The 108,295-nt window shown below is 43.1% G+C and overlaps 1 protein-coding gene across 1 annotated transcript; it reads left to right on the top strand.

Moving 5' to 3' along the window:
- Positions 1-28,598: 28,598 nt before the first annotated feature.
- Positions 28,599-104,766, top strand: LOC149316674 (discoidin domain-containing receptor 2). Its single transcript, XM_089516011.1, has 16 exons — positions 28,599-28,647; positions 42,649-42,751; positions 49,792-50,023; positions 53,039-53,186; positions 54,749-54,845; positions 57,014-57,197; positions 66,518-66,761; positions 70,843-70,905; positions 72,025-72,155; positions 79,793-80,003; positions 81,360-81,583; positions 82,300-82,427; positions 84,394-84,585; positions 86,448-86,682; positions 87,935-88,084; positions 98,250-104,766. Exons 1-16 carry the CDS (start codon positions 28,602-28,604, stop codon positions 98,382-98,384), a joined length of 2,523 nt encoding a protein of 840 aa, XP_089372137.1. The 5' UTR covers positions 28,599-28,601; the 3' UTR covers positions 98,385-104,766.
- Positions 104,767-108,295: the final 3,529 nt, after the last annotated feature.

Raw genomic sequence — 108,295 nt, 5'->3', positions numbered from 1 at the left:
GTCCTGTGGCTAGAGAAAGATAAACAGCTCCCTGCCAGTCTTTTCAAGTCAAGTCAATTAAACAGCCATCCTGGAACAGCTATAACACAAAGAGACCATCAGATGGAGCTAGCATCTAAAGAAAGCCCATGCTTTGTACTTTTTTTGTACGTGTCCCTTGTCAAAGCTGATGTGTTTACTGACAAGTATCTTTAAAAGCTGCTCGATGCTTTGCTTGGCTGATACTGAAAGATTTCCCAGAAGAGGATAAATCTAGCAGTGTGAAGGCTTTCTGCTTCTGTTCCTCAATCCCCACCAACTAGTCCTCCAGCAAGCTTCCTTTCTCTCTTTTCCATCCCCTCTCCTCATCCCATTCTGCTTGGCATCATTCCTCTTGTAGAGCCCCAGCCCGAGGCCCTCTGCCTTTCTGCCTAAGGCTAGCTGCTGGGTTTTGGCTGGTCCTCCACAGCTGTCTGTTCTCCAGTCCCTCAGGTCCACATCCTGTGTATTATGTGCCAGCATGGTCCCCTCAGTAAGTACATCCCTGTTACATCCCTGAACTACATCCAAGGGTATTAAAAGAACTGGAAAATATAATATCGGAGTCATTGGCAATAATCTTTGAGAACTCCTGGAGAACAGGAGAAGTCCCAGCAGACTGGAGGAGGGCAAACGTTGTCCCCATCTTCAAAAAGGGAAAAAAAGAGGATCTCAACAATTATCATCCAGTTAGTCTGACATCAATACCAGGAAAGATTCTAGAGCAGATCATTAAACAGAGAGTCTGTGAACATCTAGAAGGCAATTCCATAATCACAAAAAGTCAACATGTGTTTCAGAGAAAGAAGTCATGCCAGACAAATCCAATCTCTTTTTTTGATAAAATTACCAGCTTGTTAGATGAAGGGAATGCTGTGGATATAGTATATCTTGATTTCAGTAAGGCCTTTGACAAAGTTCTCCATGATATTCTTGCAAACAAGCTTGTAGAATGTGGGCTAGATCAGGTAACTGTTACATGGATTTGTAATTGGTTGACTGGCCAAACCTAAAGGCTGCTCAACAATAGCTCCTTTTCAGCCTGGAGAGAAGTGACCAGTGGGGTCCTACAGGGTTCTGTCATGGGCCCAGGACATCTTTATTAATTACTTGGATGACAGAATTAGGGGCATACTTATCAAATTTGCAGATGACACCAAATTAGGAGGAATAGCTAATACTCCAGAGGACAGGATCAACATTCAAAATGACCTGAATAAACTAGAAAGCTGGGCCAAAGCTAACAAAATGAACTTCAACAGAGAGAAATGTAAGGTACTGCACTTAGGGCAAAAAATAAAATGCACAGATATAGGATGGTGGACACATGGCTGAATGAAACTACATGTGAAAGGGATCTAGGAGTCCAAGTAGACCACAAGTTGAACATGAGTCAGCAGTGTGATGCGGCAGCTAAAAAGGCCAATGCAATTTTAGGCTGCATCAGTAGAAGTATAGTGTCTATCAAGAGAAGTAACAGTGCCACTCTGTCCTGCTTTAGTCAGGCCCCACCTGGAATATTGTGTCCAGTTCTGGGCACCACAGTTCAAAAAGGACATTGCGAAACTGGAGCGTGTCCAAAGGAGGGCGACTAAAATGGTGAAGGGTCTGGAAACCATGCCCTATGAGGAACGACTTAGGGAGCTGGGGATGTTTAGCCTGGAGAAGAGAAGATTAAGAGGTGATATGATAGCCCTGTTTAAATACTTGAAGGGATGTCATATTGAAGAGGGAGCAAGCTTGTTTTCTGCTGCTCCAGAGAACAGGACCCAGAACAATGGATGCAAGCTGCAGGAAAAGAGATTCCACCTCAACATTAGGAGGAAGTTCCTGACAGTAAGGGCTGTTCAACAGTGGAACACACTTCCTCGGAGTTCAGTGGAGTCTCCCTCCTTGGAGGTCTTCAAACGGAGGCTGGATGGCCATCTGTCGCGGATGCTTTGGTTTGGATTTCCTGCATGGGAGGGGGTTGGACTGGATGTCCCTTGCGGTCTCTTCCAGCTCTACACTTCTATGATTCTACAAGTGGTTTCTCTGAACTGGCTGGGATGTCTCTCCTGGAGTGGGTGGCTGGCATTGTTTAACGGTGATAGAGCACTTGCTGCCAATCTTATCTAGAGAGGCTGGGTTTTTTTAGTACAAATAAATGGAGTGAGCTTCAGGGGTTCCAAGCCTATTCTCAAACACTCAGTCATGTTAGGATCTCCAAGGGAGACGCAACAGGATCAGTGTTTGGGGAGACCTGGAATTACGCAGAACAACAGAATAGATGGCATGCATCCATCTATTCAAGCACTATATATATGCACACACGTTTGCTTGGAAGGCTCAACTACAATATTGTTTTATATCTTCAAGTCATGAGGCATATCTATCTATCTATCTATCTATCTATCTATCTATCTATCTATCTGGGTTGGTGTTGCCTGGTGCAGTAACTCAGAGGCCTCCTCCCCCTCCTCCCCTCCCTACCAGGTAGAATCCTTCGGAATATTTTCTGAGGGGTGAGACTGGGGAGGGCGGGATTAATAGGGCAGGAGACCCAGAGGGAAGGCAGGGAGATGGGGCCCGGGAACAGGGACGTAGCTAGGATTTTAGGAAGGGGGGGGTCCAGACTAAGTGCCACCGTTATAATGGGACTTGGGTGCAGCGGTGCAGCAGCACACACCATTCATTTTTCTAATGGAAGGGGGGTCCGGACCCCAAGAACACCCCCCCCTTGGCTACGTCCCTGCCGGGAGGGAGTCAACAGGCCCAGGGCAGAGCGGAGGGGAGCCGGCGCCTTCGAAGACGAGAGGGGGCAGGACAAGGCAAAGCGGCCCCCAGACAGCCCGCTTAGGGAAGGCTGCCCCAGAGATCCCTGCGTGACTCCCAGGGTAGGCCAAAGGTGGGGCCCCGCCAAGCCATAGAGCTCCCCAACCTGCGGTGGGAAGGGGACCGGGGAGGACTGGAAAGCTACTCCTGCCCAGAAGGAGGGGAATCTGGCAGGTCGCTGGTGGGACCCAGGAGTGGGGGAGAGAGGAGAGGGAGCTGCCGGGAAAGGCCTCTGGGCATCCTACGGGCCCCTCCGGAGAGGAAGGGGAGCGGGACTGGGGACTTGACCGGGGGGGGGGGGGGTGTGGTGGTGGTTCTAGTCGCCCAGTGTGTGCTCAGCAAAGTCCCTGGGTTTGCACCGGCCTCTGGCTCGCAGCGCGTGGCGCCTGTGTTTCTGGAGGCTGCAAGGAAAGCACCCCGGCCACAGCATTCCTGTGCCTCCTAAAGCATAATTCTTGCCTGTCTGTCACTGAATGTCAGGGCAATAGCAGTGACATAAACTACAAAACCTAACATTACATTTCCAGTGCCTAACTGTATTCCCATTTACATAGCTTCATGTGGCTAAAGCGAAAATTTGATAAGGAAACAATAGAATACAAAGTAAAACCATTTAAGAACTGCATCAAATTTATGTTCATTTTAATATTAAACTTTAGTGTTACATGAAATATATTAATGTATTAGACTTTCATAATAGCAGCCCAATTAATGTAGATGTTGTACACAAATGAATAAGGAAATCTACACAAAAATGAAATATTACTCCCCAAAATAAACAAGAACAAATACAAAAACATTTTAGCATTTGGTGATTTTTTTTTCCTTAATGTTATTCCTACTCCTGTAAAAACCTCTTACTCCTTTATTCCTTACTCCTACTCCCCAGCTCCGGGGGAAATTGCTGGAAGCTTTGCAAGGCTGGCGTCTCTTCTGTCTCTCCCAGTCCCTTCCCCAGTACAATATAATAAAATGGTTTTTTGGTGTTTGCATGTACAATATAATATATATTTTGTTACTATTTATTCCTACCCCTACTCCTGTAAAAACCTCTTACTCCTTTACTCCCTACTTACTCCTACTTCCCAGCCCTGGAAACTTGAGTTTAGAACATCAGCTGTCAAAATCCCAAGGAATATTCCAGCACTGACAACCAGTGTTGCTAAGAAAAGGGCTTGAGTGGACCAAGGCACCTTAGACATCCATGGTGTGAACAGCACAGCTGAACGCTGTAAGACATTGAGGGGGATGGTTGTAACATCACCAGTCAGCAGGATGGGAAATTCTCAGCACCAAAATGAAAAGTTATCAGAAATATTACGTTATGATAAATGAGACATTAACAACAATTTGAAGTGCACATGAACAGTCAACACATAGCAGGTCTATTCTGATAGTCTTCATTATACGTTAAATGCCTTGAATCTGCCTTTTTGGACACTCACACATAAACACACCCACGAATCAGAGCAGTATGTTTCCTCACACTGGAATCTTTACTTTTACAGCAGTATTAATGACTCTTTTTTTCAGACACAGGAATTAAACCTCACCTGGAATATTACTGTGTCCAGTTCTGGGCACCACAATTCAAAAAGGACGCTGAGAAACAAGTGCATCCAAAGGAAGTTGACTAAAATGGTGAAGGGCCTGGAAATCATATCTTATGAGGAACAACTTAGGGAGCTGGGAATGTTTAGTCTGGGGTAGAGAAAGTTAAGAGGTGATACTGTATGATAGCCCTGTTTAAATATTTGAAGGGATGTCATATTGAGGAGGGAGCAAGCTTGTTTTCTGCTGCTCCAGAGAACAGGACCCAGAACAATGGATGCAAGGTACAGGAAAAGGGATTCCACCTCAACATTAGAAGCTCTGAGCAGAGGTGCACACCTACTGGTTCACGATTTTTCCTTTTATTATTTTATAGGAGCATTTAAAGTACTGTACAGAGGACAAGGGGGGCTGGGAAGAGGGTTGGAGAGGGGCTCCTTTAAATTTTCAATTTTGCACTAAACTTTTTTTCCTTAAGGGGCTTGTGGGGACTTGTATTTAGAGGAAGTGAGTCAGAGACTTACTCTGGAAGGAGCTAGTAGCCAAAAGCTCTTTACATAACTATAGTCCCAGTTGATTGAGCTCTTTAACAGATCTTGGGGACAAAGGCCAAACCAGCAGGAGTTCTTTACACTGGTGTTTTAACAGGAGAAGCCACAGTCTTGTTCAGTGTCTCCTTAAAACTTTTCAGTTTGGACAATGAAGGACCTGCTGCAGGGAACAAGACGTTTTTCTGACCAGAATGGACCAGACGGTCCTGAACAGGAACAGGAACGTAGCCAGGATTTTAGGAAGGGGTGGGGGGTCCAGACTAAGTGCCACCATTATAATGGGGCTTGGGCACGGCGGCACACCAGCATGCACCATTCATTTTTCTAATGGAAGGGGGGGGGGGTCTGGACCCCAAGAACCACCGCTTGGCTACGTCCCTGACAGGAAACACACAGAGGAAGTTGCTGGGGAGGAGGAGGTCACTTCACACACAACAGAAGTAAATGGAGGAATGTCACACACAGAGGTAGAGAAACCAGGGAACGTTCTGTGAGCTTGCAGCTGCAGAATCGATTTGAATCTCTCTCTATGATCAAGGATGATGAGGAACAGCAGAAGGGACAGACTTCAGGGACAGAGCAGGGGACCCTGGAAATACCACCAAAGGGAACAGCCACTGCTAAGCCTTGGAGGAGGCATGTGGTGGTGGTCGGGGACTCCTTGCTGAGGGGTACAGAAGCAGTGATTTGTGGGCCCGACAAGATGTCTCGGGAGGTATGTTGTCTCCCTGGGGAAAAGATCCATGATGTGACAGAGAGGCTGACAAGACTTGTCATGCCTACTGACCGTTACTCCTTTCTTTTGGTTCATGTGGGAACCAATGATACTGCAAGGCATAGCCTTCAGAATATCTTAAGGGATTATGAAGCTTTGGGTAGAGAGTTGAAAGAGATGGATGCACAGGTTGTCATCTCATCTCTTCTCCCAGTCGAAGGGCATGGACCAGGAAGGGAAAAGAAAATAGTGGATATAAACAACTGGCTCCGCAGAGGGCGCCACCAAGAAGGATTTGGATTCTTGGATCATGGTCAGAGGTTCCATGAGGAAAGACTTCTGGCAAGTGATGGGTTGCATCTCATGCCAGTTGGCCAAAACATTTTTGCCAACAGTCTCAAAAATTTGATCAGGAGGGCTTTAAACTGAGTTATGTGGGGGAGGGAGACAGTATTTTGGAAGGCAAAAGAGCTGAAGAAAATAGTCAAACTGTCATAGAGGGAACAAGGCAAACAGTGCAAGGACCCAAAAGTGGGAGGCAAAAAAACTTGCACAGGGAGCAAGTCAAAGGGACACATGGTCTTCGATGTATTTACACCAATGCACAGAGCATGGGAAATAAGCAAGATGAACTTGAACTTCCAGAACAACAAAGCAAATATGATATAATAGGCATCACTGAAACCTGGTGGGAGGAGACTCATGATTGGAATGTAGAAATAGAGGGATATAACCTTTTCAAGAGAAACAGGCCAAACAGGAAGGGAGGAGGAATAGCCTTATATGTCAGGGACATTTACACCAGTGAAGAGATCCAGGACATCGATCCTGGAAGCCAGGTGGAGAGCATCTGGATAAAAATTAAAGGGGAGGAAACAACAAGGATGTTATTGTAGGAGTCTACTACAGACCCCCAAGTCAGACGGAGGAATTGGATGATGCCTTTCTGTAACAGATGGCCACACACACTCAGAAAGGAAAGAGATGTAGTAGTGATGGGTGACTTCAACTATCCTGATATTTGCTGGAAGTCAAACTCAGCCAAATCCTCAAGGTCTAGCAAATTCCTCACTTGCCTGGGAGACAATTTCGTTGTTCAAAAGGTGGAAGAAGCAACAAGGGGGTCAGCTATTTTGGATCTGATCCTAACCAACAGGGATGACTTAGTTAATGGGGTGCAAGTGGTGGGATCCTTAGGTGGGAGTGATCATGTACTCCTGGAGTCTGTTATACAATGGAAAGGAGAAGCCAGGCATAGTCAGACATGCATTCTAGACTTCAGGAAAGCTGGTTTTAGTAAACTTGGAGAAATACTGGGGGTGATCCCATGGTCAGCAATACTAAAAGAGAAGGGAATTCAAGACAGATGTGAGTTTCTTAAAAGGGAGATACTGAAGGCACTATTTCATTGAGAAAGAAAAATGGGAGGTGTCTCAAGAAAGCAGGATGGATGACTAAGGACCTTTCAACTGAGCTAAATTTTAAATGGAACATGTATAAGAAATGGAAAAATTGGGAAATCACCAAACAGGAATTCAAAGAAATAGCAGGCATGTGTAGGGATAAAGTCAGAAAAGCTAAAGCGCAGAATAAACTCAGGCTTGCTAGAGAGGTTAAGAACAATAAAAAGGGCTTTTTTTGATATGTCTGCAGCAAAAGAAAGAAGAAGGAAATGGTAGGGCCACTGCGTGGAGAAGATGGCAAAATGCTAACAGGAGATAGAGAAAAGGCAGAATTACTCAACACCTTCTTTGCCTCAGTCTTCTCAGAAAAGAAAAAGGCTGCTCAACCTGAGGATAATGGAGCAGAAGACAGAATAGGGGAATTTCAGCACAGAATAAGTAAAGAGATAATAGAGGAATACCTGGTTAATCTAAATGAATATAAATCTCCAGGACCAGATGAACTACATCCAAGAGTATTAAAAGAGCTGGCTAATGTAATATTGGAGCCATTGGCAATGATCTTTGAGAACTCCTGGAGAACAGGAGAAGTCCCAGCAGACTGGAGGAGGGCAAACGTTGTCCCCATCTTCAAAAAGGGAAAAAAAGAGGATCCCAACAATTATCATCCAGTTAATCTGACATCAATACCAGGAAAGATTCTAGAGCAGATCATTAAACAGAGAGTCTGTGAACATCTAGATGACAATTCCATAATCCCAAAAAGTCAACACGGGTTTCAGAGAAAGAAGTCATGCCAGACAAATCTGATCTCTCTTTTTTTTTTAATAAAATTACCAGCTTGTTAGATGAAGGGAATGCTGTGGATAATACGTATTATATCTTGATTTCAGTAAGGCCCTACCCTGCATCAGACAGATTAAGAACCACTAGTCTAGGGTAGTGCTTCTCATGTTATCTGTGTGGTGGATCATCAGTTATTCTTTTCCAAAATGCCAGAGATCAGCATTCTATTTTATGCCCATTGCCTACAATTGTTTTTTTCTCTTTTTTTCCTGCTGTTAGGTTCTCCCAGGTCAGGCAGGCTTCTCCTGAGAAGCCAGACTAAAAATGCACTAACACTCCAAATAATGCAGTTCAACATCACTTTAAGTGCAATGGTTCCATCTACAGAATCCTGGAATTTGTAGTTTTGTGAGCGACCCACACTCTTTGGCAGAGAAGGGTAAAGACCTTGTCAAACTCCAGTTCCTCAGATTCCACAGGATGTAGCTACAGCACTTAAAGTAGTTTCTCAAACATCATTATTTCTGCATGGACCCTAAATGTGTTAAATGTGTATATGGATGAGAGGGGATGACAGTGTTGAAGGAACTTTAAGGATTAACAGCAGTGGGACTCAAGCTAACCCTTGTTAGTGTTGCACAGAAGGAGCCAAACGACAATGAATGTCTTTTACCATAAAAACCCTATGATGAGACAATTCAAATAAAACAAGAGATAGTGCAGGAAGATGTGACTTGCAGGGCAGAAAGCACTAAGCCAGCAACTGGGGAAGAGTAGAGGACAAGGACACACATGAGCATGGAGCTGTCTTTGACAACTCTGGCTCTTTGGCTTAGTAACAAAGGAGATGAGTACCACCCCCTACAGTTGGACACAACTTGACAAACTTGTCAAAGGGGAATACCTTTACCTTTACCTTGTAGGTCTCTCATTCATAGGGTTGCCATAAGTGGAATGACAGCAATTGACACCAAACTGTCGTGGAGCCTTCTCAGGGATATATAAAATGCTTGATCATATAGTACTGCTTTGATTGGCCCTTTCTGAAGGGGCTCAACCACCCTGGAGTCTTTTTTATCTGGAAATTTTTTGAGGGGGGAGGGCTCAGACTCCCCCTCCTGCTTGATCATTTCAGGGAGATCAGTCCTCCAGCCTTATCAGTGGGGCCTCAGCTCTTTCCTATTCCAGAGCACCTGACTAGGAGGGCATATCCTAGCAGTGGTGGCTGACCAACCACCACTGTTGTCTGTCCTTTGGTTTTCCAACCTATGCTCGTTTCACAGAATTAGATATAGACAGAGTTTTATAGAGTTGGAAGAGACTACAAGGGTCACCCAATCCAACTTCCTGACATGCAGGAACTCTCAAACTAAGCACCCTTGACAGATGGCCATCCAGTCTCAGTTTAAAGACAGGGACTTTACTACTTGTGGAAGGAGTGTGTTCCACTGTCAAACAGTGTTACTGTCAGGAAGTTCTTCCTAATGTTGAGGTGGAATCTCTTTTCCTGCAGTTTGCATCCATTGTTCCGGGTCCTGTTCTCTGGAGCAGCAGAAAACAGGCTTGCTCTATCCTCAGTATGACACCCTTTCAAATATTTAAACTGGTCTATCATATCACATCTTAACCTGCTCTTCTCCAGGCTAAACATATCCAGCCCCCAGGTCTTTCTTTATAGGACTTCATGGTTTCCAGACCCTCCACCATGTCCTTGATGAGTGCCATGTCCTTCCCTATGTCTCCTGTTTCCCCTCATCCTCTGGGCAGACCCACAGTGAAAGAGGGTAAGGCCCAGGGTGCTCTGTCTGTGCCCCAGTTGGTCCCTGCCCATTGCCAGTCCTCTCCTTCCATCGGGCTGCTCTCAGCTGGGCTCCTGGCTCCTCTTGGACAACAGGAGCACCAGCACAGCCCACATAGGGTGACCAGGTGTCCCCACTGCAAAGGAAGACAAGGCACCACAAAATGAAATACTATAATTTTACTGATGCAGCCTATCAGTAAAAGTATAGTATCTAGATAAAGGGAAGTAATAGTGCCACTCTATTCTGCTCTGGTCAGGCCCCACCTGGAATACTGTGTCCAGTTCTGGGCACCACAGTTTAAAAAGGATGTTGAAAAACTGGAACGTGTCCAAAGGAGGGCGACTAAAATGGTGAAAGGTCTGGAAACCATGCCCTATGAGGAACGACTCAGGGAGATGGGGATGTTTAGCCTGGAGAAGAGAAGGTTAAGAGGTGATATGATAGCCCTGTTTAAATACTTGAAGGGATGTCATACTGAGGAGGGAGCTGACTTGTTTTCAGCTGCTCCAGAGACCGTGATGGCGAACCTATGGCAAGCGTGCCACGGGTGGCATGCGACGCCATTCCGCCAGGCACAGGGCGAAGGAGACAGCGGGAAACCAGAAAATGGCACCTGGGAGGAGACAGTGCACGCGTGCATCTGGCTCCTCCTCCCAGCCATCTTCCCTTTGCTCCGTGAGAAGGGCTGCAGAGAAGGGGGCTGGGACGTGTGCCCAGCCTCCTTCTCCTCGGCCTCCATGGAGCCCTTTCGTTCGGAGCAAAGGACCGAGGAAAAAGGGCAGGCGGCCTCCTGCTCCTGCCCTCGGGGCTTCACCCGACCAGAGGTCTCCTCCGGAGGACACCTCCAGCCTGGGGAAGCCCCGAGGACAGGAGCAGGGCCTGCGGACCCTTTACTCCTGCCCCCCATGGGTCCTTACTGGTCCCCAGCTGTCTCTGAGAGACAGCTGGAGGCCGGGAAAGGGCTCAGGGGAAATCCCTGCCCCTGGAGGGTGGAAGCTCCACCTCTGGCATGGGGCCCCGCCCCCAGAGGGTGGAAGCTCCACCCTTGGCATGGTGACCTAAAAAGGTTTGCTATCATCACTCGACTAGGACCTGGAACAATGGATGCAAGCTACAGGAAAAGAGATTCCACCTCAACATTAGGAAGAACTTCCTGACAGTAAGGGCTGTTCGACAGTGGAACACACTCCCCGGACTGTAGTGGAGTCTCCTTCCTTGAAGGTCTTTAAACAGAGGCTGGATGGCCATCTGTCAATGGGGATGCTTTGATTGAGAGTTCCTGCATGGCAGAATGCAGTTGGACTGGATGGCCCTTGCGGCCTCTTCCAACTCTATGATTCTATGATTCTATGAAGGACATTCAAGAAAAAGTGAGGACAGGACCAAATATAAAGCTAAAAACACTCATGTAATTGTAAATTCATGTTTCTTAGACTGCATCCACACTGGAGAAATAATCTGGTTTGAACTGCTTTAACCACCTATGGTTGTGGAAGTCTGGGGCCACAACAAGCCACCATTCCCAGAATTCCATAGCCTTGAGCTATGGTGGTTAAAGTGGTGTCAAACTGGATTATTTCCCCAGTGTGGATACAGCCTCAGATATGCCCAAGATGGAGGCCATTTTGGAATCCCTCCTGGACAGAAGGCTGAAATATAAAGCAGGTCCTGGGAAAGACAGGAGTGTTTGTCCCTCTTGGCCCCAGAGCCCCCATGGCCTCTTTTTGGAGTGGCAGACGCAAAGGTGGGCAGGCCTTCAAAGGGGCCTTACACTCTGGGACTGGCCCAGCTCTCGTTCTGGGCCCCTCATTCACACTTCTTGAGGCAGTAAAATCAAACAAGTAAAAATATTTGAAGGGGTGTCATACTGAGGAGGGAGCAAGCTTATTGTCTGCTGCTCCAGAGAATAGGACCCAGAACGATGGATGCAAGCTGCAGTAAAAGAGATTCCACCTCAACATTAGGAGGAACTTCCTGACAGAAGTGAGAGCTGTTCAACAGTGGAAGAACACACTTCTTTGGAGAGTGATGGCGTCTCCCTCTTTGGAGGTCCTTAAGCAGAGGCTGGAAGTCAATCTGTTGAGAGTACTTTGTGATTTCCTGCATTGCAGGGGGCTGGACTGGATGGCCCTTGGGGTCTCTTCCAACTCTAGGATGCTATGATAAGCCACATCCTTTCTTGTAGGTCAAAGGAAAAGTAAACCAAGGAGGAACATTCTCAGTTTTTAAAAGGCGACTCCCCCTCTCTCCTCACTGAGGAAATAATCCATTTTGACATCACTTTACTGCCAGGGCTCCATGACATGCAATTTTGGGGTTTCTAGTTTGTCCCTTGAGGTGTGGTGCAGTCTCTTTCTTAAGCAGAGGCTGGATGGCTATCTGCCACAGGGGTGCTTTGATGGTGAGTTTCCGCATGGCAGAATGGGCTTGGGCCCAATGGCCCTTGGGATCATAGAATCATAGAGTTGGAAGAGACCGCAAGGGCCATCCAGTCCAACCCCATTCTGCCATGCAGGAAATCCAGATCAAAGCATCGCCGACAGATGGCCATCCAGCCTCCGTTTGAAGACCTCCAAGGAGGGATCTCTTCCAACTCTAGGATTTTATGATAAGCCACATTCTTTCATCTGGGTCGAAGGAAAACTCAACCGAGAAGGAACTCTGGGATTCTGTGATGCTATCATTCCTGGCAACAGGGTGCAGCTACGAACTATAAATCCCAAACCAACTTGAAAAGTCAATACTCCCTATCTAGAAAGGATGTTTGTTTCTATGCTGGTATTTGTATTTTTCATAGAATCATAGAGTTGGAAGAGACCACAAGGGCCATCCAGTCCAACCCCATTCTGCCATGCAGGAACTCTCAATCAAATCATCCCTGACAGATGGCCATCCAGCCTCTGCTTAAAGACCTCCAAAGAAGGAGGCTCCACTAGACTCTGAGGGAGTGTGTTTTATATGTTCATACTCAATCAGTATTTATTGCTTAGCCCCTAGGCCATTTCAAAGTACCGCAATACAAAATAGAAAACAAGATAAGATTCCATATAAACCTCTGTGTAAAACTCTAAATAAGAGTTATAGAAGAGAACATGGGAGTAAAATCTATAAAAATGAGAATATAATAGGGCTATATAGATGCAACACAGAATGCAAAACAGAGAATGCAACCAAACTAATCAATCCCTCTGTAAGACCCTATGTAAAAGGTTAAAAAGGAGGCTCTGTGGAGAGGTAAAAGTGATCATACAAAAGTCTGTAGTACAATAAACAGTCGGAAGGAAGCCAGAGTCATAGGTCGGGATTCTCCATCGCCCCTGCATGGGCCACAGAGTTGGAATCCTTGCATTGCATTTGTATTCTTTGTGTATATGTGTGTGTTTCGTATAACAAAACTATTTCTTAGCAAGGCCAGTCCTGGCAGAGGTGTCCATCGGGGTTATTCTTGCTGCCGGGCGGAGGGCCCAGAAGAGCGAAGAAAGGGCTCCCATCCCTGGAGCGAAGAAGGCAAGAAGAAGGAGCCAGTCCGAGGAGCGAGGCCAGGGCAGGAGAAGCGTCTCTCTCCTGCTGCTGCTGCCTCCTTCCTTCCTTCCTTCTTTCCTTCCCTGCCGGCCCCTAATTGGAACCAAATGTGGGACTGGGGAGGATTGTGGGACTTCTGGCCCGGCCCCAGGGAGCCTCCTTCTTGCATCAGCCTCCGGAGGGACCCGGCCAGATCGCCTCCTTGGCCCAGGGAAGAAGGCCCCGGCCCTCCGCCCAGGTAGGCAGCCTCTGGGGCCAGGGCCAGGAGGACCCTCGCCTCGCCCGCTTTGGGGCCCCAGGAGGAGGAGGAGGAGGAGCCCGAGAGGAAGCGGGCTTCGGAGGGGAGAAGGGAAAGTTGGCAGGGATGCCAGGGTCCCAGGATGGAGGGGAGGAAGGGGCTCCCTGGAAGTGGGGCGAGAGAGAGGGCGGGCTCCCTCTCCTTCTTGCTTCGTGGCTGCTTTGAAACAGGGCAGAGAGAGAGAGAGAGAGAGAGAGAGGGGGGATGAAACGATGCTCTCCCAGAGGGAGGGAGGGATGGAGGCTTCCCCAATACCTCCCTCCCTTTCTCTCTCTCGCTGCTTCTTGCTCTCCCTCTTGTGTCCCGGGACTCTTTCCCCAACTGTTCTTGTTGATGATGGCGCCTTCTTTGCCCCTCGGACAGGCCCCGACTCTGAGGCCCAAGGACAGCGGCCCAGGAGCTCTGCCCTCGCTCCCTGGAGGAGGAGGAGGAGGAGGGGGACGCCCTCGCCGGGGAACTGACCCGCTTTTAACCCGCTTTAACCGACAGGGTCCCAGGCGATGGCGTCCTAGCAATGGGGGAACTCTGCTCCGGAGCCGCAACACGCTCCCATGCCCACAACGCCATCGCATAGGACCCTGTCGGTTAAAGCGGGTTAAAAGCGGGTTATTTCCCCCGTGAGGACACAGGCCTGGGACAACCCCCAACACCTTCTCCTACAAGGCAGTGTTTCGCTTGGACTTTCACGCTCTTAAGAACTGAAGCTGTGAAAGGGACCCACACAGTCTGGGTTTGTATGTATACATTCATTGTATGGCGGTGTACAAAAGCATATGCCTAAGAAATCATAGAATCATACTTGGAAGAGACCACAAGGGCCATCCAGTCCAACCCCACTCTGCCATGCAGGAAATCCAAATCAAAGCATCCCCAACAGATGGCCATCCAGCCTCTGCTTAAAGACCTCCAGAGAAGGAGACTCCAGTACACTCTGAGGGAGTTTGTTCCACTATCAAACAATCCTTACTGTCAGGAAGTTCCTCCTAATGTTCAGGTGGAATCTCTTTTCCTGCAGCTTGCATCCATTGTTCCGGGTCCTGTTCTCTGGAGCAGCAGAAAACAAGCTTGCTCCCTCCTCAATATGACATCCTTTCAAATATTTAAACAGGGCTATCATATCACCTCTTAACCTTCTCTTCTCCAGGCTAAACATCCCCAGCTCCCTAAGTCGTTCCTCATAGGGCATGGTCTCCAGACCCTTCACCATTTTTGTCGCCCTCCTTTGGACACGCTCCAGTTTCTCAATGTCCTTTCTGAATTGTGGTGCCCAGAACTGAACACAATATTCTAGGTGGGGCCTGACCAGAGCAGAATATAGTGGCACTATTACTTCTCTTGATCTAGACACTATACTTCTATCGATGCAGCCTAAAATAGCATTGGCCTTTTTAGCTGCCGCATCACACTGTTCACTCATGTTCAACTTGTGGTCTACTTGGACTCCTAGATCCCTTTCACACGTAGTTTCATTCAGCCAGGTGTCACCCATCCTATATCTGTGCATTTTATTTTTCTGCCCTAACTGCAATACCTTACATTTCTCTGTGTTGAATTTCATTTTGTTAGCTTTGGCCCAGCTTTCTAGTCTATTCAGGTCATTTTGAATCTTGATCCTGTCCTCTGGGGTATTAGCTATTCCCCCTAATTTGGTGTCCTCTGCAAATTTGATAAGTATGCTCCCAATTCTGTCATCCAGGTCATTGATAAAGATGTTGAATAGCACTGGGCCCAGAACAGAGCCCTGTGGGACCCCACTGGTCACTTCTCTCCAGGATGAAAAGGAGACATTGTTGAGCACCCTTTGGGTTCGGCCGGTCAACCAATTACAGATCCATGTAACAGTTCCTTTGTCTAGCCCACATTTTACAAGCTTGTTTGCAAGTATGTCATGGGAAACCTTGTCAAAGGCCTTACTGAAATCAAGATATACTATATCCACAGCATTCCCTTCATCTACCAAGCTGGTAATTTTGTCAAAGAAAGAGATTAGATTTGTCTGGCATGACTTGTTTCTCTGAAACCCATGTTGACTTTTTGTGATTATGGCATTGCCTTCTAGATGTTCACAGACTCTCTGTTTAATGATCTGCTCCAGAATCTTTCCTAGAACTGATGTCAGACTAACTGGACGATAATTGTTGGGATCCTCTTTTTTCCCCTTTTTGAAGATGGGGACAACGTTTGCCCTTCGCCAGTCTGCTGGGATCTCTCCTGTTCTCCAGGAGTTTTCAAAGATTATTGCCAATGGCTCCGATATTACATTTGCCAGTTCTTTTAATACCCTTGGATGGAGTTCATCTGGCCCCGGAGACTTAGGCGGGGTACATACCGCCACTTTGCGCCGCTCTGCCGCCGCCGCCAGTAGGTCCGCGGGGGAGCCGGAGCCTTCACACGGCCCGACTCCCGCGCGGACCGAAAAAGAAGCTCCAAAATGGAGCTTCTTTTTTCGTCGCGTTTGCGACGTAGCGAGGCGCCAGGGGCGCGCTCGCTACGTCACAAGCGGCGCGACACGTCTGGACGCTGTGCGTCCAGTACGTCAAGATGGCGGCGCCCATGTGGAAGGGGCGCCGCCATCTTGTACGTATTCTATACGTACTAGGGTTAGGGGGGTGCGGAAGCACCGCCCCTTCCTAACCCTAGTACGTATAGAAGACGTACTATATGGCGGTATGTATCCCGCCTTAAATTCATTTAGATTAACAAGGTGTTCCTCTACTATCTCTTTACTTATTCTGTGCTGAAATTCCCCTAATCTGTCCTCTGCTTTATTATCCTCAGGTTGGGCACCCTTTGCCTTTTCTGAGAAGACTGAGGCAAAGAAGGTGTTGAGTAATTCTGCCTTTTCTCTGTCCCCTGCTAGCATTTTGCCATCTTCTCCATGCAGTGGCCCTACCATTTCTTTCTTCTTCCTTTTGCTGTGGACATATCCAAAAAAGCCCTTTTTGTTGTTCTTAACCTCTTTAGCAAGCCTGAGTTCATTCTGCGCTTTAGCTTTTCTGACTTTACCCCTACACATGCCTATTTCTTTGAATTCCGTTTTCGTAATTTTCCCCTTTTTCCATTTCTTATACATGTTCCGTTTCAAACTTGGCTCAGTTGAAAGTTCCTTAGTCATCCATCCTGGTTTCTTGAGACACCTCCCGTTTTTCTTTCTCACTGGAACTGTTTGAAATTGTGCCTTCAGTATCTCCCTTTTGAGAAACTCCCATCCGACTTGAAGTCGCTTCTCTTTTAGTACAGTGGTGCCTCGGGTTACGAAATTAATTCGTTCCGCTGTCAATTTCGTAACCCGAAAGGCTTTCGCAAGCCGAATCCCCATAGGCGCTAATGGGGAAAAGCCGCGATTCCGTGTGAAATCGCGCCGAAAAGCACCAAAAGTTTTTTCGTAACCCGAAAAAACTTTCTTAACCCGGAAAATTTTTTTTAAATTATTTTTTTTCGTATCCTGAAAATTTCGTAACCTGGGTATTTCGTATCCCGAGGTACCACTGTATTTCTGACCACGGGATCACCTCCAGTATTTCTCTAAGTTTACTGAAATCCACTCCCTTAAAATCTAGAATGTGTGTCTGACTATGTCTGGCTTCTCTTTTCCAATGTATAACAAACTCCAGGAGAACATGGTCACTTCCACCTAATGATCCCACCACTTGCACCCCATTAACCAAGTCATCCTTGTTGGTTAAGATCAGATCTAAAGTAGCTGACCCCCTTGTTGCCTCTTCCACCTTTTGGACCATGAAATTGTCTTCCAGGCAAGTGAGGAATTTGCTAGACCTTGAGGATTTGGCTGAGTTTGACTTCCAGCAAATATCAGGATAATTGAAGTCACCCATCACTACTACATCTCTTTCCTTTCTGAGTGTGTGGTCATCTGTTCTAAAAAGACCTCATCCAATTCCTCCATCTCACTTGGGGGTCTGTAGTAGACTCCCACAATAACATCCTTGTTGTTATCCTCCCCTTTTATTTGTATCCAGATGCTCTCCACCTGGCTTCCAGGATCGATGTCCTGGATCTCTTCACTGGTGTAAATGTCCCTGACATATAAGGCTATTCCTCCTCCCTTCCTGTTTGGCCTATTTCTCTTGAAAATGTTATACCCCTCTATTTCCACATTCCATTCATGAGACTCATCCCACCAGGTTTCAGTGATGCCTGTTATATCATATTTGCTTTGTTGTGCTTGGAGTTCGAATTCATCTTGCTTATTTCCCATGCTCTGTGCATTAGTGTAGAGACATTTAAGACCATGTGTTCCCTTTACTTGCTGCCTGTGTAAACATTTTTGCCTCCCACTTTTGGGTCCTTGCACTGTTTGTCTTGTTCTCTCTATGACAGTTTGGCTATTTTCTCCAGCCCTTTTGTCTTCCAGAATACTGTCTCCCTCCCCCACATAACTCAGTTTAAAGCCCTCCTGATCAAATTCTTGAGACTATTGGCAAAGACGTTTTTGCCAACTAGCATGAGATGCAACCCATCCCTTGCCAGAAATCCCTCCTCATGGAACCGCAGCCCATGATCCAAGAATCCAAACCGTTCCTGGCGACACCATCTACCGAACCAGAAGAAGCCATCATTGTTTAGGTTTGTGGTTGGGAAAATGGGTGAAAAAGTCCTTGGAGGTAGGAAAATACAATTCATGGTGCAAATATGTTACATGAAGTGTGGAGAATGAAGTGAGGGAGGTTATACACACAAACAAGCCCCCCAACACACAAAAAACATATATAAATATATATTTATATATAGAGAGATACACACACACACACACACACACACACACAAAATACATTTATATATATATATACACACACTGACATATATACACACCCATATACGTATACATAAATATATATATATATATATATATATATATATATATATACACACACACACATAAATACATTTATATATATACACACATACATACATACATATATATATCTTTCTTCTTCATGGTCTCTGCGAATCATACAAATAGGTTGTACTGCACCTGTGCAGTGCTGCTCGGAAAACTTCTGGAATCACTGGACAAAGTTAACTTTGCAACTTTTTGGCGGTAGCTCTTCCCATCCCGTATAAGCCCCCTGCGTTCCTGCTCTTTCCTTCTTTCCACCGCGTTAGCTGCTTTAGGAACTTCGCTTCTGCTTCTTGCTTGTTTCACTGGATTTTGACTAACAGACCATCTTGACCTTTCTTGATCTGAAACCCCCCCCCCTTGTATTGTTGACTCTTCTGCACATCTAACGGCTTTGCTTAGAGGACTTTGATTCGGCTCATGATGTCTCCGGCACTGTTCAAAAAGTGCGACATCTGTGGTGGTAAGATTCCCGGGCAGGATCCCCACTCATCCTGCCTTGACTCCCTCTGACTCCTCAAGCCAGAAAGAACTGTGACTCTTGTCTCTTGGCTGCCCTGTACTAACGGGCCCTTCAACCCCAGCCTGCCTATCGCTCTGCTTCGGCACCTGCTGCCTCGGAGTCCGTACTAGCCACTGCTGGTTCTGTGGCCCAGAGCTCCACCACTGAGCCAAGTGCAACTACTGCAGTCCCTGAAAAGGGTGATGGGACCGAACGAGCACGTCAGTCGATGCAGGAGACGTTTCTCCTCGGGGCTCCTCAAAGAAGAGGCCCTTGGATTCTGGAGACATCTCCTCTCATGGCTCTTCTCATGAAAAGGCCTGTACCAAGACTCTGGATGGTGCGCGGTCTTCTTCTAAGGGCCATGGTTCATCTTCGGTACCCAGGCGGGATGCGTCAGTACCACTCTCTCCATAGGCCCATCCGGCCTTGGCCTCAGCTGCCTCTCCACTTGCTACATTGGCCTTCAATCAGCCCTCGGATGAGGATGTTGACACCGCCTCTTGGTCACCTCGTCGTCGATCACCGACACCAGTCCCTACAGTTCAAGTGCACGAGGCAGAGATTCATCAGCCACCCCTCCCCGTGTGTCTCACCACGACGGGTCAGACTACTACTATGACAGTGAGACTGACAGATACTTTGTCTCCGTGAGTCAGGAGATTGTCCAGAGTCACTTGGGCCCCAAGACCACTGTGCCACCAATGCCAAGGTCCACTTTGCCTTCGACGCCCAAGTCTGCTCCGAGGTCGCAGTCCACTCCACCACCAACGGCTGTCGCATCTTCTCCTCCTTCAAGTACAAGACCCTGTTCTGTTGTCGCCCCTGCTAAGCAGACACGTCAATCTTCTCATGTGGACTTGATTCCTGACTCTTCAGAATCTGATCATGACAAAACTCATCATACAGATCCTTGTACTTCTCAGGTTGACTCGAGCTCCTCAGATGAGGCCACCCCACAATCTCTGCGGGAACTCTTTCAGCCAGGTACCTCGTCTCCTACTGACGACGTCTGTACCTTCATGGAGCACATCATCAAGATGGTTAACACCTTGGATATCCAGGTCATTCACACCGAGGATGATGCTGCTGACCCGATTGAGGAGACGGATTCATGGTAAGGTACCACCACCACCTTCCATCCCGCGGCTGCCATCCCTTGAGAGAATACCCAAGCGCTCTTGGGATGCACCTGCCTCACTGACTCCCACAACTAGGAAGATTGAAGCTCTCTATAGGATTTCTCCTTCTCAGTCTTCTTGGCACACCCCAAACAAAACTCAGCGATTGTTGAGGGATCTCAGCAATCGTTCACTCCTAAGATGTCCACTTCCCTTGCAGACTGAGAGGCCCAAAAAGTTGACGGCCTAGCAAAGAAGGCCTATTCCTCTTCCGTTCTGGGACTCAGGTCGCCAACTATAATGACTGTATGGGGGCCTACATACAGTGCTTAAAGGAGAAGATCTCTCCCATCATTCCTGATGTTCTGGAGGACTGTCAGCGTGTCCTCACAGAGATCAGGAATGAGGCCCATTCTATTGGCAGCTGGCTCATCACCTCAGTCCATCACTCCATGGACTGCTCGGCCAAGTCCATGGCCATGGCGGCAGCTATTGCCCTTAAAAGGCACACTTGGCTCCGCTCGTCGGATCTCAACCCAAACGCGAAGGCCACCATCGAAGACATGCCCTTCGACGATGCAGCCTATTCAACCACAAGACTGATCGGCTCAACTTCAAGTACCGTATGAAGGCAGCCGCCAAGAAGCACGATATATCTACTCCTTCTCAGACTCCGTTTTGAAAGCACCAGAGGCAATGGTACGGCCAGGGCCAGCGACCCTTTCAGCAGGACTGCCCATTCCAACATCAGAAGCACCAGAGGCAGAGCTACCTGTCCCAATCCTCTTCTTCTTCTGGCCAGCGCCAGCCCCCTGCTCGCTATCGTAAGAACCGCAGACAGGATACCGACCAGAGCAAGAAGAGATCTTGAAGGGTTCCTGTGTGCTCTGTCGCTCCCTCTGCCTTTTTCTGTGACATCCTGAGGCCCTTCTTTAACATCTGGGCCTCTGTGACTTCCGACTCGTGTGTCCTTGACATTGTCTGTAGGGGCTATGCCCTCGAGTTCGAAGAGCTCCTTCCAACTGGAGCTGTCATTTCCACACACACCCCTCAGACACCCTTTTTGACGTACGCACTCTTTTGGCTAAGGGCGCAATCTCGCCTGTAGACCCCTCTCAAGCCCCTATATGTTTCTTCTCCAGATACCTCACGGTGCCCAAGACCGATGGGGGCATTAGGCTGATTCTGGACTTGAGATCTCTCAACTCCTATCTCGTTTACCGTTGTTTTCATATGGTAACTCTTGCCTCTAATCTGCCCTTGTTGCACCAGGGCCTGTGGTTCGCGACAATCAACCTGAAGGATGCCTACTTCCACATGGGGATTTGAGAGAGTCACCGGAGATTCCTGGCCTTTGCCGTAGGTCCCGACAAGTACCACTACAATGTCCTTCCCTTCAGTCTCTCCATGGCTCCAAGGGTCTTCACCAAGTGCATGGCTCCAATCGTTGCCTACCTTCACCAAAGAGGCTCCAGAGTCTTCCCATACCTGGATGACTGGCTCTTTGCCGCCCCCTCCGTGGACGAATTGCAGAGAGTTATACACTTCGCCCTCTCCTTCCTTGCATCCCTTGGGCTCATGGTGAACCTGGAGAAATCCCATCTTTCACCATCCAGAAAGATAAAGTTCATTGGCACTGTCCTCAATTCCGAGGTCTGCTTCGCCTGTCTCCCTCAGGACTGCTTCTACGCTCTCTGCTCCTCGGTCAGGACTTGCCTCGATGACAGGCAAGTACAGGCCAGTGAAGTCCAGGTAGCCCTAGGTCACATGGCCTTGATGACCCGTGGGCAAGACTGCGGTTTCGGCCCCGTCAAGCATGGTTCCTGTCGGCCTTCAATTCACTGACAGACCCTTCGTCCAAGTGCTTCACCGTCCCGAGACCTGTTGCCTGCTCCCTCCATTGGTGGCTCGACTCCTGGAACATCTGCGTTGGCATGCCTTTTTCTCCGCCGCAGCCTCAGGTCGCCCTGACCACAGATGCCTCCATGGAAGGTTGGAGTGCCCACATGTCAACTCTCTTCATCAAGGAAAGGTGATCTCTTACAGAGCAGTCTCTCCCCATCAATGCCCTGGAGATGCTGGCTTTGGAAAAGGCCTTGAGAGCTTTCGAGACGAACCTGGCCAACAAGGTAGTGCTTTTGTTGACAGAAAACACCACAGCCATGATGTACTACCTCAACAAACAAGGGGGCACCAAGTCTCGGACCCTGCTAGACATCACGCTTCGCATCTGGGACTGGTATATCCTGAGAGGGATTCTGTTCTGAGTAATTCACTTGCCTAGGGAGGAGAACGACTTGGCCAACCAGCTCAGCAGGTCTTCCTCAGTCTGCCATGAGTGGAGGCTCCATCCCGAGATGGTCAACGGCCTCTTCAGTCGGTGGGGAGCTCCCCGGATCGACTTCTTCGCTACTGCTCTCAACAGCCACTGTCCCCAGTTCTGCTCCTGAGCGCGCAATGAGAACTCCCTCAGAGATGCATTCACCTTCACTTGGTCAGGAGAGATACTGTACACCTTTCCTCCTTTCCTACTGATCACCAGGGTGGTGTCCAAGATGACAAGAGATTGCTCAGATGCCATCCTTATCACTCCTTGGTGGCCGAGACAGCCGTGGTTTCCATCCCTGATCCAGCTTTCCAGGAGACACTTTCTCTGGCTTGAGTTCCGTCCGGACCTTCTCACTCTGCAGGACAGTTGTATGATTCGCAGAGACCACGAAGAAGAAGGACAGTTTGCATACCTATAACGGTATTTCTTTGAGTGATCATCTACGAATACATACAAATCCCGCCCGTCCTCCCCTCAGTGTCCTGCTCTTCATTGGCTCATTCTTATGTCACTTACGCGGCGTAAATTTCGGAATTGGAGAAAAAGTGGGAACGCAGGGGGCTTATAAGGGATGGGCGGGGCTACTGCCAAAAAGCTGTAACGTTAACTTTGCCCAGTGATTCCAGAAGTTTTCTGAGCAGCACTGTGCAGGTGCAGTGCAACTCATTTTTATGTATTCGCAGATGACCACTCGAAGAAACACCGTTACAGGTATGCAACCTGTCCATATACACACACGTGAACACACGCATGCACACACACACACACACACACACACACACACACATATATACATATATATACTTTCCCCTTAAATTCACTGGAGTTAGGGGCACAGGACCCCCGTCAGTGTAGGAAAAATGCAAATAACAAAAACACTTATGTTTTTTTTCTGAGAGGACGCCTCTCTAGTAAGCTCTAGGTGCTTCTCCAGTGCAACTCTATGGTCAACATCCGACAGACACTGATCATAGAACTGCACTGTAGGAGCTACAAAGGCCTAGTGGAGCGTTCTATCTAGGAATCTTTACGTCCTTCAGTGCGACTTTTGGTTAAAGTTGACCACAGAGTTGCACCATTGGACCTAGATATTCCTAGGGAGAACATATTAATAAAATCTGTGAATAATCAAATCCACAAAAGTCAAAGGCATAAATGTGGAGGGACAAGTGGGTAGTATATACACATAGGTAAAAGGTAAAGGGAGTCCCTTGATGTGATTGTCTAGTTGTAACTGACTGTAGGAGGTGGTGCTCATCTCCGTTCGTAAGCTGAAGAGCCAGCGTTGTCCGAGGACTGCTCTGGCTGTCTTCAGCTGCTGTCTTTATGTTTGTGGGCTTCCCAGAAGCATCCATCTGATATGGCTGGGCTAGATATATTTGTGATATGACCATCCCCTCTGACATCAAAGTGTGGTCAAGCTGCTGAAAGTAATGAATGAGAATGAATAAGAAAACACAAGTTAGGTGAGGTTTAGTTTTGCTTCAGTCTGTAGGGAGAGGTCAAAGTCTGTCCCCTCCTGTTCTCTCCCCTCTGCAGAATTGAGTGGGTGCAAACTACTACTGCACCAGTTCACAGCAATTATAAAGAGAGAGAGAGTGGGAAGGGCAGAGAAGCTGGTATATGTTATATGCAGCTGAAAAAGTGGGAGAAGAGAGGATTAATTGGGACTGGCCCTGTCACATTGGGACAGTGGGAGAGTAGGCAACGGATCCAAAAACACACTGCAGAAATAATCTAGTTTGAGAACACCTTTAGTGTTCAGAGTTATATCTTTCCTTTTTAGTATCTTGTCCAGGTCTTTCATATCTGTCCTTCCCAGTCCTAGTCTTTTTCTGATTTCTTGACTGCAGTTATCTGTTCAGATTAACATTTGATCCAAGGTATGAGAACTATTGGACTATTTCAATTTTCTTGTTATCTAGGATGAATTCTTGTAGATCTTCCTTGGTCATTTGTTTTATTTTCTTAATGTTTGCCATCAAGTCTGCCTTGGCACTCCTCCTTGACCTTCCTCAATAATTGCTCCAGGTCTTTGTTGTTTTGTGCTAGTTAGTACAGTTGGCCCTCCGTATCCATGGATTCTTTATCCACGAATTCAAGCATTCATGAAAATATTTTTTTAAAGTATAAATTGCAAATAGCAAACTTTGATTTTGTCATTTTCCATAAGGGACACATCTTACTATACCATTGTTTTTCATGGGACTTGAGCATCCACAGATTTTTGTATCCATGAGGGGATCGTGGAACCAAACTCCATTGGATACCAAGGGTCCACTGTATTGTGTCATCTGCATATCTTAGATTGTTTATGCTCCTACCTCTGAACTTCACCACTCCTACCTCTGAGCCTAAGCCTGCACTTCAATATTTTCTGCATGTGGTTTGAATAAATAGGGTGATAGTAGGCAGCCTTGCCTTTTCCAATTGGGAACCATTCTGTTTATCCGTATTCAGTTCTGATGTTCTTGTCCTGAGTACAGGTTCCTTCATGCATCCTAAAGCAAACTGTACATAACAAACCCAAACTTTATGCAATTTCTTTAAAATATATAAATACAGTCAGGGACTGGTCTGACTGGAAAAAAATTTATTCAGATAGAAGCCTTTGGACTATGACTCTGGAGATCAGGGTTCAAATCACTTGAGCAGATGCATTTCCCCTTTATGTGGGGAGGGGGGTCAGAAAGAAAATATTGGCCAATTCAGATGTTTTAGAAGGAGTGTAATGGCAACATACTTAAGGTCAGGAAGAGGATGGAGCAGAATCATTATAACCTCTTTCCACTGAGAAGTAAAGCTGCTTCCAGGGAAGCAAGGTAGAAAAGCCTTTGTAACAACAGTAATTCTGGATTTTCTTTTCCTGGTATTCAGATGGACAGTTAAACTAGTAAATGTTTTTCTAGACCAATATTGTTCATAGAAGCAGTTAGAGCAATCCAAACTGGAGATCCTGAATTGAGCAGAGGTTGGACTTGATGGCCCATGAGATCCCTTTCATCTCTGTGGTTCTATGATTCTATTAACATTATTAGTGTAGAAAAATGTTTACTGACTAATTTACAGGCCTAGGATAAAATATGGGAAAGAAGAAGGAGAATTCTCATTAACACATGTCTTCACAGGAATAGACTGTAGGGAGTGAAATATTGCAAAACTAATCAGAGTTGTTTACAGAATAAATAAGTTTTATGGGGCAGCTCTACAAATAGTTATTTAGAAGTTAGTACCACTGAGAAGTCCCAAGACTGGGTGTGGAGGACAATATCAAAGAGTCAAAGAGATGGAGGAGACTACAAGAGCCACCCACTCCAATGCCCTGTAGTGCAGAAACACACGATTAAAACAACACCCAACAAAGCCTGTTTACGAACTTCCAAAGAGCGATATTCCACCACACTCTGAGGGAGTGTGTTCCACTGTTGAATAGCTCTTACTGTCGAGAAGTTCTTCCTAATGTTTAGGTGGAAACTCTTTTCTTGTAGCGTGCATCCATTGTTCCGTGTCCTATTCTTTGGAGCAGATGAAAACAAGCTTGCCCCATGCTCAATATGATACCCCTTAAAATATTTAAACAGGACTTCATATCACCTCTTAACTTTCTCTTCTCCAGGCTAAACATACCCAGCTCCCCAAGTCTTTCCTCATAGGGCATGGTTTCCAGGCACTTCACCATTTTGGTTGCTCTCTTCTGGACATGCTCCAGCTTGCCAACATCCTTTCTGAACTGTGGAGCCTGTGGTGCCAGGTGAGGCCTGACTAAAGCAGAATAGTGTGACACAATTACAGTCCACCCTCCTCATATGTGGGGGATCCATTCCGGCCCCCCCCCCCCGTGCATGTATGCGGAAAAGAACATATGCTCAAGCCCCATAGAAAATAATGCGGTGTGTGCCATTATTTCTGCTGGGGCTTGCCTTCTACATAAGCTCAAAGCCGCAGAAGGCAAGCCTGTCTCTGGGGAGGGCTGACTGCACTTCCCTTGATCTAGACACTATATTTCCATTGATGCAGCCTAGAATTGCATTGGCCTTTTTTAGCAGCCACATCACACTGTTGACTCATACAAACAAAAATCCATCAGTGATACCTTTACTGGCCAACTGGAACACACAATATACTTGTTGCAAACTTTTGAGGCTCCACGGGCTTCTTCATCAGTCAAGATGTTACAAACAAAACATGAAGGGGGAAAACCCAATCGGAGATGTTAGTCAGTTGACTGTAGGTTGTTTCAGTCCTTAGTAAAGATGTTATGATGGGGAGGATATCTTTTGCAAGCAAGGTCGTCCTGACCGTGTGGCAATAGGGAGATTTTCAAAGTTGAGAAAATTTAAAGTCCATTTGCTTCTCAACAGGGACCCATCTTTTGCAATCCAATCCAAAAATATCACTCATGGATTTTTGTGTGTACTTATTAAATGGCCAACACATCTACCCCTGAATGTTCACTGTTGACTCATGTTCAACTTCTGGTCTACTAGGACTCCTAGATCCCTTTCACAGGTAGTCTTGTTAAGCCAGGTGTCCTCCATCCTATATCTATGCATTTCATCTTTTTCTGCCTAAGTGCAGTACCTTACATTTTGTCAGTTTTGGCTCATCTTTCTAATCTGTAAGGTCATTTTGAATTATCATTCTGTCCTCTGGGTTATTAGCCTTAGCCGAATACCGGTAGTTACCTTTTACCTATTACTAGTATATTGCATAAGTTTAAATACATTTGTCTATGTATCTTTTGAAAATTGAAGAATCTTAGAGTTGGAAGGGACTACAAGGGCCATTTAGTGCAACCCTTGTCTAGTCCAACCACACATTTTAATGACCAAAAAGTATAATTCACTCAGTGTTATGTTCCCCAACCATCCTAGTGGTTTTGAACATGAAGACAAAGAAGACCTCTGTGAGCTCATACAGGAAAATTGTTGAATAGCAGAGTAAGTGATACAGCAACAGAATCCCCAGTCTTTCCTAAGAGTTTCACCCAACACCCTCAAGGGGTATTGCATCAAAAGATTTATGGCATCTTAAAGATTTAAGACACCAATTATGGCATATGCATTTGTGGACACACACCATCATATGCATCAAATGCTCTCTTCAGTTGGAGATAACGGACCTGTTTTCAAGAGATGCAGAAAGAGTGTAAAGCAGAAATTGAGATGTAGAAAATAAAACTTTTGTCACAGTGATTGTTCGTAAGACAGCTGTGAAGTCATTTTAAGGAATGGAATCATGGCATTATTATATCTAAAACTCACATCCTAGTATGAAGTGCTAGTTTAATTTTCATTAGTTATTTTATTTTTAGAACATATTTTAATTAATTTTTAAAATGTTTGTCATAGGAAAAGAAGTATATCAGTGTTCTGAAGAGAGAGCGACTTCATTTTCAGAAAAAGACATCTAGCTTACCAAGGCATAAGTTGGAAGAGCTTGTCTTGTGTTCTCGGTGGCACAGTCCAGCAGCCCAAGGCACAGATACAGGTACAAAAAGTATGAAATAAAGAGATAATAGCCATTAAAATAAAGAGAAAGAAAGTAGCATCTTATTAAAGCTCTTGGTCACCTAATGTATTTAAGCTATAGGTTTTAGGTTAAATTCTCGCAGGGCAGCCTTCTTCAACTTGTTGCCTTCCTGATGTCTTGGATTACAACTCCTCTTATCCTAAGCCAGGGGTAGGCAACCTTATTGAGCCGGGGGCCGGGTTGCTGTCCCTCAGACAACTGGGGGGCCGAAGCCAAAAAATAAATAATTAAATAATTTTTTTAAAAAATTAAATATATAAATAAACCAGGACAAATGTAGGACAAAATTTTCAAATGGAAGACACTTTTTTTAAAAAAAAATGGAGGACACGTGAAAAAAATTGCTGATTTTTAAAAAAATGTTAATATAAATGCATGTTTCTGAGGCTTCTATAGACAATTGCCCCCCAAAGGCCCTGGCGGCAATTGGCGGCAGGACCGGGCTGGGGCCAGTCCCAAGGCCTCGCCGGGCCACATCCGGCCCGCGGGCCGCAGGTTGCCTACCCCTGTCCTAAGCCATCATAGACAATACATTTCGAGGCCGCCAGTTTAGGAAGAACTATTTTATGTCAAAAATAACCCTTTTTAGTAAATGGGCCCAAGCTGTTTACAGTTAAAGTCTTATAGTATATTCTTCTACATGTATACTCTGTGAGTTATTTGCTAGGAAGTATTCAAGTCACTGCAATTTTAGTTATGTATTTATTCTACATGTCTTCTTATTTCTTTCTAGGCTAGCATATCTACAGAGCTGTGATAGGATCTGAAGATGCTTACATCTCCCCAGATACTGATAATGCTGCTGGTTCTTCCAAGTGCTGTGAAAGCTCAGGTCAATCCAGGTAAGGCATGAGAGTGCTGCTTCTGTTGACAGACCCAGATAATAACCATATTCTATAGACCTGAGGTTATAATAAAAGGTGTGTGTGAAGGCAAGGAGGTCCAGGGGGTGAGTGGCCATCTCAACCCCCCCCCCCCCAATATAATCAACAATCTAAGATATATCAACAATCTTAAAATAGGCAGATGACACCATAATACTAGTGGAAAACATCATAGGCTTGGAACAATTACTAAGGAAGATCAAGGATCAAAGTGCAAAGGCAGGAGTAATGTTGAACATAAAGAAAATAATGACTACAGGAGAAATACAAAAAATTAACCTAGACAATGAGAAAATCAAAATAGTTATAGAGTTCCCATTGTTCAGAATGGTGATTGCACTCAAGAAATAAGGAGAAGACTGGGAATGGGAAGGGCAGATACGAAAGAACTAGAGAGGATCTTGAATAATAAAGATATACAACTGAGTGCTAAAGTTAGAATAGTCCAAGGCATCGTATTCCCTATCACCATGTGTGGATGTAAGAGCTGGACAGTAAAGAAAGCAGACAGAATGAAAATCAACTCATTTGAAATGTGGTGCTGGAGAAGAGTGCTGAGGATACCATGGATGGCCCAAAAAGCCAAACAAATGGGTCATTACATACATTATTTATTAAAGATCAAAAGATCACACATAAATGTGTCATTGAGCAGATCAAGCCTAAAATCTCTTTGGAAACCAAGATGATCAAATTGGGGCTTTCGTACTTTGGCCACATAATGAAAAGGCATCAATCATTAGTAATGCCAGAAAAGGTGGAGGGATGTAGAAAGAGAGGAAGACGATATGTCAGATGGCTAGACTCAATCAGGGAGGACACGGACATGAGTTTGCAGGAACTGAGCAAAGCAGTGGAGGATGGGATCGTGGAGATATCTCATCTACAGGGTCTCCATGAGTTGTGGTCGACTCAAAGGAAGTTGACAACAAGTGTAATGGAAGGAGACTATGGGGGCTTGTCTCAGCTCAGGGATGTTCAATTTTCTTCCCTAAATTATGAAAACATTCTCCAAGATCTAAAAATAACTCAGCTAGTTCCATTTACCAAAAAGGGTCTTGGGCTTCTGCTTTTCATACAGTAACTTGCCACACTGAGATACCTGGGGTAAAAGCCTGACCCATAAATCACCACATGAGCTCACTATGGGCAAATGCCTGCAGCCTCCTACAGCACTGAACTGCTGTTTGAGGAAGTAAAAATATAGATATTTCTCCCAATTTTAAAAATTGTATCTAATGCTTCATGTCAGAGAATCAGAAAATCATAGAGTTGAAGACTATCCTGTTCAGAGAAGTGTTCCCAGGCATTGCGTGATTATTATTTGTTATTTGACATTTTTAATTTGTTGCCTGCTTTACTTTATTGTATCCTTTCCTGTATTGTTATGTATTATTTATATGTATTATGCCATTATTTCTTAAATTGTACACTATGAGCAGGTTTACTTTATCTATTTTATTGTTTATATGTACAGCGCTGTGTAAATCTACAGTGCTATCTAAATAAAGCATAATAATAATAATAATAATAATAATAATAATAATAAGTTGGAAGACCACAAGAGCCGTCCAGTCCAATCCCGTGCCATGCAGGAAATCACAATCAAAGAACTCCCAACAGGTGGCCATCCAGCTTCTGTTTAAAGACTTCCAAAGAAGAAGAATCCACCACTCTCCGACGGAGAGTGGTCCACTGTCAAACTTCCTGACTGTCAGGAAGTTCCTCCTAATGTTGAGGTGGAATCTCTTTTCTTGTAGCTTGCATCCATTGTTCCATGTCCTATTCTCTGGAGCAGCAGAAAACAAGCTTGCTCCATCCTCAGTATGACATCCCTTGAAATATTTAAACAAGGCTATCATATCTAACCTCTTAACCTTCTCTTCTCCTATCTTAGGAAGCGAGGTAAACATACCTAACTCCCTAAGTATCTCCTCATAGGACATGATTTCCAGAACCTTTACCATTTTGGCTGCCCTTCTCTTGTCAACATCCTTTTTGAATTGTGGTGCCCAGAACTAGACACAGTATTCTAGGTGAGACCTGACCAAGGCAGAATAGAGTGGCACTATGACTTCCCTTGATAGATACTATACTTCTGTTGATTCAGCCTAGAATTAGATTGGGTTTTTTAGTGCTGCATCACACTGTTGACTCATGTTCAACTTGTGGTCCACTAGGACTCCTGGATCCCTTTCATATGTAGTTTCATGAAGCCAGGTGTCCCCCATCCTATATCTATGCATTTCATTTATTTTGCCCTAAGTGTGGTACCTTATATTTCTCTACCTTGAAATTCATTTTGTTAGCTTTGGGCTAGCTTTCTAATCTATTAAAGTCTTTATGAATCTTCATAGAATCATAGAGTTGGAAGATATCACAAGGGCCATTCAGTCCAACCCCGCCTGCCATGCAGGAAGTTACAATCAGACAATCAAAGCGCCCCTGACAAATGGCCATCCAACCTCGGTTTAAAGATCTGGAAACCATGCCCTATAGAGAACGATTTTGATCCTGTCCTCTGGGGTACTGGCTACTCCTCCTAGTTTGATATTATGTGCAAATTTGATAAGTATGCCCCTAATTCTGTCCTCCAAGTTATTGATAAAGATATTGAATAGCACTGTGCTCAGGACAGAATCCTGTGGCACCCCACTGATCACTTCTCTCCAGGATGAAGAGGAGCCATTGCTGAGCACCCTTTGGGCTTAGCCGGTCAACTAATTACAAATCCTCTTAACAATTGCATTGTCTAGGCCACATTTTACTAGCTTGTTTGCAAGAATGTCATGGGCGACCTTGTCAAACACCTTACTGAAATCATATCCATAGCATTCCCTTCTTCTACCAAACTGGTAAATTTATCATAAAAATAGATCAGATTAGTCTGGCATGACTTCATTTTTAGAAACCCTTCTAAATGTTCACGGACTCTCTGTTTAATGAGAGGCCGCATCAATGGGAGTATAGTGTCTAGATTGAGGGAAATAATAATACCACTCTATTTTGCTTTGGTTATACCTCACCTGGAATACAGGGGGTGGTGAACAAAATGGGAAAGATCTGGAAACTACGCCCTATGAAGGATGATTTAGTGAGCTGGCTATGTTAAGCTTGAGGAAGAGGCCAATTAAAGAGGTGACATGATAGCCATGTTTAAATATTTGTAAGGAATGTCCATCGTTATTGAGGATGAAGCAAACTTGTTTTCTGCTTCTCCAGACAATGGATTCAAACTACAGGAACAGAGATTCCTCTTAAATGATTGCAAGAACTTCTTGATGATAAAATCTGTTCAACAATGGAATATGCTGTATCATAGTGTGGGTTCTCCTTTTTGGGAGGTTTTTAAGCAGAAACTGGATGAAGAGGAAGACTGCATTTGATGGATATAGTCAATCAAGGAAGCCAGGGCTCTCAGTCTGCAAGACCTGAGCAGGGCTGTTGAGGATAGGGTCACTTGGAGTACTCTCATTCATAGGGTCATCATAAGTCAAAATCACCTTAAAGCCTGTGTGGTGTAGTGGTCTGAGCATTGGATTATGATTCTGGAGAACAGGGTTTGAATTCATACATGGGCATGAACCCACTAGGTGGGTTGGGCAAATCACAGTCTCTCAGCCTCAGAGAATGGCAGAAACCTGGCAACTTGGCCATGAAACCCAATCCTTTGCCATGAATCCTACACCTTAGACAAGTCACAGTTTCTCGGCCTTAGAGGATGGCAGAAACTGCTGAGGAAACTTGGCAAGATGATGATAACAACAACAATATTTATTTCTTACCCACCTTCCCTATAGATTGAGGCAGGGAACAACAACAAATCAATAATTAACATCAGTTAAACCATATTAATTAAAACATGCAACAGTTTAAAAGAATGAATAAGACACACATTTTAAAACAGTCTCCATTTACAATTCACCATCTCAATTCATAATTTAAATTTATCTGGATAAGCCTGCTGAAAGAGACTGGTCTTCAATGCTGTTTTAAATTCAGGAAGCGTATTTAGCTGTCGAATCTCTTCTGGCAGTTTGTTCCACAATCTAGGGGCAGCTGAAGAGAAAGTCCTCTGGCTGACATTCACCAATCTAGTCCAGGAGTAAATCTCTGCCAGAGGGCTTGAGTGTACAGGACGGATTATAAGGGAGGAAACGATTCAGTCCTACTGGACTCAAATCATGTAGGGCTTTAAAGGTACTAACCAACACTTTGTACCTTGCCCAGAAACTAATTGGCAGCCAGTGGAGTGATTTTAAGATCGGTGTAATATGTTCACTCTTGGATGTGCCGTGTTTTGAACTAATTGAAGTTTCCGAACTTGTTACAGAGGTAGCCCAATGTACAACGCATTGCAGAAGTCCAGCCTTGAGGTTACCAGTGCATGCATTGCCATCTTTAATTCCTCCAGCTCTAGGTAGGGGCGCAGCTGGAGTAACAGCCAAAGCTGATAGTAAGCACTCCTGGCCATCGCATCTATCTGAGCTTTCATTTGGAGCAGCAGATCCAGAAGCATTGCCAGGCTGCAAACTCAGTCTTCCAGGGGGAGTGTAACCCCATCCAGGACTGGTTGACACACCTCCAAACCCAGGTTATGACTTTGACAGTAAGCAGCTCTGTCTTATTTGGATTCAGCTTCTATTTGTTTTTCTTCACCCAGCCTATTACCTCCTCCAGGTATTGATTCAGAGGAGACACAATATCCTTAGTGAGGCTGTATTTGAAGGCACAGGGAAATATATTTGGGTGTCATCAGCATACTGATAGCAGCCCTCCTCCATGCCTCCAAATGCTCTCTCCCAGCTGTTTCATGTAGATGTTGAATAGCATTTAGGATAGGATGACATCTAATGGTATACCGTATAACAGCTCCTTTTTTGAGGAGCAGCTATCCCCAAGCACTACCATTTGGAACCTACCCAAAGATAGAACCGGAACCACTGAAGCACAGTGCCTCCAATTTCCAAATGCCCCAGGCATTCCAGAAAGATACCATGGGCGATGGTATCAAACATCCCCAAGAGGTCCAAAAGCACAGGGACACACTCTTCCTGTCAGTGTTAAGTCAGAGATCATCCACTAAAGTGACCATAGCAGTCTCAACTTTGTATCCTGCTCTGAAGCCAGATTGAAATGGGTCTGGATGATTTGTATCATCCAAGACTGCCTGGAGTTGGAAAGCAGCTGGCCTCTCACTTATCTTGTCTAGAAAAGGGAGGTTTGATACTGGTCTATAGCTGTTTAGGTCCAGCATGTCAGGGAGGGCTTTTTGAGAAGTTACAGAGGAGCAAGGTGAGGTTTTGTGCATGGCTTGGTTCACTCTACAGGCTCCTGAGGATGGCAGGTTGATTGGAAGATAAGACAGGTGTTGAGTATCTCTCTTTCCTTCCCCTGTAATGATATGTCACCATACCGTTGCCATATTTACCTCTGTCCTGGACAACTGAAATGGTAGCCCCATTTTCTTTACACGTTATACTTTAAAACAGACAATAAAATAAGTTTAACAATTAAAACACATTAACACAATTCTAAAAACCATTAGGCAGCAGTTCCCAGTTTTTACACACCGGATGAATAAAACTAAGTGTTCCAGCATAATCCTATTCTCACTAAAGTGATGCCTTATAGCCAATTAGTTGGTATCAGGTTATGCTCCCACCACTACCCAGTCTTACATCTGCCACCTGACAGCTGGTTTATTATTATTGTTATAGAAATAATAATCTCCTGTGAAAACCCTGTGATAGGTTCACTTTCTGGTCACCATAAGCCCAACCAATACACTTTCTTATGGAGTCTCCCTCTTTGGAGGTCTTTAAGCAGAGGCTGGGTGGATATCTGTTGGGAGTACTTTGTGATTTCCTGCATTGCAGGGGGTTGGACTGGATGGCCCTTGGGGTCTCTTCCAACTCTAGGATGCCATGATAAGCTATAATCTTGTTCTTGTGCAGGAGAAGAACAAACCTCAACACTTTTCTCATTAATGAGTAAGACAATGAGGGCTTCTAGTGCATTTTTGAAGACAGCATTTCCATTTTTGAGGCTGTTAGTTATGCAAACCACTGAAGTGATTTTTATATAAAATATAGTTTTTTTGCATAGATTAAAAAAACAACCCTGAAAGACTAAGTGGGTTTTCTAAGTGGGTTTTCTGTATTTTTCATCAATCTGTTCCTTTTATGCTTGCACACACTCTCACTTTCTCTCTCTATCTCTAGCTCTGTGTATGCTTTGCCTCACAAAGGTGAAAGGGAGTAGTTTTGCTTAGAGGCTTTTTGCAAAAATTGTGGAGAGCCTGACAGCATGTATATAGGAAAGCACTCTTCCTTTTGCTCTATGTAAGGAAAATCTTGTTGTGGTTGCTCATTTCTCAGTAGCATGCTTCTTTCTTGTCAAGGATGAGAAATCTGACAAATATTATTTACTGTATATACTCGATTATAAGTCAACCTCATGTATAAGTCGAGGGGCAAATTTTGGGGCCAAAATCTTAGATTTTGATATGACCCTTGGATAAGTCGAGGGTAAAACTTAAGGACATGTAACAAAGGATGTAAAGGATGAAGGAAAGTAAAACAGTACCAAAGAACATACAAAATTCCAGCAGGCATAACTGTTTGTGCTCACATTAAAGGCTGGATGGATGAGAGAACAGAGGAGGTCAGTGTGAGGAGAGTACCAGATGGAGATGGGTGACCCTTGATGACCCTGACATCAACCCTTGATAGGTTGATGACACACTAGAGGTCATGTTATGCTCACAAAGCAGATAACTCCCATTAAATGTTACATCTGATTTCAACCAAAAACGTAAAAGAATTTATAGACCCAACACTTTCATAATATTGTCTCCATGAGTGGATAAAGCCACTGTAGTTAAATACTTCATATGAACCTGCAGTGTAAATTTACATTAATTTAGACCAGGTCTCACATAGACCATGTTGAATCCATCAGACCAGGTCTCATTGTTAGCTCTTGCAGTCTTAGCTCTAGTAATTGTCTTTTTAGTATTGAGATATGATAGAACAAATACATGGTCTCTAAGGTTGCAACCTTCTACCCACTTATCTGGGAGTAGGTCTAATTTATAAAACAGGACTTACCTTTCAACAAAATGTGTAGGTGATTATAGGTAGTCTAGAAGTGTACATTTTAAAGTTAAGACACTCAAGTTAAGATATTAAAAACAACTTAAAACCTTGGTATCTTCCCTGAGGAGGTGATCTTTCATGTCCTATAACGTGTTTGCTTTTTATTAAGTTTTAAGTAGCCACTCTCTTCAACTAAGATCAAAAGAGCTGCAATGCTGGATCTGATGAAAAGCCCATCTAACCCAGTGTTCTGATTCCAGCCATGAGTAGCTTAATGTTCCTAGAAATGCACAAGCAGTGCATAAATACAACTGCCAGCTCTCCTGTTCCTCTGTCACAGCATCAAATAATGAGATACTGTATATACTTCCCCTGAATTTGGAAGTTCCATTTAGCTGTCATAGATAATACTTTCTGAGGGGACTAATATACATGGTCTGGTCTCTGATAAAAAGTCATTTAAGACTCTGACAAACACTGCATCTTATGGCGCAAATTCCGTGTCAAATTATTCAGTGAGTGAAAAATTGCTTTCTTTGGCCCGGAACAGATGTGCCTTTGCAGTGCTCTTGTCACGTTTGAGGGTTGCCTGGTGGGTGGTGTGCCCACACGGCCGACAACCCTTGCATGTGATGAGGATGCCGCAGCTGCGGCACATCCACCAGACGGGGTGCGTAATGGTGACATCGCAGCTGTGCCGCTTCCAGATGGGACAGCGCAGCTGTGATGTCACCGCGCTGGCTCTGGCACTTTGCGGCGTCACAGCGGCGCCACAAAAAGGAGCCGCTTCCAGGCGCTCCTCTTTTGCTCCACAGCAGCGCTGCACAATTTGGTTGCTGCAGCGCTCCCATGGAGCAAAGAGAGGTGCCGGGAAGGCGCCTCTTCTGGCGGTCTGTACCCCGCCTTTTTCAAATCCCTGGTTCACTTTATTGCCAGTCAGTTTCCTTGAGTAGTCCCCAGCTTCTACGTTGTCTAGTAAAGATGTTGGCTGTGTGTAAGAAGTGCAAAGAAACATCATATTCCTCATAACATGTACCTCAGTTATCTCAGTACCTTATGTGCAAGTTACGGACAGAAGGTTTGGGCTTGAGTCCCGTGACCAGACAGTAAACACTGTGAAACAAGTGGCCCTTTGAGAAGCTCTCTTGGCAGCTAAGCATGAAAAAATAATGCTCAGGTAGCTGTGCAGGGCCTGCTGCAGCTCTTTGGCTGGTCTCTTGCAAATCAAAAGCAGTCACCATTACAGGCACTAGTAGTTTTCCACTTTCAACTAGCAAGAAGGTGCTAGGAAAAGAGCAAGCAAAATTACTTTATTTAGTTGTCCCTCCAGCATTTAGTCTGCTTGATCTCAGTGGGTTTGTGATTTTTTTAATCAGATACCCAGCTATGTGGTTTTAGAGTGGTGACTAAGGGCTAATAATCACTAGGATTTTTCCCTATGTCATTATAATGTACAGTGCATGAAGCACTCCTCACATCAGCTTCATGCCAGTTTTGGACTTATATCCTAGATTTCTTCAGATTGCTTTGATGATGGATTTTATGTCTTGTGGTTTTTTGATGTGTGTTAACCTGTAAATGGAGGACAGACCTTACCTCTTCCCTACACAGCAATCCTCTTTCCAAAGGTGAAAAGGGAAGATAGAAAGACAGCTTGCTGACCAATTCTATACTCTGAAGCTACTATACTGTGATTTATTTTGATGCAAGTGGCTTCAGCCTATAGACTGCTTCACATTCACCTACCTTTCTTCCTGCTTTCACCTTTCACCTTGAGGGAGTGGTTCCATGAGGAGCAAGGAGAGAAGCATCCACATTATCCACTCTTTTTAACATTTCCCAATGCACACTTGCACAGCTCTGCAGCCGCAACACATTTTCCTTAGGAAACAGTTCCTATTCAATTTGCATGACAAGAAAAAAAAAGATTGTCCTGAACCCTGGTATGTTGAATATTTTCCAGTTATTTTCCAGTATTACATTACAGACATCCTCAAAAAGATAATTTTTCACAGATTATCTTTCAAAAACTTGCTCTTTCAGCTGTTCTGAATTATACCCAAAATCTGTATATTTGACCTGTAGACCTCTCTTTTGACCACATGTTGAATTAATGCTTCTGGCTGAACAGTAATTTAAAAGGGCTGAAAGAGTGGAGGTTTGTTCTCTGGTTGAAATAGATTGGGAAGGGTAGGTTTTCACTTTTGAGGGAGAGGCTAACACTTGTTAGGCTTGATTTGCTCTAGGGCCCATTTATTTGTCTTTTTAGCAATCTACAGTATCCACACATCCACATGTCAAATGAGTTGACTTGCTTCCCATCTAGTTTCTTCAGTGGATGAAACCACTGGAGAGCTCATCTGGAGTTTAAGGGTTCAGTGCCACCAGTATGTTGATGACACCCTGTTAAAAGATTTTTGTGTTCTCTTTCCCCCTCTTTAGATAGATAGTGAATTCCTGTATGCAAACATACTCTCTCCCCCTCTCTTTCGCTCATTCAAACTAACCATTGACTTAGGTCATTCCCCCTTTGGGACTAACTGACATTGTCTCTCAAGATTTCCTCCTGAGATGTTGTGTTTCCATCTTCCTGCTCTTTTTGGAAAGATGGTAAGATAAATATTTCTTTTACCCAAACTACAGTGGTACCTCGGGATACGAAATACCCAGGTTACGAAATTTTCGGGATACGAAAAATTCCCATAGGGAATTATTGTTCCGGGTTACGAATGTTTTTTCGGGTTACGAAAAAACTTTTGGTGCTTTTTTCGGCTTTTTCGCACGGAATCGCGGCTTTTCCCCATTAGCGCCTATGGGTTTTTCGGCTTACGAAGCCTTTCGGGTTACGAAAGCGGCCGCGGAACGAATTACTTTCGTAACCCGAGGCACCACTGTATTCACTAGTTAGATTAGGATATAGATTCTATGTAAATAGAGATTAAAGCCATTAGTAAACTTTTGGTTTAGAATCATAGAGTTGGAAGAGACTACAAGGGCCATCCAGTCCAGCCCCCTTCCATGCAGGAACTCTCAATCAAAATGTACCCAACAGATGGCCATCCAGCCTCTGTTTGAAGACTTCCAAGGAGGGAGACTCCACCATTCTCCGAGGGAGTGTGTTCCACTGTCGAACAGCCCTTACTGTCAGGATTTTCCTCCTAATGTTGAGGTGGAATCTCTCGGACTGATGCAGTGAGTAAGGATGCCATCTCTCCTCTGAATGTCTGTCTTGGGGTGGTAATAGACTGGATGAGGGAAAACTGACTCAAGCTGAATCCAGATAAGATGAAGGTATTCATTATAGGAAATCCAAGCCTGGGTATGGAGTTATGTCAGCCAGTCCTGGATGGGGTCACACTTCCCCTGAAAGACTCTATCTGCAGCTTGGGGGTGCATCAGCTTCAGCTGATACGCCAGCTGCGCCCCTTCCTGGAACCAGGAGACCTTGAAACAGTAGCACATGCACTGGTAACCTCTCAATTGGACTCTTGTAATGCCCTCTACATAGGGCTACCCTTGTGCCAAGTTCGGAAACTTCAACTTGTACAAAATATGGCAGCCAGGTTAATTACAGGTACTTCTTGTAATAATAATAATTTAATAATTTGTTTTATTTATATACCGCTATTCCAAAGATCATAGCGGTGGACAGCAACTAAGCTAATTAGCAAGTAAGCTAATTTGCCCCCAACAGTCTGGGTACTCATTTTAGCGACCTTGGAAGGATGCAAGCCTGAGTCGAGCTTGGGCCCTTTTGCTGGTCTTGAACTCGCAACCTTGTGGTTTTGAGTGAATGGCTGCAGTACAGGCATTTAACCACTGCGCCACCAATGATCACCTAACATTGGTTTTAAAATCCCTTCACTGGCTGCCAATTAGTTTCCTGGCAAGGTACAAGGTGTTTGTGATTACCTTTAAAGCCCTACATTGCTTGGGTCCAGGATACTTAAGGGAACGCCTTCTTCCATACTGTCCGTCCTGCACTCGGGGAAGAATCTACTTCAGCCCAGAAAAATCTAAACTAACCTCAGTTACCCAGAGGGCCTTCTCCACTGCTGCTCCGAAGCTATGGAATGACCTGCCGAAGGAGATCCGCCACATTTCTACTCTTACAGCCTTTAAGAAGGCTCTTAAGATGGATCTCTTCCGACAGGCCTTCCCTACCTAGTTCCTCTCCCTGTTTATTGTGATTCATGTCACTCTGTCCCCCAATTCTTCTCTTAAATTTAATGGGAAGAATTAAATTAAAATTAATTAAAATTAATTTCTTGCCTCAAGAAGAAGAGCCCTCCCTCCGTGCTAATTGTCAACATCAGACCTGGGAGGGAGTGAAAAAGACAGGCCCAATTCCATTAGGTCTAGCTGTGAATTCTGTGGCTTACATCACTCTCTTTTGTCTTATTTTATTTTATTGTATTCTCTGTATTTTTATTGCTGTAACCCGCCCGGATTCCTTGTGATTGGGCGAGCTATAAATAAATCATATTATTATTATTATTATTATTATTATTATTATTATTATATTGGTGTTGAATAGCATTGGGCCCAGGACAGAACCCTGTGGGACCCCACTGGTCACTTCTCTCCAGGATGAAAGGGAGCCATTGTTGAGCACCTTTTGGGTTCGGCTGGTCAACCAATTACAAATCATTTCACCAATTAGACATAACAGAAATGGATGCTGTTAACACCACCCATAACAACAACAAAACAGTGTAGTAGAGAAAATAAGGCCTAAAACCTATGATTTGAATGAAGCTGTTCCAAGAATTTCCAGTATCAAGCTTTAGATTTCTGGAGAAGAGAGAATGTGAATAGCAATAGCAAGTACATTTCTATACTGCTTATCAGTGTACTGTACTTAAGCACTCCCTAAGCAGTTTACAGTGTGTAAGATAATTGTCCCCAACAATCTGGGTACTCATTTTAGCAACCTCGGAAGGGTGCAAGCCTGAGTCAAGCTTGAGCACTGAGTTGAACTTGCAACCTTGCGATTTGTGAGGATATCACATGGGAGGAATGTCTCTCAGTTTTGAAAGAAAAGAAAGTAGGGCCAATTCGAAAATGAACGTTATTATGCAAATGGTTATCAAATGCACAGAAGAACACAGCACCCATCCCAAAGCCAAAGTAGGGTGAATGCAAAATAAATTATCATATGAGTACGTACCCTTCATAGTCTAGAATTCGAATTAGCATATCTGCACATGCGCAGTGAGGGCAAAATCGGATTGTGTCCTTTTTACACTTCCCATGGTTTTGCCTTGTTTCACGTTATTTCTTCGTTCATTACCCCTTATTTCACGTTAGTACGCAATTCACGTTATTTCTTCATTCATTACCCTTTATTTCACGTTATGTAGGCAATTCACTTTATTTGTGCATTCAATTCATGTTATTTAGGTAACTCACCAATTCAAAATCAGTCCAAAGCCACCTTGTACTTGGTTTGAGCATTGGACTATGACTCTAGAAGGCAGGGATCAAATGCCATTGGGTGGCCTGGTGCAAGTCACACTCTCTCAGCCTCCTCAGAAAATGGCAATGGCAAACCCCGTCTGAATAAACCTGCCAAGAGAACCCAAAAAGTGGGGTGGGGGTCTCCAGATGGTTGTGTGTGAGTGAGACTGTATCTGTGCCTTTAAGTCCCCAGCTATGTGGGAGGGGGGAAGAGAAGGAGTCCCTCCCATTTGGGAGAGCTTGGCTGCAGTGAGGTTGTGGGGCACGTGGGTCCTCTCTGGTTGTAACCTGGCCCATTGAGAGTCCCATTGAAGGCAATGGCAAAGCCTCGTTATGAGTTGGAAGAGGGGAAAGGGGAGGGGAAACTGGGCAGGAACCAGAGCTGGCGACTAATGCTACATCCACATTGGAGAAATAACCCAGTTTGGCACCACTTTAACTCTTTGTGGCTCAAGGCTATGGAATTCTGGGAGTTGGAGTTTGTTGTGAGCCCAGAGCAATACCCCTGAGGGGGGGGGAAACACCCCCATTCCCCAGGCTACCCCACTCCCCAAAAAAGGAAGAACTCTTTAGGGCTAATAAAAAGGGGGAGGAGGTTTTCACTCTTTATGACGCCCCCTGGCCCTGGAGGAAGGAAAGAAGGCAAAAAGGTCCCTGAGGGGCACAAGGGGCCAGGAGCAGGGCAAGCCCCAAGCCCACCATTTTGGGCCAAAAGAGCTTGCAGGACGCCTAATGGAGAGCCTTTCCCCCCCACTCTTTCCTCTGTCAAAAACAGCTGCTTTTGCTCCCGAGGAAAACCTAGGAGTCCCGGAAGACAAAACAAAAACAGAGGATCATGGGAATTGATGCAGGGGAATACCAGGGCCACAGCAGACATGCATATCAAACACCGCATTGAATGCGAAGTAGCCTGGGAATAGGATTTGTGAATTTGTTAGTTCACTGAATTTACTTAATTTTGGATTGCTGTGAAAGTGCATTAGGAGTGCGTTCATAATGCCAGCGAATGCGTGTGATAACCTTTCGCTCAGTAGTGTGAATACATATGATGGCGTTCAGGGTGACATTGGATTATACTTCCAATATCCGTTGTGTGATAACGGCCTGAGTGAGTGGCTGCAGTACAGACATTTAACCACTGCGCCACCAGGGCTCCTACTGTCAAAAGAAGCTATGTATTCACAAGGATAAACAACAATTAAACATACATATGGGAGAATCACATTTTTATTTACAGATTTTTAATTTGATCAGTGTAAAAACACATGCTTTGTTTGGTTTAAAGGTTGTAGTTTTATTGCTTTTGATATAACCTAAATAAAAATAACTCTCTCAAAGAATTATGGTTAAGAGTGATATGTGGTAATCACTTTCTTTTCTCTTCTTTTCCTCTCTGTAGCTATCTGCCGGTATCCACTGGGCATGTCAGGTGGGCATATCCCTGATGAGGACATTTCTGCTTCTAGCCAGTGGTCTGAATCCACAGCAGCCAAATATGGAAGGTAAGAGAGAGATGTAACTGGGGTGCATCACCAAGTCCAGAGGGATACTAATTCCCTCTTCCCTTTTCAAGCCCTCTGGGTCCAATAATACATTAGTCATCTTCCTTATCTTTGTTCTCAGTGAATTAGAACCCTCTAGTACCTTTCCTTTGGTAAGGATTTATAATATATTGGCCAAGAAAGTAATTGTTCACTGTCTACCCCCTACTGGTATCAGAAGTTGACTGGCTGATGATGCCTAAACCCATTCTGTGACCCATCAACGTTTAGAGTCATGCCTGCTGTTTCTTGATGGATTCTATCTCCAACTTGGCCATGGCCTGAATGGGGGGGGGGGGGGGATCACCGAATCCCCTCTGCTGCTGTAAGGGACTCTGAAACCAATCCTCATTTCACCTTTGTGGCTTTGTTTCTCACCAGCAGAATATTAATGGGTCATGTTCTCAAAGCGCCCCATGAAGTAACTTGCTTTCAAATGGTTCAAGGAAAGTTATTGGCACCAACATAGTGCCGATAGTCAGCCCTGTTTCATGCTAGGTTTCAGATACTCACTATTAGCAGCAGTAATAAATTGGACTAAACACATGTCTTTGGAATTAATCATTCTCTTGTAATGAATAGTAGTTTTCAAGGTTGTTTGCTGAAAATTACTTGCAACTACTGCTGTGAGCCCTTGCATATGGGATAGGGGAGATATGAGGTGATGGAGAAGGCATGGGACTTTTAGATTAGCATTGTGCAATGCCCAGTGTGTGTGAGAGCCAGGATAGCTACAGTCCAGGCTGGGCACTGCTAGCCTACACAGTGCTGAATTAATGGTTTGTTTTTGTTGTGTGCCTTCAAGGTGTCCCCCACCCAACTTATGGTGACCTTAAGGCAAATCTATCATGGGGTTTTCTTGGCAAGTTTCTTCAGAGGGAAGTTGTCATTACGATCCTCTGAGGTTGAGAGAGTGTGACTTGCCCAAACCAGTGGGTTTACATGGCTAAGCTGGGGTTCGAACCCTGGTCTCCAGAGTCCTTGTCCAAGACTCAAACCACTACACCATACTGGCTCAGTTGAATTAATGATACTCATGCTTTTTTCACAGTCTGTTTCACCAGCAACACCATCTCCTTCAAGTAGCTATGCTTTACAGTAAGGACAGGTAACCTCCAGTGAACTACCACATAACCTGTTCCTTCTTATTAACTGTCACATTCCCCTATGCTTTTAGGGTCAGAAAAGATTTCTAGGTCAAAGCATGCACTTCTGCGCAGCCTTGGAATATTCCCTCCTACCACTCTTTGGTAATAGTGCACTATTTGTGAGCTATTCTTCTGTTCATTATTTTCTAATAATGAGGTAGGTGCTAAAAGAGCCTAGCTGAATCAGTCTTAGGGTCCATCAAGTCCAGCATCTCATCTCCAAAAGTGGCAAGTCAGATGTTCTTAGAGGCTTGCAAGCAAGCCAGAAAGGTGATTCCTTACCCTGTTTCTTGTTTCCATTTCAGAACCTGCAGGTTCCATTTAGTATTCATGGGTCAGTAGCCACTGGTAGACCTATTCTAGATGACTATGTATAATCTCCATTTACACTATTTCAGCCAGTGGCTAACCTATTCTATGGCAGGAAATTCCTTTCTTCTTCATGGTCTCTGCGAATCATACATATGGGTTGTACTGTGCCTGCGCAGTTCTGCTTGGAAAACTTCTAGAATCACTGGGCAAAGTTAACTTTGTAACTTTTTGGCAGTAGCTCCGCCCATCCCTTATAAGCCCCTTGCGTTCCCGCTCTTTCCCCAGTTCCTTCTTTCCGCCACATTAGCTGCTTGGGGAATTTCGCTCTGTGTTACTTGAACTTGTTTACTGGACTTTGACTTCAGACTGTTCTTGACCATTCTTCTTCTGACCCCCGCGCCGCCCCCCCCCCCCCCCCCGTGTATTGTTGACCATTCGGCACGTCTTTGATTTCTCTTTGGATCTTGATTTGGCTTAATGATGTCTCCAGCACCATTTAAAAAATATGATGTCTGCAGTGGTAAGATCCCCGTACAGGATCCCCACTCTTCTTGTCTCCTATGCCTTGGCAAGAATCACAACTCCAAAGCTCGTGCCATGTGCAAGTCCTTGACCCCTCAGGCTAGAAAGAACCGTGACTCCCGATTGATTGTGGCCATCTACCGAGGGGTCCTCAAGCCTCAGGATACCGACCAGCCGGGTTTGGCACCCACGGCTTCAGAATTGATGCCAGCTGTTGCTGGTTCTGTGGCCCAGGGCTCCAAGACCAAGCATAGTGCCACCGTGGCCCAGAGCTCCACCACTGAGCCAAGTGCCACCGCCGAAAAGCCTTCAAAAAGGCAGGCGACCGATGGAGCTGGTTCAAAGCCGAAGTCCTCAGAAAAGGATAAGGCTAGAACCAAGGACTCAGGCTCCGATAAGAGTTCGGCCCAGGAGGTGAGCTCCTGAAAGGACACGAGCTCTAAATCCGCCTCTAAGAAGAGGCACGTCCCCTTGGATGTGGGAGACGGCTCCCCTCACGTCTCATCGAAGAAGGCCAAACCTTTGGCCCCCACTGAGGCTTCGGTACAGCCACCATCTCATAAGAAGGCCCACTCCAAGTCATCCGAGAGCTCTTCTCGCAAGAAGACCCATCAAGAGTGCTCGGATACTCCTCGACCTCCCAGGGACCTTGCATCTCCTTCGGTACCTGTGCAAGTCGAATCAGTGCCCTCAGTCCTCGCTTCTCCAAGGACCATCTCAGTATCAGCCTCAAACTCGGCCTCTACCTTGCCTGCAATGCTGGCTTTCCACCACTCCAATGACGATGTCCGGTCTGCCTCTCCGTCACCTCACCGGTGCTCTTCAACACCTGTTCCTCGAGTCCAGGTGCACCAAGCCAAGGTCCATCATCGAGAGGACTCAGACTGCTTTTATGATAGCGAGATCGATAGGTACTTCGTCGCTGTCAGCCAGAATGTGTGGCCTATAGCCGGCTGTCATCGAAATCCACTGTGCCGCCAATGCAGGCTTCCATCTCAAAGGGGCTACCGGCACAATCCACTGGATCACCAGGGCACACAACTTCTCCTTCAACGCGTGTGGCCACCACTCCGTCAACGGGTTGAGCACCCACGCTGACCTTCAAGCCACTTCCACCCGTACCGACACTGTCGCGCCATGCCATTGACACCGATTCCGGATCTGATGCCAAGGGTTCTCATGCTTCTCGCGTCCATTTGGGCTCCTTGGATGAGGTGGCTCCTCAATCTCCGCAGGAACTATACCAGCCTGGCTCTTCATCCCCAACAGATGATGTCCGCACCTTCTCGGAGCATGTTATTAATATGGCCAACTCTTTGGAGCTACAACATTCTCATGTCGAGGATGAGACCAAGGATGCAGTCGAGAGGAGGATTCACGGCAAAGTGCCGAGACTTCCCTCCATTCCACTCTTGCCTTCCCTGGGGAGCATTGCAAAACGCTCATGGGACACTCCGGTCTCGCTGACTGCATCCTCTAGGAAGACTGAGGATCTCGCCTTCCCAGTGTTCCTGGCTTACGTCCCACCCAAAGCAGAATTCAGCGATCGTCGAGGGTTCCCAAAAGGCGTTCACCCCGAAGATGTTGACATCGCCAGCCCACCGCGAGGCCAAAAAGATTGACGGCCTGGCTAAGAAGGCCTATTCTGCTTCGGTGCTTGGCTTGAAGGTGGCAAATTACAACGCATGTATGGGGGCCTACATTCAGTGCCTCATGGAGAAAATTTCACCGGTCATCCCTGATGTTCCTGAAGACTGCCAGCGGGTCCTCACAAAAATTAGGTGTGAGATATGGGATCCTCAGACCAGTAATCCACAAGAAAACATATTCCAAAGAAAGAAAGTTTATTGTGGAAATAAGGCAGAAGTAATCCATTGACACATTTTTGCAGAATCTGAGGTTCACAGGAAAAAGTCCCACTTTTATCCTTTCTCAACCCCTCCTTCCTCCAGCCCAGTTCTATCCCCACACCACACACACCTTGCTATGGCAACCAAGACTTTCTCAGGAGGGACTGCAACCTTGGACACCAGATGCAGTAAAAACCTTATCACCAGCATTCCAAGCTGCCCAGCTAGGCCTCTTCGGCAGGCCATTATCTATTAAACTTTTCTACTCACTACCCAACCCCCTCCCACTATAATATTCATAGACAAAACAGGAATATGAACAGTTATATGAATGAATACGTATATATATATATGAACAACCATCATAACTGAACTCAATGAACTGAATATATTTACATGTATGAATTACCATTATAACTGAACTCCAATGACTAATTCTGACATTAGGGATGAAGCCCACTCAGTTGGCGGCTGGCTTATTACGTCGACCCGGCACTCCATGGACTGCTCAGTGAAATCCATGGAGGCGTCCATCGCGCTCAGGAGACATGCCTGGCTCCGTTCCTTGGACCTCAACCCCGGCGCCAAGTCAATGGTCGAGGACATGGCTTTTGATGATTCCGGCTTGTTCAACAAGGAGACCAATGAACGGCTCAGTTACAAGTACCAGAAGAAGGCTGCGGCCAGGAAGCACGGTATGTCTCCTCCTTCCCAGCCTCCCTTCAAGAAGCACTATCGCCAGTGGCAGGGCCAAGGGCAGAGGCCGTTCCAACAGGATCAACCGTACCAACAACAGGAGCACCAGAGGCAGCGCTACCCTTCCCAGTCCTCTTCATCTTCTGGCCGTCGCCAGGCCCCTGCTCGGTACCGTAAGAGTCGCCGTCAGGATACCAACCAGGGAAACAAGAGGTCCTGAAGGGTTCCTGCATGCTTCGTCCTCCCGCCCTCCTCCTTCCTTGATAGACTTAGGCCCTTCTATAACACCTGGGCCTCTGTCGCCTCCGACTCTTGGGTTTTAGATATTGTCTGCAGGGGATAGGCCCTCGAGTTCGAAGAGCTCCCTCCAACTGGAGCTGTTGTTTCCATCACTCCCTCAGACACCCTTCTCGACGAAGTACGCACTCTTTTTGCTAAGAGCGCCATCTCGCCCATTGACTCTAGTGAGGCCCCTAGATGTTTCTTCTCCAGATACTTCACGGTGACCAAAGCTGATGGGGGCATAAGACCAATCCTCGATCTAAGAGCCCTCAATGCTTTTTTGTCATACTGTCAGTTCCGTATGGTAACTCTGGCTTCTATTTTGCCCTTGTTGCATCAGGGACTGTGGTTTGCTACCATCGACTTGAAGGATGCTTAATTTTCATGTGGGGATTCGAGAGAGCCACTGGAGGTTCCTGGCCTTTGATGTCGGTTCTGGCATGTACCACTACAATGTCCTTACCTTCGGCCTCTCCACAGCCCCAAGGGTCTTCATCAAGTGCATGGCCCTAGTCATGGCATACCTTCACCAGCAGGGCTCCAGGGTCTTCTCCTACCTGGACAACTGTCTCCTTGCAGCACCCTCCGTGGAAGAGCTCCAAAAAGATGTCGAGTTCACCTTGTCACTCCTCTCGTCCCTCGGGCTTGTGGTAAATCTGGAGAAATCATATCTCACTCCATCGAGATGGATCAATTTCATAGGCACCATCCTCGATTCCGAAGATTGCGTCACCTATCTCCCTAGGGACCATTTCCTCATCTCTGGAAGATGTCTGTAAAGCGCTACAGGCTGGACACCAGGGCCAAACGGGACGCAGCCTTTGGAAGGACAGTGTTGGTTTCAGAGTTACATTAATTGCATTGCGTTTCCAGTTGTTTACATGTTGAAATGAGTGTCCGTGTACTGCATTCCTACTGGTTTACATGCTTTCAACTGAATATCTTTTTGCCAAACTTGTCTTGGTTTGCAACATTCATAAGCTTACATAGGTCTTGCATGACCTATTGTGTTGTTTCTCTGTTTCAGGTGTCAAAACAAGTTTAAGTATTATTTATTGAAGTACTGGTAACAGGTGTACCAGGACCTAATGTACCTTATGTCTTGCACAGATTAAGTGCTATTTATTGAGGTACCAAAAATGACTGACACAGTCTTGGGTTTAAAGATTTTATTGTGGTTAATAAACACACTTTATTTCAACTTTGCTTGGGTTTCATGACACTCCCTCCGCCGTGGACCTAAGCCTGTCAGTCTCAACCCATTTGTATGATTTGCAGAGACCACAAAGATGGAGAACAGGTTGCATACCTGTAATGGTATTTCTTCGAGTGGTCATCTGCGAATTCATACAAATCCTGCCCGTCCTCCCCTCAGTGCCCTGCTCCTCATTGGCTCATTCTCATGTCGCTCACGCGGGTCCAATTGCAGAACTGGGGAAAGAGCGGGAACGCAAGGAGCTTATAAGGGATGGGCAGAGCTACCGCCAAAAAGTTGCAAAGTAAACTTTGCCCAGTGATTCTAGAAGTTTTCCGAGCAGCACTGTGCAGGCGCAGTACAACTCATTTGTATGAATTCGCAGATGACCACTCGAAGAAATACTGTTACAGGTATGCAACCTCTCCTTATTCATTGTTTGGAGAATCTTAATTTGCCTTTTCTGAATGTACTGCTGTCAGTTCATTGGGTGACTCTCAGGGGTGTGGTGTGAGAGGAGAAAAATGCCTCTCTGGCTGCTGTCTTCACCACAGTGCAGGGTCATTCAGTCTGTCTGTTGGTTGTAGCCTGCTTCTAGTCTTCCCTTTGTCATAATCTCAGCTGTTACAGCCTTTTTTCCATTTCTGAGGCTATTGCCATAGGTAGGCCAGGGGGCAAGGACTGGACTTCTTTTTCAGACCTACCCTGTACTCAGAAGGCTTGGAATGCTGTGGTGGTGAATACTGTAGGCACATAGGTTGGTGTAGCATGTGGGAAACAAGTTTGTATAGCATGTGGGAAAATGTTGAGAATGTGAAGGGTTTATGGAGAAGTTGGTGTAGCATGTGGGAAGTGCTCATATCTTCTTCTCTAAAAATAAAGGAATGAGAGAAAGCAGCTTAGTTTGAACACCAAAGCCTTGGGAAGTGTGCCATGGAAGAAGCTGACTTCGGTGGTGGGCAACATCAGTTAGGTTCACTCTCTGTATTTTTCCAGGCTAGGTTCAGAAGATGGGGATGGTGCATGGTGTCCTGAGATTCCTGTGGAGCCAGATGACCTGAAAGAGTTCCTGGAGATTGATTTACATGTTCTTCACTTTATCACCCTAGTAGGGACTCAAGGGCGCCATGCAGGAGGCCATGGCAATGAGTTTGCTCCAATGTACAAAATTAATTACAGTCGGGATGGCATCCGATGGATCTCTTGGCGAAACAGGCATGGAAAGCAGGTAAGGCAGTGAGACAGAGGAGGAGAATGAAGAGGAAATGGTGACGGTGAGGATAATAGTGTTCTTATTCATTGCTGTTATCAGATGAGCCGTTTATTGTGACATAAATAGAATGGGTTGATTTCTGACTTCCTCCACCCCACACTGATGTTTTGGGGAGAGCTTCTTCTACGCATCTCAGGAACCTGCCTTCAGAAAAAGGGTAGAATCTTTAAGCAGAATTTTTAAAAAATGCCAAGGACATTACCTGTTTTTTGGGAAGGGAGTACCATGGGAGGGGATGCATCTGCAATGAAATTCTAGTTTTGATACCAAAATTTACTTCTAAAAACACGACTGTACTTTTTGGAAATACAATATATATTTCTTATTACGTACGTTACATCATATTCATTATTTATTTATTTTATTTACTCTATTTATACCTCACTCGTCAGCCAGAAAGGCTCTCAGAGCGGCTTACAGATAGTTAATTAGACATTTCCCTGCCCTAAGGCTTACAATCTAAAAATACGTAACACAAAAGGAGAAAAGAATGGCAGTGGAGAAGGGAAATAAGTCCAGCTGTTCTTCTCTCCCTTTGAGGCCTGGACCATGGCAGATGGCATGGAGGCAGGGCTCTTCTTCTTACTTTAGTCTAGGCCTGATGAACTGGGCCTGCCTTTTCACTCCCTCTGAGACCAGATGGTGGCAGATAGCATGGAGGGAGACCTTCTTCTAATATCTTCATAACACTTAAATCCTTATTCTCCTTTTCACCTCCTCTCCTTCCAGAGCCCTCTTTTTTCCTCCTTCTCTAATCCTTCTACCTTCTTCCAGTCTTCTCCCCTCCCTCAAAATCACTTCCCCGCACCTTCTCACTTTTCGTACTTCTTCTATATTCTTACACATTCATTCAGATTTCCTTCCTTGTCATTACAGTCCATATCCCTTTATGACTTCCTTATGACATAAGAAGTTTTAGACAATTTTTACATTCTTTTCTACATTCTTTTTCATTTTCTTCATCTTTTTGTAACCTAATACTCATACCAACATTTGATCAAAAAGAAGATTTTTTAATTCTGTCATGTTAAATTTGTCAGTAAATCTGTTGTTGCCATTGTTCACATTTCTGTTCTTTGTTGTTCAGCACCCATGATTTCTGCTGAAGAAAATCTTGAAAAGCTGTTGTTGTTATTATTATTATTATTCACATTTATTTATAGAGCGCTGTAGAATTTGCATAGCACTTTACATAGTAAGGGTCAAATAAAATAAGGCAAAAAAGCATAAAAATTTGCCAAGTGGCATACAGTCTAAAACGACAACATTACATAATTAAAATATCTCTAAAATAATACTAACTAGTATATAATAAAGACAAAGTAAGCAGCAGATTAACAACCAGTAATTTAGAATGCCTCCCTAAACTAGAGTGTCTTCAATTTGGCCTTAAACTGAGTAAGGAGATTCCTGGATCCACAGAGTCTCCAAGGTTTAAGAAAGAAGAATCCAGAGCCTGGCCAAAAGTCACAGGATTAATAGAATGAAGGTTGCGAAAGCAGCGTTGAACAATTTGACGAGCAGGTGGATTATGGACGAGGGCAAAAGAGATAAAATGATGATCAGACAATGGGAAATCCCTAGCCATGAAGTCAGAGGTTACACATTTTTTTCGTAAGAACAATATCAAGGCAGTGACCAGAAGAATGAGATGGTGCATTAGAACAGCTTTTGAGACCAAAAGAAGACAACACAGAGAAGAGACGTACAGTCGTATGGATATTAAAGTCCCCCATAATCAAAGAGGGGAGTTCATCCACTAAAAAGAAAGTCAGCCAGGTCTTGAAATCCGACAAAAGCTTAGTAGATCATCCTAATAGATGATAGATAACCAAAGATGAAGTGGTAGGAAAGTTTAATAGCATGAAGTTTGAAAGACAAAAAACAGTGCTGTTGAGGAGAAGACAAGAGTTGAAAGGGACAGGGTTGGATAGCAGGACACTGACCCCTCTCCCTCTGCCCTCCAGGTGATGAATGTAAGAAAAAAAAAGTCCACCAAACAAGAAAGCAGTAGAGGTTACAGTGTCATGAACTGGAAGCCAGGTTTCAGTGAGAGCAAGAAGATTAAGAGATTTAGCAAGAAAAGATCATGGACTGTCATTGCATTAATATCAACTGATTGGCAGTTCCAAAGAAAGCAAATCAAAGGAAGCTGAGTACAGGGAAAACACTTAATGGAAATTAAATTAGGAGAAATAGTAGGAGCCATAGAAGAAAATAAATTAACAAGAAAAAGATCAGCTTCTTCATCAGTCAAGATGTTACAAACCAAACAGGAGAAAAAAACAATTGGAGACAGTCAGATGCTTGCATGTTGTTTCAGTCATTAGTAAAGATGGTATGCTGGGGAGGATATCTTTTGAAGGCAGGCTCCTCCTTCTGGCTATGTGGCAACAGAGATTTTCAAAGTCCATTTGCATCTCAAGAGAGACTGTTAGAATCCTGATGTATTCTATCAGATGTATTATTGGTGTGGATGATGGGGGTTGGGATATGCTTTGGCTAGGTTGTTGTAGATAGTGCTTGGTAGTGTTCAGTAGAGCCAGGTGGTGCTTATCTAGTGGCCCTGCTCTCAGAGGCTTGATATGCAGCTTTCAGCTAAGGGGGATAAAAGCTGAGGGGGGAGTGATGGAGGCTGAGAACCAGTGAGAAAGAGGTGGGGTTTTCTGTGTGGGCTTTTGGCTTAGGGGAGGAGTAGTCTAACTAGGGGGATTTAGCTATTGGTTTGGTTGGGAGGGGTCAGTCTCAGCTATGAAGCTGAGTGATGTAGAATTGCTGATTCTGGATCTATCAATAAAGTGCTGTTGATTCATCATTGATTGTCCAGGATTCTGGTCTCCCACTCTGACAGAGACCCTTCTTTTGCAATCCAATATGTCTCCATTACCATGGCTGTAACTCTTCTCTGTCTGTTTACTGTCCAGCAGCCATTTCTTTTCTCACTGTATGTTTCCTCTCCCCACCCCACAGATACTTGATGGAAACACCAACCCATATGGCATTGTTCTCAAGGACTTGGAGCCACCCATCATTGGCCGATTCATTCGCTTTATCCCCATGACTGATCATTCCACAAACGTCTGCCTCAGAGTGGAGCTCTATGGTTGTATATGGCTGGGTAAGTTCATAGTACAGGAAATAGAGCTGCTTCAGGTCTCTTTGGAAGTATGCTGTTTAAATGATGCATGCATCCTAAGAATCCGGAAGCTGCACCAAAGCTGCACTCCAGTGCTTAGGAATGGAGTGTGGCTTTGGCGCGACCTCCAGACTCTTAGGACCCATGCATCATTTAAATAGCATACCTCCAAAGAGACCCAAAGTAGCTTTATTTTGGCAGTCTGTAACAGGCCATTGTTTACTTTAAGGGTTTCCTCTTTTCTGTTGAAATTGTCCAGGTGTTTGTGGATTTCAATGGCTTCCCTGTGCATCCTGACATGTTAGTGGTTGGCATGGTCCAGAATTTCAGTGTTTTCAAACAGTATTTTATGCCCAGGATGGTTTGTGGCATGTTCTGCTACTGCTGACTTTTCTCGATGGCCCAGTCTGTAGTGTCTCTCGTGTTCCTTGATTCTTGTTTGCACACTGCGTTTGGTGGTCCCTATGTAGACTTGTCTGCAGCTGCATGGTATGCGGTAAACTTCTGTGGCTGTGAGAGGGTCTCTCTGGTCCTTGGCTGAGTGAAGCATTTGCTGGATTTTCTTCGTCGGTTTGTAAACCATTTGCAGGTTTTGCTTCCTCACCACTTTGCCTATTCTGTCTGTGACTCTTCTGATGTATGGTAAAAATACCTTCCATTTGGGTGGCTGCTTGTCTTCATTCCTCTGGGTTTTCCTGGGCCTGACAGCCCTTCTGATGTCTGAGCTGGAATAACCATTTGCCAGTAGAGCCCGGTCCAGGTGCATCAATTCATAACAGAGATAAGTCATAACATGAGAACCTCATGGTCAGACTAGGCATTATATGGGAGATCTATGGTAAAAAGATAATTGGCTTTTTCTGTAAAAGCAAAGCAGTATCTTTCCAAGCTCTTGTTTTCAGTGTTTTCTCCCTTGACTTGTACTTAACATAAATGCTCCGCTGCTATTTGCTGTGGAAATGGGGAAAGGCAGCTACTATATATAGATGCTGGTCTTTTTCTGTCTATGTGTCTAATGGGAGAACAACTGAGCTGGGGAAGCAGCATGGGGGAAACTGATCCCTCACCCTGTTTTTCTTTGCTTCTGCCCTGATCCAAATGTGCTCCACATCTGATCTTCACTGGTGTGTGCTTGTCTCCACATTTCCTCTTAGCTAAGGAGGAAGACACAAAGAGAACCATGGTTTAGTCCTTCATCAGAATGCTACATCAGCTCTCCTCTACAAACACAGTAAGCCAGAGGGAGAATTTCTGTCACTTACAATAGCCTGTATGGCTACTGTAGCAGAATTAGAGTTTAGATGACATTCCTAACTATGCAGATGGGTATGTTCTGAACCTCCAGGTTGGCTCCCTGTTTGCAGATGTTATTCCAGATCTGTGTTCTCACTAACTTCCAGGTTGATTCTGGTCTTTGGCCGTAATAAAGAATTTCATTTCATTTCAACCTCCAGGTTGGCTCTATATTTGTGGATGTCCTTGCAGATCTGTGTTCTCATTAACAGCAACAGAGTAAAAATAACCTCTCTTTTAACCATTTACAGATGGGTTGGTTTCATACAATGCTCCAGCAGGGCAGCAGTTGGTTCTACCTGGAGGAACTGTGATTTATCTGAATGATTCAATCTATGATGGTTACAGGTAGGTTCATCATTATCATGAGGCTAGGAAAGGTTCAAATCTGGGGAGGAGGAGATATTTAAGCCATATTAATATTTCAAAGTGAAGGAACCAGGCAATCTGATTGGCTCAAAGAGGATTATAATGTTTTTGAATTGAAACAAACAGAAAGCATCAATCATAAATATTTTCCAGAAAGTTTGCTCCTGTCACAACTTCTAGAAGCTTTCTTTGTGGTTTTATGGTTAGAATCAGATTTCTGCATCCAAGGTAACAACCTCTCTGCTTCTCTGGTTTTGGTATCCTACTTAATTCAATGGAACAAACAAAACCAAAGCTGATCCTTTTGTAGAAATGTGGCCTATTTGCCTAATTTATTGGCACATTGACAATTGTTGGAAATCTTTAAAACCTCTGAGGTACAAATATTTTGGGAGTATAATGGCTCTATTCTCTGAAAACAGAATCCACCTTCAAATGTTAACTGAAAAAGTTGTAAATATTTCTCTAATACCTTGAAGGCTAGACCCATGCAGCAGCATATATCAGATTCTTCCAGAAATTATTTGTTTTCAGAAGAACTGAAAATAACCAACCCCAGATAAAAGGGTGCTTAATTTGTAACATAAACAAAAATATTAAAAATAATAAATAATAAAACTTTAATTTATATCCCGCTTTTTGTTACCACAATCAAAGTGGTGTATAATCTTTTAAAAATACAGTATATACAATTCCCCCCCTTAAAAATGGATTAAACAATTCTATCCATTAAAATTACAAATGATAAAATCTAAAAACAATAATACAATAATAAAATAACGGTGGACAGAATCTTCGCTTATATATGTCTGTGAGGGGAGCGTTACATGGCCGGGTTCTATTCCGGGAAGGCCTGCCGGTAGAGAACTCCTGAGCCGCACCTGTTAAATTGGTCTGAAGTGGGATGTTGAAGTCGGGACCTGCTTTATTCTGAGTAAGACCTTTAGACCATTTAGCAGTGTTGTGTGCAATGACTGGGAGTGATTTCCAGGATTTCAGCTGATTTTTTCCTGGAAGTGCCAAGGATTGAACTTCAGACTTTCTGCATGCAAAATAATTTTTCCCACTGAGCTTTAGCCCTTCAGATAGCTCGCCGTAACTAGTCAATAAATTAAGGCTGCAATCCTCTTCCCACATTCTTGGGAGTTAGTACCATTGTACTCAATGAGACTTGTCTTTCATTGGATACATTTGCACTATAAATCAATGAAATGTCTTTCAGCAATCTCTCCTTCCATATCATTGTGCTTGTCCAAATTAGAAATACACCCCAAATTCAGCTCGAGATATAGGACTGATTCTAATTTTCAGATGACAAAGTTCTTGTGTAGTGTCTATATACAACATTATTTTTGTGAATGGAAGTATGCTTTAAACATTAATTCTTTTCTGTTGTTGTTTGCTGTCAAGTCGAACTCAACGTATGATGATCCTATGCATGAGAAACCTCCAAGACACCCTTTCATCAACTTTTACTAATTTTGTTTATGGTTTTTGAACATATATGCATCAGACTTCTTATAGCATATATATGAAAAAGCTCATATGTCAAAACATTCACAAGTTATTACATCAGCAATATAATTAGTATTTGAATGTTTCAGAAATGTCTGCACTTGTTTGGAATTTTTTTTATAGGACTATTTCCATAAAACAAATTACCACATGGTAATAATGTAGCAAAAGATGATTTCCAGAAAACTGCAAGAGCTTTGGCTTTCTCTATGTTCTCTATGACAGCCCCCACGCCACCCCCATATCCAAAAGTGTATACTCAGTGGAAGTTGAAGAATCGCCTGGATTGATTTTTAATAGGATTTAAGATGCTGCAGCTGGAAGCAGAACCTGGAAAAGAGCAATATACATATGGAAGCATTACGTGGATCTCACTCTCTTTACAAGCTATCCCTTGTGAAGAATTTACTGCATTACAAAATGCCATGAAAGTCTGCTCATCCCACAGCTAAACTAAACCCCTCTTCACTGAGTTTATCCCTCTCTGTATCCACTGACTCAGCCTCAGTTATTTTAAGCGGTGGTGAAGAAAGCCATACTCAGTATGGACAAAGATGCTTGCTGAAATTCGGGATAGAAAGTGTTGAGGCTTATCATGTCCTTTTGTTTCCTTCCCATGTGTCTCCCACTAGCATGACAGAAGGACTAGGCCAGCTGACAGATGGAGTTGCAGGCCTAGATGATTTCAGCCAGACCCACGAATACCATGTATGGCCTGGTTATGACTATGTTGGCTGGCACAATGAGAGCACCACAAATGGATATGTGGAAATCACCTTTGAATTTGATCGGATTCGAAACTTTACTACCATGAAGGTTGGTTGCCACAATCACTCCGTGATCCTAAGTTGCCATGGAGTACCAAATCACTGGTTTTGCATGTGTGTTATACTAGTAGTTGCCTTTCTTCCTCCTGCTGTCACTGCCTCTGCTTGCATAGGTAAACTGGCTTAGTGCACCAACAAGATCCTGACTTTTTTTTAAAAAAAATTATTGACAAATTTTTATTAGTTTAAAAAAAAATACATAACACACTACATTCCTTAAATTAATACAATCTCTTCTTTCCTCAAGGCAAAGTCATATTTGAGCGTCTTATCTACATTATGAGAGACACTAGTTCTTGGTCCTCTTCTTTATCTTTCTTTTCTTCTTTAACTTCTCGTTCTTTAACCTGAGCCTTTGCTTTCAATGTTTCTTCTTGTTGTGTTCTTGTTTATAAGTCAATCAATTGCTTTGCCTTTCCCCCCCTTTTTCTTAAAAACTAAAACTTTCTCTCTACTCTTTTATTCATAACACACACATTCCTACTTATCTATGACTTCCACCACTTTACGAGAATCCAACTAAATACTCTCTTATATCTTGCTATCTCGTTTATACCCTTCTCCTTCAATATCTTAACAAAACTATACTTTCCAAATGTTCCAACTACTATATTGTATCTTCTACAAATATCTTTTACACAGATAACCACTAGGTTTTCCAGTCTTTCCCCCCCTCTATAATCATCATCATCGAGATTCTATAACACACTATATCACTTTTTATTTGTTTGTTTGTTTGTTTCTATACTGCTTCCTTAGTTTATCTCTTTGTCCCTCTAACAAAAATTCAAGTTTTTTTCTGATATCATAAAATTAAAAATGCACAGTAGAATAACATAGTTAATAAATTATAGTACAATAAGAAGTATCGTCAATAGATAATCAAATTATTTCCCCATTTCTTCCTAATAAAATCTAATACTTTTCCCCAGTCTTCTGATATAGTTTCTCCAGAATTTTCTCTCAGTATGTTTGATAGTTTGTCCATTTGCAATAGAGAGTTAATCCATTCTTCTATTTTTGGTATTTCTTTTGTCTTCCATTTTCTCGCGTATAAAACCCTGGCGCTAGCTAACATATACATCAATATTCTCCCATATATTTATCTAGATTATCGTCCAATATGCTTAATAATATACATTCTGGTGTTTCTTCTAGTGTAATTTCTAGTATCATATTTATTGTATCTATTATCTGCCTCCAGTGTTCTTTTGCTTTTCCACATGACCACCAACAATGAAGGTAGAAGCCTGCTGTTTTTTCACATTTCCAACATAAATAAATTTGTTTTCTTATATATTTTGGCTATTTTTATTGGGGTTAGATGCCATCTCAAGTACATTTTAAACCAGTTTTCTCTTGAATTTTGTGCCAATGTAAATTTGATATTTTTCTTCCATATTTTTTCTCATTTATCATAATCGATTGCTTGTCAGGATTCTCCTTCCATATCTTTCATTACTGAGACTATTTTCTTTCAATGTCCTTTCTGAATCTTGCCCAAAAGTCCTTTGCTTTAATCAGCGAATCTAATCTGTATTTTTTTCTGCTTCCACGTCACTGTGATTCCTTCCACCTCCTCCCATCTGAAGGGTACTCCATGTACTTTCAGCTGATATGTCAAAAAATGATAATCTCTTCTTGCTCTGAGTGTTATCGTGACACATCTTTAAAGATATGAATTTGTCTCCCTTCGATTATCAATTCTTTTTCATAGCTAGTTTGTATGATTAAATTGCGACTCTATCTTCGGACACAATGCACAATTACGTCCCTCGGAAGACCTTTGAGCTTCGCAACTTTAGTAGAGAGATGATACATATTGTCTATCTCCCAGGGAAAGTGTTGCGCTGTTTCTTGGACAAAATCTGCCAAGATTTGGGTTAGAAATTTATATAGGCCTTCATCATCTGCTTCTGGGATACCTCTCAGTTTCAGGGATCTCTCTCCGGTTTTATTTTCTATTTTAGTTACATAAATCCTGTCCTCTTCTCTTTCTTTAGTCGGTCTCTTCACATTCTCTTCTGTTTGCTTAAACTCATTTTCCAAATTTTCCACTTTCTCTATAATTCTTCCCATATTTTTCATTATTGTTTCCAAATTTTGATTTCTGATCTTCAGTTCCCCCTAATTTTCTCCTTTATCTCTTCGTTCATCTCATTTTTTATCTTCTCATTATCCTCTCTGATTCCTGTTCTTATTTTTTGTAATTCTTCCATCACGAATTCATTTTGCTCTATATTTTTCAAGGGAGTATCTGCTGATGGACGTCTCTGCATCTGACTTGGTTGCATCAGCTGCTGAGTATATTTTTCCCCTGAAGCCATGATTCTCAAGTACGCAGCTAACGTGCTGTGTCTAAGTCTGGCCACCAGATGGCTCCCTCTGGCCGCTTTTGTAAATTTAGAGTTCTGTAGACACAACACTTCCTTGTTTTCAATTTTGGGGGCTAATCTCTGGGTTCAGAGATTTACTACTTTTCCTGTATTACCAGGACAAACTTTTTGCTTGAAGCTTTATTGTTTCTATCATATGATTCCTACCCAGTGAAAATACATCGTATCTGTGTTTCTTTTCTTGGTCTATATCAAACTTTCCTTTCCAGGACACAAACAAAGAGAAGGGAGACCAAAAGAAAATGGGGGAATGCTTTTTCTCTTAAGTTTACTTTTCACTCCTATACTTCTATCCTTTTCTCCTCATAGTTTAAACTTCTCCATACTACTGTGCTACTTCCACAAGCATTATCTTTCTTTTTATATTTAAATAAAAGGGATTTTTTTAATTCTCCCCTTTTTTCCTCTTCCAGTAGTTTACGCGCTTACTTTTAATCTCTTGAGTCTTCCTCCAAAAGTTGGAATAAAGTGTAGAGAGATGTGGTTAAAATGACTCCCCTCCACACTTTTATTTCTGTTCTTTCTTGCAAATTTAGAAAGCAGCGGCAGCATCCTTCGGCTCTTTGTTCGCAGGAAGTTCCAGATCCTGTCTTGAATAAACAGTTAAATTGACCTCTGGAGATGCATGCCAAAGTTACAGATGCCTGCTTCATAAAAGGTGTTTAACTATTTGAACTAATGGCAGTAGAATTCAAAAACAGAGCCATGCTCATCTGGAAAATCAGTATGCAATCTTGTAGCACCTTTGAGACTAACTGAAAGAAAGAAACATGCATCTGAGGAAGTAGTCTCAAGTCTACAAAAGCTCATGCTGCCAACTTCTTCCTTTCAGTTAATCTCACGGGCACTGCAAGATCCCTTTGCATCTTTGAACTAATGATACTGCAATAGTTATTTTGAAGTCTGATATATGGTATATGGTGCTGACTGGTGCTTGTGGTTGGCAAGAGAGGAACTGGGACAATATATTCTTCCTGAAGAAAACATTCCAAATGGTGCCTCTCCAGTCCAACCTTGCTTATCACTAATTGATATGGGGCACAGTTGCTTAAAGCATCCTCTTTTATGTACAGGCTTTATTCCACCAAATGGGAACTATATATCTCTCATTCATTTCAAGGAGGCTTATGGAAGAGAACTTTCCTAATTGGCCATGATCCATTGGTCTGTTTGTCACTCACCTTGTATTAAAATGCACACCATGTTTGCTAAGCCAAAGTGCACAAAGTGATATTCCCAAACCAAAAGTAATGGCAACTTTTATTTCTCAGTCTACTACTAACTTAAATGTTTTTTTGTTTTTTTTTTTTTAAAAACTCTGATTATCACAGATACACAAGAATCCAGACTTGTAGGCAAAAGAGACTCCTTACCAACTTGATTAGCATGTTCTTTACATCAGTGAAGCTGACCCTCAAATGGTCAAGAGATTTATCAACTTGTTTCTAATTAAATAAATTTATTAAAGGGCCAAGCAGAGAAGAGTTTGGAATCAGAATTTGAGTTCTGGTTTTGGGGGAAAGGCAGGGTATAAATAGCACTACAATACTGCTACTATTACTACAACAAATAATAATAAATGAACAGACAGAACATGCTCATCAAATTTGCAGATGACACCATATTAGGAGGAGTAGCTAATATCCCAGAGGATAAGATCAAAATTCAAAATGACTTTAATGTAGAAAGCTGGCCAATACTAACAAGATTAATTTCAACTGGGAGAAAGGTAAGGTTTGGCAGAAAATATGAAATTCACAGATATAGGATAGGGGACACCTGGCTTAACAAGACTGTTTGTGAAAGGGATCTAGGAGTTCTAGTAGACCACAAGTTGAACATGAGTCAACAGTGTGATGCAGCAGCTAAAAAAGGTCAATGCGATTCTAGGCTGCATCATTAGAAGTATAGAGTGTAGATCAAGAGAAGTAATAGTGCCACTCTATTCTGCTTTGGTCAGGCCTCACCTGGAATGCTGTGTCCAGTTCTGGAAACCACAAAGGATATTGACAAGCTGGAGCATGTCCAAAGGAGGGTGACCAAAATGGTCAAGGGCCTGGAAACCATGTCCATTGGGAGAGACTTAGGGAGCTTAGGTATGTTTAGCCTGGAGAAGAGAAGGTGAAGAGGTGATATGATAGCCCTGTTTGAGTATTTGAAGGGATGCCCTGTTGAGGATGGAGCAAGCTTGTTTTCTGCTTCTCCAGAGACTAGGACCTGGAACAATGTATGCAAGCTACAGGAAAAGAGATTCCACCTCAACATTTGGAGGATCCTCCTGACAGTAAGAGGTGCTCAGCAGTGGAACACATTGCCTTGGAGTGTGCTGGAGTCTCCTTATTTGGAGGTTTTTAAGCAGAGGCTGGGTGGTCATCTGTTGGGGGTGTTTTGATTATGTCTTCCTTCATGGCAGGGGTTGTACTGGATGGCCCTTGTGGTCTCTTCAAATTCTATGATTCTATGACCTTAAAATATCCTTTTGCAAAATATCCATAGCAAAATATCCTTTTGTAATGGACATAACAAAAAAAGCCATTTATATTGTTCTTAACCTCTAGCTAGTTGAAGCTCATTCTACAAGTTAGCTTTTCTGACTTTCCCCCTACACGTTTGTTTGAATTCCTTCTTCATGATTTCCCCCCTTTTTTATTTCTTATACATGTCTCTTTTAAAAATTAGCTCAATCGAAAGTTCTTCAGTGATCCATCCTCGTTTCTTGAGACACCTCCCATTTTTCCTCCTCATTGGAACTGTTTGAAATTGTTCCTTCAGTATCTTCCTTTTGAGAAACTTCTATCTATCCTGAACTCCCTTCTTTTTTAGTATTCTTGACCACGGGATCACCCCCAGTATTTCCCTAAGTTTACTGAAATGAGCTTTCCTAAAGTCTACAATTCATGCTTGATTATGTTTGGCATCTCCTTTCCACTGTATAACAAACTCCAGGATAACGTGATCGCTTCCAGATAAGAATCCTGCCACTTCCATCCCAGTAACCAGGTCATTCGTCTTTGTTAGGATCAGATCTAAAACAGTTGATTCCCTTGTTGCCTCTTCCATCTTTTGGACAATGAAATTGTCTACCAGGCAAGAGAGAAATTTGCTAGACCTTACATTCTTGGCTGAGTTTGATGTCCAGCAAATATCTGGATAGTTGAAGTCACCCATCAGTACTACATCTCTCCTTTCTGAGTGTGTGGTCGTCTGTTCTAGAAAGGCATCATGCACTCCCTCAGTCTGTAGGGTCTGTAGTAGAGTTTCACAATAACATCCCTGTTGTTTCTTTTCCCTTTAATTTTTATCCAGATGCTCTCCACCTTGTTTCCAGGATTTAAGTTTCCAGGATCTCTTCACAGGCATGAACATCCCTGACATATAATACTCCACCTCTATTACAACATCCAATCATGAGACTTATCCCACCAGGTTTCAGTGATTCCTGTTATATCGTATTTGGTTTGCTGTGCTAGGAGTTCAAGTTCATCTTGTTTGTTTCCCATGCTCTCTGCATGATCTAAAATCATGGTACACCCACCCCACTCTTTGCTGCTTATGGAAAGTTTTTTTCCTTCCCACTGTTGGGTCCTTCAGGAAGTCAGTTGTATTTGTCTCATAGCTTGGAATATTGGCAACATGTCTGAAAAATTAATCCATATTATATAGAGATGCTTCAGTAAAGATTAGGATTCTAATGCTTAATACAATGGGCTTTCCAGAGTTGCCTGGTTTATATATTTTGGGTAGTAGGTACAGTGAATTCTTGATATCCACTGTGGTTTGGTTCCAGATCCCCATGGACACAAAAATCCGTGGATGCTCAAGTCAAGTTATGTAGACTAGCATAGTAAAATGGCATCTCTTAGATAAAATGGCAAAATCAAGGTGTTTTTTTTTTAATTTATATATTTTAAAAATATTTTCAAATTGTGGACAGTTGATTTTGTGGATAAGAAATCTGTCGATACTGAGGGCTGACTGTATAAGGTGCCTATCAAAGTTCCTGAGGTGTATCCATTCAGATTTGGTTCTGTACATCCATGGGGAATTTTCTAAGTAATTGGAATAATTTCTCCTGATATTCAACAATAGGATCTGTACAGTGTGGTGTCAACCTCTTTAATGGCATTGTTGAAATTGTTTCTGAGAATGTGAATACCATCTTGTTCTATATGGCTGAGATAATATGGTAAATTATGTCTCTTGTTTATTATCTCAGTCTGGCTACAGCATTGAAAGTATTCTATGCTCAACCAAAATCCATGTTCCAAGATTCATAAGGAGTCTGTATAATTTTTTTTAGTACTGAAAAGCATTTCCCTGTGTGTTGATACAATATCCGTTGTTGTATTCTGGAGAGTGAGGTAAAGCTTCTGTGCAGTTACCCTGACTTATGTCACTACTGTCTCTAACATATAAGTTGAGTTATAAATGGCAGAACTGAGCATCCAGATCACAAAAGAACTGTATCATGTGTGGATTTAAATGGGCAGGAAAGGTCTCATGAAAGAACAGGCTCTTCTGCTTGCCTTAGCATATGGCTGGATAGATCCACAATCTTGTCATCTAAATTCATGGTGTATCTTATTGTGGGAGTTGGAGGCTTTGTGTAGGAAAGATTGTTTCTTTATTTAAAAAGAAATTTAAAAAATTAACTCCATCTCACTGATGATTTTTCTATTCCTGGGGGGGGGGGGGGGACCACTATTATTTACCAGAGGCTTGGTTCTGTATGTTTGATTTCACAGTGTAATATTTTTTCTTTATATTTTCTTATTTGCTCTACAGAATGCTGAAGAGACAATGTAATAGTTTCCTGGAGTGAATGTTACAGTTTGTCATGGTACCTCATGTGATGTTATCCATAGTGGATTTTTCACCTTTAGCCCCTTAGGCTTGTCATGACTGATGGAGTATATGGTTGAAACAGATGCCAAAACTACCGTATATATAGCCGAAGGCTTTCATGGCCAGCATCCATAGTTTTTTGTGGGGTCTTGGGGCTATGTGGCCATGTTCTAGAAGAGTTTATTCCTGACGTTTCGTCAGCATCTGTGGCTGGCATCTTCAGAGAATGCTGACCTGGAAGAGAATGGGTGTATATATATACTGTGTGATCCTGGGTAAGGAGGAATGATTCTCATGTTAACCTGTGTATTGTTCTGTTGTTGATGGCTGGGCCTTAGGGTAGGAGGATATGCAAAAGAGTATTAGTGTCTGCTAATTGGTGATCATTGTCTGCTGGGAGAGCCTCTGACCCTGAGTGGTTTCTCATTTGCATTAGCTGAGTTCTAGTTTTGGTGTTCTTCAGGACTGGTAGCCAAACTTTATTTACTTTAAGGGTTTCTTCTTTCCTGTTGAAGTTGTCCAAGTGTCCTGAAGAACACCAAAACCAGGACTCAGCAAATGCACGAGGTGGACTTGTACACAAGTATATACGGTACCCCCTAGGGAGCTGGACTCCCTTGAAGAAGGCTCATGAAGACTAGCCCCTTAACGACTAGGGTAACCTGGCAGGGCAGTTGATACACAGGTTGTTGTTGTTGTTGTTGTTGTTGTTGTTGTTGTTGTTGTTGTGTGTCTGTGGATAATATTGAAATGAACAACTCCCAATCATGCTGGAGGATGTAAAAATGCCTAGAGGGAATACCTCTCTATGAAACTATTGGTTCTCCAATATGATTTTATGACAGAGTGATCAGATGTCGTAACTGGAAAGGAGGACAAGGCATCAGAAAATGTAGGACATTCAAGAAAAATGCAGGATATTACAATATAAAAGATAAAAACAATAATATAAATATAAATTCAGCAATCCTCTACTATTGAAGGGTTGTTTGAAGACTCTCTGTTTGCCTCTCCCCCCCCTTCCTTCCATAAGATCCATTTACAGTACACACACTCACCACTCAATCTAATGCCTCCATTCTGTGCCCTTTTGAACTCTGGCATGCTTGCACAGCTGCAATTCTAACAGCAGCCTCTAGCCTAGAGTAAGGAGAAGGAATTGGTGATCTTCTGCTTTGGCTGGTTGAGGAGATTGAATGGAGGGCATTTGGGAATTTTCTCCCACACCCCAGACAGAATGTTAAAATGTAGGACATATCTGAAAAAAGGAGGACACTGGTCACCCTATTCTATGGTCAACTTCCAGTAGAAGCATATCATAGAATTGTACTGGAGAACCTAGAAAATGCCTAGACAATACATCTTTTTTTAACATATGTAAGTGAAACCATGAGTATTTATTCTGTAGATACAGGGACCATACTGTATACTCAGGTCAAGCATCTGCTGTCAGTGGATATCACTGAGTGTCACCAGTCAGTAATGAACAGGAAGAAAATAGGTCTCTCTCTCTCTCCTTCTTAAAAAATAAACATGCATCATGCACTTTCTTAGATATCCTTTTTCTAAACTAAGATGCCCTGAATGGTTTATGTTTGGTTACTTAAACATTTTCTGCCTACCAGAGACCCCAAACATTTTTAAAGATGGATGAGAAACCATTTTAAAAGGCAGTGTTAAAAAGCAAATACTAGGCAGTATACAATAACAGTTTTGAAGAAATTCAGTGGAGATGAAGCCAGACTGAATGTCTTTGTAAAACGGTTTTACAGTCAAGGTGCTGCTATAGACAAAGCCCTGTCTTGTGTTTTAATTTTCTTCATAGAGGAAGTGTTCAGACCTTACTGAAGAAACAAAACAAAAAGTACTGTGAAGTCTCTATCAGAAATCTTCTGCCACACTGTCTTTACATCAGATGCCCAAGCAGGAAAAGTTGTACCTATTGATATTGTTCAGTCTGTACAGCAGCAAAAGTTTCCACCCCCCCCAAAAAAAAACAAAAAAAAAACCCCCTGGCAACCTTAGGTGGAGCACTGCATTTATACTGTCTTTTGTCTCTACTGCACAGGTTCACTGCAACAATATGTTTGCCAAAGGAGCGAAGATTTTCAGGGAGGTACAATGCCATTTCCGTTCTGATACAAATGAGTGGGAGCCCAACTCCATCTCCTCAGTTCTGGTGTTAGATGATGTCAACCCCAGTGCTCGCTTTGTCACAGTGCCACTACTTCACCACATGGCCAGTGCCATCAAATGCCAGTTCTACTTTGCTGACACCTGGATGATGTTCAGTGAGATCACCTTCCAATCAGGTATGAAACAGAAGGGTGGATGCTGTAACTAATAGTGGTGGGGTTAGGCAGCAGTCAGGATCAGGAAATGGATCTCAAGCAATGTTTTTCTTTCCCAGCTCTGTCAACGAGATCCTTTACCTGGGCTTGTGAAAAAGTGAATTTAGGATCTTTTTGCATGAAAAACAAGTTCTCTGAACGATGACTTTCCCTTTCCCTATAAAACACTGGCTAAATTCAGTTCTTAGTCTCATCTGCAGTAGACTTATTGATCCAATGGCAAATTGGTTAAGTCAGCACATATATATGTTTAATTGATTCAGTAATAATAATAATTATTATTATAATAAAAATGTATTTATATCCCTCCTTTTCCTGTATAACTACAACAAAAACAGTACAATAATGAAATCTAATACACAAATAAGATACAATACAACTACAATAAAATGTATACGATATAAATAAGTCCCACTATTCCCTCCCTCCTTACATATATAACATAATAATTCTAATACAGCAATAATAAAATATAAGTTGCATCATTAAAACAATTAGTTAAAACAGAGACAGGAAGAAGCGGGATATCTTAGGGGATCAGTAGGGAGCAATCATACACTGGTCTATATCATAGAATCATAGAGTTGGAAGAGACCACAAGGGCCATACAGTCCAACCCCCCTGCCATGCAGGAACTCACAATTAAAGCATCCCTGACAGATGACCATTCAGCCACTGTTTAAGGACCTCCAAGGAAGGAGACTCCACCACACTCCGAAGAAATGCGTTCCACTGTCGAACAGCCCTTACTTTCAGCGGAGTAACCAAGTGAATTATTCAGGGAAGGCCTGTTGGAAGAGATCTGTCTTGATGGCCTTTTTAAAGCCATCAGATGTAGTAATATGTCTTATCTCTTCTAACAGGCCATTACATAGTTTGGGAGCGGCAGATGAAAAGGCCCTCTGGGTAACCGCAGCCGGCTTAATCTTTTTTGGCTGCAGTAGGTTTTTCCCAGAGGACCTCAGTGTTTATCATATGAAAGAAAGCGATCCCGCAAGCAGGCTGGACCCAAGCCATGAAAGGCTTTAAAGATCTATGCCAACACCTTATAATGTGCCTGGAAACTAATGGGCAGCTAGTGAAGAGATTTTCAAGTCGGTGTTATGTGGTCACTTCTGGATTTTCCGGTGACCACTCTGGCAGCCATGTTTTGAACTACACTCATCCCTCTGGATTAGCGGATTTGAGATTTGTGGATTTGATTATTTGTGAGTTCCTAGTTGTGTGCATGCTCAGTCCTCTGTCCCTCCCAGGCTTTTCCCCTGTGAGTGACAGAAAAACAAGGGTGGAGAAAACAGCCGGGAGGATGCACACACAGCTATGGACTTGGGAATAATACAGCTCCCTGAAGCTGCTGGCGTGCCCTCCTTCCTTCCCTCCCAAGGCATGAGAGGGGTCTCCAGAACCCTCTCAAACCTTGGGAAAGAAGGAAGAAGTGGCCAGCCAGCTCTCCTTCCTTCTCTCCCAAGGCATGTGGAAAGGACACAGCTGGCATATCAGCCAAAGCTGATAACAAGAGCTCTACAGTAGGGCTACTCTAGTTGGATTTAACAGTTGCAGTTATCATATTGGCCTATATAGCTCAGGACTTTCTCAGGAAGAAGTAGTTTTGTTAGAAGAGATTCTTCTGTTTGGGATGCCAGACAGTAAAACACCTTCTGCACCAAAACACATGCCTTATTGTGGAGTGGTAATATCTCCCTTAGGACAGACACCTTTAGAACATGAGTCAGCAGTATGATGCAGCAGCCAAGAAATCCAATGCAATTCTTGGTTGCATCAACAGGAGTAGAGTCTCTAGATCAAGGGAAGTGATAGTACCATTATATTCTGCTTTGGTCAGGCCTCACCAGTTCAGGAAGGATGTTGACAAACTGTAACATTTCCAGAGGAGGGTGACAAAAATGGTGAAGGGTCTAAAAACCATACCCTATGAGAAAGGCTTAGGGAGCTGGATATACTTAGCCTGATGAAAAGAAGATTAAGAGGGGTCATGTTTAAATATTTGAAGGGATGTCATATCGAAGAGGGAACAGGCTTGTTTTCCACGGCTCCAGAGACTAGGACAAGGAACAATAGATTCAATCTACAGAGAAAGAGATTCCACCTAAATCTCAGAAGGAACTTCCTGACTGTCAAAGCTGTGGAATATGCTTCCTCAAAGTATGGTGAAGTCTCTTTCTTTAGAGGTTTTTAAATGGAGGCTGGATGGCCATCTGTTGGGGTGGTTTAATTGTTTGTTCCTGCATGGCAGGAGGTTGGACTCAGTGGTCCCTGTGGTCTCTTCCAAATGTATGATTCTATGGGCCCAAACAGAGAGGCCAAAATAAAGTTGCTTCAGGTCACTATTTAAATGATGCATGCATTCTAAGAGGCTGGAAGCCGCACTAAACCCACACTCCAGTCCTAAGGACTGGAGCACAGCTTTGGTGCAGCTTCTGGCTTCTTAAAATGCCTGTGTAATTTAAACAGCATGCCTCCAAACTGAACCGAAGCAGCTTTATTTTGACCTGTCTGTTCAGGCACGATTCTACTCCCTTCTCTGAGTTTTGTATCACCATGTGATAAGGCAGGCAGTAGATTTATAAAGGCCCTGGTGGACTGCCATGCATATCAGATAGCCTATGGGAGGCTTGGAGGATTACAAGTTGTATAGACAGATATTTGATGAAATAGGTACAGTGCATCATACCTCCCTCATCTCCACCTCACAAGCCATGTATGCAAACACTATGCTGCACATAGGTTATGATTAGAGTATGAACAATTATGGCTAGGTTTGATTTTGCCAGGAAATAACACAGTTAGTGAACCAGACTGTTTGCCCAGAGGTGTATTTTACCAACTCTTTCATTCTTCTGAAGAAGTCTTACTCGGTTATGGTCATTCTATGTTCTAGTTATTTCTAGATCATACCCTCTGCAATACACAGTTTGAGACAGAATATAAACTTTGATTGGGCAGAATTCTGTTGGTGCATTATTATCAGGGTAAGGGAGGATGCATTGTATTATGCCAACCCCAAATTTTTGTCAAATCAATTGTTTCTGGAGTCCATTCAAGATGCCAATTGTTTCTAGAATCCATTCAAGATCATTATATAACCATAAAGATCTGGGAAACAGTACTTTCTGTTACACTTAGGGCCTCAACAGACCGGCACTAACACCAGCCTCAGGGCAGAGTGGGGGCATAGCATCCGCATGATGCACACCCCAATGCTACCCTGACGCTAGCATCATGCTGTGCACCTAACTGCATGGTGGGCACCGTCATGGCGCTCCTTTGGTGCTGTGTCCAATGACTGGAAAGTGCCACAGCAGCGGCAAAAGCGCCCTTTCTGCAGCTTCTGGCAGGCCTTCCCGGAATAGAGAACCCGGCCTTAGAAAAACATCTGGGAAAGATACTGCTGCTCCCACTGGTTGCTTGTTGGTATGATGTTGTTGACCTTTTGGTCAGTTTTTAACTTGTATGTTTGTTTGTTGTTGTTTTTTGTTCTGTTTTTTAAATATTGCATTGAATTTAATACTTTTTTAAGGAGGGGAGGGTACCAGGGATTTTATATGTTTTGTATTTTTAACTTTGTTAGCCGCCCCGATTGTTCTCAGAGGGGCAGGATACAAATAAATTTTATTATTATTATTATTATTATTATTATTATTATTCTTTTTGCATTGTGGAAAGGCCAGATCAAACCCATGGCATGTAGTTGCTGTGACCCTGATCCAGCAAGGAAAGGGGTATTTACAGGCTGTTCCAAAGAGGCAGTCTGTGAGCCCCCTAGTCTTCAAAGCCCTTTTTGTTGTTCCACACCACCACTAGAGGCTCAGTGGGAACAAAGGAAAGGGCCTTTTTCATCATGACAGTTCCAGCTGCTGGAGTTATCTCTCTTCTTTGCTTTTGAGCACACATTCAGACTTTATTGTCTTGTCGTACACCATTGAAAATCATGTTAAAGTCTTGAAAATCAAGTTAGACACTTCCAGCCATTACTTATATGAATAAAACCTCCTCCTCTTCCTCCTCCTCCTTTTTTTGTTAGATGCTGCCATGTACAACAATTCTGGAGCCATTCCTGAATCTTCAGTTACTCCCACCGCTTATGGTATGACTTATACTTTCTGTTAGATTGGAATGTAAACCATATTGCATGTGATCTAGCTGAAAAATCATAGCTGTTTGTGCTGAGTGTCTCCCCTCCCTCCAGTATCAGTGATACATTTGTTGTTCTTGTGTGCCAGTTGTTTCTGACTTATGGTGACCCCAAGGCTAACCTATCATGGGGTGTTCTTGGCCCTAATTCCAGTTATCATCTGCTTTACCTCAGGCCTATAACTAGAAACTTTGAATTGGGTAGCCTGAGTATGATGGTAACTATCATAGTGAGCACAACCAGTTTCACATTCTTCATCAGAAAATAAAATGTGGGAGAAAATTGTACTTGGGGTGCCCTCATCCCAGGTTGTATGTGTCTTTAAAAGTTATAAACCAGCACACTAGAAATTGACAGATAGCTCATGTAGTGCAGATTTGTGGTTTGTTACAAGTACAGTAATATCACAGGCTCTGTCTGATACATAAATTTTTATCAGTCTGTATTAACAGGGGAAATACTTTTAACTTTGAATGGTTAAGTAACTATAACAGGTATTTAATAGGTAATATAGTATTTATAGAGTTCATGCAACATCTGTCATCACAGTTGTAAATTTACCTAAATGCAACCTACATCTTCCATGTGATTAACTATTGTCTTTGAGTGCTGGAAAAATGCAGTAGTCTACAAGAGAAGGGATAGCTTCAAAAAAGGATTTCCAGATTTTATACTCTAACATGCATTTATTGCTCTGATGAGTGTCTGGGAAGACAGGGATCTAGAACAGCAGTTGGAAATTTGCATAGGCAACTAAGGCCCAAAGCAAACAGGCCAAAAGGATTGCGCCAGGAACGTGCCAGCCCAATTGCACCAGGACTGCACTGCCACTACAGTCCCAAATCTGGCCACTGGCAGGAGCGGATTATGTCTGCTCATTTTTGTGTTTGCTTTTCTGGGTTGGAGTGCAATCTGCCTGCTCTGGCCGCTTTGGGGGTGTGTGTCGTCTGAATGCCACACACCCAACGCAGCCCAAAGCCGGTGCTTTTGGCCCATCTGTTTTGGGCTTAAATTGCCAGCTGTGACTCTTGTTTTTCATAAGTTCTCACAATCTCCTCCATGTTCTGACAGATCCAACCCTCAAGGTTGATGACAGCAATACTCGAATCTTGATTGGCTGTCTAGTGGCCATCATCTTTATTCTGGTGGCTATCATAGTAATCATCCTCTGGAGACAATTTTGGAAAAAGATGTTGGAAAAGGTAAGACTACAGAACAGGTGCAGAGCATGTCTAAATTGTAAACATAATGTGAATTGGACAACATGGCAAAGTAAATTGCTAGCTCAGTGGCTGGCACTCAGGAGCAAGTGGCTGTATTGAAATTTGCTTCTCCTATATGGTATAATTTTGAGGGAAGTGTGGTATTTGGATTTATTTCAAGCATGTGAGCATCATACAGATAATGTTTAAGATTTGAAGCAACCTATTCAGGAGGCTTTCAGTAATTTAGAAATTATTTAGGAAACATATTCAGAGGCAGCCATGCTGGATATTAAGCATGATAAAACAAAATCCATAATCTGTGAAAAGTATCTTGGATTTTGGATTTAAAAATAATATTTTTTTAGTAATTATCTATCTATACGGGTAGCTTACTTTACTGAGAATGAACTTAATGTTATATCGGAGATACTGTATGTGAATAGTCTTGTGATTCTGTTGGGTTTTTTTAAGTTTGAAGAATAGCCCTGGAGACTGCAGTTTTGAATATAAAATTTCAAGAAAGGGAATACACAATGCTTTCCCATCATATGTCTACTCAAACACATATTTTTCTATGCACAAGGGAAGAGATACAAAGATTTCGTGTTATTTTACATAAAAGGAAAAAAGCAGCTTATGTCTGTTGATTCTGAATGGGCAAACTATTAGAGAACAGAATATTAAGCTACTTCAGACCTTTCACCATTCTTCCCCACACAAACTAACAGCTTTGTACAAGTGTTTTTAATAAATTAAACACTTGGAAAAATTTTCAGTCATAAGTATCACTGCTGAAGATGAGAGGGTTCCCCCTTCTGTTTCCTTATAGTTCCTCTGGTTTTCTTCTCTGTGTTCTTACCATTTTCAATTCTAGCCAGGAGAATTTTGAAAATTAACTCTTGCTTTGGAAACTTGCCATATTATTCAGTTCCTTTCATTTATTTGTCCTTCAGCCTCTCCACTCATGACAGTTACCAAGGCATTTAATGTGCATTGATAAAACAATGGAAAAACTGTAATTGAACAAAATCATGTGAATGGAGGATGGTGGAGGGGAAAGCTTAAATAAGATGTTATTAGAGATGAAAGTTTTGGCAAACTTTCTTTTTGTACAATAATCTGTACAAAATTCCAGCCCACCCAAAATGAGAGTTCTTAATGTATTAGCTCCACCTTAGAAACAAGATTATCTGGAACTCCAAAAATGGGGCTGAAAGAAATGCAACTAAGTAGAAGATTGAAAGCATACATGCTTTGAAATGTATAATTTCCTGATAATTTTGAAGCCATGTAAAAACTTGTGTATGTGTGCCCATGTGCACATTTTCCCAAAAAAATTTCAGAGAAAAAGAAAATTTTTCAGAAAAAAGAAAAGAAAAATACGCTGACTCTGTTGATTGCAAGATCGGCAGGTTGGTAGTTCAAGACCCCAGTGCCACATGATGGAGTGAACTCCCCTCACTAGTCCCAGCTTCTGCAACCTAGCCATTCGAAAGCATGCAAATGCAAGTAGATAAATAGGTACCACTCCGGTGGGAAGGTAAACAGCATTCTGTGCAATCATGCTGGCCACATGATCACAGAGTTATCTCTGACAATGCTGGCTCTTCGGCTTAGTAATGGAGATAAGCACCACTCCCTATCGTCAGACATGACTTGACAACCTTGTCATTGGGGAATACCTTTACCCTACCTTTTTACCCATTGCATATTGAAAGTCACTTTGTTACTTTACAGTGGTATGCTAAAAAGTTCTCGGCCCAATGTAGTTCCCAAAATCTGATTTTGTCAATATCGCTTCAAAGAGTGTTCTTTTGTCTTGTAAACAGCGAATTTGCAGGATCGTAGCTCTAATTTTTGAATTTTTTCAGATTATTGATAGAATCATGTCAAGGAAAAGTGTGGAATTTTCAAGTGCTGAATTCCAGGCCATCATGAAGTTCCTGCAGAAGAAAACACCAAAAGAAAACCCTGAGTGCATGATGCAAACACTGAGTGACAAATGCCTATTATAGTCAACTGTGAAGAAGTGGTGTGCCAACTTATTTTGAGACCGAAGGTCTGGGAGATCTTTAATAGTGCCATCTCCTGAAATTATTGAACTTGTTCATGACCTGATTTTGGCAGGTTGGCAAATCTCAGCTAAAACAATTGCTGAGACACTAGCGATATCCTGGGAATGCACTGAGTTTATAATTCATGAACAGTTGGCTACGCAGAAGCTGTCAACCAAATGAGTGCCGAAATGTTTGAATGCTGACCAGAAATGAAATTAAGTGGATACCTCCAAATTGATTTTGTAGCATTCTGAGCTATCTAGTGATAATTTTTTGGAATGATTTGTCACTGTTGATGAAACATGGTTAAATCACTATGATCTGGAGATCAAAAAACAACCCTTGCACAGCAGCAATTGAATTCTTCACGGCTGAAGAAATACAAGATTCAAAGGTTATGACCACAGTTTTTGGGATAAGGAGGTATTATGATGACTGACAGTGTTCAGAAAGCCCAAACAATTAATACAGAATATTATTCTAACTAGCTATGCTAATTAAAGGAATAATTGAAGTAAAAACGGCGAGGGAAGCTCCAAAAGGGCCTTCTCTTTTTTGAAAGACAATGCATCTCCTCAGGACGATGGATGTTTTGAAAAAATTGGGATTTGAGTTCATAGACCATCTGTCCTACTAACCAGATCTTACTTCATCTAACTTTTTCCTGTTTCCAAACCTTTAAAAAGTTTAAAAGGAAGGATTTTTTTTTTAATTATAGTGACAATGGTGCAGCAGTGACCACATATCAGTTTTATTTTTATTTTTGGAAGGGTCAAAGAAACTTGAAAACAATATGCCAAGTGCATAAAATAAAACTCCCATAAAAGTACACAAAAACATCAAAAGTAGTAAAACACAGAAAATTATATTGTCTCCAATAGTTCTCAAGAACGTCAAACAAACATAACACAGGCCCGGTACAGACAGGCCCCGAAGGATGCTCTCGTCACGTGCGAGGGGTGCCCCGCCTACATTCCCCTTGCTCCTTGGACATGACAAGGGCGTCCTTGCTGTGCGGCACTGAATAGACAGCATGCATAGCGATGACGTCACTGCTGTGTGGCCTCCAGATGGAGCCGCACAGTAGCGATGTGCTGGCGCCACCGCCAGCTGTTTGCAGCGGCGCAAAAAAGGAGCCACTTTTTAGCGGTCCTTTTTTTTGCGTAGCCACGGTGCACAATTTGGTTACTGCAGTGTGGCTACGCCCCCGGCCACCTCTTCCTGGCGCTCTGTACCACTCTGTACCACTTTAAAGGTAAAAGTTTCCCCTTTGAAGTGATTGTCTAGTCGTGTCCAACTGTAGGGGGCAGTGCTCGTCTCAGTTACTAAGCCGAAGAGCCAGCATTGTCAACGACAAATCTGCGATCATGTGGCCAGCATGACAACACAGAATGCTGATACCTTCCCATCGAAGTGGTACCTGTTTATCTACTTGCACTTTTACTTGCTTTTGAACTGCTTAGTTGGCAGAAGCTGGGACTAGTGATGGGAGCGCACTCCATCACACACCGCTTGGGTCTTGAAGTGCTGATCTGCTGACCTTGCAGTGGCCAGAGTCAGAATCTTAACCACTAAGCCACTGCATCCTTGAATAATGTACTTGTTCCTATTAAAACAACTGAGAAAAAATAAACTAAGACCAGAAATTGTAATGATCTGATACTGTACATAGTCTTAAATAAAAATCTATTTTGTACAAGAAATCACTACAGGCAGTCCCCCAAAATAATAGAATGAGTGAATGCGGAGGTAGCAACAACCTACAAACTCCAGAAAAAACCAAGGAGCTATATTTCAAAAACTCATGCTCCTTCAGACCAGTCTGGAATAGTGTCAAGGTCTGAGTCCCTTAAACGTCTTGTCTTACTTGTTAGTGAATTAGGCTTTGCCTTTTTCCTGTTTTGTTTCATGATACTGGATGCTGGGATATGTCATGCTGGTGGTGCATCTTGTTTGGTCTAGAGATGGCTAATGAGCAAATGTAAAGGGGAGGTAGTTGGCATCAGGAACTGCCAAGGTCAGTTCTGCAGGATTGCCTGGTACAAGAAAAACAGGGCAGTATGAGAAAGGATATGTTTTGCTTTTGTGATGATCAAGTCAGCTTTGCCTAGTTGTTTTAATTGTTGCTGCAGTTGATAACAGATGCCTTAACAAGCCGAACAGAAAATGCATTTCTTTACCAAGCATTTGGCAAAACCCAATTATTATTCAAGCTCTCTCTCTAAGGCTACCTTAGACTGTGTAGTTAACATATTTAAAATATATAAAATCATCAGACATTTTGTCAGCTACGTATATACATATTAATCAACTAACAACATATGATACCTGTTCGTTTAACATGTACAACAATTTTGCATTTCTCCCCCCCAAGATAACACAAACCAGTTTTCACACATAATACCAGCTAGTAGGAACAATGGATCATATCAACATGAATCTATATCTATGTATAACTCTATATATCAAAAGCATACACATCTCAACAGTTCACAGAGCATCAGTATTAAATGTCTATCAGTTAGCACACCTATCAGCACACAATCCAATACATATCAGTTGGCACACCTGATGTAAACCTTTCTTTATACTCTTATAAAACAAAACATCAAAGTGAAGCATTATGACATAATAACATACCTTCCAGTTGAAACCACACTTATTATATAATACCATACATCACAGATGGATCATATCCAAGATACATAACATGTTTTCGCAGCACAATAATCATGATAGGATTAGCCCAATCCTGACATTCTGCTGCCTGGGTTTATGGCTAAATAAAGCCTATCTGAAGCAGCCAAGGTGAGGTGTGTAGCCCTGCATCTGGAAGGAGGGCCAGCAGAGTAGCTGATACACCTGTTAATGAATATTGAAGGTAAAAATGTTCAGATGTGGCAGTGGCTGCAGAAGCCTAAATTGGCTACAGCTGGAGTCCAGAGCAGCAGCCGGATGTTCAAGGTCAACTGAACAGGACTAAATGTAAAAATGCTATGTCTTCAGTCTCAAGATAGATTGGTGTCTGTGATGCACAGCAACTTGTCTGTGGCACATAGCAAATTGTGTATGAAGAGGCTGGACTTAGTGGTCGCCTCATGGTGATATTGTATATAAAGGAAAAGCTGTTCTGGTGAATTGTGGGAGTTTTGCAGTCTGGGAGTTTGGAAATAGTGTGGTATGACAGTAAGAATTTTTGTATAGTAGTGACTAGCTTGTGTTTATCTGAAACAAAGTAATAAAGCCCTTTAAGGAGTGAAATCCTGCTGGAGAGTGATTCTTTGATTTAGCAGCTGTTTCTCCAGGCATTGTTCCAGCAAGCTGAAAGCCTGTTTTGGAGTTTCGCTCTGTTCCTGAGTTGGAGAGATAGCTGGCATCTTCATCCATTTGGCACCAGACCAGGACCACGGGCAAGGTTCATCACCCAAAATATCAACAACACCCTTATGATGAGTGCGCTTTGATGTTCCATTCCATAAGGAGAAGGATCACACACCTCTTCTTATCAAGATCCAATATTTTTGAGATGTCCTTTGCCCAGATATTCTGGAGTGGATTTTATTGAGAGACAACCCCAGTACCCTTATAGGATGGGTGATGTTAATCAGTGAAAGAGAGACAACCAAAGAGATGGTGAAATTTGCCAAGCAGGGACAAGGGTTGACTGTGAAGTTGACTGGAAAGTGACTCCAGAGTTTCAAGACAATTATAGTGCAGTAGAAACATTTTTCAATGGAAAAGCAGGATTGGGAAGATGTCCAAACACAGAAGGGCTCCTAAGTCAGTGCAAAAAGTCCATACCCACTGCCCAGATAAGCCAGCACTGAATTGATTTTAAACTGTGTTAACTTTCAGTATTATAACATCTTAGTGTGTAGTGAGGGGAGTTGTATTGTAGGTGGGCAGAATATCAGGTTCTGAGTTCGTAAAAATTCCTTTCATGCTTATCAGTCAGTTAGGCTTTGCCTTTTGCCTGTTTTGTTTCATGATGCTAGATCAGTGATAGCGAACCTTTTTCAGTCCGTGTGTCAGGGGTGGGGCTTATGCCTCAGATGGCAGGGCTGCATGCTGGGACCGGGACCTCTGCCCTTCGGAGGCATGACTTCTGAGGCACGACTTCTCCCCCCGTCCTTTCCTGGGCCCCCAGCTGTCTCTGAGAGACAGCTAGAAGCTGTGGAAGGTTCGGGGGGACAACAGGCATGCACTCGTTGCTCCTCCTCCTGCTGCCCTTCCCCCTGAGAGACAGCTGGTGGTCAGGCAGGGCCGGAGGAATGGGCATGCACCCATTCCTCCTCCTCTCAGGCTCTTCCTGACCCACAGCTGTCTCTGCAGAGGCAGTTTTGGGTCAGGAAGGGCCCATGGGAGGGAAAGAGGAGTGGGCACATGTCCATTCCTCCTCCCCATGGACCTTTCCCTGCCCCCAGCTGGCCCTCCAAAGACAGCTTGAGGCCAGGAAAGGTCTCTGGAGAGGTGCAACTGGCGCTGGCCAGTCGCTCCTCCTCCTCCCCGCCCTTTTCATGGCCTCCCGCTATCTCAGAGAGGCAGCTGAAGGCTGGGAGAAGGCTTGGAGGAGGAGGCAGAGACATGTGCCTGTGGCGCCTTCTCCCCAGCACCATTTTTTGGCTTCCAGCTGTCTCAGAGAGACAGGTGGATGCTGGGAAAAGGCAGGGAGGAGGAGGAATGGGCACGCATGTGCCTCTTCCTTCTTCTCCCTGGCCCGTGGCCAGCAAAATGAGGTTGCGTGCTATCCGTGGCAGTGCATGCCTTAGGTTTACCATCACAGTACTAGATGCTGGGATATGTTATGCTGGTGGTGTTGTGTGAAAGGGAATGGTTATTTGTTCTAGAGATGGCTAATGAGCAGATGTAAAAGGGAGTAGTTGGCATCAGGAACTGCCAAGGTCAGTTCTGTGGGAATGTCTGGTACATGAAAAACAGGGCAGTATGAGAAAGGATATGTTTTCATTACATGATGAATGTTTTTTAATGTATAAAAAAGGTTTGAATTGCTTTATGCTTTTATTATACTGTGTAACCGAACTGCCTCAGTCCTGACAACATTGCCATAGTGTGAACCGTATTATTTTTCCTCTCTATCAGTTCAGAAAGTCACTCTCCCACAGCTTGAAAGGCTACTTTAAAAAGTAACTAATTCCTGTTCCTCCCTGTGGTGTTTGAAGTGTAATTTTCTGATGTTTTTGTTACAGTGGCTAAAAGATAACATATTGTTGCATTGTTTTTTCAAGTGCCTGTAGAAACAAAGGGGGAGAATTTAAGATTTATAAGGAAGTGGTATAAAACAACAGAAAAACTTTCACAGTGCTTCTAAAATGCCTCCATATGCCCTTTAGACATTAACTTTGACAAGGAACTAGAAAAAGTTATTCATTATAGTTACTGTAATAGCTTTGTTTGCATTTGTTATCCTGCTTTTGCAGTGTGACTTATTTACTTTTGTTTAGATTAGACAGCTCTTTACTGGCAACGTGGTACTTGTATCTCCTTACTTCCAGTCTCTGTTCTCTCTCTATTGCCTATTCTGTTGTGAGAAAAATTCTGTTTTCTCCTGACTTCCAGGCCTCTCGGCGAATGTTAGATGATGAGATGACAGTCAGTCTCTCTCTGCCCAGTGAGTCAAGTATGTTCAACCACAACCGCTCCACATCCTCCAGTGAGCGTGAATCCAGTTCTACATATGACCGCATATTTCCCCTGGGTCCAGACTACCAGGAGCCATCTCGATTGATTCGCAAACTGCCTGAATTCACCCCAAAGGAGGAAGAGGCAGGTCAGAACTTGAATGATCTTTCTAAAATCTCAAAGATAATTCTTTGATTTAATTCCCATATGTGCTGCATCACTCTGGGGTGATGAACTTGGCTATAGCTCATGGAAGCTTATGCTGAAATAAATCCATTAGTCTCAAAGATGCCACAAGACTTCTTTTTCCTGCCCCTTTTAAACTGAAGTAGACTAGCACCAGTATTTATTTGAAATTTCAGCCTCTGTTTTTGGTTTAGTTTTTAATCCACCCAGAGGGTGACTCAAATTGAAATGAAAACCTGTAACAATAGATGAAGTTCTTAGCTTTTCATCCTGAGATTATTGGTCATGTATACTTTATGTGGCTAGAATATTGAACAAAGCCAATTACCTTGGGCAACTAACACTTTCTGTCTAATGTGTCCCACAGAGGAAAAGATGGGGAAATCCTTCTTACCCTGTTTTGAGTTCAACTTGATCAGATTAATTAAATCAGCATGTCTTTGTGCAGCATATCTGGCATGGAATTCACAGCTTTGTAGTGAAGCTTTGTGTGCTGGAAATGACACCAGATAATCTGCTAAAGTAAATGGTTGAATCATCTCCAATTTCCTCATTTTTTTTAGACGTGGTGTGTAGCTCAGTAAAATAATTTTGATATAACAGATCTAAGATAGTGATCTCTGAGGACAACAAGGCAAAACAACCCCTGAGAGAACAAAAGGGTGGCAACCTCATTTTTTTTAAATCTGTGAGTGTGCTCCATTTATGGTCTAAATGGGGGCAGATTTAAGAAATACTTATTTATTTACTTACGACTCTCAGAATCTTCCAGCCGGCATGGATGAAAATCACTGCAATCAAAAGACCCCAAGAACAGAAAAATGGTTTGGGGACTGCACGTAGTCCATGGGCCTCATTTCTCATATCAACTTAAAGTGGCGATCAAAAGATGGTTTATCTGAAATCACTCAGTAAAATGAGTACATTAAGGACTAACAAAAACACATGTTATCAAAGAGCAAAAAGAAGATAAATTTTGCATAGAATTTATTTCCACCCCCACTCCCATATTTTATTGTAGTATTATATTTAAAAGGCAGGTTCTTTGTACCTATTATTGCAAATATATGTATTTGAACATTTGTGAGCAGTATGTGCTGAATTTCTATAGCCAAAGCCTATTATTATAACATTAGCATTTATATACCAGATACAGTACCACCCAAAATTTTTCAATAACATTTTCAAGCAATACAGTATCAGTAAACAGGACTACAATAGAAAAAAAGCAGATCATAACAGAAGAGTTTTTGCAGCTCCCTTTCTCCTCTGGAGCCCCTTGGCTGAGTTTCTTGTCTTCTGTTACTTCTTTTCCTAGGCTGCAGTGGGATTACCAAACCAACCCAGTTGAGTGGAGCTGAGGGAGTCCCCCATTATGCTGAGGCAGATATTGTAAATCTGCAGGGAGTGACAGGCAGCAACACCTATTCTGTCCCTGCAGTCACCATGGATTTGCTGTCTGGCAAAGATGTGGCTGTGGCTGAGTTTCCCAGGAAGCTGCTGACTTTCAAAGAGAAGCTAGGAGAAGGCCAGTTTGGAGAGGTGAGAGCTCACTGTGTTTGCAGGCCAAAATAAAGCTGCTTCAGGTCACTTTGGAGGTATGCTGTTTAAATGATGCATGTGTCCTAAAAAGCCAGAAGCAACACCAAAGCCATGCTCCAGTCCTTGCTCTAGAGGTCTATGAAGAAGCATTCATTTATTTAGTTACTTGCCATCAAGTCACCATATTCACTTGTTAAATCCCTGACCTAACAGAAAAGGCCTTAGGGACATCTATAAGGATAATCACAGCTACAATAATCAGGACTGCTAAGGCCACAATACCCATTGTTTTATTTTGCACAAAATATGAAGAAGTTTATCTAGAAGTCTGTGTAGCATAGCCCTGATATTGACCAGGCTCTCTTGTGATTAATGTTGCCTCTCTCTGCTTAATATCATTGGAATTAAGCAAGAGGGAGTTGTTGTGTCTCTGAGGCTTCCTGTAATGGCTAAATCAGCTCCAGTGGAATGATTAGAAGATCTGTTTGTACAAGGAATTTCACAAGCAGCCTTGAACCTGAAATTGGCAACACATTTTGGATGCATTCTTATTCTTCATACAGAGTTGAAGATAAGGATGGGAGGAGGAGGAGGTTAGGAGTGGAGTCATCCTGGGCTTTTCTTTTCTTTTCTTTTTTTTAACCTCAGCCCTTCACTGTTTGTGATCATGAATGAGTTCTCTGTCAGATCACTGCTGCTTGTTACATTTCCTCCAGGTTCACCTATGTGAAGTGGAGGGGATGGAGAAATTTGTGGACAAGGATTCTGTTCTGGATGGCAACTCGAGCCAGTCTGTTCTCCTGGCTGTGAAAATGCTGCGAGCTGATGCCAACAAGAATGCCAGGTGCATGGAATGTGTGACATGTGAGGGGGAAGCCCTTGTACAGTATTCTTAAGGATGGTTGTAGCAGCCAAATGAAAACTCTTACTTTGTCTTGAACATAAATATGCTAACAGATGGATGCTGAATACCTTTATTCTTGGTTCTCCCCTCATCATTTAAGTAGGCAGATTGCTTTTGAAAAAAGCAATAGAAGAAACACATATTGTTTATTATGAATTCACAAATGTGACTCACACAAACGTGAATTAAGCACTCAGTCTTTTTCTTACTAAAACTGTTCAAAACAGTTGCAAAACTTCACAAAGAAGGAGGAAGGAGATAAGATGTGGGAGTGACATTACAAGAGCTAGCCAGTTGGTAGCTATCACATCCTACTTTTCCTCATCTCAACCTAACCATGCAGGAAAACTTCCAGAAACAGTCTTTTTCCAGAACTCTCTTCAGGACAGAAAATTACAAGTGTTCTTCGGGCACTTTCAGACCAGCTCTCTGACTTTCAAATGTTAGAGATATCTTCCCCAGAACATTTTTGGTGCTTGCAAAGTGGGGCCTCAGATGGAAGCCCCAGTGAACTTACTAACCAAACAGAGTCTTTAGGATGCCTGCCTCACAGGACAGTAGGTCTCAAGTGACCTAAATAGATGTATCTGGCCTCCACAGAGAGGTATGGTTCAGTTCAATCTGCTCTCTTTTCTTGTGTTTAGTTGGTTCTTTCAATAAATTATTACAGCCACGCTTTACAGATACCACTAGTTAATCTGGAGAAGTACAGAATGAGAAGAGCTGTACCTTTAGTAATTTCCCCTTTTGTAAGAATAGAGCAAAGGTTCTGGGAGCACCTGATGCTGTAGCGCTGTTGAAAAGTGTCCACGTAGTACACAAGTGGAGGCTCCCATAAACTGCTGTAAGAAGCTGTCCGGTGAATATATGAAGCTGTCTTGGACAGAGTCAGATCACTGGTGCCTTCTCTTATAGGCAGTGCCACAGCAGGAGCTCTAAGGTAGCGATCTGCTACATATAATGTAGCAGACTGCTACCTTTAGCTGGTGATGCCAGTTACTGAATATAAGACCATGAAATCATTATCATCTTAATGCTAGGCATGCACTCTGTATTTGTTTGCTTGAGCTGGTGTACCTCCTCCCTCCCACAAGCTTCAGGTCCTGATGGCTCACAAAGTGGAGGAAGCTGGAATTTAAACCCATGGATACATGAACATAAGCTGAGAGCATTATAGCAAACTACCATACTACACTATTTGTTCTTGTTGTTATTGGTAGTATAATCATTATTGTTAGACCTTAATCCAAATTAATTCATAATTCTAGATTTTGAAATTGCTACTGGAGTGGGCTGCTGCAGCTGTAGGATCAAATGTATGAATGATCCATAGTATTAAAAAAATTCCTACACAAAAGAAAATGTTTTTTACCATGGAAGAGATTACAGGTGATTCTTCATCATAGCATGCTGCTACTTTTGAACATACAGCAAGGTAGTTTTTAAAACAAACAATAAAGCATATATCAGTGACCAAGTTCTTCAGCTTCCATTTATGTCAGTTTTGCACAATGTAAGACAGCTTGATACATTGTTCACTTATTAATTACATTTACATGAACAGATGGAAACATACATATATACACTCCCTCTTATAAAAATTCTGATTCAGATTGCTAGGAGGAAGTGCAAGCTTTATCTTCACTGTACTCCTAGAAATCTTGCTCTTGGGTGGGAGAAGTAAAAAATCAAAGTATCCTCCCATCCTAGACATGTTTGATAGATTAGTATTCATATTATAGAGGTGTGGGGAGTTGCTAGGACTAAGAGAATGTGACATGTCTAGTGAGGCTTGTCAGCCACTGTGTTCATGTCAAACAAGTGATTTGAATCAAACACTTATTGGTCAGAAATTCCTACAGTTAATTCTGCCTCTGTATGACTTGTTTTGTTTTTTATTTTGAAGGAATGACTTTCTTAAAGAGATTAAGATTATGTCCAGATTGAAGGACCCCAACATTATCCGGTTACTGGCTGTGTGTATCACTGACGACCCTCTCTGCATGATCACAGAGTACATGGAAAATGGTGACCTAAATCAATTCCTATCTCGCCAGGAGCTCCAGAGCTTGACAGTGAGCTCTGCTCCTTCTGTCAGGTAGCCAATAAGAATTCTGTAAATACTGTTCTATATACTGCATCCTGTGTGAGGCAACTGTTCCACATTATAGCCCCATAAGAATATGCATTTATACCGTGCTGTATGAAAGGGTTCAAAATTGAATCCCTGGATATATTACTGTAAATCCTAGACTGGATGACAGGGCTTCCTGTCTTTGCACTCTTCATACCTGGAATCCCATGAAAAGTGGGGAGATCCTTCATACCCAGCCTTATTTTCTGATCATCTTGGATCCTCCCTCATAAGCTCCTTGTATAAGTGCAATATCACATGACCATCCTGTGTAAATAAGTTTACAGTCCAGATGCTGATAGCAGAGAGACACAAAATTGAAGATAGAGTGAAAAGGGTCTAACAAAGAATCAGTGCAAGTAAATTAATTTTTAGTTAAACTACATAGAATGTGTGGGATTCACAGTTTCATTCAGGTATTGAGATGACATAGGCCTGCTTAGCTTCAGAAAAGTAGCTGCCTCATATGTCTTTACCCAGTATCATGAGCTGCAAGCTATAATTGGAGAAGAGGACTAAGAGGTGTCATTTCAACATCAGAGAGGTGTTTCCTGAACTAACAGAGAAGAGAACATCACATACAATATCCTGGGCAGCTTTTCACAGCATAAGGCAGAGTTGTTTAAGAGAGCAGGAGATATTCAGGCAGGTGAAGATGATAGAATGGGGGAACAAAAGTCATGGCTGGGATACATCCTGGGGTAAAAAGAAATAAAGACAGGGAGGGCTTCGAAAATAAAGACAGAGAAGAGGTATTCCATCTTGGAGAAGGTGAACTATTATGGGAAGGATTTAGTCCCATGTTATAGGGCAGGACCAACGCTCTGCTGACCCATTTACAGTGCACATCACAGATTAATCTTCTTTTTAATTTACCCCAAATGTAACATCACCATTTAGCATAGTCAGGCAAATACTAGGACCATGAGCCCTGGGGTGGCTCACCAGAACCAGTGTTAGGAATTTTTTTAGTTAAGCGCCAACCCGGGCAATTGCTGTTTTTCTCCCTTAGTGCCCTTGAGTATTTGAGAGAAAGATAGGGGCATTTTTTTTGGCCAGCTCTGTTGTGTGTGTGTGTGTTTGGTCCTTCAAGGGTCTGGTGTGGCATGGGGAGAGGGCATGTGAGGGCAAACAGCCCTATAGAAGTCTTCTGTCCATTTGTTCCTACCTGCTCATCTAGCAAAGGAGGATGGCCTTGGATAGAACTGGGATAGTGGTGTTTTGACTGGGACAGAGGTAATAGTATGGGGACAGAGGCTGGAACAGAGGGGACAGCATGGTGGAGCATTACCTGGAGATAGAGGACATTGGAGTTGCCTGGGAGACACTAGGAGTACATTTTGCCAAGGGTCTGAGTTACTCAGCTATTTTGTCATAACTGTGGTTGCCTTTACTGGTCAGATATCTCTGCACATGTTTAAATAGTGAGTGTAGGACTGGTCATGTGTCTTTCTTTTACAAGCAGTCATGGAGGCTGGGGGAATCCATATACAAGAAAAGAGATGAACTCTTTGTGCTCAAGTTGTTTTCCTGCTCAGCATCTCCTTGAAGCTGCTCTTTGACTCAATATGTAAAATAACTTCATTTTTTTTTTTAAAAATGAAAGCATCTGGATTATGGATGTGAAGAGAATGGGAACTGTATGTATTTCTTAACTTCTGAGATTGTACTCTATGCATCTGGGGAAATGGAGTGGTGTCTATTAAAGCACATTCTGCAATAAATCTTAAAAAATTATTCTTGAAGGTGCCAGATGACACTTGGTTGTTTTGCTGCTGCAAACTAACATGGCTATCTCTTTAAAAATTACTTCTCCGCTGCTCCAGCTATGCTGATTTGAAGTTAATAGCCACACAGATTGCATCTGGCATGAAGTACCTATCGTCTCTGAATTTTGTCCACCGAGACCTGGCTACACGCAACTGCCTGGTAGGGAAGAATTATACCATCAAGATAGCTGACTTTGGTATGAGTCGAAACCTCTATAGTGGTGACTATTACAGGATCCAGGGCCGGGCAGTGCTCCCCATTCGTTGGATGTCATGGGAGAGCATTCTCTTGGTAAGCATTGTAAACTTCCTATTAGGACTGTGGAGGCCAAATCATAATTCTGCATCTAGGCATGTCTTGACCCAGACCAGCTAGACTTTGATCATGTACATAAGAGAGCAGGCTTGTCTTGGTGACTAGGGCTGAGCTGAAAGAGGAACAAAGTGCTTTTGGTGAGCATTTCTGGCAGTCCTGAAAGAGCCATTTCAGGTGATTTTTCTGTGAACACTTCCTTAAAACATTTTCTCTTGTTCTGAAAGCATTATCCTTGTTATCATCTGGTCTCATTTTCCCTTTTGACAGTCATATGGCCAAACCTGATAAGCTACATAGCATTTGACACCGTTGTGTTCACTACGTGATCTTCTTTTCGCTGATATTGGTGGAATAGTGTATATATTCCTATTATTAATAATTTTATGTATTTTGAAATTTAATCTCCATTCCTACAAAATGACCATTATGTTTAAATATTTCTTTTGTAAGGTGAACCCCTTTCTTTTTCCCCCCATTAGTTGAGAATAATGTTTGACCGAGTTTGGTTTTTTTAGGTATTTTATGTCATTTCTCTTAATTTTGATTTCTTGTAGACATAATATATCAAGAAAAAAAATTCTAAATAGTGAAAGACTTTCCCCTTTTATATTCCAGGAACACATTCTGAGTGTCATTTTGTTTGATTAGAATTGGTTAGGCTGTTTTAGTTTTGTAGGTTAGTCAGGGGTTTTCTTGAGTTTCTGAGTCTTCTGATTCTTCTGGCTGTTCTTTTTCCTCTTCTTCTTCTGATCTTTTACTTTCTTTGTTGTTCTCTGAGTTGTTTTTTAATTCTTTCTTTTTGTTCTTCTGGTTTGTTCCTGGTTCCTTGTTCTTCTTTTTTCCTTTCTCTCTGGAGTAGTCCTCAAAATGAAAGAAAGAAAGTAACTTATCAAGGATTCCTTCTGATACCTTCTTTCTTGATAGCTACGTGAAGGGAATGCTAAATGGGTGAAGTAAAAAACTAAACAGCAGCTTCTCTGAACAGGTGAGTCCCAATGCCAGATGCACTTTTCTTTAAGAAAGGCTCAGAAGACTGAATAAATGTAGACTCTACCACAACCTAAGTAGAATAATAGGATCATAGAATCATAGAGTTGGAAGAAACCACAGGGATACCTATGTGTGATGTTCTCCCTATGCCCTTGGAGGGAAACTGCACATGTCTGGATAATTGTGTGCACAGTTTTTTGAATTCTGTATTCATTCTCCTTCCAATCTCTCCATTTAGGGGAAGTTCACCACAGCAAGTGATGTGTGGGCATTTGGTGTGACACTTTGGGAGATCTTCACTTTTTGCCGTGAGCAGCCGTATTCTCAGTTTTCAGATGAGCAAGTAATTGAGAATACCGGAGAGTTTTTTCGGGACCAGGGACGACAGGTATGTAAATGAAAGCTATAGGCATGCCTTTACTGGATAATTTTTAAATGGACAGGAACTGGGGGGTTATCTGATCTACTTATATGTTGGACTACAATTCCCAAATTCCGCAGCCAGCAAGACCAGTGGTTGGGGAATTATGGAAAGTATAGTCTGAGACCCAGGACCAGGAACCACTTTGTTAGGGGATTTACATTTGAATCACCTACATATCCTTTGGATTGTAATCTTGTACATACTTACCTCAGAGTATATCCCACTGAACTCAACACTTATTTTCACCACATTTCAATCTTGCATTTCAACACACAGGATTTTTTATCATATCAGCGCAGACACACTTTTCCCTGGTTTTCAGCTCTCAAATATACAGTACTACAAATTGGTGGTGGTGGGGGAATATACATGCTGACCATACTACTTTCACAATTCAAATAAGCTACTGTATTTCCTTTGTTAATCTATTTCAAATGACACTCATTCTTCCTTCTCTTGGAATTGCGAGTTCTATTAACGCAAAATTCTTACATTGACATCCATCCTCCTCCTACTCCATGGCTGCCATGTCAGTGGGGCACTGAATCCACTCTAGTTTTAGTCTGAACAGTAGAGCTGTTACTCAAGCTGCAAGCCTATTTTGGGAACAATATCTGTAAGACTCAGGTCCAAAATGTAGAGGGGATTCACTGTCCCACTGACATGGAAGCTGCCACTGCCATCATCCCTCCAGTAATTATGATGTGATTTTTAGCAGGGGGAAGGGGGAGCCTAAAACAAGGTAATGAATGTGTCAGATTTAGTTTCTTGAAAAGAATCTTTTGAATAGAATCATAGGTGAAAGTGGGAAATAATTCATGATTACAAAGAAGCATCATATTATTTCCAAGGCTTCAATTATACAAAAAGAAAATCAGGGCTATGCTTGGGAATGTAAGAAGTGTGAAACTAATGCTAGGACCATGAGGTTGACATCAGCATCCCATCTTATTGAGAGAGGAGGGAAATAGGGTTCTTTTTTGTGGTCTCTGTGCCTCACACAGTAAGGTTTGCACCTGCACAGAGACTCCATTTGGAAGCTGAAAAGCTGAGCAGATTGGCAGGAGGCCCTGCCTACTCCCGTGTACTGAGCATACCCAATCCCCCCAATCTAGCTCCACCTTCAGTTCTCTTTCGTCCACCGCAAGAGAAACATCTCTTTTGGATTGCTCCTGAGCTGAGTAGACCTCTCATGTATGGTACACTTTTTTCTTTTCATTTTCAATTCCTTTTCATTTTCAATTTCTTTTTCATTTCTTTGAGCATTTGCCCTTTTGCAAAGCTTTGAAGCAAGTTTTTTCTTGTTTTTTTCTTGGCCTGGATGAGCTCCTTGCTTCTAGGCCTCTTATGGCCGCCAAATCTTTGTTTAAGCTCTGCACTGATTGTGATTGCAAGATCCCCCTCTCCGATGGGCATTCTAAATGCCTTTTTTTGTTTAGGTGAGGGTCATATCACCGACTGGTGCTCTCATTGTTGAGCTTTTACTGCTGTAACTCTTCGCAATAGAGCACAGCGTTTAAACTTTTTTGTTGGGAACGCTCCTTCTCTGTAGCTGAAAAATCCTCTTCTCAACCTAATCCTTTAGCCAGAATTCCCATTTCTAAGCTTCTGAGGATCTCCAAGATCTCAAAGCCATCAATAACATTAGACTCAACATCAACACCGAAGGCCTCACAGCCTATTGATTCTGCCTCAGCATTGAGGCCATGGATGCAATACAGCCTGCTTCTTCGATATCACAGATGCCATCTACTGGGCAATCTGCCTCATTGCAAGAGGTGCCCTTCGGCAGAAAGCCAAAAATAGGTCCAACGTCTCCACCGACTATGACGTCGAAAGAGCAAAAAAGAAGCACAAATTTAAGGCTACTGCTCTGCCTATTGTTTCTTCGGCCTCGATGTCAGCTTTGACACCAACACCGGTCTCTACATCAACATCAGAACTGGAATGGCCTTCTTGATGCCAGCCTCGATGCCAACACCAGCTTCACAGTCCCCCATCTTCATCACTGTTACAGACTCAACATCGGGGATTCTGACCTCGGCATCACTGAGTGCTCCGTTGCCTTCGGCATCAACACTTACCCCAACAGTCTCTTCTGCCACCAGTTCCGACATTGGTTCCATTGCAGATATTTGCATTGTTGGTTCAGGCTTACAGACTCTCCTTTTTGCCTCCAGCCCCTCGACACCAAGCTATCATTAATTTGTTTATTTATATACCGCTATTCCAAAGATCATAGCGGTGAACAGCAAGTAAGCTAATTAGCAAATAAGCTAATTTTCCCCCAACAGTCTGGGTACTCATTTTAGCAACTTCGGAAGGATGCAAGCTTGAGTTGAGCTTGGGCCCTTTTGCTGGTCTTGAACTCGCAACCTTGTGGTTTTGAGTGAATGGCTGCAGTACAGGCATTTAACCACTGCGCCATCAGGGCTCTATGTCTCCTGCAAGGTCTCACAGGTCTCCCACACCATCGAAAGACCAAGTTGAGCTGTCGGCGTCATCTTCCAGATGCTACTACCGCGACTAGCCGTACACCTCTGCATCTTATATAGCTCGATATCGAGCTGAGGATTATTGGAGGGAGCGCCCTTCTATAGGTCCTACTCTCCATCTTACCAGGATCAGTGTCCCTACAGAGAACATCACTATGAATCTCCCTCTTGATATCGACCTCGCTCCCACTCTCGTTCTCCGAGACATTTGGACTATGATGCTACCAGGGTCCCTTCTCCTCCTCCTCGCACAGCCTCCCAAACCTCCAGATTCGCCTCTTCATTCTATGCCAGCTGCTTAGATCCCGATGTCAACATCACTAACGACACCAATCCCAGCTGTCATTCCAATTGTTTCTTCACTGCCTGTAGATCAGTCTATGCCTCCTCCTGTTGTTATGCATGTGCCTCATCTCACAATACCCGTTCCTCCACCACAGTCTACTGAGGAATCTGCTTATGACACAGTGATGTCACCAACCTCTCCCTCTCCTGTCATAGCATCTCCACAGGAAGAGGTAGAAGATACTACACCTCAATCTCCTACTGAAGATATACATCTTTTTTCAGATGTGGTCCAGAGGATGGTTTTCCAAGGCTATAGGACTCCAGACTGATGAGGCTCCTAAACCGCTGAGAGACCATGTCTTTGGTATAGTTGATGCCACTGCTGTTCAGCCAACTATCCTTCCATTTTTGGCTTCCTTGTCCAACATCATGAACCTGTCCTGGTTCAAACCTGCTTCTGTACCTCCTGCATCAAAAAAGCTTGAAGGCATGTACAGAGTCCAGCCTGACACTGCACCTTATCTTTTCACCAACCTACTCCTAACTCCTTGGTGGTTGAATCTACTTCTAAGTTCTCTAGTAAGACTTACTCAGCACCAGTTGATAAAGAGGACAGACATCTAGATATATTTGCATGCCGCTTTTACTCCTCTGCTACCCTTTCTGCTAAAGTAGGCAATCTCCAGGCTTGTATGGGTGCATATCAGAAATTTCTCTAGGACAAGATGGCAGCCTTTATTCCTTACTTACCTGAAGAACAGAAGGTGGCTACTCTTGATTTCTACACTGAGGCCCTCTCTTTGGTCCATTTTTCTAGACATTCTGTCGACTGTGCTACTAAAATCATCTCTGGGGCTGTCGCCCTTCGTCTTTATGCTTGGCTCAGGTCCACTGACCTCAGTGACGAAGCCAAGAAGCATATTGAGGATCTCCCCTTTGAAGGCAATGGCCTCTTTGCAGCCAAGACTGATGACTTCTTAGACACTCTAGCTAAAGCACGTCTCAAAGGCAAATGCCTAGGTGTTACGGGCCAAAAGCAACAATATCGAAGACAACAGTGGCATCCTAGATCAGCACCCTCAAATTACTCTCAGCCTCTCTCTGCAGCCTTCTCTCAATATAGTGGCTCTTCTCAACAATCCTCTAGGAGACCTTACAAACAGCGCTATCCACAGTAACAGCAACAACAGCAGCAGCAGTCCTCAAAGAAGTCTTCTTCTTCTAAGTCTCATTTTTAACATGTCCATAGGGACAATACCATCATCCTATCTAATCCCACCATGTTCCCTTCTCCCATCCCATCAGTTTTCCAGACTCTGCTTCTTTTACAACAAATGGCGTTGAATCACCACAGATACCTGGATACTCACCATCATTCATCTGGGTTACGCCATAGAATTCTTAAGTATTCCACCTATCGCCGTGTTTTGATCCACTCCACCTTCCCCTCCTCTTCTAGAGGGGTTCTCTTCCTCAACAGAGGTGCCATTCAGAGGATCCCACCCAGCTGTAGGCTGGACGGCTGCTTCTCCAAGGTACTTCACAGTACCAAAGAGGGATAAGGCCTTTGCCCCATACTCAACCTGAGAGGCGGGAACTATTACAACAAATCTCGCATGTTCAAGATATTAACCTTTCATTCCATTATTCCCTTTCTTCATCAGGGTTTGCATTGATCGATCTGAAAGATGCTTACTTTCACATCGCCATCAGGCCTCAGCACCCCAAATTTCTACGTTTTGCTGTCAATGGAGATCTCTTTCAATACACCGTCCTTTCCTTCGGCCTCTCCACCGCTCCTCATGTCTTTACAAAATGCATGGCAGCAGTCATCTCCCACCTTCAGATACAAGGAATCAAATTTTTTCCTTACCTAGACGATTGGTTGCTGGTATCGTCCTCCTGCACACAACTGTTCTGAGATGTCCACACCACTCTCTCTCTTTCCTCACCAATTTGAGCTTCACTTTCAACCCCTCCAAATCTGTTCTGGAACCAATCAGAGTAATAGACTATATAGGCACATCTCTTGTCTCTGTCATGGCTCGTGCCTACCTACCCACCGTGAGGGCAGACAGCCTTTGGGCTCATCTTCACCCAGTCCTTGCCATGGACCGTCCCACAGCAAGGGACATTCAGCGCCTTCTAGGCCTCATGGCCTCCACCACAGCTGTCACCTGTCTAGCACGCCTGAGATTGAGGCCCCTCCAGGAGTGGTTCCTCTCATTATTCGACCACCTCAACGACAAACAGTCCAAGAAATTGACTCTCCCTCAATATCTTTTGAACTCTCTTCAGTTGTGGCTCATCCCCAGCAACATCCTCAGGGGAATGCCTTCCTTTCAGGCCTTTGAACCTCATCTCCTCCACAGAGTTATCCAGGTGATAACAGACAACACGACAACAGTCTGTTACATCAACAAACAAGGCAGGACGCATTCATCCATCTTTCTCCACCTTGCTCAACAGCTCTGGACATGATGTAATTGCCATTCTATTCACCCAGTGGCAGTTCATCTCACAGGCAAGGACAATGTCCTAGCAGACTCCCCCAGCAGGGACAATGTCCTTCAGCACAAATGGATGCTGTCTGCACCAGCCTTTTGCCTCATCGTTGCATGTTGGGGAACACACTCCGTGGACCTCTTTGACAATTCAAACATCACTCAGTGTTCGATGTTCTGCACTAGAGCAGGCCAATGACAGGGCTCTCTGGAAGATGCATTCCATCTCACTTGGAGCCACCACTTCCTCTATGCTTTTCCTCCGCTACCACTGGTGGCGAGGGTGGTGATGAAAATGACCAGAGACAGGTCTAAAGCAATCCTGCTGGCTCCTTACTGGCCTGGGCAACCCTGGTTTGCCTTACTACTTCACCTGTCCAAGGGGCATTACCTCAAACTTCCAAATTGGCCAGACCTACAATCCCACTCTAATCGTGCAGTCCTGCACCCAGACCTCTGCAGCCTCCACCTGACCGCATGGTGGATCCAGCCTTGACCACTCCTGAACTCCTCATGGTCCTGTCAGCTTCCAGAAAGGACTCCACTAAGTGATCTTACTCCTACAAATGGAAACACTTTTGTGCCTTTGCTGAGGCTAGAGCCGAGCCACGTTCTTCAGTTCAACTGTCGACAGCCTTACTTAATAATAATAATACTTATTTATGTATACACTGCTCTTCAGCCAAGGCTATCAGAGTGGCTTACAATTTGTTAATTAGACATTTCCCTGTCCTCAGGCTTACAATCTAAAAAAAGACAAGACACAAAAGGAGAAGGGAATGGCAGTGGGGAAGGGGAAGGGGGAAAGTCCAGCAGATCTGCTCTCCCTCGGAGGCCTGTTGGAGCTGGCTTATCTTTTTCTCCTTCAAGATGGTGGTTAGAAGGAGGGCTTTTCTTCTTTTCAGGCAAGACCTGTTGGAACTGCCTTGCCTTTCTCTCCCTCAAGTACCTTGCACTTCCCGCTTCACCTGCATGACCAAGGGCTATCCTTCTCATCTCTCAAGGTGTACTTGCCAGCTATTGTAGCCAATCAGCCCTCTGGTTCGTCATCTGCTCGGCTCTTCACCTCTCCAACCTTGAAAAGGTTCTTCAAAGGTCTGCATCACCTCTACCCTCCATTGCCTCCGCTGACTCCTGCATGGTCACTCTCTCTGGTGTTTATGCACCTTACCAGGCCTCCCTTTGAACCCTTAGGTTCAGTCTCGTTGACATTGCTTACACTGAAAGTGGTATTCTTAGTGGCCATCATGTCGGCCAGGAGGTCCTCTGAACTGACTGCATTGCGCTCGGACGAGCCTTTCCTCATTTTTCACAAGGAGAAAATGGTCCTCAGACCGACATTTCCTTTCTCCCTAAGATGATATCCCCTTTCCACCTCTCTCAGGAAATTCTGCTATCTACCTTCTATCCAGACCCTTCTATGCCTCTGGAAAATACTGTGCACACACTTGATGTTTGCCATGCTTTGGCATTTTATGTTCAATGTTCTACTGAGTTCAGGTTGACCAACAAGTTGTTTGTTTGCTATGGTGGACGTAGAAAAGGCCACCCTGTTTTCTCTCAAAGGGTTTCAAAGTGGATTGTCCAGACCATTCTGCTGGCTTATGAACTGGCCAAACACTTCCTCCTGTTGGTGTGCACCCACATTCAGCCAGGGCTGTATCCTCATCTGCCGCCTTCTTCAGAGGCGTCCCTCTACCTGATGTCTGTAAGGCAGCTACGTGGTCCCAACCTTCCACGTTTGTCCAGCATTACCGACTTGATTCCAGGTCTTGTCGGGATGCCAGCTTTGGCCATGCTGTTCTTTCTTCAATTCTGTAGGGACCTTCCCACCTGCCACAGGTACAGCTTTTTAGTGACCCTATTGTGTGAGGCACCAAGACCATGAAGAAGAAGAACAGGTTGCTTACTTGTAACTGTGCTTCTTTGAGTGGTCATCTGTGCCCTCACACGAACCCGCCCTACTTCCCCTCAGTCAGGTCCCTGCTGTTATTTTTTGTGGCAGACTTGAATTGAAGGTGGAGCTAGATTGGTGGGATTGGGCATGCTCAGTACATGGGGGTGGGCAGGGCCTCCCACTAATCTGCTCAGTTTTTCAGCTTCCATGGAGTCTATTGTGTGAGGGCACAGATGACCACTTGAAGAACCACAGTTACAGGTAAGCATGTTATTGATCTTCCTTACAGGTTGTTGTAAGGATGTACAGACTTGCCATCTACAGACCCACAGACTTGCCATCTACAGATCTGAGCATCAGCAAATGGCAAGCCCATGTTGTCCCCAATGGTGGTGCATGCACATGGCTGTGCCACCATTAGGAACAGCCCCCATTGTCTTGTGGTGGTGCATTCATGTGTCCACCATTAAGTTCCATTGTCCCTAATGACAATGCAACCATGTGCATGCGCTGCCACGGGACAATGGGGGCTGTCCCTAATGGTAGCACAGCCATGGGCAGGCACCACTATTGGTGACAACAGGGGCTTGAGCATCCACCAATTTTGATATCTGTGAGGGGCGGTCCAGGACGGATCCCCCGCAGATACTAAGGGCTCACTGTATAGTAAACAATAAAAATGAAATGTCATTTACCAAGTGAAGAACTGCATACATGAAATATGGTACTTCTGACACCTTCTTTATTTTGTGAATGCAATTAAAAAACTGTTTAATTAAGACAGATAATGCATTGGTCACGTTCACATAGGATGAAACCCCAATAGTCTGGAAAATCCTGCTTTGTCCCAAATTAGATGCTTGCAGGTACATGTAGTCCATTTGCCACTACTTCCTCCTCTCACAGGAGTGGGCAAAGTGTGTAATGTCAGGCACATGCAGCCCCCCCCCCAGCCCTAGTGCAGCCCCCCCCCATCTCCATTTTTTAAAACTGCAAATACACCATCATACCCTCTAGGATCCTTCAGGGGCAATTTTGGTCTTCTAAGGATGTCTTATGCTTAGCAGGGCTTTTCTTCAAAATCAAGAGTGATTTCCAGTCACTTTCATTTCTTCTCCACAGCTCCTAGAAGGTGCAAGTCTTTTTACAGTTCTCTTTTAAATTGGGAGAATAGTGTGAGATGCAGCCCTCTGAGGTACAGTGGGCAGCAGGATCTCAGGGATTTGTCCACCCTTGTCCTAGCGTCACCACTCTGTGAACCAGGTGTAAGCTTAGCATATCACCTAAACCAGGGATACTCCTGGCGCATAGATCCCTATGCAAGCCAGAATAAAAAGCAAAAATTTCTCATTTTTGAATTTTTACTCAGTGACACTGACTTGTATAGGAAGCAATAAACAGGATCAATTGGGACAATACACTACACTTCCACTTCTTGGTCATAGAGGAATTCAACTGTTGAGCAATATTTTATGGTCTTTCTTCTGCTGCAGTGCTATTTTCATCATGTTTTGTACTTCTACATTGTGGTTCTTTTGTTTCCAGGTATATTACTTGATATTTGTCTGTTTCACTAGTTTTTAATAGCTGCATCAATTTCTCAAAATCTTCTTTAATACCTGAAGGAAAAAATGCACTGAATGATAAAAAGTCCTGAATGACAATTGCAAGGCGTTTCTGCTTCATTGCCTTTGAAACTCCTAAATGCCTGAGTCTGGAAGTAAAATACAGTGGGGTCTTGGTATCAGCTGGGGTTTGTTTCCAGGACACACACATGGATACCAAAATCTGTGGATACTCAAGTCCCATTAAATACAATGATATAGTAAAACGGCAAAATCAAGATTTGTTTATTGGAATTTTCAAAAAATATTTTCAAGTCGTGGCTACTTGAATCCATAGATTTAAAAATCTGCAGTTATGCAAGGCTGACTGTAGTCAAAGCTCCATTTTCTCAACAGTTGTCATCACTAGGCTGAAAGCACCAATGGAATGTCCCCAAATAAACCCAAACTATAAGAATTGCTTTAAATCTGTCTGTCCCATTGTGCCTGATTTCAGGGAGGTAATCAGTAATTTGGAGGACTCTTTACACTATAAATATATATGTTGGCATTAGCAATATATATCTGTTCAAAATAGATTAATTTATTTCTAAAATCCAGTTTGAAAATTTATAAACCGCATATTTTAATTTTAAACTGATCAAACACTGCATAATCATCAAGTGCTGTAAAGCTGCTGAGTAAAGTCTGCTCTTGCATATATCATTCAGCTGATACATGTTGCCAGTGAAATTCCTTTTTTCCACTCACTGACCAATATGAACCTGATGGTTCTTATGCCATTGGAATTCCACCTTACTTGGATTCCTGGCCTGTAGAGGCTTCATGCCCTGCACCATCAGGCTAAAGTGAGGTTCAGGCAGTCTCTTCACTACTGTTTACTCTGCTCTTCTGCTCACAGTTGAGAAATAAATAAGAACCACTCACTCTCAGCCAAACCTCAGACATTTTGGATTGCCCCATCAGCAATGTCTTCCTTCATGCCACTATAGATTTTGTCTCAAAGTAAGGAAAGGTGATACACTGGACTGAGTGATAGGCCTGGGCGTTTTCACCTTCCCCTCAGGCACAAAACTCATTTCCCAGCATCAGATGACATCACATATTAACTCTCAACAAAACCTTTCCTCAGAGGGTCGTTGCAAAGATAAGCAAACCCAGTCTTCCAAGCCACCCTCAACTCTATGGAGGAGAGGAGAATACTGATGAGTCAAACTAATAAATGACTAGATTACCTTCAGGTTCATCTCATATTCTGCAATTATATGCCAGAAATGAAATCCTCATTATTACTGTGGCTGTGTCTTGGGTTTGGTGCCTTTTAAAAAAGAATTTATCTGTTTGTTTTCAACATCTCCTCTTTTCTTTTTCTGGTTTAAGACCTATCTTCCACAGCCTGCATTTTGTCCTGATTCTGTATACAAGCTAATGCTCAGCTGCTGGAGACGAGATACTAAAGACCGTCCCTCCTTCCAGGAAATCCATTGCCTCCTCCAAGATGCAACTACTTCATAGTGATGCCTTTCTTTCTTACCCCAAACCACCCATCTGTTTCACCTCCCTTCCCTCTCCTTTCCCATACTCCAAAATGTACACTTAGAAGTACTCTTGGACTCACCATTTCCTTCAACACCAGAGCTGGAATTTCAATCTCACCAAAGGAAATAAAGGAAAAAAGTTGGGATCTGACCACATCTGTGACATAGCCACATTCAAGGTGCTGTGCTTTGAACTAGCAAAGACTGAGGAAAAAACTATTATTTATCTTGTAAATGTTGTAGGTTCTGAGTTATGAATTGATTTTGTCTATGAAAGGAAAAGGAAAGCATGAGGTATTCTTTACCTGAGGAAAAAACTTGAGACATAACTTACGTGTGGAACTAAGCTGAGAATAAGTACATATAGCAGGGAAGTAGTGAAGTGTCTAGCACTATAGTACTTTATGCCCAGAGCTATGTGTATGCCACAATTCTGTAGATGTATAGAATGTGGACAAAGAATTTTGCTTCTTTCATTTTAATTGCTGTGTATATAGGCTTGAAAGTGTGTGGACAATACTTGCTGAAAGTTCAGAAGGGTTGCTGAAATAAATGTCCAATGATTTGGGAAAGGCCTATGTGCCTTGCATAACACCACATGAGTAACCAATCCAGACTAACCTGTGTAAAATAACTCTAAGATTGTGTGTGTAGATTCTTCCATTTGTACACATTATACACACCATAGCTGTACAGTCTGCAGATTTTAGAATACTTTGTACAGATCCCCCCCCCTCCGTTTTGCTGCTTTTGTGCCTGTTGGTGCCCTACGTAAAATATCAGAAGCTGTGCTGATAGTCTAAACAAACCTCCAGATGCTGAGGCAGCAGACTTTACTACAAAAAAAAGGTTCTGATGCCTAATGGTGAGTGATGCTCTCACACCCTGCTGCCCTCACACTCTCCTAGCTTGGCTTCTAGGAACATCTGGCTTCTGTGCTTGGGAACAAAATGCTAGAGTAGATGATTCAATTGGACTAGATGATTGTTGTCCATCCTTTTTTGCTCAGAATATCCTTCTCTTCTCAGTAATCAGTGGCACTCTTAAAACTTAATCATCGAGGGCAGGTCCATGGGCTCTCTAATCCAAAGGGTCCAGAATGACAGCAGCAGTCATCACATTTCTTTTTTAACTTCCTGCTGAGCTGTTTCATCTTCTTGCAAAATTAGTGGTGGATGACCATAGTGGTGCAGCTCTCTAAGTATGTAGAAGGCTACATGCCTATCCTGCAAGAAGTTAAAAGAAGGAAAGACTTTGCTGCTTCCACCTGTTAATAGGGGTTAATGATCTTAGAAACAGAAACAGAGTGGAAGGGGCTGAAAGGGCCATCTGGTCCAACCCATTGCCATGAAGATATGCACAGCTGAAGTACTTTTAAAAGATGCACATCCAACAAATGTTTGAAGGCTTCCCAAGATGGAGAATCCACTCTCCTCAGGGGTAATCTATTCCAAAGTTGAGCAACTCTTACAGTAAAAAGGTTCTTAAGGTTTTGGTGGAATCCTTTTTCCTGTAATTTGAATCCATTGGTTCATGTTCTAGACTCTGGAGCAACAGAAAACAAGCTTGCAACATCTTCTACATGACACTCCTTCAGATATTTAAAGATAGCTATCATATTTTCTTCACCAAGCTGCCAAACATATCCAGATGCTTAAGTTGTTCCATATAAGACTTGATGTCCCTTCTCTGGGCACATCCCATTTGGTCAGTATATCCTTGAACTGTAATGTCCTTAAATGCAAAAAGTATTCCAGATGAATAAGTCAAAAGCCTTACTGAAATCAAGACATATGTCCACAGCACTCCCCTGATCTTCCAGCCTTATGACTTTGTTAAAAAGAGAGAGAGAGAGATTTGGTTTGACTTGTTTTTGAGAAACCCATTCTGGCTCTTACTAATCACATTTCTTTCTAAGTACATTCTGACTGACTGTTCAGTGATCTATTCTAGAAGTACTAGAACCTTTCCTGGTATCAATGTCAAAATGATCATTCAGTAGTTGTTGAAGTCCTCTTTTCCCCTTTTTGAAAATGGGGACAATATTTGCCATCTCCAATCTGCTGTGTCCTCTCCTGTCCTTCAAGAATTCTAATAATAATAATAATAATAATAATAATAATAAATAATAAAATTTATTTATATCCTGCCTCTCTACAAAAAGCAATCGAGGCGGCTTACAAAGTTATCGGGGCAGCTTACAAAGTTCTCAAAGATTATTGACAGTGATCTGAGAAGACAACATCCTTTAATACTCTTGGATTCAGTTCATCCAACCCTGGAGACTTGAATTCATTTAGAATAGCTATGTATTCTTCTACTAACTTCCAGGCTGTAGTCCTCTTACTGCATGATTTATTCTATTTTCACCAGATAGAACACTGTTTTCTTTTTGAAGGTATGAAATAGTTTGGCCTTCTGCCTGTCCCATTAGCATTTCCCCATCTTTTCTAGGCAGTGGCCCTACCTTTTTCTTCTTGCCTCTTGCTTCAAATATAACTAAAACCCCACCTTTTATTATTTTTAACCATTTGTGAGCCTGTCAGGGTTCGAGAGCCAGTGTAGTGTAGTGATTTGAGTGTTGGACTACGTCTTTGGAGACCAGGGTTCAAATTCCCTCTTAGCCTGGGTGACTTTAGCTAAGTCACACTCTCAGCCGCGGAGGAAGTCAAACCCACTTTGATCAAGTCTTGCCAAGAAATCTCATTCACCTTAGGATCACCCCTAAGTCAGAAACATCTTGAAGGCACATGACAACAAAATCTGCCCTATTAACATGTAAAAAGAAAAGTTTTATGTAAGTGAGAGAAGCTGTCTCTTTCCCTTCACCTGCCTTTGTGTTCTATTGCCTCAGAATTTTTCCATAGGCTTTGAGTACTGAGCTTTCAGCAGAAAAGCAAGCCCAATTGTAGAGTTCAGAAAGTAAAGTAGGGATTGAGAGAAGATTTCACCTCTCTTCACTTGCATATATCTTTGGTTTTACCAGCCTTCCAACCTTTCGTAGGTCAGTAAAATGAGTACCTAGCTTCTTGTGGGGGGAATTGGCCTACACATTGTAAACCACTTAGGGGGTGCTAGTTCATGGATAAATGGTATAGAAAGGTACTTGCTATATTGCTATTTACAAATTATCTCCTTCACTCTCTACTACATATTTGAAAGGGGCAGGCACACAAACAAATATGTCTACTGCCAATGCATCTTGTCTTGCACGCAGGCTATATCAGATTACTCAGATTAATAAACCAGGCCACAAGGAGGTTTGTAGGGTGAGGTACAATCGTAGTAGCCCATTGTGTCACTTGAAGGACAACAGACTACTGTTGTGGCAAAAATGTATTATGTCTGGATTATAGTGCTAGAGCTCCTGATACAAGATTGCATCTTACAGGGCTTTCCAGTGTTCTATATTAAATTAGCAGGAGGTATATGGAATATATGCTTCACGCACCAAAATACCTGGCAGTAGTTCTGTGAGAATGCATGGTGGGCTTTCATGCAAACCTTAGGCATATCTGTGAGACCCTTTAAATTTCATATTTGAACACTAATAGCTTTATTTTTTAGAGTCAGTGTGGAGTTTAATGGTTTGTGTATTGGATTATGACTCTGGAGACTAGGGTTAAAATCCCTGCTCAGCCATGGAAACCCACTGGGTAAATTATACTCTCTCAGCCTTAGAGAAGGATATAGGCAAACCCCTCTGGACAAATCTTGCCCAAAAAACCTGTGATAGGTTTGCCTCAGGGTCACCTTTAAGTCAGAAATAACATGATGATGTACAACAACAAAAGTGGCTTTTTTACTCTCTTCGGTATGACAAGAAGCATAGAGTTGTTGCCACCACAGGCTATTTGCCCAAATATGATTCATAAGGATGAGTTGTAAGCCATCAGTATGTTGCAACTAAAAGTTGATGTTCCTACGGATTACTGGGTGACTAGCTTTTGCAGGAGAGCTTTGGATCAACAGATGAGTCTCAGAAACCCCAAACAAGGGATGGCTGCTCTGAAAGCATAGTTCTCAAAGAAAAGAGTAGGGAGTCTGTAGGCTGCTGCAATGATAAGAGAATGAATGAGAGAGATTTTTCTCTGGAACATCAAGGTCAGTTCAATATATGTTTTGACTGAGCTGAGATAAAATGCCATTCCTCCACTTCCTACCCAGAATTGGGTGGATTGATGCCATTCTTACACATAGCATGCTAGTAGATTTTGCAAATGCTAGTGGAGCATTCTCCCCTGGCTCTTTTCACTTTCTTAGAATCCATGCTATGAAGAATCTTAAATCATACTTCGTGGGTCTTCTTGGCCACTCTCCTTCCTTTTATTTTTGTCACTGGCCAACAACAAAAAGCCTTGGTAGGCTGAGGTGCATTCCAGTTCTTTTTCTGTAAGTGTTGTACTTCAGTTTAGACACAGGCACAACAATCTGGCTTGTTTCTATGTAGTTTACTGTTTCTGATTCAGTTGCATTCTATCCCCTTGTATATTGTAAACAGCTCTTTTAAGAGACACCTATAGCAGGGTTGTTTTTTTTTTTTGGTAGCCTTCCATTCTAACAGTTCTGGGCTGACAAACCACATGGGCGCTTTACTTTTGGAATCAGTGGTACACAAAAGGGAAAGGGTAGGGTTGGGTTCTTGCACTTGTTTTGATAAAGTAAGTACCACTACCCAGCCCCATTTACATACAAATAAAATACTCAAATAAGAAACATGTGGCTCCACCTTCATTTCTAGTTTAGAGGCTAAAATGACAATTGCATATGTATGACCTCTGTTCTTAGCAAAATACTCAAAATTTATCATGGTCACAATAAAACCTTTTTGTGCTTTAGTATGCTTAGTCCTCATTGTTGGGAAGGATTGAATTAGGGGAATTTTAATTAACTCAAATTTAGCCGAGAGGTGGCCCTAACAATGCCACATGTCAAGATCAGATCCCAAAGTGTATACCAGAGGTCGCCAGTACACCCCAAGAGAAAGAGACTCTGATACCAATTAGGTGCAATTAAAATGGTATTGTTTATTATAGCACAAATAAAACCACACAACAAAAGGGGACACACACACACACATATACACACATTCAATGCTACAGCAGGGGACGGGTAAGTTCGGGAGATAGATTGAGAAGGAGAGGCACCACTAGGGAATACTACCTTAGACGTCTTCTCCTGGAAGTCCTGATGAAGCTCGGATGGACAGTGGATCATGGTTGCGGGAGCGGAAAGAAGGCCGCGGAGGCTTAAGAGCTGGGTTCAAGTTAGTGACAGTGAGAGCTCAGTGTAGCTCAGTGATTTCAGAAGAGCTTAAAGCTCAGAGAACCCAGGCTAAGAAAACCCAATGCTCAAAAGCCCAAGGAGGGTCTGAAAACTCAGGGTTTATATAGTGCCAAACGTATTTGGAGGCAATGGGACTTGCTAGACAAAGGCGTTGATTGCTTGGGCATTGTTAAGCCGAGAGCAAGCAATGGGTTGTACAATGCACTAGGTTGGGACACCATTCGGAAGGGCATCCGACTTGATTGCTGAGCTGTTAAGCTGATCATTGGCTCATTAAGCCAATTAGTTCCCTATTAGAAAAGATTGCCAAACTCTTGGTTTTGACAGTTGTGAAGCTTAACTGGAATAAGGGTGGGGAAGCTGTAAGGGCGCATAACACCTATTTGCTATCTTTTCCTATTTATCCACTGCTATCTGCTTATATTCTTCCTCTTCTAGCAGTTACTCCTACATTGGTTTGAGAAGCAGAGACAGCAGGAGGCCATCAGTTTTATGATCTCCTCCAGTTTTTTCTGCCACTTGAATTTTCAGCAGTTAGACCCTGACTTATATTTTGCATAGGGTGTAGTCTGTTGGCAAAGCAAAAAGGAGTTGTGTAAGACCTGTAAGATTAACATAAACAGTGCACCCACGCCATACATAGCTTTAACCTTATGCGTAGGGTTGCCATAAGTCAGGAGCTCCAAACCGGGACAAATGTAGGGCAACATTTTCAAATGTAGGACACGTTTTTTAAAAAATGGAGGACATGCAAAAAAATTGAGGTTTTTTAAAAAAATCTTAATATAAATGCATGTTTTTTAGGCATGATCAAAATGGAGGACATTTTGGCATTATTCCTAGACAGATGGCAGAAATGGACTTGCCCTCGGGTTCAACTGTACTTCTCAGAAGTGTGTACTTGGGCAAGGGACTGTGGTTTTTCTTCACTGCGCATGAGTTTGTAAAAATCACAGCGAGTTACATTGGACGTGCCTCAGAGGCTTGTTGATATCAATATCACCACCACCATCATCATCATCACCACTATAATTGGCCAAGAAAGGCAGACTTGTTAGCATTCAAATCGCCATAAATACACAGAAAATGCACTTGCATATATTTAATAATAAAAATAATTTAAAAAAACAAGGCAGGGTGTATATATTTAATAATAAAAATTAATGAAATAAACTAAAACAAGCAATAATAAAAATTAATGAAATAAAATAAAAAGCAATAATAAAAATTAATGAAATAAAATAAAAACAAGCAATAATAAAAATTAATGAAATAAAAAAATAAAAGCAATAATAAAAATTAATAAAATAAAATAAGTATTTTATATTTTTAAAAATAATTTAAAAAACCCAAAAAACCAAGGCAGACCTAATGGCCACTGACTCAGCTTTCCTCCTCCTCCTCCTCCTCCTCCTCCTCCTCTGCCCCAATTCTGCCCTGGCCTTCAGGCACCCTTCCTCCGGCTCATTCCTCCTCCTCCTCTCCCCCGTCCTCCTCCATAGGATGGCTGGTGCGTGCACGCACGAGGAGGGAAGCGGCGCAAGTGCGCGCGCTGCCGCTGGCCCCTGCTGAGGCTTGGGCAGTGCGCATGTGCAGGAGCATGCCCCCATTGTTTTCAATGGGGCTTAAGCATACGCAATTTTTGCCTTATGTGGGTGTGGGTGTGTCCAGAATGGATCCCCTGCATATGGAAAGGGCCCATGTCAAATGAACCTTAGAGATTCAGGTATAGATGTAGTGTACTCTGTAAGAACTGATATAAGAACAACAAACTTCCACAAGAAACTTCCAACTTGTAAATATTTTCCAAAAACGTCTTTTTCATTTAGTTCTGTTTTGAGTGGGTGTTTTTGTAAGGGTTAAAACTTCAGAGACAGATTACAGTGATATGCTGCTGAGCAGGCATTTGAATCAGATAATGAGTATCTACCACACCATGTTAGGTACTCATTATCTGATTCAAATGCTTGCTCAGCAGTGTATCACTGTAATTTATTTCTGAAGTGTTAACACTAAAGATTTCTCATGTCTAGGATCAAACAGTTCAGAATGGAGACTGCAGTCAAGAGATAAGAAGACTAGGAATGGAAAGGGCAGCCATGAAAGAGCTAGAGAAGATCCTAAAGAGTAAGGATATACAACTGAGCACTAAAGTTAAAATTGTCCAGGCCATGGTATTCCAAACCACTATTTTTGGATGCAAGAGTTGGACAGTGAAAATAGCAGATAAAAAGAAAATAAACTCACTTGAGATGTGGTGTTGGAGAAGAGTGCTGACAATACTGTGGACAGCCATCAAGATAAGCAAATGGCTCCTTGAGCAGATCAAGCCTGAAATACCTCTAGAAGCCACGACAATTAAATTGAGGCTGTCATATTTGGCCACATCATGAGAAGACATGGCTCATTAGAAAAGACAGCAATGCTAGGAAAGGTAGAAGTCAGCAGAAAGAGAGGAGCACTGCACACCAGATGGCTGGATTCAATCAGGGAGGACATAGGCCTGAATCTGCAGGACTTGAGCAGAGCAGTGTAGGACAGGGAGTCTTAAAGATGCCTCATCCACAGGGCCACTATGAGAGATCGACTCAAGGACAGCTAACAAAAACAACAAAACACACCATGTTTCTTGGGAGGTTGCTGGAGATTGCTTTACAGTATTTGTTGCTTTAGAACTTGGATTTAAACAAAAAACAAACAAAAAAACACTGTTTTTGTTGTCCCAGACTATTTTCTGACAGATCCTGACAACAGCTGCATCCTTTTATTCTCACTCCCACTTTTTTTCATTCCAAGAGACAGCCAAAAAAAAAAGTCTAGATAGGAATATTCTCAATACTTGTGGCTCATACATTTTTTTGAAGGGGAGCACTCCCCCTAATGAAGTATGCGAATGAACTTACCTGAATCTTACCTTACCTCATCTCCTCACTGCTTTTAAAAAATGTTTTTATAGTTACAGTGCCATATTGCATCAACGTAGTTATAAATGGCACTTTTTCAGTATAACATTGTAAAATTAAACCCACAAACATTTCAGAGGGGAGAATAATTGCCATAGGTGCACAACTCAGCCTCAGCAACCATGCCCCTGTTTTTATTTTTGTTGTTGTTGTTATTTTAAAATGGAAAAGCTCTAATAGCTAGGAGGGGGGAAAGGGAACACAGATATAGACTGGGTAGATGTGAAATCAGCAATAACCACGAAAACCAAAAGAGCTACCTTGGGAATAATTGTTTAAGATTGGAGGGCTATCTGTAAGAATAGCCCTTGTACCCAAAACCTGTAAGCATTTCTTATAGTAGATTGACCCTGGACAACTAGCTTGCTAGGTCATTTTTTAATTCTTTTAAAAAATTGGCCTTGTTGAATTGAGAGCTTAGCCACAGACAATAGATTTTTGTTAGTGTTTTCTGGGCACACATGAGCATGTGTAGTGATAAGTGGGTTTTGATATAACACAGCACCTTTATGTTCATTATATAGGTGGGATACAGATTGCCCAAAAAGGATGGTCTCCCGCCGCCCTGGTTTGCTTCGCGGGGAAGCCGCATCCTCCAGACCGTGGGGCTTCCCCACAGAGCAAAAAGAACCTGCAAAAAGCGGGTTCTTAATGCGGCGCATTTGTGATTGTGCAATGCGCCAATGGCGCACTTGCGGCATCAGAAATGCGCCGGGATGTGTGGACACTAAGCATCCGCCACGTCAAAATGGCAGCACCCGTGTGTACAGGGCGCCGCCATTTTGATGCCCCTGTCACGTGCTGGGGGTGAGGCCAATATGGGTGGTGCACCCTCGGCCAACCCCTGGCATGAGATGGGGGCACCGCAAAGGCCCGTCTAGATCAGGCCATAGTTGCATAGTGTTGTGTCAAGAAAGTGACGTGAACTGTTCTAGCTTCAAGTGAAAGTTGTTAAATGTCTGATTGATTTTCTCAAAATGACCTCTTTGAATGAGTCCAGAATTATCTTTTGTACATAAACATGAATCATAAATAATTAGCTAATTCAAGTGAGAATATAATGTCAACCCACATTTCAATTGCTCCATATTTCATTACAAGGAGAGTGTTAATGCCCTTGAGATGTTTATCAAGTAAATATATCGTTGGGATAATGTACATAAGTCATTTTAAAATAATATTAAATTAATGTTGATAGATGTAGTCTGCCAGGGAGACAATGCCCTACATAAGATCCTTTCAAATAAATGGGGTTTTTCCATTTTGTAGAGAGAGAGAGAGATCTATTTTGGAAGATATGTATGAGTCCCTCCAAAAACAGGTCACTAATGATACTTAGACTGAACATGCTCCACTTTGGAGGAGCCTCATTTTGATTTAGACATCTTCTGAACATCTATGTATCAGTCTGTTTCAGTTTAGGATTCTGATGAAATTGTCATAGTCAAACACATTTTGGCATTTAGTATATGAGACTGACTACTCATTTCTTCCCCACTACCAATTCTTCCCTTGATGTTATCCACACTTTTTTCCTTTCTTCCTTATACAGTAGGCCTTTGATATCTGCAAAGGTTTGTTTCCAGGACCCCTTATGGATACCAAAATCCGTGGATGCTGAAGTCCTGTTAAATTCAGT

This window comes from Sceloporus occidentalis, unplaced genomic scaffold (assembly GCF_023333645.1).
Source record: "Sceloporus occidentalis isolate IW3139 unplaced genomic scaffold, rSceOcc1.0.p SCAF_3, whole genome shotgun sequence".
Taxonomy (NCBI): Eukaryota; Metazoa; Chordata; class Lepidosauria; order Squamata; family Phrynosomatidae; genus Sceloporus; species Sceloporus occidentalis.
Note: the sequence above shows the minus strand (reverse complement) of the source record. Positions and strands in the feature narration are given on the sequence as shown.

Excerpts from the sequence above, each read along its gene's own strand:
- LOC149316674 (XM_089516011.1), top strand. The coding sequence starts at position 28,602 with ATGCTGCTGGTTCTTCCAAGTGCTGTGAAAGCTCAGGTCAATCCAG. Across the intron at positions 50,024-53,038 it reads GAAACAGGCATGGAAAGCAG|ATACTTGATGGAAACACCAA; the intron begins GTAAGGCAGTGA and ends CCCACCCCACAG. Across the intron at positions 84,586-86,447 it reads AGCTCTGCTCCTTCTGTCAG|CTATGCTGATTTGAAGTTAA; the intron begins GTAGCCAATAAG and ends CCGCTGCTCCAG.